General features: G+C 42.6%; 4 protein-coding genes and 1 non-coding gene across 12 annotated transcripts in view; 2 read left to right on the forward strand and 3 right to left on the reverse strand.

The window, feature by feature from the left end:
* Positions 1–10,516, forward strand: part of Fryl (FRY like transcription coactivator) — a 232,418-nt gene extending 221,902 nt beyond the window's left edge. For all 7 annotated transcript variants that reach the window (XM_038321732.1, XM_038321751.1, XM_038321741.2 and 4 more), the window contains 5 exons: positions 442–540; positions 3,799–3,867; positions 7,135–7,245; positions 8,094–8,284; positions 8,435–10,516. In XM_038321732.1, the coding sequence (XP_038177660.1) occupies positions 442–540; positions 3,799–3,867; positions 7,135–7,245; positions 8,094–8,284; positions 8,435–8,693 (729 nt within the window). In that variant the 3' untranslated portion in view covers positions 8,694–10,516. The remainder of the gene's footprint in view (positions 1–441; positions 541–3,798; positions 3,868–7,134; positions 7,246–8,093; positions 8,285–8,434) is intronic.
* Positions 10,517–13,204: 2,688 nt separating this feature from the next.
* Positions 13,205–16,885, reverse strand: Zar1 (zygote arrest 1). The gene is made up of 4 exons (XM_038334357.1): positions 16,112–16,885; positions 14,375–14,467; positions 14,222–14,296; positions 13,205–13,348 (listed from the first exon to the last, which is right to left on the reverse strand). Exons 1-4 carry the CDS (start codon positions 16,883–16,885, stop codon positions 13,205–13,207), a joined length of 1,086 nt encoding a protein of 361 aa, XP_038190285.1.
* Positions 16,886–18,079: 1,194 nt separating this feature from the next.
* On the reverse strand, positions 18,080–23,490 carry Slc10a4 (solute carrier family 10 member 4). Its single transcript, XM_038326322.1, has 3 exons — positions 22,901–23,490; positions 22,010–22,220; positions 18,080–18,592 (listed from the first exon to the last, which is right to left on the reverse strand). The coding sequence occupies exons 1-3, from the start codon at positions 23,488–23,490 to the stop codon at positions 18,080–18,082; spliced, it is 1,314 nt and encodes a 437-aa protein (XP_038182250.1).
* A 35,062-nt stretch (positions 23,491–58,552) lies between these two features.
* Positions 58,553–121,024, reverse strand: Slain2 (SLAIN motif family member 2). Of its 2 annotated transcripts, XM_038326635.1 has the most exons (9): positions 120,345–121,024; positions 96,377–96,525; positions 88,626–88,790; positions 80,931–81,092; positions 79,864–80,223; positions 79,160–79,297; positions 71,106–71,183; positions 62,574–62,889; positions 58,553–61,389 (listed from the first exon to the last, which is right to left on the reverse strand). In XM_038326635.1, exons 1-9 carry the CDS (start codon positions 120,731–120,733, stop codon positions 61,323–61,325), a joined length of 1,824 nt encoding a protein of 607 aa, XP_038182563.1. In that variant the 5' UTR covers positions 120,734–121,024; the 3' UTR covers positions 58,553–61,322. The 2 variants fall into 2 exon arrangements, with proteins under 2 accessions (XP_038182563.1, XP_038182572.1); XM_038326644.1 differs by lacking the exon at positions 71,106–71,183.
* On the forward strand, positions 66,309–66,411 carry LOC119806027. Its single transcript, XR_005284080.1, has one exon. It is a non-coding gene; the product is annotated as a U6 spliceosomal RNA (small nuclear RNA).
* Positions 121,025–121,896: the final 872 nt, after the last annotated feature.

The following is a 121,896-nucleotide window of genomic DNA, read 5'->3' on the forward strand; positions in this document are numbered from 1 at the left end:
CAGAGGCAAGTAGAGTTCTGAGTTCAAGGCCAGTACAGTGCACATAGCAAGCTCCAGGCCAGCCAGATCTACACAGTAAGACTTTGTCTAAAAAAAAGAAAAAAAAAGCCATTCCACTGTCTGAAATGCTGTCTGAGGCTTGGCTAATCCTGCCCACTCCCGATACATGTAAAACCCAGAGGGAGGAAGCTGAAAGGTGTGTTCTTTTCTGTCCTCGAATAGAAAATGGTAGATGGCGAGACCTCTTGTCGCAGAATATCCAGAGCCCTTTGGTCTTCCCTCCATTGCTACAAGTAGTCAAGGTTAGACAGCTGCATGTTTAAAAGCTTCAAGGACAGTGCCTTTGAGGTGTACACTGGCCCAGCAGCGGAGCGTGTCCAGTAACCAGCTGGCAGCTATTCCATGACCTTCCAAGACAGATCAGTTTGTCTGCTTTCACAGCTGATGGCGTGCGGTTTGCTGGAAACACTCAAGTTCAGTGTCTTGGAGCTGCAGGAACATCTGGATACCTACAACACCAAGAGAGAAGCAGCCGAGCAGGTCGGTCTCCTCCACACACCAAAATCGTTGACCTGGGTGCAGTGTACCCCAGACGGACGCGCAGCTCTCTCGCTGGCCTCTCTTCTCTGTCCAGAGAACTGCTGTGTTTGGCTTTTAGAAAGGAGCCTAAGATCACAGTGGGAGACGGCAGCTGTGCGCAGCGCAGCAGGAGGGGTGAGAAGTGGTGTTCCAAGTGACAGTGCCATCACCATGGTGTTAGGGTGGACAACAAGCTTGGAGTAGATTACAGATGTCGCCTGCTAGGAAGTTCCTCGTTCTAGTTAGCCATTTAAACACTGGCCCGGTTCCCTAAGTCAGTCCAGCGTGTTTTCAATTGACAAATGCAGAAAAACAGCAGGGGGCGGGAGGGGGGTTTCTCTGGTCTATACTCCTTTCCAGCATAACTGGAAAGGCCTTGTAACTGACTCTATTCACCAGAATTCACAAGACACTGAAACTCCCAGGACAAGCTGGAGAGGCCTTCCACAGTGTCTGCTTCTGCCACCAAACTCATCAGCATATGGGAAGCTTTGGGAAATTGCAGGAGACTTTGACTCTGATCCCTACTACTACGGGATGACTGGCCACATAGAGGAAAAGAGATGCATCCCAGCTAAGAGCCCACAAGTCACATGTAGGAGTAAGGCCTGCTTGGAACTTCGAGACCCTGGTCAAACCATCAGATAACCAGAGAATCATGGCTGATCCTAGTTAAACAAAAAACAGCACATACATTTATCTGATATTGGTTACGTGCACAACAAATAGTGTTTTCTTTTCATTGTTATTTTCAGCCATTACATGTGAGGGTGGTTGATTTTACAGCAACAGGTAACTGCTTTCATGAGGCAGCATCAAATACACCAGAGACATCTGCTAATGATCTGCTAGCCCTTCACCCAGAAACCTCAGACATTACCGGGAGAGAAAGGAAAGGCTGTCCAGAGGACCAAGCTATGTTTCATTTTTGTGACAGAAGTCCCAATTTTTGTAATGATATCATCTATAGAATTAATGTATTTGAGCTGGGCGGTGGTGGCACACGCCTTTAATCACAGCGCTCAGGAGACAGAGGCAGGCAGATCTCTGTGAGTTCGAGGCCAGCCTGGTCTACAGGAGCTAGTCCCAGGACAGGCTCCAAAGCTACAGAGAAACCCTGTCTCGAAAAACCAAAAAAAAAACAAGTATTTGAAAATCAAACATCATAATAACGGCAATTCTAAAACGTGTAGACATACACACAATATATTTTATATCCATATATATATATATACATATAATATATTTTATATACATATATGTATATGTATATAAAATAGTTTGTGACTGCACAATCTTCTTGACCATAGGGTCAGGGGCTAAGGGCTCCACCACTGAGATTTACACCCCCCCCCCCCGGCCCCAACTAGTATTTGTGGTATGTGTTCAGTGTTCTTCTGTCCTCTAGGGATCAGATGTCATAGATGCCCTCGGGTGGTAGCCAGGACCTCGAAGTCCCAGAAGGCAATGAACATTTATCTCCCCGGCACCATGAGACTATAAACTGATTTTTCTTCTAGCACCTTCTCCTACACTTGATTAGCAGAGCAAGGGCCCCAAGAGGAAGCTGCACAGACAGTCTTCAGTGTCTCGGCCCTCGGTACCCCACTCTCACTGATAACTGCATGTCACGGCCCCCAGAAACCGTAGGGCATGAACCTGTAGCTACCACCGTCTGTCCACCCTCTGCAGCAAGGGACAGGTGCAGGGCTCACTCCCGTACTTCTCCGAAGTCCTGGCTGATCGTTCAGTGTCTGTCACTGTCCTTGGACAATTGCTTGCTGTACATAATCTGCTCTGCCCCACTTAGAGCCTCCACACAGCTACACTTTCACCCTCATTTGGGCAGAGAAAGAGTCGGGGGTTCTCTGTGGCATCTGGACAGGCTGGCGCAAGGCTAGTAGACCGCCACAGGGATCAGAAATAATGACATTAGTGTTCCCTAATGCTAGATAGGGTGTGCAATATTAATAGGCAGTAAATAATCACCTGAAATAACCTTTTCCATTTTACTAGTTTACTTGGATAAGCTGGGCAAGTAGTTATGATTCAGTGTATATGTATCTTAACAGATTGCATGAATAGAGATGAACGTCTAAGTTCCATGGTGTAGGTGTCAGCTGGATTTGGCTGTAGTCAAGAAGTCTGCGGATAGCTTCTGACAATGACTGTCACCAGCCATATCCTACCAGAAAGGTTTAACATGTTTTTATTCCAAGATGCTGTCAAGAGAATAACCCAAGGGCCAGTGTTGTCTGGGTGATTGTGATAGAAAGGGCAGAAGGTCAAAGAGATTGGTTTCTGAGACAATTACCATTTCTAATTTTGATTCTTTGCCTGTAGATTTTAAATATCTAGCACTAAGATGTTTTCCAGGGAGCTACTTAATGGGCTGGTAGTTTTGCTCAGAGGAAGCAGTCTGAAAGGTTGATATGATTACTTAATAATTTCACACACACACCCCAAAAACAAAACCGCAGAACTTGACAGCGTCAACTGTCACAGCCCAGGAGCGTCATCTGAAGGCCCCCAGCTCTCACTCTGGAGACTCTGGCTCCACTTTCTACACATCCACAATGCCACTTTACTTTAAATTAGTGTCGACTGTAAGAACAGCCCCCGGGTAAAGAAAACCCACATTTGGCTTTGTATCCAAAATGCCTCAGAGATAGCATGCTTGTCATTAGTTACCATCCGAAGAGAAAGAAAACAAATAGAAACAGGATTTAGATGGATCTTGGTTTCTGTTTCACTAATTAAAGTTGGCATGCATCTCCAGAGAACTACATTTCAGATGAGCAGACAGCCCTAGCTCGTTTTTTTTTTTTTTTTCTATAAGTTGCCTTTATTAAACTGACCAAAGGGAAGGTGGATCTTTCATTTTCCGCATCTCACATTTAGACACAAAGGTCAGGGAGAAACAGTGAAGATTTCCAATAAAATCTACGAAGCGAAGGGTCCTGTGCTATGGGACACCGTGGTTCTCAGGAACACTGATTGTGTCTTTGTTAATAAAGCCAGGGCATGCATCTTGTTGTATCGATCCCTTGTTTGTTCCACATAGATGATTGGCCTGGGGTGGAGATAAATTCTGTCAACAGCCAGTGCTAGCCTTTCAAGTCAGTTTCTGGTTTTGCATAGACAGACCTGTTGTAATGCTAGTTACATTGTCCATTCTGTGATGTATTGAAATGTATTCACCCTTACTTATTCCCATAGTGGTTAGAGAATTGTAAGAGGACGTTCGGTGCCAAGGACGACATATATCGGATAAACACCAATGCGCAAGTAAGTGTCCTTTCAGCTGGGTGATGGCATTGGGCATTATAAAACGACATGTGTGCGCGATTGATTGTCCTTACTCGAAGTTCCTAGAAAGAATGTTTGTAAGCCTTTTTCATTTTGGTTTATCAGAACAATCTGTCTGAAAGTTAGGTTCAGTGAAATATTGGCTTAGTAATGAAAACTTCACTTTAATAAAAATGAGCAACCAGCTTGTGACTAAGGCTTAATAACACTGAGCAGATAAGCTTGATGGGTATCTAGACCGTCTAGTTCCATCTGCCTCTTAGAGGAAAAAAATGGTTGTCCATTAGTATTCTGTGGAAATACTTCCTGTCTGGCGAGAGAAACCAAGCCTAGAGCAATGTGCTCTATATCTCTATTACTCTAACTGTGAAATTGTGGTTCTGTTTTCCTCTAGTTGTTTCAAGCAGTAGCAACACAGTTTCTTAGAAAAAGGTGCGTCCATAATACATCTCCCCCACTGGGGAAGGTGCGTCCATAATACATCTGCCCCACTGGGGAAGGTGCGTCCATAATACATCTGCCCCACGGGGGAAGGTGCATCCATAATACATCTGCCCCACTGGGGAAGGTACGTCCATAATATGTCTCCCCCACTGGGGAAGGTATGTTAAGACCTATGTGCTATCCCAGTGGGAGAAATGTCATACTAGGAGAAAGCCTTCAGCAGCTCGGCCATTTCCACACCTGACGTTTGAATTCCCATATTTTCAACTCCAGTTGCATTTATAATAGTGCATCTTTGCAAAAGTTATACTAGTATAGTATCAGAATGAAACCTGGAGAAAATCATAATTTAACTATTAAGCTTTTTCCGGCACAATGCCAGCCCATAATTTCATAATCCTCTCCTTGCAGCTCAGTGAAACAGCCCCTTCATTATTCCCACTTTTGAAGATGAGGGAAGGGAGGCTCAGAGGGGCCAATTTATCTAGTAAATAAGTAATAGAAACCAAGATTCAAACATAGACAGGTAATTCTAAGCTCTGTGCTATTTTAAAGGCAGATTAAAGTCACGAATAGAGAAGAAATGAGGCAAGATGGAAGTTTACTCTAGAATTGAGTCCAGTGGGGTTTAATGATACCTACGAGCATCGTGTAAGCTAGGTGGAGATGCTGGGCGGTTCTTATAGACCTTCTACCTGTAAAACAATTGCATAATCTCTAAGACTCAGTTAGCAGCTTGAGATGCTCTTTTGAGTGAAACACTTAAGGTTGATTTGTGCCTCCCCCTTCCTTACACGTCTCGTGCCGCCTGTGCCTGTGCGCCAGTCTATGCAAGCTGCCAGTAAATGTTTGTTTCATTCACTTAATAAAGACAAATCTATCATGCAAATATCAGTGTAGTTAAAGTGTGTATATGTGTCCTCAAGAACTGCTCTCCGCTCATCGCGGCCAGTTCTGGTGGTCCACAGCTGTAGAGTTTGTGCCATCGCCTGCAACCGCAGTGACCGTGAGCTTTACCCAGGCCAAACTGGCACCACTGGCGTGGACGTGTGCGATCGGTTCCACGCAGCACACTCACAGGAAGGAGCAAGGAGATTTAAAACCTGAATTCCCACCTGAAATAAACGAAATGAAATAAAAACCTTAGAAGTAAAACCTCCTGCTGTTTGACATTTGGATTGTGCTCTGCTAATGTTACTGGGGCCACTGTTTGCATAATTTATGGTCAGCTGTGTGGAGCTAAAGTTCACCTTTGCTTAGCAAATCCTTTCTAGACTGACAGGAATAAATGTAATTTTTTTAAAAAAAAGCCCTTCAGAGAAGACCTGAGAAAAGCAGTCCTAGAAGCTCCGTGTCTGCACCGACAGTCCTGTTTTAATGCGGTCACTCTTCATCCCAAGCTTTTCACCATGGGTCTCCCACGCATCGTCTCCACTTGACTCAAGCCTAGTTAGGTCAGACTTTACGTGACATTAGATGTGGACTGTAAAACACACCGCTCTCAGTACTCAGGATGAGTAGACAGCCTGAGGTCTAGGTGGAGACTGACAGGCAGGAAAGTCTAGAATGAGCCGCAGCAGAGAGCCTGCTGCTGGGTGGGGTAAGTATTTTCTTCCTATGTAAGATTAGAAGCCAATTCAGCCAATCCTTTGGGTTAAAATAACAATCATATTCATTTAAGAAATGGTATCACAGTTGGGTTTGTTGAGAGAGGAACAAAAAAAATCCAGCTCAATGGGCATTCGCAACAGCTAGGGCTCCCAAGATCACTTTGTTCTGTTTTGTGGCTTTTATACAAAACTAAACTATAACAAATCAATCTTATTTGCCAAAGGGAAACCCTATAAATGTCTAGGAAGTGGTAGTTTGGAAATGGCCTCAAAGTGTTCTTCGGGATATGAGTATGTGTTCTTCAGTTTGCGTGGGGCATCTGTAACGGTAGTTACAATGGTTTCTTACACTAATTCTTGATCTTTTTCTCTTTGTATTTTTTTGTGACCCGATCACCTTGCTTAGCAAATGGGAATTCTAGCAGTAAGTGGCCTGTCTTGATTTATAGATTCCTTATCCTTGTGAGACAAACTGGTTTTCATCTGCCATGTGTCCTCTTGTGACCTAGCAGTGTGTGCTTCGATTTTACATAGCCCTGACCCACGACACGTTGGTCCTGTGAAATGAAACAGTGGGACTCTATAATAAATGTGCACATGCAGCCAGCAGTCACATTCTTTCTATGCCTGTAATTCGCCATCGCCCCCTTTACATTTCAAGCTGTACTGTCAGCTTCATAGTCTCTCTCATCTGAATGAGGTCACCCGGTGGTTTTCCTAAAGAGGAGTCCGTTTCTCTAAAAGCCCCCCTTCATTTTGGTAAGAGGATACCCAGTTTCGCTCCATGCCGGCTGACAGATGCATCGAGAGCCTCAGTGAGCTCAAAGCCCACATGTGCATCTGCAGATTCTTCCCATCCTCAACTTCAAACGCTTTAAATCTGCGTTGAGCCCTCCCCTCCAAAGCAGCCTACACATTGCCTCCTGACACTGTCTGTCCGGTGTGAACATGTGCTTCCTACTAAAAAAGGGGGTGGTGTAACTAGCGGCAAGCCTTGGTCCCTGAATGCCAGCCCCCAAGCACCTCTCCCTTGCCTCCCGTCAGCTTCACACCGTATTAACTTGCTTACCGCAGAAGCACAAAAGCCAGGACGATTTTAACACGTTTGTGATGTTTCCCTGGAAGTGTGCTGTCTAGTCAGAGCCGCGAAAAGGAGCCCTGGGTTAACCTCAGCCCCGCTGCTTACTTCCAGGAGCTGGAGCTTTGCAGGCGGTTGTACAAGCTGCACTTCCAGCTGCTGCTCCTGTTCCAGGCCTACTGCAAGCTCATCGGCCAAGTGAACACCATCAAGAACGAAGCAGAGGTGAGTGCCACTGGGAGCCCTAAATACATACGTGTGAGTGTGCGTGCATGTGTGTAACGTGTGCTTATGTTTCCCGTCACAGTGCCTAAGGTCAAAAGCCGCTCACACTGAACGTTTGCTTCAGTGGGTCAATTAGCTCGTGTTCAGACTGTAGTAAACAAGAGAGCTGATGGCCCAAGGTTTGGTAGCAGATACAAATCTACAATCAAATATAAAGCTTGCACCGTGACATCCCTAACAGTCCCTAGCATCCCTCGCCTGTTTCTGGAGTTGTGTGAATGCCCGAGACATTAATGCAGAGGTTAATATATAGAGTCACAGTTACTGACTGTAATCTTTTTTTTTCCCCTCCTTACATTACTGACACCAAAATTGTCATTGGGAAAATGGTCAATTTTTTAAAATTATGTATACAATTTTATATATATATGTGTGTGTGTGTGTGTATGTATTTGTGTGTATATATAGATATATGTATATAATGTACACATAGACACGTATTTATATAAAGTGTCCTGAGTAAATAACCTTATAAAATACACTTCCCTTCACTGTCCAAAAGCAATTGCAATCTTCCAAAATCTAGTATAAACATTTATTGCAGCCCAGTAGCTCCAGCTTATCTCAGCCTGGTCTAGGGACACATGTTCTATAACACCCAGTGCTTAGGAAGTTGAAGCGGGAAGCTTTCCAGTTCAGAGTAGCCTAGGTTACCTGAGAAGACACTTTTCCCGGTTTTCTTTTTTTTTCTTTGGTAGCTCATGTTTTATATCCCTGCCGAAAACTAGGATGTTCCTACCAAGAGCTGACTGTAGGAGTCGATCCTTAAAGACATGCTTGTTTCACAGGTCATCAACATGTCAGAGGAGCTTGCCCAGCTGGAAGGCATCCTCAAGGAAGCTGAGGCTGCTTCGGAAAATGAAGAGATTGATATTTCCAAAGCCGCACAGACCACAATAGAAACCGCCATTCATTCTCTGATCGAAACTTTGAAGAACAAGGAATTTGTATCCGCCGTCGCACAAGTCAAAGCTTTTAGGTGAGTGGGCAGACCACACAGCGCTGAAGTGTACTCACCGACAACAGAGACCAGGAACTCCCTGGGCAGTTGTGTTGACAGGTTTTAACAGAAAATGTAGCTTACAGAGTCATGACATAACCTCAACACTCTAACCTTGTGTGTTTCCAGGACCCTGTGGCCCAATGACATCTTCGGCAGCTGTGAGGACGACCCCGTGCAGACACTCCTCCACATCTACTTCCACCACCAGACGCTCGGCCAGACGGGCAGCTTCGCCATCGTCGGCTCGAACCTGGACATGTCAGAAGCTAACTACAAGCTGATGGAGCTGAACCTGGAGATCAGAGAGTCTCTGCGCATGGTGCAGTCACACCCGCTTCTAGCACAGGCCAAGTCGGTTGGCAACACCGCGAGCACTGGATTCTGAACAACTTCCCGTACTCGAGAGAGGGAGTGAGCTGAAGACGATCAAGATTGTTAACCAAGCACCTTGTGTGAACCGCGGGGTTCACTGGTAACTCTTGGCAGCACCTTCAATCGTAGTCTACTAACGTCAAATTGTCAGAAACAAAAGCCTGAAGAAAAGTTTCTAACCGCTTAACCGCTGCCGGTACCTCCACAGTAACTGTAGGAAGGAGGATTTTTTTTTTTTAATTAACATATGTGAAAAAAGAAAAAAAAAGGGCTAAAAGTGATGCATACAAGTACATTACTCTGGAGAAACGAAAAAAATCCCGAGGATGTTTGCAATAACGGCCTCCAAGACACTGCAGGGCGGGGAATGAGGCTGGAGTCGGGGCCAAGTCATCGCAGCTGAAGACCCGCCGCGCAACGCCACTTGGATTCCTTGCTGTCCAGAACTATGACCATCCTGTCTGACAGACAACAGACTTCACTTGCAAAAACCATTGGGTGTGGGGTTTTGTTTTTATTTTCTCCCAGTGTATGGGAGAAGGGTTTTGGGGGAGTGTGTTTGTGGGTTTTTTTTTTTTTTTTTTGGTCTGTATAAGGAATTATGTGTGTGTGAGTTGGGGTGTACGAGTGTGTGGCGGATGTCTGGTGACAGCTTCTCAGAGCATGCCTAAGAGAGCACTGCGAGATTATTTTTGAAGAAATTTTATTTTATTAGATCTAACTCTTCATAGTGTGTAAATGTTAGAACATTTTAATAATATTTTAAAACTGGGCTTTTCCAGTGTCTCAAAAAAAAAAGAAATAATATATCTGTTAATATTATTGGACTCTGCTGCTCAGCTCTCTGATCAGTGCTTCTGTGGATATTGTTGATAACTAACCAAAGTAGATGCCTGCAGAGACTTAAAACTGTAAAATAAAGACGTACGCTGCCCGTCAGCACTCCTCATTAGACAAGTTAACTTATTTTACTCCATAATTATTATAGACACTGCATAGACTAAAACCTGTATTTTTCTTGTACATCCGTGCCACGCGCTGTTATACCAGAGTACGAGTACAAAGCTAAAGGAGAGGTTGTGGTCACTGATGGACTGTTTTCTGCAGGCTCTGGAGGCTGCAGACTTCAAGAGAAGAGATGCAAATGACTTGTGTGTTTATGCAGGACTCAACTTGTTTCAGGCTAAAGAAACCCTGGAGCTATGGGGGAAAGACAGAAAGCCTGAAGACTGGCTCCCAAAACACGCAATATACTTCTCCACTGTCTAAGTCTGTAGCATAACACAAACTGGATCCTCTGCCCTTTTTTTAAAAAAATAGCATTTTGTAAAGGCAATGAATGTAGTCCCACGACTCCTGATTTGAAAGGAACACCGTGTATTTTTTATATGCATCTCTTATCCACTGTGACTTTTTATTTTCAAACTGGGCTCTGACTTCAGAGTTTGGAATGTAGAAATGAATTGCTTAGCTCTGCCTTTTCCTGGGGGCGAGGACCCGGACAGAAATGCAATGATGCTCAAGTGCATTAATCGAAGGCACTGTGCACGCCGTTGGACTGCCTGGCCATAGTTCTGTTTCCTGTAAGATTCCAAGACTGGTCACAGCACTCATAATCACTGTATTTTTTGACCCAGATAAAAAAAAAAAAACAATTATTTTAATGGTGTTCTGGTACTGTAAATGGTGTCCTTTAAATTATTAATAACTTTCAGGTTGGGGGGCAGGCACAGGGTGGTGTCCAGAGACACACCACACTTCACATCCCCTCTTCCGTTTCTCTCACCCTCCTTACATCCTTTTTGTTAAAAATAAAAACAAAAAACAAGCTTTGTAGCTGTTGCTTTGTGTGGTGTTTTACGAAAAAGAGAAGAAAGACAGCTATAGAGGGCCTGTCGCCTGCAGAGTTCTCACGTGTACTTTCACTTGAAAACAGGCAGAAGTTAAATTGACTACACCCGTCTTTGAATACTTTATATGTAACTACTCTGGTGACGTAACAAGCAAAGCCGCCTACAAAAGTAGAAAACAGACCCATGAGGGCTGTCTCCCTACAATACCCACACCTTCCCTCTCCTCTCCCCCCAGTCTTCTGCCTTGTTGCATTTACTAACAAAAGGTTAATCAGCTTTTTATTACATTGAAAACCCAGCGTTTGCTGCATTCAACCCTCTTCACCAAATTGACCATCTGAAATAGGAAAGAATCCGCCCTTTTTAAATAGTTATGGTATCTATATGGCGGTCTCATGCTGCTCTTTAGGAAGCCCAGAGCACAGCAGCAGGATTTGGAGCTGGGCTCCACTGTAGTGACCCAGAGGGTTGAGCTGTTTGTGAACCACCAGCTACACTGGCTGGAAGCATTGCTAAGGGACCTTTTAGGAAAGATCACCACCAGAACAGTGAGCTACTGTCACAGCTCCCACCGACCCTTCAGGAAAAAGAGGCCATAGTGACTATGTGGCTCCCCCCCCCATCCCCGCCCCCACCCCTCTCCTCCACCCCCACCCCATCTGTCAAAGTGGCAGCATCACCTACACTTCAGGAAAAAGCCCATAGTCACTACGTGGCTCCCTCTCCCACCCCCAGCTTTCAAAGTGGTCTGTGGTTAATTTTGAAAAGTTAAGAATTACACAGTAAACAATCCTCTCCATATGCAGAGGTGGTATTGGGGGTGGCTCCTGCTAGCTTTTCACTCTGTCTCAGATCTGATGCTCTCTAAGCTTTGGGTTGCATGCATCAACAATGTTCAGTATCCGAGTGCCTACATTCTGATCCGTGCCAAACAGATCCTTGGCAGCTGCCCCGGAAAGTTAATGACAGTTAAACTAACGGATGACTTCACTACCACCTTAGCAGTCAGGGGATCTGTCTTTGGACTCACTGCAGGTAGATTTCTTAACGTCACTCATTCCCTTGGCAAGTACTTACTGAGTACATGTTCTGCGTATTGCATCCCACCCAAAGCATGGGAGTCGACTGGGTTGCCTTTGCTTGGACCTGGTCCCAACTAAGAAGTCACCCATGAGCACGCGTGAACGCATCAGTTTTGACCACGCAGTTCTTAACGCGTACTTTTCACCGCCACTTTAGTCCCTAAAAGTCCTTCCCTGTCTCTGGGTACCTGGGGCTTTCCTTTAGAAGGCAATTTATCCTCACGGTCCGCTATCCATAACACACCTTTAAAATGTTTTAGTGGGGGCTTGCGAGGTGGTCAGAAGTTAAGAGCACTGGCTACCCTTGCAGAGGACCCAGGTTCAGTTCCCAGCACCCACATGGTGGCTCTCGTCTGCATCTCCCATTTCAGGGAGATTCTCTGCCCTCTGGTTGCCTCCTCAGGCACCAAGAATGCATGGAGTACATATCACAAGCAGGCAAAACACACATACACATCAACTAATAAAAAAACCTTTTAGTGCCTACACAATGGCCAGTCCCAGGCAGGGCTTGGAATGTTCCCCGGTCTGAGTTGCTAGTGTCACCTGCTGTCTTATGCTTAGTGTTTAGCATCTCTGGTTTTCTCTACCACAGGATCTTTGCACATGTTGTCCTGGCGTGAAATACGTCCATCAAACTCTATTAATAGACTCGAACTGCAGCTCAGGTGGTCTAAGTCAGACAATCCTTGGTTGAGCCGCTTCTGCACCAGGTCGGTCCTGGTCTTGTTTGCATAAAATCACCATGAAGATGGAGGTATTTGCTGTTCACTAGCATGCTTGTTAGCCACACCCCCATGAGATTCACACCCCTGATGCAATTCAGGCTAATAGCACTCTGCCCAGGCATGAGCCTGATTCTTTTGGGCCCAGGTGGACCTGTCCCCTCCACACAAGGCCACTAGAGTCTCCTCAAGCTCACTTTGGACGTGGCACACTTCTGTGAATACTTGCTAGTGCACAAGATGTCAGACTAGCACACGGGTTGCGGGAGGGAGGCACTACCACCACAACACAAGTGTTTAGAAAATGGGGAGCAGTTTCCACCTGGTTCCAACTGTGAGGCTTGCGTTAGACCAACAGCCAACACTTGCTTCACTAGACGCACCTGAGACCACATACCCAGCACCATTATCTGCCAGTGGGCTCTCAGGGTTTCCAAAGAGACCTGGTTTAAATAGCACACTGCACCCCGTTCAACTTTATCATGTGTTGATTCTGTTTAATGACAGAACTGTAAACTGAAGCTGTAGACTCTTGTCTGTTCTTGTCTATGAGGCCTTAAGAGTTGATCAGGTGCCAGTAACCATCCTCCCTAATTCAGCCTGGTCCACTCCGCCAACAACAGACATTAACTACGTATAGGCGACAGGTCCCGACTTTCAGCGCAAGCTCTCCTCAACCAGAGACAAACTGGATAAAGCCTCAAACTGTTTTTGCAATACCTTTTATTTACAGGCTTTATCAAAGTACACTGCCTTTCATGAAATATTTTGAGAAGGGAAAAATGGGAGAGGAGACGGGGCCTGGGAGAAAGCTCTCTCGCCCGCTCCATTAGCCCCAGCTAACAGAACCATTTTTGGCTTTCACTAAATGAGGTACTTGAAGCTGAAGGTGCTATCGCAGGACAGCCGTTTGTCCTTGCATCTCCCACACAAGTCTTGACGATGGGGGCGTTTAGGGTCCACGTGGCGAAGTCTGACGGGGCAGGCGCATCTAGTTCTTTTACAACTCTGAAAAATCAGAGTGAAAAGTAGAAAGGATGAGCCCCTGTCCCCCTGCTTCTTGGAGCTGCAAAGCAGGTGACAGAATAGAACAAGCCAAGGCTGCACTGGGCACGGGAAGCCGAGTGCTGAGCAGCTTTAGGCACCGTATGGTAGATAGGTGCCTACTACCCCCTTTATTCTAAATGCAGTCTAAATGGGTTTCTACCTTGGTTTCTCAGTGCCCGCCGTAGGGAAGTTAATTCTCCAATTACTAAAGACAAGTGCATTGACTGGACTCTCAAATAGACATGTGGGTGCCATTGGCTCTGATTAACATTAACAGGTAAATGACATCACTTCCTTCTTTTTAAACATTATCTAGTCCCTCGGCACAGTGCTAAACCAATAGTAAGCAAGCACCACAGTGAGCTCAGCCACCACAGTTACAGGTGAAATGCATAAAGCTGGACAGACAGCTTAGAACGGTCTTGCAGGAAACTCCCTTTATGAGCTCTCAAGCAAGCCTGAAGCTCAATGCATGTGTTTCATACTCCAGCTTGGTTATGTGGTTCCTACATGCACCCCATTAGGTAATAGGGTGCCGTCTCAAGCTAGCAGAAAGGTATGCTGCTTTGCAGTATATTTTCCTGCACGCCAAATGGGTGGTAAGTGATCAAACCTTCTATACCACAAACAAAGTAACAGTTTCAAAAGAGGCAGCACCATCAGGTTCTACAAGAGCAGAAGAAACCCCCCCTACCATTTCACAGTGGAGAGAATTTCTACCTACCACCCCTAACAAAAAAACAAACAGAGCCTACAGCTACTGGGAGCCTCTTTTAGGAAATATATTCCAAGAACACAAAAAGCCCTCTTCCAAAATGCAAACATTTGATTTACTTGACAGGTGATATCCTCCACTCGGTACGGGTTGTAAGATTTCTGGCACACTCGGCAGAACTGTTTGAAGTACACCTGCGACAGGAAAGGCAGCACATGGAGGGGAAGCTCAGCGTCCCAGCAGGATGGGGACGGCCACGCGCTGTGTCTTACCTTGCTGGTGCCCTGCACGCACCACACATAGGCACTCTCCCACCGGATATTGCAGTCCTTGCAGTGATAGTAGCCATACTTCTGCTCTAAGAACTGGACAGGAGGACAGCAGACTTTAACCACGTGACGCCTGAGTGACCCTCCTTTCAGAGCCTGGGACAGATTCTACTCGATACTTAAAATGACCAAATTTCCTGCTAGATCACGGTGGGGGAAGGAAGGTTAGGTGTGGGCCAACCTCTAAATTAATCAGGTGAGCTAATAGCTCAATCAAACAAATACGCAGACCAAGAGCAAACAAAACAGCTTGTAGACCAGACTCAGTGGGCGGGCTGACACATTCTTTTCCCCCAAGACAAGGGAAAGGCCAAGTATCTAGTGCGGCTAGAGCTCAGGATTCTTAGACTCTTACATGGGACGACACATGACCTTGGGAAACGCATGGATGCAAAGTTATTCTTTAGGCTGAAAGAGAGACGCTTCCAAACTTTCTCAGGTGTTCAACATTAAAGTCTCCACGCACTAGTTAAGTTTCCCAATAAGTCCTGCTCCGTATCTGTGATTACATTTAGTACAAGCTAAGCAGTATTAGCACCTGATTCTCTAACTTCCCATCTTCCTTCTTAGTGACAAACTGGGAACAAGTGTCCTCCATCCGTCACCCCCCCCCCCCTTCCACCCCCATTAGGCCTTAGGATGGGTAGGAGCACCTAAGGCAATTTACAGATTAGCAAGCACCACAGGGGGCATAAAAGGCTGAAAAGTTTTTGCCTAGATCACATCCAGCTGTGAATGGCAACGCTAAACGCTTTTCCCCCTCTACCTCAAACACAAAACACAGTCTTGAGGTAACAGATAGAATAAGGACTTCCTGGGAGCCCTTTCATCTCTTTCCACGGGGTTTACAACTGGCTTCTTCCCCCCTCCCGCCCCCACCCCCGCCCTTGTTTGTCTAGCCTAGACCAGCAACTCAGGACTGCCAAAGGCTTAGCAGTGCTGGGTGAATGGGGAGCTTTTTACAGCTGGGCAAGTTTGGGAGGGAGAAGCCTCAGTTGACAGCTTCAGAAACAGAGGGAAGAATCTGTTAGGAGGATCCGGCCACTGAGACAGAGTTTCCCACATCTGGTGGGAAAATAAGAAACGGGGTCTTGGGAGTTGACTCTCCCGCGGTAAAGTTCACTAACTGATGTCCTGTTGTGTGTGTACTTATCTTCCTTTAGTAGTCTGAAGTGCGGTCCAGACTCCACGGGGCCTTATTTATCGTGTTCATGTAATCCGAATAAAGTAATTACACTGGCTTTCCCCAGAACAGACTGCCATTTGGTTGTATTGTGTAAACACCTCCCTCTGCAATAACAGTCAGCAATGGCAAAATCCTGTTTACCTCGGGGCTGGAGAGTTAGATCAGCTGTTAAAAGCACGCTCTGCTCTTCTAGAGGACGCTACTCAGATCCTAGCACCCATATGGTGGTTTCCAACCATCTGTAAAACTCCAGTCCTAGGGCATCCCTCCTTCTGCTCCCACCCCTCCACCACCACCAAGCGCTCAATTGGGACATACACGCAGGCAAAACACCCGTACACATAATAAATGAATAAATAAATAAATGGATGAATGAATGAATGAATAAAAGCATACACACTGACATTGAAGAATGCTATGCCGCCATGCATCTCCCAGGGCCTCCCGAAGGACAGCCTCAACTCTGGAGGCATCTGGGGCCCACCAAACCTCACCTGGAAGCGCAGGCGTTCCTTGTCCTGCTCAGTGCTCTGCGGGGAGGCCCCGTCTTTCACGGTGGCCGGGTCACCAGGGTCCTGAGCCGGCTCTGCGGCAGGACGCAGCTCCTGATTCCCGGGCTCAGGCTGAGAGGTTGCCCTACTGTCCGGGTCCTCCCGCAGTGGCTGCTCCTGCTCGGCCTGCCCTTCGTCCTGGACGTCGCCCTCCTTGGAGCACGGCTTGGGGACCGCTTTTCTCACCGCCACCTCTCCCTTTCCCAGCTCGGGTTTCCCGGTCTCCGCTGGTGCCGGCCTCTGCTTTCCGTCGCTGGGCTTCTGCTCGCCCGCCGCGACCTCCACCGAGGAGAGGCCACAGAAGGCCACCGGCGAGTACACGGCGACAGTGCGCCAGGAGCGCGGGGACCTCCGGGCGCCGGCGGGGCTGCAGGGTTGGCGGGAACCGGACCGGACCTCGGGGCTAGGTCGGCTCTGTCCAAGCTGCAATGTGCGGCGCCCGAGCGAGCACTGCACCGAGGCGTCGCGGCGCGGGTTCACCTGCACCGCAGCATCGCGGCTGCAGACCGGCCGGGGACCCACCCGCGACAACAGGGCCATGAGCTGCGCCCGCCGGTAGCTGTCGAAGTACTCGGCGGCGGTGAGCTGCCCGCAGCCGGGAAAGAAGGAAGGAGGCGCGGGCCGGTAACCCCCGGCACGGAACCGCCAACCTTCCTGAGCCTTGTCGACTTGCGGGTGGGGATGCGGGCAGGAATGGGGCATGCTCGCCGGGAACATGTGTGCTTCCCGCGCCTCGCCCGCCCAGGCAGCCATCAGCGCGGTCCAGCTGCCCACCGCGCCCCACTAAATAGGCAGCGGCACCGGCGGGAGCAGCCCTAAGCCCTACCACCCCTAGCCGCGCGGAGCGAAACCCTCTCCAGGCTTTCCCTGCACTGGTGGGCGGCGACCCCCTCGAGGATGCGGAAAGATGGTTTTCCTTGCCACACACAGGGGCAATTTGTAGGGAACTCGCCGAGGTGAGAATTCCACCCGAGAATCATCACCGGGATTAGCCGAGCCAGGTGGCCTCATGCACTCAGCGCTCCAGGTGTCTGCCATGAGGAAGGCGAGGCAAGCCCGGCGTCTGATTAGGGAGCAAAATTCCAAGGTTAGGGGCCTGCTTTGAGCTATTTATCGCCTCAGTTCACTTAGCTCAGAGCGGTGGTGCAGTGTCCACCCACAAACCTTTCAAGAAGGGACACACCTTAAGGGAGACTGTAGCTATCGCCCTTCCCCAGGGGTGAATGGAGGTACCCGTTTTCTCTCCTCCGGGGTGAGGCCTACAAATTTTCCTAAGTAAACCATTCCTTCAAAGGATAAATGGATCTGAGATGCAGTCACACAAATGCAGGAAATGAGTGAAAGAAAATGCCTGCATCCTTGTCAAACGCTGGTGGGCATTAACAATAAATAAATTCTAGATTAAGTAGCCAGATAAGTGAAAGTGATTTTCTCTGGTTTGATAGCGGCTGGACAATGTAATGCTATATTGCGGTTTCATTTACCTGTTTCGGACTTGTCTCAGTACAGGCTAGTATTGAATGTTAGCAGGTGTCTGTAAGTTGAGCAAACACGTGTTTTTGTTTTACACTTTTACTCATATATGCACCAGACATCCACATTTCCAGCCCCTTTTCCTAATACAGTGCTCATCTGTAGCAACGGCCGAGGAAATGGCAAGAACCAAACAGCACACTTAACCAGTGGAGGTGCGCGTTAGCTGACCCAGGTGCAAGCAATCCTGGAACACTGGTGACTTATAAAAACACATGGTTAATACTGAGATACAACTTTACAGTGGGACCATCGAATCTGTTACACGAAATGTGAGTCCATCCTTATCCTGGATGTGGCCCATATGAGCTACCACAGGTCATAAATAGGAAGTGATAATTCAGCCGCATGGAGGCTCCTGTGCCTCTCTCTCCACGTTCAGAGGGAGGTCTGGGTAGTCTCCACCATGGCTAAGTCCTCTGCTCCCACTGTGCCGTAGGAGGTGTCCGCCATTTCCTCTTCTTTCAGTTTCTTGTAAGAAATATCTGTGTCCTCATCTTCATCCAGGGGATCTCGCTTATGCAGAATCTCAGTTCCATACATTTTGTATAGTAAAACCAAAACCCCTGCTTCTGCAGACTGGAAGAGGGCGTACAGCAGGGGGAACATGTACATACTTCCTATGAAGCGTGGCGGGAAGGCCAGTTTGAGGATGGCCGTACAGAGCTGCACATTCTGACTTCCCGTTTCCAGACAGACAGTCCTCTTGCAGTTGGGGGGAAGGTGGAAGAGAGTAGCTAAGCCGTAGCCCGAGGCATAGCCTGCCAGGGGCATAAAAATGGCGACCACATAAACAGCTGCCGGGATACTTGCCAGCAGTTCGGGTCCCAACATGGTGCCAGTCATTATGAAGAGGACTACCAGGGTCACTAGCAGAGACCACAGGGAAACCTGGAAGAGAGAGTAGATAGGCAAACCATCAGCAATGACATCGTAGAGGAGGAATTCAGGCAAGCGGATGGCACCTCCTACACAGAGTATGTCCACAGCTGGGGCTCCACGTTAGACAGAACTGCTCTGGGGCTTGGCCTGATAGCCATTGGCATTTACCTTATTTGAGCTCTGGCAGTGGCCTTGGATGGAGCGATATAAGAACAGACTACTCCTTGTAAAATGTCTTTCAATCGATAAACTAGTCATCAGGGGAGGGTTACTGTTTCTAGGCAGACTGTCCCTCAGCCTCTTAGCTTAGGTCATATGACTTTTAATGTGTTTAATTTACTGGCATGCGTGCCTCTTTAAAATGGAGCAGCTAGACTTGAACCCAAGAACCTAGTTACAGACTGAGGACTAGGCTGGACAACTTAATTTTTACCTCTCCTGAACCCTGTGCTTTACACATGAAATTTGTTCCCATTTTACACGACATAAAAGCCTGTTAAGTTTACAATAAGCATTAACTTAGTTTAGGATATTTTTAACTTTCAAAGTATAGTTTCAGAAATGACTGACCATACCATCGATACTGATAATTGCTCACTGATATCAATGGAAAAATTATCAATTCATTATATTAGAGAACAATGTAGGTATAAGATATGATGAATTAGCCGGGCGGCGGTGGCACACGCCTTTAATCCCAGCACTCGGGAGGCAGAGGCAGGCGGATCTCTGTGAGTTCAAGACCAGCCTGGTCTACAAGAGCTAGTTCCAGGACAGTCTCTAAAGCTACAGAGAAACCCTGTCTTGAAAAACAAAACAAACAAACAAAAAAAAGATATGATGAATTCTTTATAATTCTGCAACTCTACTCTTGGAATTGTCCATGAAAAAAAAATCTCCTGACTAAGTTTCCGATGATTCTTAGGAAGTATTACAATAGGGAGCTTTCAGGAACACTGCTGGTGGTTGGGTGAAATGTGCCCTCTCACTGTTCTGACTGGTACATTTCCTCATTCAAGTAAAAGAGGATGCACAGAGATGAGGAAGAAATCTAAAAATGTCCCAGTCCCCTGGAGATAGGGCGTGAAGTTGTGCTTTTCCCATGAGGTGTGAGGGCACTAGCGATCCCAAGAAAGCTGAAGTAAATTCCGCCTCTCTGAGAGAGCAGATGAGAGATGAAATCCTGCTGAAGCCTCTGGGATCGACATGGACTTGATGCTCTTTTGAAAATATTTAAAACTGAACAGGCAGTGCTGGTACATCCCTTTAATCCCAGCAACTGGGAGGCAGAGGTAGGTGGATCTCTGAGTTCAAGGCCAGCCTGGTCTACAGAGTGAGCTCCAGAACAGCCAGGGCTACACAGAAAAACCCTGTCTTGGGGGGGAGGGGAATTTTAATTGATCTAGGCTGATCAAAAATTCTACTCTAGAAGATATTGAAATATTTTCCTACGGCATATAAAAATACATATACAACTTTCAGTGAACTATTACAAATCAACTTTTTTATTCATTTACAATGTGTATCATTTTAAAAGCACTGACAGACATACCATTTCTTTATCTTAGGGTTCTACCTACAAAGTTCCTTGGAGCAATTTAAAATTTAAAAAAAAAAAAGATGAAAAAGTCCTACGGGTGGGCACTGGGAACAAATGCTCATTTTAAGTGTTTGCAAGAGCTTAGTGATCACATTAGCCTCATCTTTCCTGTGAGACCAACCCGCCATAATTGCCTTATTTAATGCATTTCTTCTATTTTTTAGAGCTTAAGTTCCTCGTTTTGCTCCTGGAATTCCTTAACTTTCATGGTAATTGCCATTGGGTTGATAATAAAACAGTAGCTGAATGGTTGAGCTAACTAAATGCATCTCAAGACCATCTATGGAGAGATGCTGTGTACGTGTGTGTGTGTGTGTGTGTGTGTGTGTAGGTGTTTATTAGTTTATTATACTCTATGTTGGCTACTCAGGATTTCTTGGAGCTACATCTGTGTGCAGAACTGAATGCTCTTTTTTTTTACTAGGGAAAGTTGACTTCTCTGTATAAGTAGAAAGTAAGTCAATAAAAATAAAACTTTATTCTGAAGTCTCCATAACTGTAACACTGAAACGCCCCCCCACCCCCGTCTAAAGAAACTTGTCTCTGCACTCCAGTTAGCTGTGAGTTCTCGTTAGCTTACTTCTGAAAAATGAACATTCGGGTTGTGTTTTCACCTTCTTTCACTTTTCAAAAGAATTAAAATTAATTAAAAATTTCTGGTCAACTATTGAAAGTATATGTTGATAAAATATCCATTTTTAAAATAAAGCACTGTTAGAAATATTCCCTAGTAATAGTAACCCCTCACCATTTCGTTAACTTGAAAAGCCATGTAAAATAATGGGACAGAAACGATAAGAGATGCGCAGGTTTAGATGTGACAACAGAATCCGCACTACCCAGAACCCAGTTTTGTTCTGGGCTCTGAGACCAACATTCTGTGTCTTCTGTTATATTGACCCAATGTCCTGCTAACTTCGACTTTTTAAAATTATGTTATTTAAGGGTACCTGTTTCAGGTTGTGTTTCCTCAGCATTAGAGTTCCACTGAAAATATTCTAATGCATTATAAAATATTTTGAATAATCTTATCCAATCTGCTCTGGAGTTTAGTCCTATTCAGTTAGTGGGAAGTGCTTACCATTTTGTAGTTGTTTTGTTTGGTTTGAGACAGGTTCTCATTATGTGGTTCTGGCTGTCCTGGAAGTCACCCTGTAGACCAGGCTGGCCTTGCCTCCCAAGTGCCTGGATTAAAGGCGTGTGCCACTGTGCGCTGAGTGCTTGCCATTTGACCGCACTGCGTCCCCATGAGTGTATCCCCACTATGGGTACTAGCATCTCTCACACTATGGTTAATTTTCAGGTGTGGTAGAGCAATCGTTCTCAACCTTCCTGATGCTGTGACCTCATCTTGTGGTGATCCCCAACCATAGAATCATTCTCACTGTTACTTCATAACTGTAACTGTGCTATTATGAATTGTAATGTAAATATTTTTGGAGCTAGAGAGTCGGCCAAGGGATCACAACCCACGGGTTGAGAAACAATAAGGGACTGAGCCAGGCTCTTGCTTTGTAACCCAGAATGGTTTCAAATTCCAGACCCTTGCTTTGTAACCCAGAATGGTTTCAAATTCCAGACCCTACTGTGTCAGTCTCTGAGTGCTGGGATTACAATCTGCACCCTTATTCCCAACTTTAGCTGGGACTTAATTAGACCTATTATCCCACTGAAGCTTGTCATTAATTAGGCGTGTCGTATAAACTTAACTGTGTGCCTGAAAGTCCTTTGTTCCCTTCCCTGCTTTCCAAACCTCCTAGCATGATAACTCCTCTTCAGAGACCAGACTCTTGGTAGGTGCCGCTGGCAGGGAAGAGGGACCTTACCTTCACGATGTAGTCAGCAACCCGATTGTATTTGTACCGAATGAAGGCGCCCAGCCCAATAGGAATGAGGGTGCTGCAGAGAGTCAGGGTGACTGCCCCTAGCGGGAGCAACTGCACCAGAGGGGTATTGATCCAAGCCCGGCTGTAGATCCAGAGGCAGAGGGGCATCAACACCAGGGCCAGAAGCGTGGAGGAAATGGTCATGATGATGCTGCAAAAAGGTGTGAACAGAGTCAGAAAGGGCTCTGAGCCAGAAGGCCAGACTTTCCTTACCTGTTATAGAGGGAAAGGGAGAAGGGGGCGCTGTAAGTCTCAGGGCTGAAGTCTGCAGAGAGTCTATTTTATCCTGCTGTGATCAAAACGCGAATCCCAGCCAAGACAATGACCTAGGACCCAGGACGGCTGCCCTGGACCTCATAAAGCCTGGAAACTGATTGATTCTGAGGACATAAAACCTTTTCTTTTAATCCTACCAAATAGCTTGAGACGCTGACACTGGTGGATGCTACTTGCTGGGTTAAGCTCAGTTAGGTGGCACTCCTTAAGAAATAGATGACTTTCTTTATGGGACTACAGTCCTGACTGGCTTTTTGCATTCCGTTGAGTTCTAGCTTCTCTTCTCTTTGCCTTCCAGTCACTAGAGACATAAGCTAGGGGCCTGACCCTCCGGGAAGGGGCTATGCGTGAAATCCCAGGGCCTTTAACCAGCTAGATCCGGGTCTACATCTTTCCCCACTGACACACAATCTTAAAGCGTCCGCCAGCATTTCAAAACCAAGCCTCGGGATCTTCCGCCTCTTTATCCTTCCCTCCTCAGTATTTCACCCCACAGAGCTCCACAGACCCCTCTTGCTGAGAACTCTGTGGGTTGGGGTGGGAAAGCGGCCATACCTGAGGTTCATGTCACCGTCCACCAGCAGGGACATAAGGTTGGAGAGATTTCCACCCGGACAGCAGCCACACAGGAGTACCGCCACCGCGGCCACCTCATCTAGCTTGAAGGCGAGGGCCAGCAAGAAGGCCAGCAGCGGCAGGAAGCCGAACTGGCAGAGCGCCGCCAGCAGCGCGCCCACGGGCCGCCGGACGTGTGCCCCGAAGTGGTTCACGTCTACGGTGCATCCCAGACCCAGCATGGTGATGCACAAGGCGGCTCCAACGAACACGTTCAACCCGTGGTTGAGCGGTGTGTCCCAGAACGGAGTCTCGTGGGGGACCCAGGGCTGGGGGAAGGCGGAGGAGCCATGGCCCGCCACGCTGACTGCGAGGCTGCTGCTCGTGGGCTCTGGAGTCCGGGTCGGCTCGGGGCTGAAACCCATGCTCGAACTCGGAGCGAGGCTGAGCCCGGGGCCGGGGCTGGAGGCGGCAGTGAGAGGCGAGAGGGTACCGGTGCTCGGGCTGCTGGCGTTGGGCGACAGGGTAAAGTTGTCCGGCAGAAGCGAGGACGGGTCAAGGAGCAGGGTGGCATTGTCCAGGCCGTCCATGGCGCTGTCGCCGAGGCCCGGTCTGCGGGGACTGTCCCCGGCTGCACCTCCTCTCTCGGTCCTGCGGTCCCCGCCACCTGTCTGTCAGGTCAGGCGTCCCCGTGGCGTCGGTGCGGCGAGCCGGTCCTCGCTCCCGTGTGCATGCTGCCCGGCGGGTGGCACTGAGCATCACGCAGCCCGCACCCTGTCGCCGCCTGCGCCGCAGGCCCCGCCCTGCCGCCCGGTCCCCTCCTTTTAATCATAGCTAAGTGGTTCTGTACCAGCGCAGCCAGGGGCGGAACAAAGACCCAACAAAGCCCAAGAGGGCGGAGAAGACTGGGCCTGGCTGCCCATCAAATTCTCTGATGACCCTGCCTCTTTTTCTTTTTAATTTTAAAAATATTTTATCTAGTTCAAAGGTAAAATTTGAACATGAAGTTCCACGTGATGTTTGGATATATGTACACGCTTGTCAAATTATGTTGAACATATCTCCTTCAATATTTAAAGTTTCTTTATGATGAAAACATTCCAAACGCTTTCCCCTAGGTTCTCCAAATACACAGTACACAATTGTCTTTAGTCACCCTGCCCAGCGGTCACACACCAGAACATGGTCTTTTTGGTAATGAAATCTAGAGAGCCAGACTCATCAAATGGAAAAAAAAAATGCTTATCTAAGTACACATAAGTCATATATATATATATATATATATATATATATATATATATATATATATATATATATATAAACAATGTAAATGATGCGCAGCTCTACACTAGAGGGGCCTGGCTCCATGTGATCCAGTCTGGAAGCAGCACATGCATATGGCCCGAATTTGCAAACAAGAATGGTAAGCTTTTATGTTCAGTCTCAGAGTAAAAAGCAATAGTAATGATCATATATTTCAGCCTGGTGCTGTTTCAGAACCAGGGCAAACCCATGGGCTGGATACTCTGTGTACGAATTCCATTGGAAGGTGTTCATTGACACACTGCAACTGTACATTTCTATTGTGTGTGGAATAACATTTTAATCACACACACTGAGCTAATGATCAAATCATAGCCATCGCGGCACACATTTGCAATGTCTCTGGTTAGGAACACTGAATCCTCTCCAATCTTCATTTTGAAATACGCAGTTGCTTGTTGCCAACCCGTGTCATGGTCTGAATTTTACAACCAGAGGTAGAAGAACACCTGTGCTTCCCCTAGTTCTTGAGTGCCTAACTCAATGGGGTGAGAAAAGTCTCTGTGGAAAAAAAAATGTGTATTAAGAAAGCTATTCACAGCTTCTGTTGCAAATGCCTATTCTAACTGTTAGCTAAGTAGTACAGACTTTGGGTCTGGTTTGTTTTGGTATGTGAATTTTTATATATTTGCAAGGGATTTTATTAAACTATATATAACAAAGCTTCTAACATTTTAAAAAATTTTAAAAAGTCATTGACAGGTGGGAAGAAGACATTTCCGTGGTCGCAGATTTATGAAGTGTTGTGAAGTCAAGACCGAGCCCTGGGTTTAAAGGGCTGAAATGAAGCAAAGTGCGGAGATTCTTACCTTCAGACAGGCTAATCCCCAAACAAATCAAACCAGGGTTCATAGGAATGGAGCGGCAGCAAGGAGCCCATCCCTCCGTGCATGTCAAAGGGAAGGATGGCTGCTAAACAGAGCACATCTCTTAAGGAGGAGTGAATGCCCCAGGAGTGTCCACAGCAGTGATGGCCAGTCGAGTTGTACAAGCCAGCGTGGGAATGTCCAGTCTAAAGTCAGAGCCCAGGCTAGGGTTCCTCCCGAGCTAAGACAGAGGGAATTCCTCCCCCCAAGAATTGACCTCTGTGTCCCCTTCCCAGAGAGACAGGGTGAACTCCATTGCCCAGTGATGCCCTGTGTTCTGATATTCGCATCTCTGCCTCCTCAAGTCTCAAATGGCAGAGCATATGTAAAATAAGACTAAATTCAAACCATAAATGTACCGAAGCTGTTAACTCAAAGAGGGTAGAACTTCAGCAAACATTTATGAACGCAATAATGTCCTCACACTTTTTCTATTACACTAAACTCAGAAAAGATGCATCTACTGTGCAAAGTTTTGGAGGAAGTGGGCTGTGATAAAAAGATTCAAGTTTTCAAGGCCTATGAGGGTGGAAGACAGTCAGATGGATGTGTGATGAGGTGTGCTGCTCAAAAGTGGCTCAAAAGGGCTCCAGATGGTGCCATTTTATCAGAAGATCATGTGGCATCACTGGGCCCTGCTATAGTTGAGGTCTTGAAAGTCCTTCGAAAGCCCAAGTACTGCAGGCTCAGTTCCAGTCTGGCACTCACTATATTAGACTGTGGGACCATTGAGGGGGTGGGGCCTTTGAGTCACTGGGAGAATGCTTGCAAAAGGAAGGATGCGATCGGAACCCCTGCTCACTCTTCTTTGATTCCTGACTATAAGATGAACAGTTTGACTCCACTGTCTGCTCCTACCATGATGTGCACCTCACCAGAGGCCCCAGTGCAATACAACTAAGTAAGCATGGCCTGAAACCTCCAAAATGATGTGCCAAAACAAACCCCTTCCCTTCGTAGGTTATTTCAGCTATTTTGTTATAGTGATGGAAAGGTCAGTAACACAGGCCTACGTTCTTAAGCCACGGCATGAGATAAGCCCAGAATACACGGTAGAGGATGCAGCTGGGGCTCAGTTGATGAGCCACCAAGCCTGTTTGCTTTAGAATGCCTCCTCCTCATGTTAAAGATATTAAAACCCACAAATCAAATAAGCAGTAATTACAGGCAGACCAACCAGCTCCTCTTGGGGCTTGGGGAGAAATCTGGGAGGCAATTTGTCCAATGGGTGAAAAGCGGAAACAGTGCGGGGAAGCAGTCAGTAAGAGAATGCCTATTTGGTATGTTCAAGGTCCTGGGTTCAGCGCCCAGCGCTGACAAAAATCAAAGTGCTATAGGAAAAAATGCAAAGGATAAGAACACACACAAGAGCGCAAGAAGGAATGCAAACAGTTACACTTATAGAAAACACTTGTATGCGCTTAGAGCCAAATAAATTGTAACAATTCGAGGGCGTTTTTCTTAGCATCGGAAAAGGTTCAAAGGAATGTGAGGGAGCTTAGAGCCAAATAAATTGTAACAATTCGAGGGCGTGTTTCTTAGCATCGGAAAAGGTTCAAAGGAATAGGATTATGTGAGGGAGCAGGGGCATGCTGCAACCAGCTCCCCATTCATCTTGTTGGTTTTCCTTTTCTGGAAGAAAACTTGGTAGCAGGTAACACCTGCCCTACAAATGTGTATACACTTTTACCCGGCAATTCTGTCTCCAGGTGTTTATCCCAAGGAAACAATTAGGGACGCGAAAACGAAAGTGAGTACCACATGAGCATCTAGTGCGTGTGGTACGTTCTCTGGAGTCTCTTCATCTTTGCATCCAGCTTCACTCAAGTTTGCCTAGCCACACACTGCACACACACAGCTGGATCCAACGCTTCCTTCCAAACATGTTGGCCTGCAGTCGTATGAACTGGGGGGCAGTAATCCGGGAAACAGGCAGACGCCAAACATCATGCCCTGCAGCTGGGGGTCTTCCCTTCCTTGTCTGCAGTGCCTTGCGCATGCTAACAAGGGCACTACCATAGAGCAACCTCCCAGAAGTTCCTTTTTATTTTTAATTTGTATTGTCTATTTTTCTTTATGTGTTTGTGCGTTCACCTGGGTAAATTTATGTGCTCTCCATTCGTGAAGGTGCCCTTGGAGGCTAGAGGGTGTCGGGTCCCCTGGAGCTGGAGTTAGAGACAACTGTGAGTCACCTGATGTGGGTGCTGGGAGCTGAACCCAGCTCATCTGAGAGCAGCAACTGTTTTCAATCACTGAGCCATCGCTCCAGCCCCTGAGAGTTCTTAATCTAGTCCATGGATGAACCTGGGATTCTAACGTGCTGCCTGCTTCTCTGTGCTTTTGTTTTGTTTTGGGAGAGTGGATCACACTGCCTTTTCTGATTCCTAAGAGGGTCTAAGACACATTTAGGAGACGAGTTCATCAGAGAAGAAGAAACCACCACTATCTGAAGTGATAAGTTAAAACCTATTCGCCCACAAATGTGTGTATACATTTTACACACACACACACACACACACACACACACACACACACACACACACTCTGTTTCAGGTGACATGCCAGGAGTTCTGACTCAAATTGGTTTAAGCAGAAAAGAAATTATTGACTCATGGAAATGATTGACTTCTGTGTGGGGCTCATCCCAGAGCTGGGATCCCCCACTCTTTCCATCCCCAGCTTTGTATAGCTTCATTTTCACCTACACTCTCTCTATAGGAGGCCCCAGGAGTCTTAGCTCTATGCTGCCAGCTTATATGTAGCTGCAGAAAGAGCTACTGTTTCTTCCTAGCAATCTCCTAAAAGGTCCTGAGAGTCCCTTGGTCCAAGCAAGAGAGCTGGGACGATCCTTGAGTCAGTCAATCACGTGGCTATGGGACAGCTTGGGGAGTAGTCTCATCCCTCAAGACAAAAGACTCAGAAGAGACCATGGGTTTCCTCTCAGGAATATGGTGGAACGTTGAACGCTGTGAACAGAAGGAGGAAGAGGGGATGTTGGGAGGTAGAAACATCAGTGCCCACAGAAGCTGTAGGCATCTGAGCGCCTCCCATTGCATTTCCAGCACTGGAGGTTGCTGCTTTGAGAACCTTTGCCAGATCATTTTTAAAGCTTCAGATTCTGTGTTTACCTATTCGTGAGGTCAACCCTTGTCTGCTTAATAATAGTGTTTTATCATCGGACAGTCAGTAAAGAGTCCGCTGAGCAAGCATGGAAAGGTGAGTTTGGATCCCAGCACTCACATAAAAGCTGGGCAGTGCATGGACCCCAGTGCTGGGGGGGGCGGAGACAGTCAAGGACAGAGACAGTGGGCTCCCTGGAGTGCCTTGGGCAGCTAACTTGCTGAATGGATGAGCTCCAGGCTCAGTGGGAGACTGATACCAGCTTCAAGCTCCCACAAGCACCCAAGGGAATATGTATGTCTCTTACCACAGACATGCGAAAATACTTTATTGTAAATGATCTCTTTTGCCTGTTTTCAGAAATCATTTGGCTTTTTAAAGTGTGCATAGAGAGCATGAGAAGATAAAATAAATAGAAGCAGCCAAAATACCCAACAGCACGCAACTGATTGACTAAATTACTCCTCACTCATGTGGAGGAGTACTATGAAATCAAAGGTCACATAATACAGTCCGATGTGAAAAAGCAAGTTATAGACAATCGGGCCCAGTGCCTTTAGAAGTTCTCCTATATGGGCACATGCAATATATATCAGAGTGTATTAGATGACGGATGGTTTTTCTATTTCTATATTTTCTTCCCCTCTCTCTAACACCACTGCCACACCCTCAAAGACGCTGTTTGAAATAAACAAGAATAATGAGTACATTATGTGTTTTGAGCAGTAACAGATATATTTTTAAAAACTCACTGAAGAAGCCTGAATCAGATTGGGCACTTGTTGAGTGGAAGACTGTCTTTTATCAATCTGCTCCCCCCACCCCCCGCACGCGCAAGTGTGTGTGTGTGTGTGTGTGTGTGTGAGAGAGAGAGAGAGAGAGAGAGAGAGAGAGAGAGATTGTGTGTGTATGTGTGTGAGAAATAAAGAGTGCCGTGTGTGTGTGTGAGAGAACATGTGCGTGAGAGTTCATGTGTGTGTATGTGTGTGAGAGAGACAGAGTTCATGTGTGTGTGTGCACGTGTGCAGTGTGTATTAGCCATGTTGCTTATCAAATTCAGGACCTCTTATGGATGCTCTGCAAGTGTTCTACCACCACTAGAAGGCATTTTCCTCTAAATTTTTAAGTTACATGTTTATTAATTTATTTGGGGAACTGGGAACACACGCCATGCCCCACATATGGTTGTCGGAGGATACTTGGGAGAGCTCCTAATCTCCTTCCACCATGTGGGGTCTTAGGTCGTCAGGCTTGTGGCAAGTGACTCTACCCACTGAGCCATCTCGCAGACACATGTGCCATTCTTTTAACAGAGACCTACCAGATGGAAACAGTGACAGGAACATTGTTTGTATTTGAATGCAACACGGCATGCTGATTATACTTGATTTTTTAAATTAAGTTTGTTTCACAGAATAAATGTCACTTTCTAATAATATTAATTCTACCTTAATGACCAGCTAATGATAGTGCTAAGGACTATTTTCCGTGTGCAAGAAGTGTATGTGTGGTAATATTCCCCAACATATATGCCCACTTAAAACATTAAACCACTGTATTATCTCTTGGCAATTGGTGTAAATGTGTGCCTACTTTAAGTCAGAGAAGACCTGGAATGGCAGCTCATGGTGAGCTGTGTTAAAATACTGGAGAATGTTGGGGTGGCCCAGTAGACAAGACAGGTAGAGGTCACACCAAAGGACCACAGCAGACATGTTCATGGTTGTTGGGAAAGCGGGGGGGTTATCCAGTTAAATCTAAACTTCAAACAAACAGCAAGTGTGCTATTTAAAGCGCGCATATTCTTTTGGCACCCCTACCTAGACACAGAGGACATCAGAAAATTGAAGGAGAGCGGTACCCTCCAGGCAGTCAGAAAATAAACCTTCAATTTCAGGAGACACTCCAGACAGGCACAGAGGTACAAAACTTGATCAAGGATGCTTCTGGATGTCTAAGGGGAACACTGGCCTGTTCTACAGGGCAGGGCTGTAAGGTCAGAGTTCAGTATATTTTATGGCCATATTCCAGTTTGGTGGATGTGAGAGGAAGCCAAGGAGCCACACAGGCACTGAAACAGACCGTGGTTTGGGAACGAAGTGAACAGTAATCTTCATAATAGAACTAGCCACAGTCCCCAAAGGGCCTAGGTGGCCTTGGAGAGAGCCACAGGAAGGAACAATGGAGGGACATGAGACCCAAGAATATCAAAACCAAGGATGATGTCTATGGTCTTCCATATCTGCTGTGAGACACTACAGATCTGGTAGTCAGTCAAATGTGGACGTCAGTTGTTCTGCTTTGAGCAAATCTCCTTCATTCTTGTGGGAAATGCATCTTCTGTTCGGGGAGGGACTTATTCCTCCAGAAATTCTCGACATAAGCTGAAACAAAAGCCCCTCTCTTCCTAAAGTACCATCCTACAGAGCTGCCAGTCATTACTGAGCAACTGGCCCCCATGCCCTCCTGAGCCCAGCTGCACAAAACTCAGGGGGGAAATAAACACAGCTTAGAGTTTAATGTCAGCTTGTGTGGAGAAACCCCTTGCAGATAAGATCACTCTGGAGAATCTTTAAACACGCAGCCAATGCAATCATTCACGCACCCCTCCCCACCCAATAAGGTCCACAATAAAATTTTTCCTCAGTAACAAGTAAATGGTCCAGCTTGCAGTTAGGGACCAGTTATACAGAAAGCATTTCTAGATCTTTGTTCCAGATGCTCAAGTCATGACAATTCCCGGGAGCTGAGAAAGTGCGAGCCACACCAAGTCGCTGGTCTGATCTCTTTCAACAACATTCCTCACCTTTCATGTTTTGTCGATATTAATCTTCACCATTTAGCCAAATGAGATCAAAATGGTACCAAACTACACCATGAATGAGAAGACCATTTTTACTAAATGGTAAGAAAGGAAAGAAAAAATTTAGGAACTCTGCATCTAGTAATGTCACAAGTGATATTTGGAAGCCAAAAGCTATTATTTTAGGGATCCCAAAGTAACCCATATTTATGGCTCACCACCTTAAACTCCTGTGTCAAGGGGAAAATGGGCTATACTAGGGTGCTGCATGGTTACTATGGGTACTGCCCTATCAGTCCCTGAGGATAACGGTCTTCTGTCCCTGAAGATGCTATTGCCATTACAAACGCAGAGAGCTAACAGAAAGCTCTTATGTCTTGCTAATGGTCTTTTTGACTTAGATCATCTTGGTGTCTGGGAGTCATTCGCCTTCAGCTTGTGTGTTCTTTCTTGACTTCCCCAGTTAATCCCATTTGCTCCGTTCGCACACAACAGTATCGTAAAACTCCATCTCTTGAATCATGAGATTCAATGGGGCATGTCCTAGGCCACCAACAGAGATGGGAATGAACCCAGGCCTCCTTTCATGTTATCCCCAAGTGAGAGGAGCCCTTGGCCGCTCCCATATGTGCCCGGTGAGGTAAGAGCCAGCATTACCAGGAGTAAGGTCCCGTTACTCTTCCTTCTGCTGCTACCCTTCTGTTGCCCAATTATCCACTCTTCTTTTCACCTGTAGTTTAACCTAAAAATTCATCCTGATCTTGACGCATGCTTTGGAGGAATTTTCTAGGGACCTCACATACTGCCTTCAAATATCACAAAATACTGTTGGCTGGGCCTTTAATCCCAGCACTTAGGAAGCAGAGGTCAGTGGATTTCATTTAATTCGAGACTAGCCTGATCTACATAGCTAGTTCCAGGCCAGCAAAAGCTGCAGAGTAAGACCACATCACAGAGGGGTTAGGGATAGAGGAGGAGATTTGTCATCTGATAAACTGACCAACAAAAAACCAGTATCCATAAAGCCTTAGCAGGATGTTAAAGTGACGACGAATTTAGCCTAAACATTTATAGAAAATGTACACTGATAGTTTCAAGGCTTTGCACTTTATGCAAAGGAAAGGAATGAACTATTCTGCCAAAGCAGGATCTCACTGGGTAGCCCAACCTTGGAGTATAGACTAGACTGGCCTCAAACTCATAGAGACTTGCTTACTCCTGCCTCCATTGTACTGGGATTAAAGGCATGTACCACCAAAATTTATTACTATTATCACTTTACTTATGTGTATGTGTCTATATTAATTTATAGCTTGTGGTTGCATGCCCTCAGAGACCAAAAGGGAATTGAACTCCTTGGAGAGTGAGCCGCCCAGCATGAGCACTGGGAACAAGATGGGTCCTCTGGAAGAGGAGCAAATGCTCTTAACCACTAAGCTAGCTGCCTAGCCCCAAGAAAATGCTATGCCAATATCTACAAAGGCGGCTTTCTCTGATTGAAACCTCTCTGTCCGCATGAAGCGAGTCACAGAAGCAGGCCCTCAGCCTCTCTCTGCTGGGACACTGTAAAAGACACTGCTCTCCTGTGGTCCTAAGAAGACAGTGGTTTGTTCATTTTGATATTTTATGCATCTTTTTTTTGTGGGGGGGGGGGAGTTTTTTTTCGAGACAGGGTTTCTCTGTGTATCTCTGGCTGTCCTGAAACTCACTCCGCAGACCAGGGGCTGGCCTGGAATTCACAGAGATCTGCCTGCCTTTGTCTCCCTGAGTGCTAGAATTAAAGGTGTGCGCCACCACCTCCCGGTTTCTACATCTCTTCTTACTCTTGGGATTCGTCTTGCCATTCAAGCGTTGCTTCCACATTATTGCTACCAATTATACCCCCAGCACCCATCTCTGCTGCTATTGTCCTGGTTTATTCAGAATATTGATCAAGGGAGGATAGAGAAGAAGGCCACTGCTTTCTCCCACCATGCCTGCAAAATACTTTTAAAGATTTAAACAGAGGATGGAATGAGGGCTCGGTAAGAGGAGGATTAAAAATTAGCCCTGTGGGGATAGAGATGGTTCAGGGGTTAGAGGACCTGGGTTGAGTTCCCAGTATCTGCATGGTGACTCACAACCTTCTGTAATTCCAGTTCCAGGGGATACTATGCCCTCTTGTGGCCTCTGCTGGTACCAGGCTGGAACACGGCACAGATACACATACTGGCAAAATATCCATACACATAAAAGATAAACACATAAGCCCAAGAAGATTTTTTTAAAAATAAATACATTGAAAAGTAAACAATTGGTCCTATTTTTACCATGCTCACTGAAATATTTTTTCTAAATAGTGGGCTAAATACAAATGATTTTTCCAAAAAGCTTCTGAATTTTGAAACAAAACAACAACAAAAAAACCCTATAAAACAAAATGTCAAAATAATACCCCTTTAAGTAAAAGATTGGAATAGGAAAAAGGAATCTACCTATAAGCAATGGCAATTACTTTTCTTTCCTCTATGTTTGGAATCAGAGCTACAATTTGATTATGTCCCCTAAGATGTCATGTGTTGCAATGTAATCTCAATATCTATAAGTTAATGTATCTGAAGGGAATAATCATCATTGGGAGAGAGTCAGAGTCAGATGAAATCATGAAGCTAAACCAACCAACAGGGCATTTATGGCTTTTTATAAGAAGAGGAAAAGAGAAAAAAACTAGCAGTCGTGCCATTTGTTTCTCCGTGGAACGTACACTCCATGTCACCGTGCAGTAAGGTCCTGCCTCAGGGCCAAGCAGGTACTGGTGCCATGTTCTAGGACTTCCCAGCTTCCAGGACTAGGAGTCAGAGGAATTCCTATTCTTTATCAGGTACTCAATCTTAAGGGCTTCGTTATACCAGCAGGAAATTGACTAAGACACACAAGTTCCTAAGTCACAAAAAGAAAATATTTTCTCTGGGAAGTTTTCACTGTAGCCCAGCGGAGCACTGAGGCCAGTTTACTGTAGACTGCAAGAAGTAAAAATAGAAATAGAAATTTCTCCTTACCTTCTCTTTCAATACTGTCGTGTAGGATCTTGAAACCAACATGAATGTACATATTTCTGCCACAGAACACTTTCTGATATTTGCAGCCTATAGGGACTTCACTTCAAGAGTTAGGCCATTGTGATGGCCTACCTTGACGTGGTTTGGAATACTAGCTTTTAATCCCAGCACTCCGGGGCAGAGGCAGAAAGATCTCTATTCTATATATCGAGTTCCCGCACAGCCAGGACTATCTAGAGAGACCCTGTATCAAACAAAACAAACAAACAGCACTTATCCTGGTATTTCTCTTGCTATCATCTCTTAGGAGCACCAGAACTAAGAAACAAAAGCAGCCCAGGCTCTCAACCCAGACCTTACAGTTCCCTAAATATAACACGAGAAGATAGCAAGAGCTGGCAGACATATACCAACCTGCCTTAGGGTCCCAAGGGCCTCACTACACAGATAATTTGTCTAGTGACAGAAAGTAAACAAAATTAATACATAGTTATAGATATACAGAAAAAACACAAAAAGCATAACCCCAGGACTCGGGAGGCAGAGAAGCAAGTGACTCTCTGTGAATTTGAGGCTAGCTTAGTCTTCATAGTGAGTTCTAGGACAGCCAGAGCTATATAGAAAGTCCCTGACTTAAGAACACAACAAAAAACCAGAAAAAGTAAAAGAATATAGTTTTTAAAATCAAAGTAAAGATACCAAGTTTCCAGAAGACCAAACTGATTTGGAAAATGACGATTTCTTAAAATATACACAAGTTCCAGACATAGGGTAGTGTAATTAAAGAGATCAAGAGAGATTCTTTTATATATTTTTTTATCTTATGTGTATGAGTGTGTTTTGCCTGCACGTATGTATGTTCACTGGTGCCTAAGAATTCTGGAAGAGGGTATCTGATCCCCTGGGACTGGAATTACAACCAGTTGTGAGATGCCATGCAGATGCTGGGAATCGAACCAGGGTCCTCTGCAAGAGCAACAAGTGCTTTTAACCAATAAGCCAACTCCCCAGCCCCATGAGAAATCCTTAAATAAACAAGTCACATGCCTTTTAGCTCTGCTCTTCTCATTTCTAAGATGAAACTGAAGTGAAGAAGAATCTAAATTTATTCATCTGGATGAAGGGCAGGTATAACAACCCAACCCAAACTAAACCTAGAACATCTAAAAAAAAAAAAAAAAAAAAAAAAAAAGGTGAGTTGGGTCGGTGCCCCAGTGGCTGCTCTGAGCCTAGCTGGTCCTCTCCCTCCTGCAGGCTTCCTCCTGTGTGGCCTATCTTCAGCCTTGACTGTAACTGTTGTTGACCCTGGAGTTTAGTCACGAGCTCTTTCTTCTTCTCACTGAGTACGTTACTAGGCGATTTCATAGCTTTTACTACAATCTGTAACTATTGATCCAATGTACATTTCTAGCTCCACCTGAACCCCCAAATCCATGACAGTATGAACTAGGCAGGAAGCAGGATTGGTCCTTTTCCCTTGCCCTTTCCATCTTCTCCCTTCTTACCATGGCCATTTCTCTGGTGGGACATAGATGCACTCCTTATCCTCAATGCTGAAAATCCAGCTCCACCCTTAACTCTACTCACTCTCTCTGGGAACCCCCTCAACACTCACTGTTGCCCTGTGACCTTGGAGATACCGTCTGGTTTTCCAGACCTGCGGACACTCTTTTGAGCCCAGCTTTCTCCAAAGCTCTGGCTGGGTCAGGAGGAGGAGCTGTGCCCAAGCCTACTGGCGCCTTAGAGAGTCTCTCCTGCAGCAGCCCAGGTGGGAGACGGTTGACCGATGGATAGATGGACTCATGAAGGGATATGTTATATCCAGCCAGCGCGAGGGATTCAGGGTGTAGCGTTAGTGTTATAGCTACATGCTGACCGCACTCACGTCTGTGAATGTGGCTCCTGTTTATGGTCTGGTTCCCAAAGCGGAGCTATTGCTGGGAACATGGTGGCTGTTTTTCAAACAGCAGGGTGTTGCCAATCACTGTCAAATAAAGCAGTCTCAAGAGCGCTGTTCCAAATGACCCGATGTGCAACTGTCTGGGCTGTGGGCTGGAATATTAAATGACATTGTGTTTCCGCGGCTTGCCGGGCTGCTTGGCTCCCAGCTGCAGTAGAAACGTTTTAACGAAATTAAAATCTCCGTGGGGGAGGGGAAAGCAGGGAATAAAGGTTGGACTGAGGGCTGAGATGAGAACACTGGCAAGGCAGGGGACATTGGTACAGCTTGATTCCTATATTTAATTATCGTGCGGGAAGGACTAAGACAGAGAGTCTACTGTATAATTTAAAACAGTCTAGATCATCTCAAATTTGCTACCCGAGAGTTGGGAGGGGGAGGAGAATTTTCTGGAAAATATATACATTAAATCAAAAGGGGCCATGGGCCAAAGAAATAAAAGCTATCTCTTCAGAGAGCAAATTGAAATAGATCAATTACCCCTTGTCATTTCCTATTTCCAAAGCTAATGAATTACTTTTTTTAAAAGCCTGGCCTGTGCACTGCTGAGTTTGGCCAAACCAGGGGATTCCTGATGTCTGTTTCATGCAAATGAACTATGATATGGATGCTGACCAACTCCTGTTTGTTTTAGGGAACTGACACACAGAATTCTTGTTACTACCGAGTAACCAAAACTGGAAGAAAAAAAATCTGTGTGGTAAATTAGAGTTCCAAGGAACACAAATAATTTTATTTTGAACCCAAAGAATATCCTTTGGGGTCATTTCGAACAAAGGAAAGATGGCTGTAAAAAGAGTAAGACAGAAGGTGACATTCTTTGACTTGCTCCATTAAGAAAGGACGAAAAGCTATGTTCTGTTGTTCTCAGCATAGCGGCCCTGAGGGTACAAAGATGAATAAGACAAGGTCTCTGCCTTTGAACAACGTACAAAGCAGAAGGATACTGCAAAGCTCAAAATGAGGGCATTAGGAAATGTCAAGATGCCCAAAGCAAACCATGAGGAATTAGTGCCAATTGGTGTGATCAGGAACTCATAGCTCGGAAAGTTTCCCAGCCCTCCTTCGCCGTCCGTCTCCCACCTACCAGCCAAACACCGTCACCCTGTTCAAAACCTGTCTGCTGGGGAGGAGAGGCCGGGGGAGGGACGAGAAAAGAGAGATTCTGGCCAGAGAAGCAGTATTACCTGTGAAGATACAGGAGGAATTAGGACTCTCGTGTGCTGAGGAGGGGTGGGTGGAGCCATTAGGGCTTCAGTGACCTAATCAGGTAGGCAGATTGGTGAGTATGTGTTCGCCTTCCGATGGCTTTTAGAAATCTCTTCTTGGCAGTAACACAGCCACAGTCTAGATCTGCGATTCTGGGTTCTGCCCATCAAGCTATGTAAAGTTGCTGTCTTCCCATTGGTAGCAAATGCGAGGACTTACATCCTCAAGAAAGTATACTAAAAAGCAGAAAACAGGATTGAATCCACTCCAAGTTACGGAAAACCTTATTCCTCAGGAACCTTGGTACTTCAGTTATTACTAAGTCACCTGTGACACACCCCAACGTTTACAGTCGGAGCAAGGGCAGCCATGTGCCCTCCACATATGTCTGGAGAAGCATGCAAGCATCGCTGAAGATGTGGGAGAGCTTAAGACAGAGTTCTGCTCACGCCTACACACACACTCACATACACTCATCCACACACACACACACACTCACATACACACCCATTCTCTCTCTCACACACACCCATTCTCTCTCACACACATTCACACACACACACACTTCACACACACATACACACCCATTCTCTCTCTTTATCTCTCTCTCACACACATTCACACACACTCACATACACACCCATCCAAGCTCTCTCTCACACACATTCACACTCATTCACACACACTCATTCACATACACACACATACACACCCATTCTCTCTCACACACACTCTCACACACATGCACACACACTCTCACACACACGTACACACCCATTCTCTCTCTCACACACACACTCACACACATTCACACTCATTCACACACACTCATTCACATACACACACACACACGTACATACCCATTCTCTCTCACACACACATTCACACACACTAATTCACATACGCACACATACACACCCATTCTCTCTCACACACACTCACCCACATTCACACACACACTCACACACGCACACATTCACACACACGTACACACCCATTCTCTCTCTCTCTCTCTCTCTCTCTCTCACACACACACACACACACACACACACTTACTTCAGTCAGAGCAGCTGTGCTATCTGATTATTTCGACCCTTTCTCTTGGAATCGCTTGCAGTAATGCATCCCACTGTTTCAAAATTGCTGGCAGTATATTCAAAGATGGAAGAGATGGGAGCTCGTATAAATCAGGAGATAATTGTAACAGCCTGGGTGAGAAATAATGAAATTAGTTCAGCCATATCTAGTTGAATGATGAATTAAGGTTCGTAAGCCAGTGTGGATTGCATTACAGATGGAATATACGCAATAGGAAGTCACGCTGGTAACTTGCTTTGGAATTGAATTGGAATAAAAATAAATACATAGCCGGATGTGGTGACTCACGCCTTCAATACCAGAACTCTGAGTCAGAAGCAGGAGGATCTCTGTGAGTTCAAGGCCAGCCTGGTCTACATAGTGTTTTCCAGGATAGCCAGGATTATGTAGAGAGACACTGTCTCAAAGACATCATCATCATCATCATCATCATCATCATAACAATAAATGCATATATTAAAAAGAGTCTTCTGGGGCTGGGGGTGTAGTTCACGGTGAAACACTGGCCTGGCATGCCCAAGAGTCTGTGCTACGGTGCTGGTGAGTGAACGAAACAACAGCAGCAGCAGCAGCAAAGCCACAGTACTTCTAAGCCTTGAACGTACAGACATCACCCGAGGATACTATCTAACTACAGAGTAATCCACAAAGCCTGCAGCAGGGCTTTATAGAAGCCCGTTTGTTTGTTGTGGAGCAGACTCTACCTACGGCCTCACATTTTCTAAATAAGCATTTACCACTAAGCTCCCTGCTCAGTCCAGAATCTATGTTTCTAAAATGGTCTGGAAGATGCTTGACTCTGACACTCAGGGACCACGCTATGAATAGAAAGGGAATCCCACAAGTAATTTAAATATTTTTTTAAATCCCCAGTCAGTGAAAGGATGTGGGCTTTGATATCAAAGATGTTCATTTCTAAACTATGGGCTCCCCAATGATGGGTTACTACTGACTTACAAAGGAAAGAGGCTTCTTTGAGCTCCTGTCTTATAGGGTTCAACCCTTGGTCCATTGGCACTATTGCTCTGGGTTTGTGGAGCACAAAACATTATAGCAGCAAAATATTATAGTGATCAAAAGTGCTCACTTTGTGCCTGTGACATGATAGGAAAAGCTGCCATGGTCCCAGTGATCTGAAAACCTCCTACTAGGCCCCACTTCTGAAAAATTCCTACCAATAGGACCATGCTGGGGACCAAGACCACATAGACTTTGGTGGGGGGCATTTAAGACTCAAACTCTAGCAATAATTGGGAGCAAGCATTTGCAAAAGTTGATCTATTGGTATTAGCATACTATTTAGTAATTGCTTTACTTATGAGTGAATTAATTCAGTGAGGATTAAGTACCCTCCCTTGATGGGCACTACACTAGAAGCATCTGCAAGATCACCCCAGAGCGCCCGCGTGGGGTGGATTCTAATGGTGCTAGAGACTGATACATTTAAAGCAGCCTTCTGAGCTGAAGCACGGCCCTCGAGCTGGGGAGACTGTCTTTCATTAACAGAAGTAAGTCTAACTCCTCCAGGAGAAGAAGCGTTTACAGGAGAGGTGACCATTGAATCGCTCCTCTAAAGATGAGACGGATTTAACGAGATGAACTGGTCCTGGCAATCCTGCCGACAAGATATTCTGAAAATTCCTCTAGTGACAGAACGTGGGGCTTAAATATAATAAATACCTTTTGAGAGTAAGACCGTGAGATGGACTACTGGCCGGTGCTAGGGTCTCAGAGCCCAGAGTTGGACTAGGAGGATGTATGCAGAGGACAGGGGCTGGGGACTCCAGGGACCTGAGAGCCCCACTTAAGCCAGAAGATAGTGTGTGAGAGAGGCGCTGTGGGTTGGGTCTAGGGCTTTGAGCACGCTAAGCGAGCACTTTACTACTTAGCTATATTCCCAGTTCTCTTGGGAAAAAAAAAGACATTTGATAAGGTCTCACTATGTTAACCAGACTGACCCTGAACTTGCTCTTTAGCCCAGAGAGGACATGAAATCATGATCCTCCTGCCTCAGTCTTCTGAGCAGGCTGCATCACCATGCCTTGATTTAAAGACAGAAATCATTTTCTAGAAATAATTTTTATTTTTATTTTATATGGATTGGTGTTTTGCCTGCATGTATGTCTATGTGAGGGTGCCAGATCCCCTGGAACTGGAGTTACAGACAGTTGTGAGCAGCCATGTGGGTACTGAGGATTGAACCTAGATCCTCTGGAAGAACAGCCAATGCTCTTAACCATTGAGCCATCTCTCCAGCTCCTAAAGACAGAAATCTTAAAGAACCATTCTCACTATGAAAGAAAAAAAATTGCATACTTTTCATTATGTAAATTATATTTCAATAATTATATTTTCTCAGGAGGAGCACCAGAGCAAGCAATGAGAGCCAGCCTTCCTGCTGAAGACAGTGAAAATTTGAGATAGAATATTTTGAGAAGTAAACTATCAAGAGGCTGGAGAGGTGAGTCAGTGACTGGGAGCACTCGCTACTCCCGAAGAGGACCTGGGCTGCATTTCCGGCACCCGCTATGGGTGGTTCACAACTCCAGGGGATCCAGCGTTTGGGAATACTGCACCCAGACATACACACCCACACATAGACTATCACACACACATAATTACAAAATAAATAAAAGATTTAAAAATGTTTACAGAATAGAAAACTACCTTAAAATATCAAAGACATGGGTCTGAAGAGGTGGCTTAATAGTTAAGCACTGGCTGCTCTTGTAGAGGACCCGGGTTCAATGCCCAGACACACATGGGTGCTCACAAACATCTACAACTACAGTTATAGAGGATCTGATGCCCTCTCTGGCCCCTTCAGGCATCGGGCATGCATGTGGTGCACGTACATAGATACAGAAGACACCTATGAACATAAAATAAAAATGAATAATTTTTACAGATATAGATAAGTAGAGTGGCATTGAGCACAATAGGACATTCCCAAAGAATCAATAAAGAATTATGTTTAAAAAACACAGAAGATAGTTGGAGACCCTCAGATAATTTTTCAGGTTAGAGTTATAGTCAGAGAGACCAGAAAGCTATCAGATCTGAGCTTGCTGTGCTCTCCCCCTGTACTGTCAGGCACTGTGGAGATGGTGACTTGGGGCTACCTTGGGGTGTCAGGGATGAAAACAGAAGGGGAATGGCAAAGGTGCTGTTCTAGGGAGCCAGTATCTATAGACACACCCTAATATTAACCTGTGTTCACCGTATATGTGTGTTGGCTACTTCTATGTCAACTCAACACACGCGAGAGTCCTTTAGAAGGTGAGAACCAAGCCCAGCTGAGAAAAGGCCTCCACAGATTGGGCTGTGGACAGTCTCCGGAGCATCTTCTTGACTGAGGATGGATGTGGGAGGTCCCAGCTCACTGTGGGTGGTGTCACCCCTGGGAAGGTGGTCCTGTTGTACATGAAAGCAGGCTGAGTAAGCCTTGAGGAGCAAGCCAGCGTTCCTCCATGGCCTCTGCATCCATTTCTGCCTCCAAGGTCTGCTGTGTTTGAGTTTCTGCCCTGACTGCCTTCAGTGCTGTTACCTGGAAACACGAGCAAAACAAACCTTTTCCTTCCCATATCGCTGTTGATTCTGGTATTCTATTACAGCAATAGAAAACTCTATATAACCGAAAGGGCTTAAACTATCAAACCTCCCTTATATTTTTAATTCCTTTTTATTTTGTCTATAGGTGTTCTACCTGCATATATGTCTGTGTACCATGTACATGCAGTGCCCACAGAGGCAAAAAAAAAAAAGGCACTGGATCCCCCCAGGAGGGCTGTAGTTACAGAGGGTTGTGAGCTACCATGTTAGTGCTGAGAATTGAACCCAGACCTTAAACACTGTGCCATCTCTCCAGTCCCCTCAAACCTCCCTTCTTTAGACACCAGAAGAAATCAATGCCAAGCTTTCCCAGAAGGCACAGATCCAACGTTGGCCCGGGAGAACCACCACCTCATTTTCCTAGGGTAAATGTCCAGCAAGATTTATGAATCAGCAGCCTCTAACGAGGACACATCTAATGACATTTATGCTATAAGTGGCCCCAATTGACCTGCCACAGGGCAAAGTACAGCTGCGAGGACAGAATCCAGGATGGCAACGATGCCTTGGACATTGTGGAACCTTTATCTATAAGACGCAATGACTCAGGGGATAAACACATTGATAGCTGTCCTCCAGGGCGGGGGGTGGGGGGCGTCCCTGCCACAATTCTCCTCCCCATTACCCCATCATTTTCTAAGTCGCTTGTCAAGGATATGGCAAGTTCTTGACTCTTCTTGACCATTTTATAGAAGTCCCTCTCTTCCCCTTCCTGTTCTGCATTTCCATCACCACCAAAGGAAAGAGTTCATCCCAGTCAGAAGCCTGGAGGTAGGTCATGTGACCCGAGGAGCAGGCAATGCCTCGCAACTCATCCCCCTTGCTCCTGTCTATCTATAACAATGTATATGCACTGCCCTTTTTGACCCTGACAGACGGCTCTGTAGTGGTCAACTGTTCCTCAGAAATCCATCAGCTTTAAACTGAAACTCACGGAATCATAGACTCATAACTTATGCATAAGGAACAAACCCTCATGCTGGGACGCATACTGGATAAAATACTGACTGTCCTACAAGTACCAGGTTATAAAGAGCCAACGTGCATGCAGTGACCTGGCCCCTGTGAAATCTAGCAACAGCCAGGCCTGTATCCCTGAGGCCTTTGTCATCCTCTCCTCTCACAACGCCTGATGACTCCCAGTGGCTTTGGGGTGTAGTGAGGGACTTGACCTGTGTGATGTTGGGTACATAGGCAGCCATTTTCCTCTACAGTTTCAGCTGCGAACATGTGTAGAAAGGCCGTGCTCTGAGGCTGGGTGTAGTAAATGTCATCAAGGTCTTTGTCACCAAAGAAATACCCCGCCAACCCTCCTTTCCTGCCATGACAGCAGGCCAAGTGCTAAACAAGCCTTGGCCTGCTCTTACCAAGGGGAAGGGTCTACTCTTGCTTGTTTCTGGATAGTTCCACTATTCAAAACAATGTAGCTTGGGAGAGACTGGGGGGAGAGGAGAGAGTGGAAACTGCAGCCAGGATGTAAAATAAATAATTTATTAAAAAAGCAAACACAACTCTGTGAGGAGAGGAAACGTCTAGTTACAAATCTGGGATGCTCGTCATTCTTTTTTTTTTTTTTTTTTTTTTTTTTTGGTTTTTCGAGACAGGGTTAACATTCTTGAAGATCGTCTGCGGAGATGTCCCACTGCCTTTCTGAGTGGTCGCTTAGAACTCGGTAATTCAAGCAGTGCCCGGAAGTCAGCTTCATGACTTCAATGGGGCTTGTCACTTACGTTGACTCGGGGAATCTATCCTCGTGGTTTTACTTAGCCGTGACAAAGCCAGTTAGGGCCTCAGATAGTAGAAGTGCCATTAGATGGGTTGACTTTCAGAGTGCTGCCATTAGGAGGGTTTTGTCAAGAAGAGTGACTGTCATCCTAAGGGAATAGCCACAGTAGTGACACCGAACTGAGGAATTTATTGACCTTTGTAACCATTCGGCTGGGAAGTTCGCCAAGACCAAGTTTTGACACATCTGTCTCTATCTGCACTTTCAAGGGTTAATACACCAATTTAGCTAAATTGAATCGTGATTTGCTAATTGATACTAAGCTCTTTGGAAATAATTGAATTGTTTTGAAGTCTTTTAAACTGGAGACTAAGTAAAATGTCCCATTGATGCTTTCCTTAAAGTCTTAAGCGGGCCATAAAATCATGAAACATTTGCCATTTAGTAAATGCCTGATGGGCCTGGTGGATTTTTAATTAAATACATTTTTAAAAGGCAGGATCAGAAGTTGCTAGGTACATAAAAAGTTGCTACATTTGTGGTCAGAGTTTGAGTTGAAGGGAGGTCTGCGAGGTCAAAAACAACCCAGCTATTTTGGAGTAAAGTTCCATTTTCTCCCAAGGCTAATTATCCAGGCCCAGGGCTGTAAGGACGCACCCCAGTCTCAAATGTACACCCACATAATGCCCATTGAGTATGTTCTGAGCAGTTTACTGAATTGTTCTTAGGGAAAAAAAAACCCATGAATTTAATTCCCCATCCTCTAGACAGACTCCTTTCCTCAGTCATGAGACTCCAGACATGTGGAAAATGTAGGACGTGGAAGACTATTTGAACACAGTTCTTACCTTTAGGTGATAGGCATTTTCTTACCAAAGATTCTATTGGTCAAACTGTGACAATCTCAGTGCCTGCTGGGATCATCTGGTCCTGGCTTCTCAAGGATGTTTCTATGAGTCTCTTCCTAACTTCTGTCTTTTTGTTTGTTTGTTTTTGTAGCATCCGTGTGTGTGTGTGTGTGTGTGTGTGTGTGTGTGTGTGTGTGTGTGCGTGCGCGCGCGCATGTGCATGTGTGTGCATGTTTGCTAGGCATTGAAGCCAGGGCTTTACACATGCACACTACACATGTAGCTGTGAAAACCCCGAGCAACATAAACAAGAGAGATAATATCTTCCCTGGAGTCTGGGGATGACTGTGTCACTTGTTAGTCTGTTACCTCTTCAACTCCATCACTGAAGGAAGGTGCCGAAATTAGGGTTTCTATTGCTGTGAGGAGACACCATGACCACAGCAACTCTCATAAAAGGAAAACATTTAATTGGAGTGGCTTACAGTTCAGAGGTTCAGTCCATTATTATAATGGTAGGACATGACGGCATGCAGGCAGACATGGTGCTGAGGAGCTGAGAGTCCTACCTCCTGATGCACAGGCAACAGGAAGTGAACTGGGACACTGGGTGTAGCTTGAGCATAGGACACCCCAAAGCCCACCCCCACAGTGACACTTCCTCCAACAAGGCCACACCTTCTAATAGTGGGGTCCAATAACATTCAAGCTACCACAGGAGGTAAGACTAATTCATTTGTAATAGATTGGGGAGGCTGCTACCTCTGACTAGTCAGCAATGTCTTCCAAGAATAGGGCGTGCCATCCTGTTTGCTCTTCATAGGTAGACTGTGGGCCTTGCTTCCGCCTCCTTTCAATAAGACTGGAAAGCTCAGGAGGAGGGTTTGGTGTCAGCCAACCTCCTTGGCACAAGCTGGATTTGCCACTCTGATCCTTTTGTTGATTGGTTCAGGCTCCCAACCCTCACCTCAAAATTGGCACGGCATGCCCTTTCAGTTCTTATTGCTTTTCATCTGATTTGGGGTGCAGTTTTCACTCAAAAAAAGATCTTTAAAAACCATCTAGCTCCCTATTAATGAAAACTGATCTGTTTATATGAAGTGTTATGGCACATAAACCGTCTTCCTACTTGCAATGCTCCAGTGGGTTAGTCCAGGAATTGAGGCTCTCAGCTCCACATGTTAGGTCTGGATTTCATCATCGTCTCAGCCAGTAGCCAAGACATTTTCTCAGACTGGCTCCCAGATGCTCTAGCCTCTGCCGTTGCCATACAAATCCAATTGTGAGCTCAGCTGCGAGCCTGTTCTGGCTGGAAGACGCCACTGTACCAGAGCTGCTCTCCCGGAGAGCTTCATCCCGAGGGGTGTGGCATCTGAAGAGAAAGATGAAAGGGAGTGGCGATACCAACCTGGATGGAGAGTCTACTCACAATGGTGGTGGTGCCCACGACAGCCACGAGAAGCCCTAAATGGGCAGCAGCTGGACCAAGTTTGTGAACATCAGGTGGAATGAGGAGGGCTGGCTTCCGGGCAGCAGCTTGAGGTTTCTTAGAAGGAGAAATAGTTGGTGGAGAAGCAGGTGGGGCTCATTAGAGCAGAGTGCAGGCCTGCAAGCATCTTGGCGGATGGGGAGGGGTATACAGAGGTGATTTCTGAACCAGAGAACAGGGTTGGGGCTGAGTCGCTTTGATGAGAATCAGGACTTGCTGGGTCAGAGTTGCTCACCTCTATTACTGTCCTGGCCATGTTTCTCATTGGCTAATCACCTTTCCTCCTGTCTTTCTGTTACCTGCTCAGGTATGTTTCCACTCTTGTTAGATTGTGTATCTAGAAGTGCCAATATTTTGTTTGTGTGTTTGTTTTGATTTTTTTTTTTTGAGACAGGGTTTCTCTCTGTAGTTTTGGAGCCTGTCCTGGAACTTACTCTGTAGACCAAGCTGGGCTCAAACTCACAGAGATCCGCCTGCCTCTGCCTCCTGAGTGCTGGGATTAAAGGCGTGTCCTCCCACCACCTGGCAAAAAGTGCCAGTTTTTAATAGTTGCTTCCAATAACTAGTGTTCTCTGGCACTCTTCTTCTTCTTCTTCTTCTTCTTCTTCTTCTTCTTCTTCTTCTTCTTCTTCTTCTTCTTCTTCTTCTTCTTCTTCTTCTCCTTTTCTCTTCCTTCTCCCTCTCCCTCTCCCTTTTCTTCCTCTTCCTCCTCCTCCTCCTCCTCCTCCTCCTCCTCCTCCTTCCCCAGTTTTTCTGGGAAGCAAAGAACTCCTCACGATTTGCCTTTGTTTGGAAAACAGGTCTCCTTTCATCAAGTGCCCCTACTTCACAGCCCTTTTCTTATTCTTGCACAGAGATTATACCATGTATAATGTCCACATACAAGCAAACAGAGATTATACCATGTATAATGTCCACATACAAGCGAACTCCCTAAAGCCATATTCCCAATACGCTTCATGGCCCAGGCTCCTTCTCACAACTTGACCTAGGACTTGGCAGATCTTAAAATTCAGCCTGATGTCTTCACCCCAAAGCACCTTGTTCCTCTGTGAGTGCTCGATCCTTCACGGATTTGCTCACTAGGTGTTGGGCTCCGTCTGGGTGCTTCCCCAGAGCCCCTCAGATGAATCATGAACCAGGTACACATGGCCCTGACTCCACAACTGTTACCATCTGGAAGAACATTTCCAGAATGGATCAGCACAAGTTCAAAAGGCCCACGGAGGGTGCCCCAAGAAACTTAACACCTTCCCCATATGGGATGCCAAAGCACTTGGGACAAAATGTCCTTTTCCTTGGGGAAGTGCATGACATTCAAAGCAACAGCAAAGGCAAGACTTTCATCTCAACCTGAAATACTTGAGGGACCATCAAGGAATGGCCCCAACATTCCCAGGATCTAGTGTGTCTAGGGAGAATACTCCTCTCTGAGTTATCAATCACATGTGTACCAAGAACAGAACCAATAGGAAGAGATGGGTAAGATCTGTTTGAAGGAACTGGCTCATGTGATTATGGGTGTTGGAGAGACGACAGTTTGCCTGCTGGGTTAACAGCATTGGGTAGAGAGGAACTAAACTTGTGTTCAAGTCTGAAAGCTGACTTTTTTTTCTCTTCTTTGGGGAGTTCAATCTAGTTTTGCTCTGGCCTTGAACTGAGGACATGAGGCCGATCCACATTATGGAGGGCAGCCTGCTTTACTGAAAGTCCTCTGTTAACTGTACCCCGAGCACTTTCACAGAAATATCCAGAACGCAGTTTTACCTCCTATCTGACACTGTAGCCCATGGAAGCTGACACAGAATGGCCACCAAATGGCAAAGGAAGAAGAAATGGCGTTAAACTCTTGAAGAAAGCCATGTTTAAAAGACTACCCCTTCTCTCACTGTGAATCTTTTCCTATCAGCTTCTTGGAATTTTCAGCAGGCAAGAAGGAAACTAAGAAGCAGAAAAAGAGCAGGGGTCACAGCGCAGTGGGTAAAGGTACTAGCTGCCAAGTCCAAAGACCCCAGCTCCCTCCCCAACTGTGGAAGGAGAGATCTGATTGCAGGAGACTGCCCTATAACCGCCACTCCTGCTGGCCTCGGGACTCAGTGGCTACAGGATGCTGGGCAAGCTCCTTAATCCGTTACTGCCTCTGTTTCTTCACAAGTGAAACTGGGGGAAATTACAACTCCTTTTGCATGGATGGAGCTGGCCAGATCGTCCAAGAGTGGAGCTGGCCCAGGCTGCAGTAACAGGCAGCAGATCTCAGTGCTTTAACGCTACAGAGGCAAGGGGGCTGGAGAGATGGCTCAGAGGTTAAGAGCACTGCCTGCTCTTCCAGAGGTCCTGAGTTCAATTCCCAGCAACCACGTGGTGGCTCACGGCCAAATACTGAGATTTGCTGCTCTCTTCTGGCCTGCAGGAAGAACTCTGTATACATTAAAAACAACAGCTACAGAGGCAATTCCCCCTTTGTTGTGCTATGCCCTTTGCAGGCTGGCAGTGGGCTCCACACTGTCCTCATTCAAGCACAGGAGAGGGAGCCCCTCGTCACCTGTGGTTGTTTCTGTGAGGAAGACAGAGAAAACAGAAGTCACGCAGCAGCTCTTAAGAGCTTTTGCCCAGCGTTTTGTTTCTGCTTGTGAATATTGAATCCTCACCTTCTTCCCAGAGGCAAGAGAACTATGATGCCCACATATGATGGTGACTAATAACAACCACAGATGTGGACCCCGACCCCTCAAGTTACAGGGAAGGAATCCCTAGCTCCGCGTATGTATTTGGAGGCTCCTCGTTCATTTCCCGGCCAGCCAGACTCCCGAAATAATCACACAGAAATCTGTATTGATTAAAAGACGGTTTGACCCATCACTTAGGCATGTTTCTAGCTGGCTCTTCTATCTTAAATTAACCCATTTCTATTAATCTGTGGATCGCCACATGGCTGTGGCCTACCTGTAGAGTTACATCCAGCGTCTGGCATCTGTCTCCTATGGCAGCTCCCTGGCTTCTCCCTGACTCCGCCTCTTTCCTCCTCTCTCTGCTTGGAATTCCTGCCTTGAGCCGGGCGGTGGTGGAGCACGCCTTTAATCCCAGCACTCAGGAGGCAGAGGCAGGCGGATCTCTGTGAGTTCGAGGCCAGCCTGGTCTACAAGAGCTAGTTCCAGGAAAGGCTCTAGAAACTACAGGGAAACCCTGTCTTGAAAAAAAAAAAAAGAAATTCCTGCCTTGTTCTAGTCTGCTAAGCCACTGGCCGCAACAGCTTTATGCATTAACCAATAAAAGCAACACATATAATATATTAACAATAAAAGCAACCATGTGTAGGGGGCAGAGCCACATGAAAAGATGAGAAAGTGGATCCCTGAGGGACTAGGATAAGGGTCAGGGGAGAGGAAAGGGCAGGTGAGTCTAGGAACAGTGGGGTTTGGATCCTGGGACTAAAATAACAAGAGACACTGTAAGAACAGGGGCTCTGTGAATGAGGGAGGTGAGCCACTTTTTAGTGCCTTTTAAATTTAGCTTAGTGTCCTTCAGTTGGGCCACCATGCTAAGGCAGGCCTCGAGATGAGCCACACACGTGAGTTAACAGGACTGACATGGACATCCTGGACTGTTTGTGGAAGTATGCACCTGACTCTGCTCCGACAGCCTCTCCCTGCTTCATCTGTGGATTGGGATTGAAACATCAAATTTTGGGTTTCTGGTAGGGCTGGGGCTGTAGCTCGGTAACAGACACTTGCCTAGCGTTCACAAGCCATAGTTGGACTGCAGGACCCCAGGGGCATGCATGTTTGTGCAATGTTTAACTTTGTGTCCACTGGTCACTCACATTCTCGGGGTTGCTTTCTACTAGTCAACCTCCAGAATGTGTATCCTTAAAGTACTGTTCATGGCTCCAGAAGAAACTAAATGCAAGTTATGTTCTGTTCTCATTTATAACAGCTTGTTTTCTCTGCCAGGAATGGCACACCCCTTTAATTCCAGTACTTGGGAGACGCAGGCAGGCTGATATATGTCTTTGTATGTGTGTGCCAGCAGAGGCCACAACAGCCCAGGTCCCCTGGACTGGAGTTACAGATGGTTGAAAGCTGCCACATAGGTGCTGGGAGTCAAACCTGGGTTCCAGGAACAGTAGCCAATGCTCTCAACTGCTGAGCCAGCTCTTTGACCCCAGTGTGAGTCATTTTTATTAGCTAAACTTCATTATACTTCCTCAGTTTTTATAATATTAAATTTGCTTTATCCTGTTCCAAGATTATGAACAAAGCACCACATTTGATCATTGTGCACCCTCACTTTATTTTAATTAATAATGAAAATATCACACCGATTCATTTATACAGCAAGACAAAACAATCTGAATTTAGAGCAAGCAAGCTGGAGAAACTGGACACAACATTCCAAGAGCAAACAAGGTTTCCCCCTAGTGTCCGATGTAGGTAACAGCATCCTACACAGCTAACTGGAAGATAAAGAGGTTTATCTTTATTTGGATATTTGGTTTAAAAATGTCAAACTGGGGCTGGGCATGGTGACACACACCTTTAGTCCCAGCACTTGGGAGGTAGATGCGGGAAGATCTCAGTGAGTTCGAGGCTGGCTTGATCTACATAGCAAGCTTTAAGATCGCCAAGACTACAAAGAGACTCGCAAAAATAAAAAGGCAAAACGGCTTTGTCACATATTTCCTTCTCACTCCCCTTAAAGACAAAATGTATTGTATTTATACAATGAGCACACTGAGGACTACATAAGCGCAAGCTCTCCTCTCTGTTGCTTTCTCCGGCCCAATGGAAGCATTGGCACTAGACAAACCCTTCAGCTTCGGGAAGACAACAGGCCATAGCATAAACACACTTGTTGCAACTGATCATCCTGACAGGCGTCAGGTGGCTGGCAGGTGAGTTTTTCTCTCCCTGAGTTAAAGAGTTGGGGACACAGTCCAGTGCAGAGCAAATGTGTTTACTGGCAAGCTTGCCAGCTTCTGGGGTAGAGAGCCGTCCAGAGCTGGGGAGGCCGTGATGCTCAGGGTGGTGGACTTTGTTTTTTTTTTTGGGGGGGGTCCTATCCAGTGACTCCTCTCCCTCCCCATCTCTATCAGTGTAAAGTTGTCTGTGTGCCCCTTCTAGAGCAAGGCTGGGTCTCTGTAATTGTTGGTTGGCTGAGGTAAGAGTGGGCTCCCCAACTCCCTCTGCTCCTTGTGGAAGGACAGGAATAGAGCCCCCCTCCCACATACATATGCAAGGGGAAGTGGGCTCCATTTCAGAGAAACAGAAATTTATTACAGGGGACAAAAAGCAAACAAACCTGAGGCTTACTCCCTATCGCGGGGGTGGGGGTTGGGAGGATGGCAGAAACACAGACAAAATGCAAATCGGGATTATGTCCTCACCCCCCCCCCCCCGAAAATGAAACCAGAGCACACGGGTGGGAGAATCCTTGATGGTTTTGGTTCACCTGAGTATGTATTGTAGTCAGTTGACTCGAATGTCATTGTACCCTCAATCGCCTGTGCTGGGTAACCTAATACAGTCACATGCTACCTGCGTTGTGGGGGGAGGAGGGCGTGAGTCTTTAGAAGGCCGAAACTCTTAGCTCTTATGTGTTTTTTTTCTGATAAAAGAATCTATTATTATATGTTTTCTTAGTCACTTTAATTTCCTTCAAATTTTGCTTTTATACTTTTATCTTGTGCAGTTTGGAGCATTTTCTGGCTTTGCTACTGATTTTGTCTTTGATCCTAGCCTATTTATAACTAGTATTTCAAGATTTCCAGATTTTTTTTTTCAGGGGATCTTTCTGTAGTTGATTTCTGCTTTCATTTCTTATGGTCAGAGAACATGCACTATATAATTTCAATACTTTTAAGTGCATTCGTTCTCAGCCCCAGTACGCTTCCTTAGTAGATACCACTTTATAGAGCCTACTTGATGTTACAGTGACTGCCTTCAAGACTATTAATTGCAGCAACCGGACCATTTGTGTTGAGGAGTAGTTTTGTTTGAGTATCATATTTTCTCAACCGTGTATGTCATATAGTTTTAGATAAAGTAAGTACTGGGTTTGGGTTCCAGTAGTAGACTCCTCACATGAAGGTAGTCCGGGACTGTTTTTATTTAAACCAACCCAGACAGTTTCAGGCCGGAAGTTCTGTGCCGCCTGTTGCATCTCTGCACAGCAGGGCTCTACAGACTGGATCTGTCTCTCCCGTGACTAGTCAGCATCCTACATCTCAGCCAGGGGCTCAAACTGCACCTCAAGTTTTCGAAGTCTGCTGGGCTGTCTCAGGTCTGGTGTCTGTAGTTTAGGGGAATGGTTAGGCTGTGTTAACTAGAAACAGGAAAAGGAGCTGGCTGTGGTGGTGCATGTCTTTAATCCCAGCACCTGGGATGCAGAAGCAAGTGAATCTGATTTTGAGACCAGTCTTGTCCACACAGAGAGTTCTAGATCAGCCAGGGCTCCACAATGAGACACTGTCTCAAAACATAAACAAAAATAAAAACATTTAAACAGAAGTGATTCCTTCCTATCTTTCTTCTCGGGGCTTCCCTCTTGCCCCACAAAAGTATCCCCCTTTTTCTCTGGACAGAAATACTGTATTTCCCTTCAAACTGAAGCCCCGTCAGTACTACTGCACAACGCAGGCCATTCTCAGGAGGGAGGAAATGGAAAACCAGTCCAGGAAGGCGGGGCTCCCATCCACTGCAGCTGGTGACACTACTTGGGAAGCAGGCTTTTGAGGGCTTTCCACACGCGCTATGAACACACCAGCTTCCATAGTGCAGAGCTGTGGCTGCACAGGTGCGGCTGCCCTCCTTGGGCTCAGTGAGGAGAGAAGGAAAGAGGCAGAAATGTGAAACTCGCTTTTCTGTGGGTTGACTCCCCTCTCTAATCTGCTTTTATTTCCCAGTGTTCTCAGCTGCCTTTGGTCCAACAGATTTCATTCGGTGGGGTTTTAGAGATCTCTATTTTCTCTCTGGTAGAAACACAAAGTGCTATTATTTTTAAGAGCCCTCAACTGAAGACAACTGCCTTTACTGGAGAGGGTAAACCGTGATTTATTCACATAATGGCACGGACAAAGCTGCGAGAATGAACAAACCCTGGTGACAACGGCAACGTGGGTGAACCTTATTTTTGTGAAGTGGCTGAATCTGAGAGAAAACCATGTTTAGCCTTCAATCAAGGAGAAAATACAAACTGTATGGTTTCGCTTGAAGTTCAACTCTATTATTAGTGTTAGAACTGAGGACAGCTGCAAGGTGGAAGATGGGAGCGAGCGTCCTGTCGGGACTTTCTGGGTGGCTGGGCTGTGCATTTGCAAGGTGTTTGAGATTAGTTAGAATTCTAATGGAACATATTTTATGTATCAATTTCAGAACCACTTGAAAAATGAGCCCTTTTGATTGCAAATGACAAAATCTGAGCTGAAACTGGCCCATGTTCTGGAGGAAGTTTATAAGGATGCCAAGGAGCGTGGTGCTGGCCTCAAGCACCAGCACTGCCAGCACCTTGGCATTCCCTGTAAGTGCTTCCTGCAAGGTAACAGGAACTGATGAAAAGCGTTTGTGCTGCAGACCTGTTTTGTGTTTGCTCATAAACTTGTTCATGTAGACAGCACCCTTCATACGAATAGGTCTTCCTCCACTCCACTTTCACGGTTCTCATGGGAGCTATGCTATTTTAATTCCAACTTTCGGACCACACCCAATCAATCCACTACCTCCGAATTTGGGGGATGCTGACTTTGGTACTCTTGGATGTGGGACAGAGAATTCTGTGTTCCAGCAGCCCTCCAGGTTATTCTAAAGTTGAACTCAACACAGACATCTTAATTCTTTGGTGTCTGCTGTTTCTCTAAAAAGAATTTTTGGCTTATGGGCTGGGGAAGATGGCTCAGTTGGAAAGTACTTGCTGCTTAAGCATGAGTAAGCACCTGAGTTCAGTCCCATATAAAAAGCTGCAGGGTGATCTTGGAACCCCATCACTGGGGAGGCAGACAGGAAGACCCTGGCACTTGCTGGCCACCTACGTAGTGCAATCATCAAGCTCCACATTCAGTGAGGGACCTCATCTCAGAAACTAAGGTGGAAGGAGACGACCACACACAGATTTTGTTAGAGAACTACCACTGCATTCAATCCCATCAACATGGCTTGGAGCCTGGGCTGGGAGTAAAGACATTAGTATTTGCCCGTATGTCTGGAGCCAAGAGCCTTACACGAGCAGTGTGTGTGAATCACAGTGATCACCATGGCAACTGTCGGGCATGACTTATCCCAGTTCCACAGACAGAAAACAAACAGCCTCCAATTCCCAAGATCGACGTGAATACCTAATGTGACTGATTTTCCCTTCTGATTCGCTGTATTCTTCTAATTTCTATGTTTACAAGAGCAAATCTGTTTGTGCACAATGATGTCCCAGGAAGAAACTGAGATACTGCCATTCTCCACAGCAGCGAGTCATATCCTCAGCAAGTGCACTCCGAATCTTAAATGAGAAAAATGTTCTCATTTTAAATGAAGACTTTCTACCCTTCAGTTTTGTATTTTATAACCATGTTTGGTAAAGGCTTCAATATTAATTTCTGAATTATAGAACTATAGACAGTCATTTGACTTTATAATTAATGTTTTATTAAAGCAACAGGTATATATTACTTTTAAATTAAGTCATTTAAATAAATCTTTTTATTGTAATCCATTTGATAGTAATTGACAACTATATAAATTGAGGGCTTAGGGTGTGTTTTGATGCATGTATATAATTTATAAGAAAATTATAATATGCTATATATTCTATTATGAGAATATTCAATATAGCTCTTCCAGTTGAGACATACATTACTGTTGACTATGAAATTCACTCTAGTGTGCAGAACAGCAGAATTTAGGTCCCTTTAGCTGTAATTTGGTTAATTGTTGATCAATCTGCCCTAAAATGACCTAAAGTAGATGAGAACTGGTTTGGATTCGTATGTAGTTCGCATAGTCTTAAATAATTTGTGGTAAATACAGCCATGAGTAATCTGTCTTATTTAGCCCACCTAGATTTCTCCTTAGGACTATTCCCTCCCACTATGTTGTCTTCTCTAACGTTTAGTCTAAGTAGGCCTTTTCCGTTTTGAGACAGCATCACTATATGTAGTCCAGACTGACCTTGAACTCACATTTTCTGTTTCAGTACGAGGATAGCAGGTCTGTGTTATTTGCCTGTCTTTCAAATAAACACTACTACAGTAAATATTTCCTAAGAGCCTCCACGTAGGTCTTCATGCTGGAGACATACATGGCCTAGATAAACTTCTCATTCATAACTGACATTAAGTATACCGACAATTCTTCAAGTGGTTCTTTAAGCTGCCTAGGGAGAGGACTTCCAGTGTGGGGTACTATTCTTCTGTGCCATCAGTAAGACAAATTGTAATGCAGGTGCAAGTACCTCCTATCACAACAAGCAGAACTCACTGCTCTCACAAGCCTCAATGGCGCCAACATGGATAACTGAATCCACAGAAAACCTGAGAAAGCTTGGGAAAGAATAGAGCAAAGCATGGCTTCTTGGTAGCAGCAATTTCTCGGGTCTGAACGTGTGTTTTTCGGTTTTCAGCCATAGCAGAAAAAAAAAAAGCTGTGCTGTTTTAAAATGCCGGCTTTCTGGGCTGTCCTGCCAGGGCAAACTCTGACTCTTTCAAGCAGGCAGTCTTGACTATGGAGCTTTTGATTATTGTTTGACATTGTTGCAGCTTGCTTGCAGGCAGGGACCTTGAACCGCCACAGAGTTGTGGTGATAAACATGGCTACAGCCAGTACCTCTGCCAGAGGCTGGAAAGCTAAGGAATGGGCTGGATCTAGCCGCCAAAGTCATGGCTTTAATCCTACCTATATTGCTTGGTAAATTAAAGATCCGTGTGGTCAGAAAAAGAGAGATATAAAGTAAAGAGAGATTCAAAGACAAAGAAAACCTCTAAATGGTTTACAATGAGTTAAAAATACATGTAGGCTAAAAGTTAAAGTTCTTACAGTTTAAAAAAGAGAAAGAAAGAAAGAAAAAGGAAGTAGTTTGTTGTGGTGGTAAACACCTTTAATCCCAACACTTGAGAGGCAAAGGTAAATTGACCTCTGTGACTTCGAGGTGTGGTAGCACACACCTTTAATCCCAGTGCCTGGGAGGCAGAGACAGACAGATCTCTGTGAGTTCAAGGACAGCCTGGTCAACAGAGTTATTCCAGGACAAAGATATACAGAGAACCTGTCTTAAAAAATAAAAGTAAAAATAAACGAAATAGAGGTAAAAATAAAGCAGCATAAAGATGGAAAATACACAGAAAATCTTGATACTGTATGCTATTATGCTCTCTTTGAATTGTTTGAATGCTGAGGAAGGAGCAACAGCTGCTAAAAGATATTTGTTTATAAATGCTGCTGAACTAATCCAACATAAATATTTTGAAAATACCTTGACTTCAGAATTTGGATCTAAGGATATGATACTTTGGAAAAGAGATTCTTCTTTTGTTATTACAGAAAATGAGACTCTGTGGATTGCTTCTATCCCAATATGGTATGATAGACCACGCCCTCCTGAAAGGTTGCTGTGAACACCCTCAAAAAATTACTTCACTCAACTGCCGACTGAGATGTACCTAGCACACAGGTTACACCATGAAAGATCTGATTAACAGCGTCCCCATTCAGCAGGAAGTAGTTTGGAGAGAAATAACTACGTCCACATTCCCAGATATCGTTTATAAATGTTCTTTTACATTTAAAGGGGGATATGATATAGATATGAATAATTTACATTGGTATAAATTTTGCCTTATTGATAGAAATTTAAGGTCTATTTTGTTATATGTATATGTATTTCTAATAACGATTAAGGTATTGTGATTGTGTAGTTCATTTAAAAATGTAATGTATAATTAGGAAATATAGGTTGCTAATGAATAATCATTGATAATAGTTAAGCTTGTAGTCATGTTAGTTAGATTTTCTAGATATATAGAGATATATTTCAGTTAGATAGGCATACTTCATATTTTCCAAAGACTACAGAATATTGCATTTTAAATGTCTTAATAACTTAGGGTTTTTCATGACAATGAGACATGTCTGCTCCTGGCAGCACCAATCTACTTCAAGAGGAAGATGGGCATCGAAGAGGCTCCTTACTGAGTTTGATAGCCATTTGGGCAAGAAACTGCTCTTGCCTGGACTATTGCATAAACTGGACACAGAGAACCCTCAGAGAGAGGACTGCTGAACTTGCCTAGAGGTGAGATGATCTCTTTGGGTTCCTGATTCATGAAAGAGTCTGTGAGACATTCTGCAGGACACAGCAGATAGTGACTGAACTGTCTTTGAAATTTCCTGCTTCATGGGAAACTCTGCTGGATACTGTGGGCCTATAGGCCGAAGATAGATGCCCCAACAATACAAAAGAACTTTGGGTGATTGTCCAGGCAGCGAGATGTCTCTATCATTTCTAGAGTTATATGGAAATTGCATATTTCTTATTTACTTAGGTAATATTGTGTTCTTCTGGAGTCTTTGATGGAGCTGAAGAATAGATAGTTATAGTTGTTTTCCTTTGTTATGATAAAAGATAAAGTAGATATAAATATTGTAACTAATTTTTGCATAACTGTTTTGTTATATGTAACTTTACTATGTTAAAGTGAAAGCTTTTCTTTTTTGTTTAAACAGAAAAAGGGGAAATGATGTAGGTGTGTCTTCTATCTATCTGATGATTTCATTGGATAATTAATAAAGAAACTGCCTGGCCCATCTGATAGACCGGCCCTTAGGTGGGTGGAGTAGACAGAACAGGAAGAAGGAAGTGAGGTAGATGGCTCAGTCAGATGCCACGCCTCTCTTAAGTTAGGCAGACAGCCGTGCCTCTCCTCATAGGGATGCCAGATGCGATGAAGCTCCAGCCCAAGATGGACACATGCTAGAATCTACCTGGTAAGGCACCACTTTGTGGTGCTACACAGATTATTAGATAGGGGTTAGTCAAGATGTGAGTAAGAGGCTGAACCTAATGGGCCAGGCAGTATTTAAAAGAATACAATTTGTGTGTTGTTATTTCGGGTTTTAAGCTAGCCGTGCTGGAGCCAGGCAGGATGAAAAGCAGGCCTGCCCACAACTCATCACTACAAGCCTCCATTGTTCCAGCCAGAAGAGTCATGTGCTCAGCTAAACTATGCAGTTTAGCAATGCATGGAGTTATCCTGTTGGAAACCCCAGATAACAGCTCCTGTTTGCTTTACAGATGCTTCTCTAGCTACAGATCAATTCAGAGCCAATGAAAAAGCTCTAAGAACAAACCCAATGTAAAGTGAGATCACTCCAAATGATTCAATATGAAACAAGGAGAGACAGACTGTAGTGACCCAACCCTAGACTTCTAGTCAGACCTGAAAGGGCAATAAGATTGGAGTCTGTGTGTTTAAAAAAAGACTGAGAAATTTATTAAGACCAACTGGAGGCAATGGGGTGTAGGAGGGGAAGAAAAGGACTCTTCCCATATTCAGAAATTAATAAAACACTTGAAAATGAATATAAATTTAATAGTAAACATGGTCAGGCTGTTTATTAAGGAGGCAACCACATATTACAAGTTCGGCTATAGAAATGTTTGCAAATCAAACTTTATGTGATCTAAACGGACCATGCATCATACTGTCAAAACTGAACACCTGTACAGTGAATTGTCAATTTAAACACACACAGTCTAGACCATCCCAGAGTTATACAAACACCTGGGCCACATATGTATTTAATTTTCTTTGCTTTCAAAAAAACTTTTTATAAAAGCGATGTTCTGAGATAATTTTAAAAAGTATCTGACAATTATGAATGGTCCCAGTTTTACAAAATGTGATTTCCAGGGTATGAAAACTGAGAAGTCAACGCTTCCGAGGGTTTTATAATATACAAACAAGTTTTGTAGAAAAATGATCCAGCAAATGCTTAAGAATATTTATATTTTTCCAATTCTTTACACTTTTATTAACACACTTACAAAAAATAACATCCAAACACTGAGAAAATTAAATAACTTTGGAAGCAGAGGTCACAGTTTTCTGCTGACATATAAGTGACAATTCTGGGCTGTTGGCACAAAATAATCAACATTCATAACCCCTTACTACTATATATCAAACATAAGTTAAAATCATAGGCACTAGTTTATCAAATCCACATTTTTTCTGTATGACTAACCACAGTATATCCTTAGATTTTCCCAAACAGAAAAACTGGCAATATGCAAAGGCTTTCTAGTAAAAAGGCCATTTTTCTCTTTAGGAAATTAAAAGTCAATGTCTGTGGTAGTGCAGCAGTAAAATAATATCACCAAACTCAGATCCCAAACACAATTTTAAACAAGTGATGAAATAGTTTAATTAAAAAAAATAGATTTTTTTCTGATGCAGCCATTTAAAAACAACATTAAATAACCTGAATATTCCTTTTGAACTGATTATCTAACTTAAAAATGTAAGATGGTTCATTAAAGTTTTTTTAGATTATTAGATTGCAGCATTTATTATTTTTTGAAATGTCACACTGAAACAGAGACCTGTCCGCTGTGTGCACGTGACTCCACAGAGACAGTGCTACTTCTTTGTTCCTTAGATCTACACGAGACACTCCCCACCAAAGCACCTGTTTCCTCCTCCTCTGAGAAGCAACAGTTCTAGTTCTAGTTATCATTATGGGCAACCCCTCCTTCCCCTCAACACCTTCAAATGCAAGGATGCAAGTTCTTCCATTCTACACTCCAGCTCCCGGCAAGGACAGCTACTTGCGCTAGCTAGCTCAAGGTCTCCCTGCTGGTCCAGCGTCAGTCCTGGCAGCCTGGGTCTTTGTTATTAACTTGATGCTTTCCTGAGCAGGAAGCTTTCCTTCCATTTCTACTTCCAACTTACAGAACATGCTCTACTAACAGGAAACGTGTTCACATCCCTCCACCTTTATGTGACCCAACTGCCAATATTTTAGATCTGTCCAGATTAAGTATTTAAAAAGCAGACCTCATTATCAAAAATGAGAAGTCAGCTCAAGTTAGTTTGGTAATAATCCAATAAAACTGAAACAGTTGACTTCAAGGGGATATATATACACACGTATACCACTAGAGTGCAAGTTATTTAGCAAATTAGAGTCAGATGGTTTTTACCAAACAATGCAAACATTGATGTAAGGCATAATCTAAGTCAAAAGGGACAGTATTTTAAAAAGATAGTTCATACAGTTATTCAGCTTAAAGTGGCTCGACAACCACATAATAGACCGTTCTGCCACTTAAGAGCAACAACACAACCGTCATCACCAGAGATATTTGTAGTTAAGTGCATAGATTTCCCCTCCTCTTGCGGTATGGTTTTATTCCAGGTTGTAAGCTCTGAGGTGTTGTTTTATAAAGAATAAAAACACATACAACTTGTTATTTCACATCACAGACACCTGGTAATGGAAACAAGATCGTTTGGTTCTGTGACAGAAAACAGCGTGTGAGTAAATGGGCTTCAACAGCAAAAGCCACCTTTCCTGAGCCAGGAACGCAAAGTTTAGAGAGAGTGTGCAACTGACAGGAAGCCCTTTTGGCAATCAAAACAAGCACACAAAAGTCTGAGATGTCGATGCAACGCAGTGGGCCTGCACGGTGACGCCATCTGGTGGTGGCTATGTGAACTACGTCTACAACATAAGATTTAAAAGACTGATTAATTTTTTTCAATGAGCCTGCAAAAGTAATTTATACAACTCTCTTAAAGACAGGTAGCATGTTTTAAGTCTTTAGCTCAAGTCTTTCCTTTCTCCCTCCCAATCTTTATAATTTACTCTATCCTGAAGGACTAATAAAACAATTTAATTAGTCAGAATATTAGTTCTTGTTAACACAATATTTATTGATACTATTTGTACAGTAAAGTAGGTTGAATGTGACGTTTTGGACAGCCTGAATTCACCACCTTCCCATGTACAAAGGTACTCTCTTTACAAATGGGCATTTCTCTTTGGCATCCATTAGGTATTTGCCCAGATAGTGGCCTCTGTCAAATAATAAGAAATAAACCGTGTTTCTAGTGAACAAACTAAGAGTGACTCCATGAGAGCAACTGCATGATTACCAAACACATCCGATGTCACATGGTATTAAAGTGCTGCTTCGTCATCTCTGCCAGTTGTGCTATTTTAGACAGAGAGGGCTGGGGTTTTACAACCCCAAGAGTCCTATCTGCAGAGTCTGCATAGAAAAGTTGGTTTCAGTCTGGTGAAGGGGTGTTCATGAAGCTGTGGACCTCTGCGCTCTTGTCTCTGCTGCTCAGTAACAGCCATCTTTCCAGCTGTCATCTTTCATACTACCATAGGTCTTAGGAGCTGGCAAGGATCTGAAATAAAAGAAAATTGTGATCGTTTTTTTTAATGTCTGTACAAAATACCACATACACTCTGTTACATGTCTTCATTCCTTTCCAGGTAACACCGTGTCCCATGAGGGCTACTCAGGGAGCTATTAGACCACAGCTCTAAACAACTTTCAGAACAATCTTTCCTTGCTCAGCACCTTCACAGCTTTCAAATCTTTACTACATCCAAGATGATTCCTCTCCTTTTCTGTTAATGTAGCTATAGAATTAAAGTGAGAGGAAAGGAAGTCTCTCTAGCCCACTGTCTTGTGAGACGGAATGACGACTGTGACAACGCACATTAGTGTCACCACCACCACCAGAGTGGCCGGAAGTGTGGGCACCAGGGAAAGGGTTTTGAAGTCAGACAAACTTGGAACTGACAGTCTTAGTAGTTGCATGTCCTCACAAAAATGACTTAATTTTACTAAATTCATCTATAAGAAGAACTCACTACTGTGATAGCTAGACAAGGTCAGGAGTTATTTAGTGCAGTGCACGACACAAAGCCATTGTGTTCCACAACTAGATCTGAAACTGTGAGTGTTTATATTAAGATATAGCAAGTATGGGAGTATAGTTTAAATACAAGATTGGAACGTCTTTGTTTCAAGAAAAGAAACTTTGGTGATAGCTGACATCTGTATTTACTGATGGTGCTAATCTCCTTCTAGAAGGGTAGAGATCATGTGGTTGGGTCACAACCTCCCTGGAATCAGAATCATTTCAAGATTAAGCAACCAAATGGGGGGAGAGGCTTAGACTCTTTTGAGGTAGAAGCTGGGTCTCCATTTATAAACACGCCATGGACAATCCTGAACTATACCAGTGTGAAAAGCAGCTGCTCAGCGCAGGCACAACTTTCTCAATCCCCTTGTGCTTTTCTCATCTTTATCACTGTTATTCCCAAAATGAACAACTATCACAACAAACTCAAGTGTCTTTAACAACTTTGTCCTAGGAGTTTTCTGAGATGTTTAATCTTGTTAGACATTTGAATAAAATTAATCTGAAACAAGAGAGTATTATGTCCAATTGAAGACTTCTTCAGAACAAGGAGGTAATGCTTTACTGAAACTGTACTAAGGTGGGGAAAGCCACCATGAGTCCCACACTCAGTACTGACTTCCATAGGCTCTAGTGTGCTGAGCACATTTACTGCTTACCTGCGAACAGGCTGTGCAAGCTTGCTGCGAGGCACTGGTATGCCCCCTGCAGAAGGGGCGCTGGGCCGGGGCAGGCCGCTCCTCATTGTAGTTGTCCCTGCAGGTCTGGTTAGAGTGGCGCTGTTGATATTGCTGGAAGGGTTTGCTGGGCCTGTGTTCTGCACCACGGGAGGTCCAGGGGAGGAGGTGGTTTGTGTGAACTGTGTAGTTTCTTGGCCACCAGAACCAGAGCCATGGTTACTAAATGCTTTCACTGGCTGCCGAAGAGCCAACGGTGATGGTGCTGCGGGGGAGCGGAACTTGCCTGGAGAAGGTACTGCATGCAGAACAGCAAAGGAAAACCAGTGTTTCCAGAGGGAACCAAGTACCAGCGAAGTTACTGCTTTGTTACCGTGACAACTGAGCACTAGAACATCTAATTATGAGCCTCACATTGAGGATTTCTCTGGGCGAATAGAAAAAAGGTTTCTTCAGAGGGTTACAATTGTCCTTGAAAAAAGTACATTAAGCAGCGTATCTTGGATCCCACAACAGGAGGGGGTGGGCACCATAGGGACCAGAAAGATGGCTCAGTGGTTAAAGGGGCTTGCCACAAATACCTAGAAACTCAAGCTCAATCTGAGGAACCTATATAAAGGTAGGACTTGACAAAGCTGTCCTCTGACCTCTACCCCCACCCCACCATTGCCTGCATATTCACCTGCACATACAACACAATAAATAATTTAAAAAGAAATAGACACCACTGGATTCTGTCTCACTGTAGCAACTACTAGAGCCACGTGAGAACATTGTAGAGGAAAAAGTAAGGATTGACTATACACGTAAACCTAAATCGGATGGATGTAGCCTCAAAAACATGTCTTCAGTATAATTAATAAGGAATTAACAGTTACTATTATTGTACAAGTTAGCTCTAGAGGCACTGAGATGATTTAGTGGGTCACGATGCCTGCCACATACATATGACAACTGGAACTGGATCCCTGGAATCCGTGACACAATGAGAGAAGTAATTCCTGAAAGTTGTTCTGATACACATGTGCATGCAATCCAGGAGCATGTGAGTCTATGAAGTCATATAATGCCAAGTCTACTAAGAAAAATGCTTTTTTATTAAAACAAATGCCAGATACATGAAATGAAATGTACAGTCTGCATTGATTTCTAAGTCAAGACAAGTTTTAAAAACATTTTATTATGGCTAAGTCCCATTGAGCTTAAGTTTAGATCTCTTGGGGTACACACCCACTGTTCTCTACTTCTTCATGTTTGAACACATCTCCTCTGAAAGAGTTTTAGTTTCCTCAGAAGGTCATGAACAGCAATACACAATTCAAATACAACCTTAACATGTTTTATCAAATTAGAGATAAGACAGGGTAGCGGTAGGGGGTGGACCAGAGGCAGAAAGACAACACTTTTCTCAAACAGCCCCCTTAGTTTCAGGAGGGTACAAATGGAGAGAAAGCTTGGGTCACAGAAGTGGGTTATTCTATACTATTTTGTTTTCTCCACTTCTATCAATCTGTCTGTAGGGCAAAGTGCACTAAGATATACTATAGTAATGGGAAGAAAGAAAGGATATGTGGCTAACTTTGACCTGACTAGATTGAGAAGTACTTAAGGTTAGTGAAGCAGACTTCTAGGTATGTTTGTAAGGATGTTTCCAGGGAGGATCAAGTAAGGCAGCGAGACGGCTCTAAATGTGGGGTGGGGGTGTGACAAAGAGTTGGGGACCTGCTGGACGGCATAAAAGGAAAAGGAGGAAGCTAGCTAAAGCAAACACTTTCTCTGTTTCTGGCCGCCCAATGGGAGCTGTCTCACCCTCCCTGCCAAGACTGACCAGAAGTTCTTAAGACCAAGACCAAGAAGACAGCCTGAAACGGGCTTCAGTAGTGCTGAGAGATCAGCCTGCTGCTAGACTCTTATAAGACTGCACAGGTTCATGAGCCATTGAGTACAGTGACTTCTGCGAGGAGGAGGCCTGGAATGCTGATTTTAAGAGTGATATGAAATGAGACAGTACTGAAGCCCTATAGCTTTTTGTTGTTGTTCTGGACACACTCTTAACTATAGATTAGAGAGGGTATCTCAGGAAGATCAAACTTATGAGCAGAGAAGACAAAAACAGAACTCTGCGATACAGTGCTTTAGAGGAGAGAGCTGCTTAGAAGACCTTCAGCACTCAGCTTAGGGGTCTGCCTGAGTTTCCAGCTAGACAATGGGCTGAGTATTTGCAGAGTGAAGCTCCATGCCTGTGGACACAGGGCTGCAGCACTATAAACTGAAAGCTTGAAAAGCCGCACAAAATGACTGTGCCTTGAGTTTCAACCAGCTACAGTAGAGTCCTTGCCAAATCAAGATGTCAAGGCAGCCAGGGGACACCTCTAAAAGGATCAAGTCTTAACTAGGGAGCAGGGAAATGACATCTATATGGGACTGGACACCCAGCCCTAGAATAAGATACCCAGAATCTGCTCTAACAAAGCTTTAAAACAAACATCTGAATAAATGTGTCCCAAAGCTGCTCTCCATGACAACAAATCCAGTTTTGTGAGTAAGGCTACTTGGAGCACACCCATCCAGTTGTACATAATTAGTGGGGGTTTTCGAGCTGCAGAATGAGGTCGAGAAGTTGGAATAAAGACCATATGGCCACAAACCTAAACTAGTTACTATGTGGTCTTTGAGAAAATAATCGATCCCTACTATAAAGGCTTAAGCTAATTTGTAAGAAGTAAAATTACGTAAATAAAGTCCAACAATATTTAAAAAATACATTATCTATCACGGAACAATGTAAACTTCCACACTGTCCACTGTCTAGTACGTAACCACAGAAGAGCAAGGAAACAGTAATGAAGGCCAGGAAGGAAGTCAGGAGGAACAGACCAAGAAGAGACCGTGACGACTGAACTAGCAGGAAGGACTTTACAAGGACTCTCACATAGGCTCAAAGACATACACTGTTTAAATGTAAGGAGGAGAGAAACACATTTTCAGGAAAAGCACATGAACTTTTTAAAGATGAAGACTTGTACTCAAAATGCTCAATTCTCAATTCTGTTAAGGGATTACTAGCAACCTAAATGCTGGAGAAGCCCAAAACTAGGAATAACAACCCAAAGCATGGAGAGTCGTCAGAAGACTCACAAGAGGACAAAGGCCCAGTATTAGTATCTTTAGTCCATGCACCTGAGTACCAGAATTGAGGAGAGACTGTACGTGTATGAACAAGGCTCTAAAACTCCTATATTTGATAAAAACTCACAGGGCCGGTAGATGGTGGACAGGTTAAGCCTGACAATCTGTGTTTGATCCCTGGAACCCAGGGTTGAATGAGAGAACTGACTCCCCAAAGCTTCCTCTGCCTCCACACTCATGCTGTAGCACATGCATGAACACGTGCAAATAGGCATGCATGCACACGTACACATAAATAGAACAAAAAGACATACTTAAATGGACAAAAAAACCCCAAACAAACAACACCCCCCCCCCTTGTAAGAAGGGTAAAACAGGAAGAAAGCAGGACCTCTATAATAGGAACATCAGTCAAATTTCTGAGAACCAACAACGAACTTTCCCTTTTATTGAAAACAGATTCTTTGCTTACACAATGTATCCTGATTACAGATTCCCCTCCACATTACTCCTCCCAGGTCCTCTCCACCTCCTCTCTCATACGGAACCATTCCTTTTCTGTCTCTTAGTAGAAAAGAACAGGCTTCTGTGCTTGCTTCAGCAGCACATACAATAAAATTGGCATATACAGAGATTAGTATGGCCCCTGAGCAAGGATGACATGCAGATTCATGAAGCATTCATAATTTTCTTTACAGCAATAATAAAATGAAACCCTTTCAAAATAAAATATTTTATAAAACAAAACTATCGCACTGGAGTTAGACAAGACCAACATTAGAAAACAGAGCCTTAGAGAAGGCCAAGAATAGTGACCCACTTATTACACCCTCAGGCATCACACATCAGGAAGCCATAACATGTATGTGGAGGACCTGGTACAGACCATGCAGGCTTTGTGCACGCTGCCTCAATCTCTGAGTTCATATGTGCTTTAATAACATTAATATAGAGGGCCTTCCAACAAAGAATTTTTAAAGCAGGAAAGAGGGAACACTAAGGAAATGGCTCACTGGTTAAGAACACTTGCTGTTCTTGCAGAGGATCTGAGTTCAGTTTCCAGGCCAACATGGCAGTTTACAGGACCCTCTTCTAGTGTTCACAGGTACCAGGCATGCGCATAGTACACATACACACATGTAGACAAAACATCCATATAAAGAAAATAAAACTTTTTTAAAAAAAGGGACTGGAGAAGATGGCTTGGTGAGTAACATCATGGGCTCTTCCAGAGGCTATGGGTTTAATTCCCAGTAACCATGTGGCAGCTCACAACTGTCCAGGCCTGAAGGATCCAGCACCCTCTGCAGTACTGTGCTCATGCACATGGTGCACAGACATACACGCAGACAAACATACACATAAAAATAAATATTTGAGAAAGAGGGAAGAGGAATTAAAATATTGGATTTCTCAACAGAAACTAATGGAATAAGATCATTAAAAGTCTGCCCAAGAGGCTAGAGAGATGGCTTGGCAGTTAAGAATGTTTACTGCTCTTGCAATGGATCCAGGTTTGGTTCCCAGCAACCATATTAGGCAGTTCACAACCCCCTGTATCTCCAATTCCAGAGCATATGATGCCCTCTAACCTCTGATGACACCTATGTGCATATGGTGCACATAAACTCACACAGGAGTGCATACACACATATAACAAGTAAATAAGTTAAAAACCACACATAAAAAAAATTTTAAACTCAATATAAAGATGTTTAAGAACAGCAGAAATGAAACAACTCCCTAGACCAAAGTAAGAATTTGTTGTTAGTTTTTCCACTCAAATGTTAGAAGAACCCTTTAGGAAGAAGGAAATGATACAAAGTGCCATCTTCAATCTGAATGAAGTCAGGAGAAAAGGGCAACAGTAGTTTTATTACTGGATCCTAGGCACTTAGAGAAAAGTGGCTATTCTTGGTGCAGTGGGCTTTGGTCTCAGACCCTAGAAATATTCTAAACTCAGGATCATCAGTAATTGAACCAGTGTTGTATTTTACAGTGCTGGGGACTGAACACACAACCTTAAGCATACTAGTCACGTGCTTTACCACTGACTACATGTCCAGCCCTTGGTTTTTGAAATGGAATTTCACTATATATTGAGGTTGGCCTTGAACCCACACCTTCTGCTTCCACCTTCCAAGTGTTGGGGTTACAGGTATGTTAACATTACACGCAGCTATGATAATACAGGAAAGGGTGTAATGATAACCCCCACACCACACCACAACATACGAAAGCCTAGATTACTAAGCAAGAATAGGGAGTTTGCAGTTGGAGAGCCTGGATTCACAAAAATTATGTAACCCTTTAGAAATCGGGTCAAAAGCTTTGGTCTTTTATCGCTGTTTTTTCCCCACAAGACAGCGTGGGAGACCACACACAGACACACGCAACATACACGGGACACAGAACCAAGCTTTGGTCTTTTAATACAAAAACCATGAGATTAAATTTTTACGTAAAAATGTAAAATTACACAAAGCTACTTAATTCAAAAGTAAAAAATGATGTGCCAGACAAGGAGATTTAAGTAAGCAACAATTCTTTTATTGTAGTCTAGTTAGTGGTCTCTGCTCTTTTGGATAACATACCTTTTGTCACATACCTCTTCCCGACTACTCTACTGAGATTACTTTGCTGTTATTTCTTTTCTCCAGTGCTGGGAATCAACCCCAGAGCCTCCCTGGCAGGTGTGAGCAAGCTCTCCACCTGAGCAAACCCCTAGTCATGTCATGTTCTCACCTTCCCTACCAGCGAGAGGCAAGCAAAAGGTTTTCAAAAATCTGGAAATCTCAGAAAAGAAGCCCACTGTTCTCAATTCCATAAGGTATTCCTTTTTTCTTTTTAAAAAATGGTATAGCCAGGCATGGTGGCACACGCATTTAACTCCAGCACTCAGGAGGCAGAGGCAGGTGGAACTCTGGTGTTTCAGGCTAGCCTGATCTACAGAGTGAGTTCCACAATCAGAACTATATAGAAAAGAAACCCTATCTCAAAAAAGAGAAAAAAGTATACATGTTTCTCAGGCAAAAGTAATGTTTTCATTCAATGTATACATACATTGTGCAATGATGCAATCAGGGGAGTTGGCGTCCCTGTCACCTCAGACATTTATTGCTTGTAATAAGAGAATTCAATGCCTCCCTAGATATTTTGAAGTATTTAGTATAGTTTATCTTACTACAAAGAGTACTATTTACTTTTTCCTGTTCACTTGTAACTTTGTACCCAATGGCAATCCCCACCCACTCTTTCTTTCCACTCTTCATCTCAGATATCCACTATGTTACTTTCTATTATTTGAGAATACACATTAGTGAGATGATTAAAATATTCTGGGTGTCTGGGTCATTATATATAACACAATAGCCTTAAGGTTCATCCATGTTGTCACAAATCATGGGATTTCATCCTACTAAGAGCTGCATGCATCTCATTGTGGCCACATGTCCAAAGGTCCAATCATCCATTAGGACACCAAGGCTGACTTTAGTAAACAGTACTTCAATAAGCAGGGAGGTTCTTAGCCCCCCACTTCCCATATTTATCTTTGTTTTTCTAGCAATATTTGTGTATCATTGGTTTGAACCAATAGCTTTTATTCTTATAAAAGGGTTTTTTGGTTTTTTTCTTAAAACTAATTGTATGTATCTGTGTGTAGGTATGCATGTGTGTGTGCACCTGAGGTGGCCAGAAGAGGGCACTGGATCTCTAGAGCTAGCTTTACAAGTGGTTATGAGCTACCTGGACGGGTGCTGGGTGCTGGGAGCTGAGCTCAGGTCTTCTGGAAGCCTAACCAGCTCGTGCTCTTCACTTCCGAGCTGTTTCCAGTCATCAGTTTTAGACTTCAACTACTGTCTTTCTCAGAAAGTAAATGTGATCTAACTTTCTTGCTGTTCTTTACCTCAACCTCCTAGGAGTTCCTTTTCTGTCAATAAAGCTATACTGCAATTGTTGCTTAAATCTCAGCTATATTTATGTTATCATGATATAAATATTGTTCACAGCAGCACCAGAGACTATAAGTATGCTTTACTTCCTTTTTGCTTATTAGATAATAGGATGCCTTTCTATAAAGCCCCAAATCATCTTGTCACTCTAAAGAACTAGCCCTACACAGCGTGTTCTTCCTGACTATGGTACCAAAGCAGGTGTATCAGAGTATCCAGCACGTAGTACATTAAGCATGCACCCTATGCTACTATTTGACTATTCTCTTTCCTACCGATTCTAATCTTTTTTATATTTTATTTTTAAAACAATCTTTTCTCATCTTACAAACCAATCCCAGTTTCCACTCCCTCATCTCCCCCACCCACTCCTCAGAGAAGGTAAGGCTTCCCATGGGGAATCAAAAAATTTTGTTTGGAATATCACTTTGAGGTAGGACCAAGGCCCTCCCCTACACATCTAGGATGAGCAAGGTATCCCTCCAAAGAGAATGGGCTCCAAAAAGGCAGTTCAAGCACTAGGGATAAATCTTGGTCCCACTGCCAGAGGCCCCACAATTGGCAGAGGGCCTAATGTGGTCCTATGCAGGTTCTCCCACTGTCATTGCGGAGTCACAATCACACACTAACTCACTGTTAACACACTGAAACCTGTTTAAAAGTATATAGTGTTTTGCAATCATACTAACCACATCTTTTTTTTAAAAAAAAAAAAATCAAACATCAAAATTCCTCTTTCCTCAAAATTTTTACTCTCAATAGGGAGGAAGATATCTTTCCCTACTGCTTCTGTTTGTTCTGTCCCATTCTGAGACTTCTGTTTATTCTCAGGACTACAAGTCTATTCTACATCACTGTTTTCTTAATTCTTCTGTCCTCTGTCTACCAATACAGTCAATCTTCTGTAACCGATCATTGTCTAGAGTTAGTGCCCAACTTTCATATATTTCTTTAGCACTCTATTCTTACAAAAGTTACCACTTATATAGTAAGTCTTCCAAATGTATTCACTAACCAAAAAGACTTGTGTCTTAACTTCAATCAGCTTCTAATGCAAACTTCTCCCCTACTTATCTAACCACAGATAAGTAAACCCAAAGACCAATATTTGAGGGAAAATATTAATAGAATGTGTGACATTTATAGTACCTATTTGTCCAATTCTCATTAATTTATAATAAATCTTTGATTTTAGATTGGTAGGAAAAATGATAAATTATCATTTAATCCTTTTTATAACAATTCAATACATACCTCTGAAGAAAATAGGTTTCTTCTGCAATTATCCACAACAGGGAATTAATCTGCATTATTTTATTAAGAAAAACAAACAAACTGAAATGTGCTTATAGGCACCATTGACTCAGAAATCCAGAAGGTGAGAGATTGATCTACATTACTTGCTAAAAACTCAATCAGAGGCTGTAGTTACCTCTTTTTGTAGATGAAGTTGGAAGCAACTGTTTGGCTTTGAGGGAAGTACGAGGCAAATTTTTCAGCCTTTGAGAAGCTGTTGAAAAACAAGGAAGTGTAATATTTGCCAGGAAGAACAAGGTAAACGCTACAGCTTCTGTAAACTTGAACACTTAGTGAAATTTAAAAGCTATCAAGGAACAGAAACCATCGAGGTAAATGCGTTAGAACTCCAGAAGTGCAAGAATTTTTAAGTGATGCTTCGTGCATTGAGTTGGAAAAGAAAAGGGGCAGAAATCTTAGTGCCATTGCATATTTTTAGAATTAAGTTTTTTTTTTTTGGTAGATAAAAAAAAAACTCCAATATGTCAATTGGCTGGAACATCAAAGAGAAAACAAGCTACCAGCAAACATGCTACAGATGCAAAGAATATAAACACGATGATAAAAGTGATGAATATAAGCGCACAGAATAGAAAATAAACACAGTACTCATTTGATGCAAAAAAAAAGAGCACATTTTGGCAAAGCAATTATTGGTAGATTTACTGTTCCAAAATCAAACAGTAATTTCCATTCTCAAAAAGGAGAAGAAAACTCAGAACCAGGCGAGTCCTCGCACAACCTGGCAGCTTTAATGTGTTCAATGTTATCTTGATGTAAAATCCAACTAATTTGTACCTCAGGCAGGGTAGTAGCATGTCGTTTGTATGTGTGCATGCGTGTCTGTGCGAGTGTGAGTGTGTATGTTGAGGGGGGTCTACATGAGTTAGGACATCTGCTTTGTAATGTGATCAAGGAGGACTGCTGAAGTCACTTTTCTCAAACTTCCAGTCTATTGACTACACTGAAACTTCCAAAACTGGCATGTAAGACAGCCCAGCGCTGCGCAGAGTGAAGAAGGGCCAACTACTGCAATACAGAGTTACTCTGCTCCAGTCCCATTCTAATCACCTAGTTAAGTAGCCATCTTTTGGTCTTGTAGGATGTGTAGAAAGATAGGCTTTCTACACCTTAGTTAATTATATCCAAAAAATAAAAACAAGTAACAAAACCACCAATGTTCTATTCCTCCAAGTCTATGTAGGGATAAAAGGTCATCATAAAAAAGATCATCAGGTGGTAAAAGGATACTGGATGCAAAACCAGAGAGAAGGGTAAAGTCTGTTATCTCTATCAGAGCCAAAACACTACTATTTCCCTGAGATAATCAACTTTAAGAAACTGTGGCTGACTTCTAATTTTGCAGTACTCCAAACCTTACTGTAGTGACATTGTATTTGATGCCAATGTAACTCAAACATGGTCAGGCAAATAAGCAAAAACGTCTCCAGACTCGGGGGAGAAAAAGCTGTTGCTTTATAGCTATAATCACAACATTATAAGATACTATTCACCTATATATTTGCACACATGTTCTCTGTCATCCATATTTCTTTTCCTTCCTTCCTTCCTTCCTTCCTTCCTTCCTTCCTTCCTTCCTTCCTTCCTTCTTTCCTTTCTTTCTTCCTTCCTTCCTTCCAGCCACCCACCCATTGCTCCATTCATACATCTTGATTTTCATTTATACAAACGGGAGTATCCCAGGTACCCTGTTTGGGTAAAACAGCCTCAGGAGCCAGCTAGGAACTTTTCTTATACTTATGAAATTATTTAGGAAAGAAAAATTATTTTTATGGAATATGTAGTAAAGGGGAGAATGAAAATAAAGTAGCAAATATCTAGCCTTCTAGACAGGGATGGCCACAAGGCAGGAAAGGAGGATGGGGAGAAGGCTGAAGTTGCAATTATATACAGGTAATCCATAAAGACTTTCAAAAGAGGACATCTGCTTGGAGATCAGTGAAGAGTGGGAAGAGTTGTGTGGGGTCTGAAGAAGGCATTCCAGAGGGAGGAAGAAGCAACAGTAGAGAATGCTGAGACTGGGCATGCCAAGTGTTTAAAGAACAGAAGGAGGCTCAGTTGTAAAGAACCACAAAGGAAAAGCAAAGGATTACTGCTGGCAAACTATAAGCCATTATTTTTTTCTATCTTACTTTTTTTTTCTTTTTTTCTTTTTTTTTTTTTTTTTTTTGGTTTTTCGAGACAGGGTTTCTCTGCAGCTTTTTTTTAGAGCCTGTCCTGGAACTAGCTCTTGTAGACCAGGCTGGCCTCGAACTCACAGAGATCCGCCTGCCTCTGCCTCCCGAGTGCTGGGATTAAAGGCGTGCGCCACCACCGCCCGGCTTCTATCTTACTTTTAAAATTAAAAATATTAATTGTGTGTGTACATGACCCCATACGGCATGCCATGGCAAATGTATGTCAGAGGACAACTTGCAGGAGTCATTTCTCTCCTTCCACCACACGGGTCCCAGGGTTGCTGAACTCAGGTCATCAGGCCTCCATGCTGAGTTTGATGTCTCTCCTGCTTCCATAGCAGCTCTGGCTTCCCATTCCTAGCTATGGGGAAGTCTAGGCTATCTGACATATAAATTCTCAGTGCTTGGACTATCACATATACTCAACCATTTCTACTGAATAATCACAGTGACCAACAACTGTACAAAATGTAGAGATTTAAAGTTATATTAAATTTGCATTTGCCTAAAAATCAATTGAGACACAACAAGAGTCTAAGCCTCTAACTAAGATGTATTCAATCAAAATGCCTAGTGATAAAGGCCCCAAATCACCACATTTATAAAATATTTTTTTGATGAAGGTAACTGATCCAATATTACTTATTAAACTGATGGTCTTAAACATTTTTTCTAGTCTTAGATTAGCCAATTATTTAAGTATTGCATATAATAGGATATATTTTAACTCATGTTTCAAAATAATGCAAAACTGGAAAATATTAATGTTTTGGTAGTAGGTAAAACCTTGAGGAAATTCCTTCCTTGTGGACCTTAGGAGGCTACATAAAGGTTATCAACCACCCAGATACTTCGTAGGTGAGTGGAGCAGAGCACAGTATTGATCCTATATACCTCCTCTGGGGCACACTCTGCATCCATGTAAAACTGTTCCTGTATTGGGCAAATTATCTACAGTTCAGTCTCAAATCATGTCCCAATAGAGCCATCCAAGAGTTTTCCCAGATGCCTACGTATGCAAATTAGCCTGGGAGCAGTCTGCTGACAGTAGTGGAAGGTGCTGGGGAAAGCACTTTGGTTTCAGTTGGGTCAAACTCTAGATAGGCGGTCCTGCATAATTAACTTGACTACATGGAACCCTGCTCTCTACAAAAATGTGTATTTGGGAAGCTCAAATGCTACAATACATGTAAAAATACCTTAGCCATTATAAATTAGTAATCAAGCTTCTACTATATATAAAAAAGATTGTCTTGAGGTTTTCATCTATTCCTTTTCGTCCCTTATAAGCCAATACTTATTGTATTTTTTTGAAAACTAAACTTAAGCCCATACTCTGGTAATGTTAGGAAGTAAGTTATTATCCTTTTGAAAACTTCTGCCTCTGATAACACCTCTCCCTTTAGATGAAGAAACTGAGAAAATGCTCTGGTTTTCTTAAACTTTTTAAGTTACTCACATTTTACAAATAAATATCAACATTAAAAATACATTAGCACTGTTATAATGCCCGTATTTGAATACCAGCATCCACAATAACGCAGCCATAGCAAATAAGCATATAAGAATAGTGACTGGCACAGTGACAAGGCAGAAGTGGTCCAGTGGGGAGGAGCCAGCAGCCTCGCAAAGTTAGTCTCATGCATACCAGCAAGTGAGAACCAAAGCTTTACCATTCACAGCTGAAGAAAGATTTAAAACAAAATGAAACATCTACTAATAACTGGAGTTTATAGTGAAATGTACCAATTCCTTATATAAAATACATAAAAATTGTTGCTACATTTTTACATATACTTTTTAACTTATTTGATTAAAGTATATATTAAAGTAAAAATTATGAAAACTTTATATTATATAACTATACATATATAAAGCACAATAACACAATTTATTAAAAATATGTAAAACAATAGATAACCTTTAAAAATTGTGATATATTAACTTTAAACAAATCTAAATTTTTACAGTATACTTAAAATTAAGTTTTAAGGTTGTTAATATTTTGGATCTCTATTTTCTAAACACATTTGTAGTTATAAGTGAGTATTGCTGTAGCTGCGAATGTAAGAGAGAACAAGTAGATACAGTTCTCATTGTGGTTTCATGACAGGGTTTCTCTTCATAACAGCTCTGGTTGTTGGTTGTCCTGGAATTCACTCTCTAGACCAGGTTGGCCTCCAGCTCAGAGATCCACTTGCCTCTCTGCCTTCCAAGTGTGGGAGTAAAGGCATGTGCTAACACCGCCCAGCCAGTATATACAGTTTTAAAAGGATGATGATCTAACTCTTCTGCCTATATAATTTATCAAATGCTGAAATTAAACTCTGTAAAACTACACGAATATTTCCCATATAATGAACTAATAACCAGAAAGCTATTATGTTTTCCCTATACCTTTTCCTTAATTATAAACTACTAGGAAGAAATGAAAAATAATTCTAGAATAATGTGACTATATAATGGCAATTCTATTGCTAAAGAAGGCAGGTAATTATTAAAAAACTTTAGTATACATTTTTCTGTTGATATGTTAATAGGTGTATTATTTTAGTCTTAGGTTCCCAATCTGTTCATTGCCATAAAGCTTTAGGATGCTAAAATAGTCTAAGTAATGGGACGAAGATAGAGAGAGGATTTAGGCAGACCTGGTTTTATCACACAGGAGGCTGTTTGGAGATTTACCATGTCAAATTTTGAAAAATATAACAACTGAAGCTAAATAGAATAGCATGCCTGAAGGTGAAGTGCACATTTCAGCTCTCTGTAGAGATGCCATAAAGAGCATGTGAAGACTATGACTCACTCAAAACGAGTTCATGCCACATTAACTAAACTGTAGATTGTTTTTCATTACTGGGTAAGTATTTGAGGGGGAAGCCCCCAGAAACAAGCTATTTTCACGTGTCAAATTAATTTGTGGGTTTAAAGACATAAAACCCACTATTCTCTAATCAAAGATAATAAACTTCAAATTCTACTTTTCAATTCATTTTTAAAATTTTATAAATTCATGTTTCCTATACCAATTATTACTACCACAATGAGAATCTTAACACTTAAAACAAAACAGTATCAACTCTTCAGTAAGTGGAACATGAAAGTTTATTTGTACAGAAAACATTTCAGCATATACCCAGTGAAATAAGGCATATAAATCTTGAGTAACAATTTTCCACACAGCTTTAAAATGTAGTTTCAAGCTCAGAAAAAAAAGAAATATTTCTGTATGATCTTTATACCTTGGTAATAAACCACAGATATAACAAGTCACTTGAGCTGGATCAACACAGTTTGAACACTAACCTGTCATTTGTTAAGATGTATAACCATAGGTAGGTTATTTATATATTATAGTGAGGTAATTCCAACAGTGCATTTTAGTTGGCTTATTATTTTTCTTTAACTTAAAATTTTAACCTAAGGGTGTTTTGCTTGCATGATTATCTGTGCACTGTGTGCATATCTGGTGCTAAAGAGGCCATAGGTGGGCACTGGATGCTCTGAGACTGGAGTTACAGATGGTCATGAACAGTCAGGTGGAAGCTGGGAATTGAACTTGGGTCCTCTGGAAGTATACCCAGTGCTCTTAATAGAAAAGCCATCTGTTAGGCCAGGCAACAGTGGCACACGTCTTTAATCCCAGCACTCGGGAGGCAGAGGCAGATGGATCTCTTTGAGTTCAAAGCCAGCCTGGTCTACTGAGCGAGTTCCAGAATGGCTCGAAAGCTACACAGAGAAACCCTGTCTTGAAAAACAAAACAAAACCAAAACAAAGAAAGAAAGAAAGAAAGAAAGAAAGAAAGAAAGAAAGAAAGAAAGAAAGAAAGAAAGAAAGAAAGAAAGAAAGAAAAGTCATCTTTCCAGATCCCTTGGTCTGATTGTATACTCATGCCTACCTTAGTTGGTAAGCAGCAAATGTTTCAAACCACAGCCCTTTTATAATAAGCCTGCATGCAATGCACAGATGTTACTAATGCATGGTTGCTAATGTGCAGTCATTCCTGAATCCCTTACTTGGGCTGTTTGGCCAACCTGACTTAGAAGTTCTCACTGTGTACCCGTTTGGTCTTTGTCTATACTGCATGTGTCGTCTTTGTAACACTTACCAGTCTCGCTCCTTTCTTTCCAGTACATTATCCTCAACACTCTTCTGTGCTGCCATGTGCTGGAATAGCCATTTCATTTGCTAAGAACTTTCATGGTTTTACTACGACAGCTGTTCCTTCTGAAGGACCATTACTGTATTTGTTAATGCTCTATGAAAAAGCTGCTGGGGTTTTAAGTTTTGGGTTCCAGTGCTATTTCCTCCCCCAAATTTCATCATTTTTAATGTAAAATACCGAACAATTTAAAGTTTTAAGGAATCTGTCATGCTAGAGTAGGAATGCCCTGTCACAATACTTCCTGTCACAAAACAAAGGCAAACACTACAGCTAAAGATTGGAAAAAACTATCTCCATGAAGAAAGACCTATCACATTCCTTGGTTAGTATTCACCCAGTTACCAAAAATACAATTATAGTCAGCATGCATCTGGGTCTCACTCTGTAGACCAGGCTGGCTTTAAGCTCACAGATCTGCCTACTCTGCCTCCTGGTGCTGGGATAAAAGGTATGAACTACCAGATCAGGCCTCAAATTCATCTATTCTATATTCTATTTGAGTTCAGATTTATCTCAATAGTTAATTCCCCAATTATTATAAATAAAGAAATGTTGACCAATTCTTAAAAAAATGAAAGTTTTGGTAGCTTATTACCTCAAATTTAAAATATTATACAAGCCAATTAGAAATAGGGACTAATCTGACATCTACACTGATTAAATGTTATACTGTTTACAAATACATCTTTGGTAGACAGAGATTAATTAAGTAAAAAATACAAAATTCATTATGAACAGATGCAAATATTAAGTGAGATTATAAGCATCCTTATAAAATACTTTTGTTTCACAAAGAAAAGCCACAAGTTCAGTTTTGCTACAGATTTAATAGGCTATTATTAAACCAATTACTTTTATTATGACATGGCATTAAAAATGTAATAATAAACTTTAATTTTGTTTTACTTCTGTGGCAGTGGGGATAAAATCCAGTTCTCATACATGTTCATCAAACACTAGCACTGACTGTTTCTCCAGCTCTAAAAAGTCTAAAAGGGAAGATTTTTAAAGAAAACCTATTTTATAAGATATATACTTGATAGTGACTGCCTACTTCTATAAATAAAAGCAAAGTCTATCCTTTTAAAAAAATAGACTTAATTGTTTTTTCAATCCCTTATTAGTAATAAAAGCTTGACTTTTTGCTCTGTGACAAGAATTATGCTACATAAATACAGGCATTTCTATGATAGCACAACACATACATTCCCCGAGAGCCTTAAATTATACAGTATTGCTTATTAAAAACTGATGAATCTTAACTGAGAGTGGTGACACACACCTTTAATCTCATCATGTGGAGGGCAGAGGCAGGAGGAGCTCTATGAATTTAAGGCCAGCCTAGTCTACATTGTGAGTTCCAGGATAGCCAGGGCTATACAGAGACCCTGTCTCAAAACTAGAAAAGAGAAAACAAGACAAAACAAAGATGATCTTCGGCAAGAGGAAGTAGAAACCACAGAGTGTCATGCAATTATAAAAACTGTAAATATTTTTATAAAAAACCAATTTTTAAATTTTATTACAGAATTACCTTTTCAGTTTTACTCTATTTTTTATTTAAAAATCTAAATCCAGTCACTGGTGAGCAGGAGAGAGTGCTGCAGGCACCACGGTGCCGGTGTAGAGAGGTTGAACACCACGTGAGTTCCAGGTATCTAACTCAGGCTGCCGGCTTGCCAACAAGTGCCTTCACCGGCTGAGCCACCTTGCTGGCCACACAAAATCATATTGCAGCACTAATTATAGTTATTCAGTACAAAATCAGTCTCTAAGTTTCATTTTCTGCTCCTGAATGCCACTTAAAAGTGTAAGGAAGCACTTACTGGCGGAGGCCTGAGGCTGCATCCGAGGTATCCCTCCGTTTGGCACTTGAAAGTTGGAGTCGCTTCTGCTGCTCTTCACAGAGTCAACTTGTGTGCTTGATGTTCGGGACAGGTTTGGAAGACTGCGCCTAAGTTTCTCTACAATAATGGGATTTGAAATAAATAACAATAATAAAAAATCAAGCTATTCTTTCAGATATTAAGTATAATTCAAAGTAAAATGATATATTTAAATATTTCTTTCTGTATACTGTAAAAGTAAGAGGAAAAGAAAGAAAGGAAGGAAGGAAGGAAGGAAGGAAGGAAGGAAGGAAGGAAGGAAGGAAGGAAGGAAGGAAGGGAAAAAAAGAGGGAGGGGAAAAACAACCATACCCAGACAGAGGCTATAAAAGAATGAAATAACAGCACCCTTAAAGAAACTATAAATTATATCATCAAATTTAAAGAAATGAAGGCCAGTCCATGAGTAAAATAAAGCAAACCCCTTAAAAATTCCCATGTCCTCTTAATCCTGTAGTATGGCTTGGGACTCATATTACTAGCTGACAGATACTTAGCTTCATAAAGTTAAATTTACTTTTTCTCATGTTTGTATTAATAAAATGGTGAACATGACTATTTGAAATAAAAAATATTTGGGGAAAAATGCATTCCTTTTTACACTAAAATATGGACATCTTATTCTCCAAACTTTGCTGTTTTACCTTCATTTTTAACATTGCTTGTCTGTAAATCTGTGGGATGGCCCTGGAGGGAAAGGCGAGGTTGCTGCAACCGGCTAATCATAGGCTGTGGGGACACTCTGCTGTATTCTATTCCCCGGGCAGGAGAGCGTGAACGAGGCGAATTTCTAGGCGACTGCTTAGGAGATGGGCGGGGTGAGTTGCGTGGTGATGGCGAAAACCTGTTAACAGCAGGATATACTGCATGGTGCATACTATCATCTTCATCATCCAAGCTCTGTGCATCCAGTTCTTGATCACTAAAAGTGCCCCGCCTCGTAGAATTGCAAGATGAACCAGAACTGCGCCGAGAGGTGGTGGCTGCATATTCTTGCCGGAGACCTAGCAACAGTGAATTCCTATTTATTTCTTTGATTGTATTTTCAAACACTTAAATATTTTAAAAATTTAAGTAAATGATTACTATTGAGAAATTCGACTTAAGAGTGTAAAGTATAAAGAAAATTATTTTTCTACTTTTAGACATCCTTCTATATAAAGATGCAAAGTTGTTTTTAAACTGAATGAAAATGTACTATTTGTTTAATTCCAAGACTTTTTGAATCTGGAGTCTAAGTAATAGGGTAAAGCCATAAATTAAAACAAACAAACGAAAACCAAGTTCTACTATATAAATACAGACACTCAACCTTGGACTGAAGGAACACTGAGGGAAGAACTACTATGTAGGTAGTGAACAGAATACATTAGCAAACGACCTTTAGAGTAGGTTATAATGGGAGCGGGATTTAAGTACATCTTCAGCAAGTCCTACTAGCTACTGGCATCCCCCAAAACGGATCTAGAATCAGAATCAGGCCTTTATGTCATTACTTTATGCACAGAAACTGCTATTGAAGGGGTAAGATCTAAGCATCTTTTAAGGCCATAAATCCCTGGAGAAAGTAGCTCAGTGAAGAGCACACATTAAGATGAATCCCCAGGAAGTACAAAATAAAAAACAAGTGAGCACTCCAAATCCTTAGAACTTCTAGGTTCGTATAGCCCTGTAGTAACAAAAATCTCAACTTTCAACAATTAAAACTTACTTTCTTCCTGCATCCGGGCTAGAATCTGCACATCAGTTACATCATTTAGCTTATAGTTGGATCCAATTGAATCTTCATCTAGTTCTGAAGCACTTAACTCACTATCTATAGAGGATTGAGGGCTGAGTGGAGGATTTCTATCTGATGAACTTTTGAAGTTACCTTTAGAAAAAGGAAAACACATCAAACCTTAGTAAAGAGAAAAACTGAGTTAAACATCTGTTGCAGCAAGTAGCCAAATAATTACATCCCTTGATTCAGTTTTTTTCTGTCATTTACACATATAAAATTCTTAAAAACTAAATTAGAAACTGACCTCATTAGAAGAAAAGGGATACAGAGACTCCTTGACATACCATGTCACAAATACAAAGTATCTTTTGACATACCATGTCACAAATACAAAGTATCTTTTAAGTATAGCTTACTCATTTCCCACAAAACAATTATGCTTTCAACCAGTACCTGCAAAGCAGTTGATTCGGTAACTGCAGGCTAGACCAGTGGTTCTCAACCTTCCTAATGCTGCAACCTTTTAACACAGTTCTTCCTGTGTGGTGACCTCAACCATAAATTATTTTTGTTGCTACTTCATAGCTGCAACTTTGCTACTGTTATGAATTGTGATGTAAATATCCATGTTTTCCGTTGGTCTTAGGAGACCCCCATGAGAAGGTCCCAACCTACAGGTTGAGAACTGCTGCCCAAAGGGGTCACAGCCCAAAGGTTGAGAACTACTAGGCTAGAGACTTTCTAGATACGCAGGGAAACCATTCTTTAAGTAAATGATGCAGTGCTTTTTCCTCTCAAATTCAGTCATTTGCACCACAACCTTTTCCTTGAAGAAAAAAATTTACTTTCCTTAAACAACAAAACTAACTGAGAAAATTATATTTCTTAGACATTTAAAAACCAACCAAAAAAGAACACTAGGTTAATTTGTCATGTTTGCCAATTAGAAATGGGAACCAGAATGTTCTGATGTTTGGTAGTGAAGAACACTAGATGGTAGCAAGAAAATAAGTAGATTTTTAAAATGTACTCTATTACCTAGACCAAAAGGAGGACAGAAAACTGCAGGGACAAGGAATACATACTGGCAAGAACCTAGCGTGCTTCTCAGGAAACACTTGCATGGGACCCAGCTTTGTGAAGAAATGATAAAAGCTCAACACTCTCACTAACGTGCCTAATACAGATTTAGAACATACTGCCAGTTTGTAGCTTAATTTTTTTTGTTATCTATTCATTTATCTGTTCATTCATTCATTTATATTTTATGTGCATTGATATTTTGCCTTAATGTATGTCTTGGTAAGGATGTCAGGCCCCCTGGAACTGGAGTAATAGATAGCCATGAGCCACCATGTGGATGCTGGGAACTGAACAGGGGTCCTCTAGAAGGGCAGTCTTAACCACTGAGCCATCTCTCCAGCCCTGTAGCATTTTTTTAAAAGACTTATTACGTGCATAGTGTTCTTGCATGCATGCCTGCATGACAGAAGAGGACACCAGATCTCATCATAGATGGCTGTGAGCCACCATGTGGCTGCTGGGAATTGAACTCAGGATCTCTGGAAGACTAACCAGTGCTCTTAACCTCTGAGTCATTTCTCCAGCCCCACTACCCCCCCCCCTTTAAAAGACAGGGTTCTACTTTGTAATATAAACTGTCCTTGAAATTACTATGTAGCCTAGGTTAGCCTCAAACTTGCAATCCTCCTGCCTCGGCCTCCCAAGTGCGAGGACTACAAGGCATGTATTATAGCATGTTTATCTAGTTTTCCAAAAATCTTCACCATTATAGTCAATTCCCCACAAGCATGGCTCCAGACCTGCCTGAGATCCCTCTTTGTCCAGGAACCACCTTCGCGAGTAAGTAGCTGCAACCCTCTCCGAGCCCCCAGCTTTACCCTTCTGTCTGAAGCCATCTCCACACCACGGGGCCTACTTCCAGATCAGTGACCTACTTTCTGGAGAGCCACCTTTGACCCTCCTTTCCTCTGCTGCCATTTCCACACCCAATGCTCTAGTCCCAGACCTTGGAGACCTTCTTTGCAAGGCCAATTAAACAACTCATCTATCACCTGTACCTATCTAACCCTCAGATCATACATCTCCTGCACTGGCCAGATTATCACAACAGACACAAAAACAAAGGAAGAAGTCCACATGCTCAACTCAAATCGCAAATTCAAAACCACGAATGGGCAAGGCAACATGTTGTTTTATCCACTAAAAACTGTGTAAACAATTTCTAATGAGAGCTTCCTAGGGGAATCCCAAGACACAGAATTTAAAAGAATAATTAATCATAAACTTTATCAAAGGATTACAAAAATTTTAAAAAAGACACAATACTTCATTGACCTCCAAGAGGATAACAATAACAGAAGAAAATAAAATACATGGCTGTATGAAAGGACAAAGATAATTCAGGATTTGAACTCAACAAAGATAGAGACATTAAAGAGAACACAAGTTAAAATGAAGATGGAATTGAAAAACTATATCCCAATTAAAAAACTCTGGGTAAAGCCTTACAAATAGAAATGAAATCAGGCAGAAGACAGAATATCAGGACTTAAAGAAGAAGATTCTAGATGAAATAAGCACAGAATATGAAAAACATTTTATAAGCAAAGGAAAGTGCAGAAAATGTGGGACACCATCAAAAGACCAAATCTTTGAACTATAGATGAGGGAGAAGAAGCTCAGGGTCAATGACATAGAGAACTTTCCAAAACCAAGAAAAGATATATCCATACAGATACAGGGAGCATACAGAATCCTAATTAGATGAAACTGGAAAGAGGGAGGGAAGGAGGGAGGAAGGGAGGAAGGGAGGGAGGGAGGGAGGGAGGAAGGGAGGGAGGGAGGGAGGGAGGGAAGAAAAAGTCCATGGCATAAATAACTTCTTACTGCATGATGAATAGCTCAAAGGGAAAAAAAAATCAAGAAAGAAATCAAAATATTCCTGGAACTAAATGAAAATGAAAACATAATACAACAAAAGCTCTGTGATACATTAAAAGCAGTCCTAAGAGGGAAGTTTATAACCTTAAGTCTCTACACTAAAGAGAATAAATAAATATCCTAATAATGTAACCTAAACAACTGGGAAGCTAACTCAAACCCAAGAGGTGGCAAGAAATGATAAAAATCAAAGAAATAGAAACAAAGAAAACAATATACAAGATCAATTAATCTAAGAGCTGATTCTTTTAGAAGACACATCAAGACTCCATTGGTTCAACTAATCAAAGAGAGACAGAGAGAGAAAGAAAGATGGAGGGATCGAGGAAGGGAGAAGGAGAGAAGATGGAGGGATAGATTGAGGGAGAGGGAGCAGTCAAATTAACAAAATCAAAAATGAACAGGGAGACATTATGACACCAAAGAAATATAGATTATTATAAGGTAACACTTTAAAAAGAACATGTACTCCATTAAGGTGGAAAATCCTGAAAAAAATAAGATTATTCCTTGATTTATCCAAACTACCAAAGTTAAACCCAAGAAGAGACCCATAAGGAAGGAGGAGACTGAAATAGTAATAAAGTGCTTTCCAAATGAAAAAAAGGTCCAGGTCCAGATGAAATCACATTAGAATTCTACCAAACTTTCAAAGAACTAAAATGAATACTTAAGAATCCCTCTAAACTTGTTCTATGAAGCCAGTATTACTCGAATACTCAAATAAAAAAGATACAACAAAAAAAAACAAAAAATACAGACCAATCAATATCCCTGATGAACACAAATGCTAAACTCAATAAAATACTAGCAAACCAAACATAGGCACATATCAAAAAGATCATCACAATGATCATATTGGCTTTATCCAGAAATTCAAGGAGATGGCTCAACGTATATCTAAGTCAATGAACATTAAGTCATATAAATGGACTTAAAAGTAAAAAAAAAAAAAATCACATGATCATCTCAACAGATGCAGAAAAAAGAAAGTCCTAGAGAATGTAGGAATGGAAGGGACATACCTCCTAAATAAGGAATATATATGACAAACGTGAATCCAACATTATCATAAATGGAGACAAACTTGAAGCAATCCCATCAAAATCAGGAATGAGACAGGGCTGTCCACTTATCCTCCCTCCTTTTCAATATAGTGGTGGAAGCACTAGCCAGAGAAATAAGGCAAGAAAAGGAAATTAAAGTGATACAAATAAGAAGTCAAAAATCCCTATTTGCAGGCAATATGATATTGTATCTAGAGATCCCAAAAAATGACCAGAAAACTTCTACAATTAACAATTTTAGCAAAGTGATAAGGTACAAATTCAATTTACAAAAAGCAGTGCCTTGTTATACACCAACAACAAATATATTAAGAGGTCATGAACACACTCCCATTTATATTAGCATTAAAACAATAAAATATCTTGAAGTAAACCTAACCAAAGAGGTGACAAGCTTCTACAACAGGAAAGTACATATTTCCAAGTGAAATTGAGAAGAACACTAGAAAATGGAAAGACACTGTGTTCATGAATCAGTAAAATTAACATGGTGAAAACAGCTATCCTACTAAAATCAATTTACAGACCCAATGATACAATCCCAATCAAAATACCTATAACATTCTTCACAGAAATAGGAAACCATCCTAAAATTCATATGGCACCAAAGATGATCCCAGATAGTCAAATAAATCGTGAAAAAAAGAATAATAATGAATGGATTGCATTTCAGACTTCAAAGTGTGGTACAGAGCTATAATACAAGTAATAAAAATATGGTACAAACCAGATGTATAGACCAACAGAATAAAATAGAAGACTCAAAAATGAGCACTCATAACTACAGCTATCTGATATTTGAAGAAAGAGAAAATCACACACACACTGGAGAATAGACAGCATTTTTTACAAGTAGATGTCCACACAGAAGAATGAAATTAGATGTATTCTATCATCTCACACAAAAATTACCTTGAGGTAGATCAGAGACCTCAATTTGAAACCTGAAACACTAAAACTAGTAGAAGAAAACACAGGCAATACCCTATAAGATATAAGTGTAGGAAAGAACTTTCCGTATAGGACCCTTTTGTCCGTTATTTAAAGCCAACAATTGACCTTATAAAACTATGAAGTAGGCTGGGCATTGTGACATATGCCCTTCATCCCAGCTCTTGGGAGGCAGAAGCAAGTGGATCTCTGTGAGTTTGAGGCCAGCTTAGTCTAAGCAGTGAGTTCCAGGACAGCTAGGGCTACATAGAGAGCCTATTTCAGAAAACAAAAACAAGCAAATAAATCTCAACAAAAGAAGCCAAAAAGGTTCTGCATAGCTAAGAAAAACAAGTCAAGAAGAACCCCACAGAATAGGAGAGAATCTTTGCCAGCCACATACATGACAGAAGATTAAATATCCAGGACATACAAAGAACTCAAAAATCCAGAATGAAGGAAACAAATGACCCAATTAAAACATAGACTAAGCATCTGAACAGAATGTTCACAATAGAATGAATCAAAATGGCTAAACAATATCTCAAATAGTATTCATTATCCTTAGCATTTAGGGAAAGACAAATTTAAAATGTGTTTGAGATTTCATCTAACCCTATTCAGAATGACTAAGATCAATAAAACTTATAACAAATGCCAGCAAGACTGGAGAAAGAGAAATCCTCATTCCACAGTCGGTGGAAATATAAATCAGTAGGTGTAGCCACTTTGAAAATCAGTATAAAAAAAAAAAAGAAGAAGAAAATCGGTACGGAGAATCCTTAAAAAGCTAAAAATAAATCTATCATATGATCCAGTCATATCATTCCTTGGCCTAAGTCCAAAGGATTTAACATCTTTAATCTTGCACTGCAGAAATCTGCACGGCCATGTTCATTGCTGCCCTATACAAAAGAGCTAGGAAATTAAACAACTTAAATGTCCTTCAACTGATGAATGAATAATGAAAATGTGGGGTGTGTGTGTGTGTGTGTGTGTGTGTGTGTGTGTGTATCCATAGAAAAGATTATATTGAGTGAGGTAACCCAGACTCTGAAAGACAAATACCACATTTTCTCATCTGCCATTCAAATCTTCAGATGTGAGTATAGAAACATAAAGTCACTGAAAAAAAAAAAAACCCAGCAAAGTATGAAAGAACCATGGGTTGGGGGAGCTCAAGAGATGGAAATAACAGATGATATAAAGAGAGAAAGAGAAAAATGGGGAGGAGAGGTTCCAATTTGGAATGGGGAAGGACAGCAACACAGAAGAGGGAGGGCAGACAACACCAAGGTTGTTTGATAAGCCTCAAGGAATCCTATTATTTTATATTTATCTAAAATTACACACATGACTTATGTATATGTATATACATACATAAAGGTAGGCAGGATAGCTTAAGTTATACCAATTGGGCTAACAATGCTCCCCACAGGAACCAAAGACTAACAAAAACCCAAGTACCAGGTACAAGTGACTCCCCAAACAATATAGACTATTGCTGTTGCCCTTGGTTGGCTCTTAGAGGTTAAAGGTCAGCCCCTATTGCTGAATATTGATGGAGGAGGGCCATCTGTCTATGTGTTACTTTCATTGGTTAATAAAGAAACTGCCTTGGCCCTTTAATAGGACAGAAAATTAGGTAGGTGGAGTAGACAGAAAAGAATTGTGGGAGAAAAAAAGCTCAGGCAGTCGCCATGCCTCTCCTCTCTGAGACAGACGCAGGTTAAAATCTTCCTGGTAAGCTACCACCTTGTGGTGCTACACAGATTAATAGACCTGGGTTAATAAAGATGTGAGAGTTAGCCAATAAGAGGCTACAAATAACGGGGCAGGCAGTGTTTAAAAGAATACAGTTTCTGTGTAGTTATTTCGGGTAAAGCTAGCCGGGTGGCAGGAAGCGGATTAACACAACAGATTAGCTAGCCAGGCGTGCACAGCCCGCAGCTCCTACTACAGAATATACCATCTAGAGACAGCAGAGTCTGCAAACTAGCACAAGGGACTGATAGGCAGGTGTGTTTCTGGAGCTCACTGGCCTGACCCATCTCAAAACTAAGGCAGAAAATGAGACATCTGATGTCAACTTTTGGACTCCCTGTGCACTGTACACACACACACACACACACACACACACAATTATATAGCACTCAGTTTCGAGGAAAGCTGAACTTAGAGTTAGAGAAGACGGCATTAAGAGTGATGTGGTGAGTTATTTACAAGACTAAGCTACTCGAGAAATGTCTGTAGCAGACCAAGAATTGCCCAGGCCACAGCAGCCTGTCCTCCTCACGTCTATTACAGCACCTACTGTTTTTGGCATAAATGTGCTATATGCACATTAATCATATTAGATCATATGCTAAGATTTAACTATAGTATCAAAGTTTACTAATACTCCTTAAAAACAGGTCTGTAGATTTTACAACCCCAACAGGCTGTAAATAAGGTTTTATTGGTTAAAAGAATCAAGTTTGTGGTCCTGTTTTTTTAAAATTAATTTAAAAACCAGACTTAGGTATACCCCGAAGAAAATGATATGCACATAATTCACAGTCACTGACTTACCTTTGGATTCTTAGCGCTCATTACAGGAATGAGGGGAAAATAGCACAAAGAGATCTCTCACTGCTTCAGAGTTTCCTAAGTAAAATGGACCCAACCCTGTGATGAATGGTTCCTTTCTGAGCTAGGCCCATTAGGTAAAGTCATTCCTTACCTGAATTCCCAGGAAGTATAAGCTGTTTGACTATAGGAGGTCGCACTGGTGTTGAGGATGGAGAGTTGAAGCCGCTGCTGTAAGGGCTACTGGCATTTGGGCTATAAGGACTTGTATAACTCATAGAGTTGAAAGGATTATTGTATAAATTTTGCCTCTTGAGAGCTGCATTAATGAAAAGGGAGAAAATCAAATTTAGTAACTGGGAAAAGGTTAACATTTCAAAAAGTTTTCTTAGTAAAGATTTATGAAGTCAGGACACGATGTACCCACTAAATCACCTTTTCTATCACTATGTTCATGTCTGTAGGTTAGTGCTGCTGTCAGCTTTGCTAAAGAACAGTTTCACAGTAGTCAGCAATAACTTGACTTGTAACTGGTCCAAATGTTCAAAATGAATGACTGTTGAGTGCTAAGTCATTAATCGGACATCTCCATCACTCCCTCCAGAGCTTAGGGGTCATGGCAGCTCTGGAAGCAGGGGGATGCGGAAGAGACGGCTCCCATGAATAACATGGCTACTGCACTCTTGAACTTGCAGCAGCTATGACTGCCTACATGGGCTTTGCCTGAGATTCAGCAGTCAACATCCTGTCACCGACAGAAGAGAGGATGAGGGAGCTCCACCCCTTCTTGGGGATTCTATGTAGCTAATAGTTGATGGGGGATGCTAAGACATTTTTCTTCAGTGATAGCTACTAGTAAGGCACCCACACTCCTGTCAACAAACATAATGAAACTCACTGGAACACACACACACACACACACACACACACACACACACACACAGAGAGAGCTATGAAGTGGGTGGGGCCAGTAGTAAGAGGAAGAGGACTGGCAGGAGTGGGAGGAGGATCTCTACCAATTCAAGACCAGTCTGAGTCTAAGACAGCAAATGAAATATAAGCAAGAAAAATCAATCCTTAAATAGACAGTTCTTCCTTCCATCTTTTTCAATATTTACAAACATAAGGTAAATAGTAGAGAACATACAGACAAGGGCTGGGGAGAGGAGATCTTTAAAATGTAGCATGTGTGCAGGAAATGAGCAGCCTACAGTGGTAAAGAATAGCAAGAAGCAGCTTAGGAAAAAGTAGCTGGTGCCGGGTGTGGTAGTTCCTGTGTGGGAGGAGGGGGGTCTTGGGTACCAGCCTCAGTACCCCCTCAAGGCTCAGAATTGGGTGTCTATGGCAGGCAAGGATCTGAGGGTAAAAAAAAAAATTAACTCAAGCATGTTACCTCTGCATCTTCTATATTTTTCATGCAAGGGGAAAAAATGAAACAAAGGGGGTATAAAGAGAGGAAGAATAAGAGTTGATCTTCATAAGGTTTCTAGTTTTTACAGACATAGTTAGAAAATTCCATAGGCAAGGACAATGATAATATGCATATCAAAATCACAAAATGAGGCAAGGTAGAACCTGACAAAGCAGTACTCCAGGAACAGGTGGCCCAACCCAGGAAGGAGTCAGCATTCAAGGGGAAGCACCTGACTGATGTGGGAGGGTCTTCTGTTTGAGTTGATTTCATTGGTTAATAAAGAAATTGCCTTGGCTCATTTGATAGGCCAGGCTTTAGGTGGGTGGAGTAGACAGAACAGAATGCTGGGAAGAGGGAAGTGAGGCAGATACTTCAGGCAATCGCCATGCCTCTCCTCTCTGAGACAGTCGCCATGAAGCCAGCCACCAGGTCAGACATGCTGAATCTTTCCGGTAAGCCACCACCTTGTGGTGCTACACAGGTTATTAGAAATGGGTTAAGCAAGATGTGAGAATTAGCTAATGAGAGGCTGAAACTAATGGGCCAGGCAGTGTTTAAAAGAATACAGTTTGTGTGTTGTTATTTCTGGGGCTAAGCTAGCCATGTGGGATGAAAAGCAGGCCTGCTGGCCTCATCACTACACCTGACATTCCAAACCATTAAAGTTACTAAGCATTCCTGAATCCTGGATTCACCCATTCTCCTTGCCTAATCCCTTCTGTGATAACTAGCTTTGGTGACACCCAGATTTGTTTGTTAGCAAAGGTGGGGCATGCTGCCTTCCTGCTCAGTGCCTGTCTTCTATAGAAATTTCTATGTGGTTTGTTAGCAGGTAATTTTGTGGGCTAAACCTAAGAAAACTTTTATAAGTTCTAGTCTTATGAAAGCTGCACACTTATGATAGACTATTAGGAAATACAAGTTAGTCAGTCATCCTTAAAATTAATAAAATTAAAGTTTATCAGTCATACTGATAAAATTAATTACAGGGATAAGCCTTACTTAGGCTTACCCTGCATATGTTTTCAAAGTCAAACTTAAAACAAGTAACAAGAAACAAAGTTTGTCTCATCAGACATACCTAGACAGCCCTCATACTTCAGATATCTGCAGAATATGGCATTTAAAATAATGATTAAAAAGCTTATAATATTAGACAGAGACTCCAAGATCCTAGCAGTGACCCAAGGTCTCCAGAGAAGATTATGGGACACCATGATGTCTCCACCTGGATTACGATGATGCCGACCACTGGGCAAGATGCCCCAGTGCAACACCTACTGCCAGGACCTGGTCCAGACTGTGGACAAACACAGGATATTGGAGAACTGATTGCACTACATTTTTCTAGACAAAATAAGGTCAGTCTTTTCCGCGTCCCTCTTCCAAAGGGAAAAGAAATAAGCTTATGAGCCTGGCTAAAACTCTAAGACTGATGTTCTGGTACTTCTGCCTCCAATGCTATGGAGACCTGGGTATGGCTAACTGTTTATGGACTCCAGTCCCTGTCATTTTTAATAGATTCGGAAGCTGCTTGGTCCATACTCAGGTATAATTTATTTATCCTTCTTGGATCTCTGACAGTATTGATGGCTAGGCTAGCTATAACTTTGTCAACTTAGCAGCAGCAGGTATCCAGGTCTTTCCACAAAGCTATAGCCAGCTTGTTAGCTCATTTTATATATGCAGAAATCAAGCCTTGCTTTTTCTAAAGCTACTAGGTCTCCTAATTAAAAACATATTTTAAAATATAAATGCTCATAAGCTTTAAGAGTCTAAAAATGATTTAAGATGTAAATACAGGTTAAGATATGGAAAATGTTTCTGATTTCTTTCCCCTTCTATGGCATAGTTCTGATAAGATGATCGAGCAATGACTACTTACTTACTGTTTGGGTCACAAGCTCAAGGTTTTAGATTTATTCTGGTTGCCATCTAAATATGAACTTGAAGGTGTTTCTCATCAGGCCAAAGACATCTCTGTCCAATCTATAACCGGGTCTCTGGACAGTAGAAAAATATACATGCTTCTAACCACAATCTGTAGTTTTAGCTAGGACTCAAAGGTATGTGTCTATTTCTGCTGTTTACAGATACCCAATATCTGCTTTTATCTATGATATGGATTTCAATATGAACCTGAAAGTTTCAATATTATTTTCCTTTAAGTACATAAATTTTAACTTCTGTTCCTAGTTTAAACTTGTCTCAACAGGTTTCCACTTGTCTGACAAACACATCTAAGCATCAGTTGCTGACTACAACCTGCTCCAAATGACTGTGAATCCTGGACTTGCTGAAAGCTGATGTGGACCAGTCCAGCTGATGTGAATGCCCCCTGTCTCTTCAACAGAGTCTGTGAACCAGATGCTTCTGATGAGTGCCCCATTGTCTGAATTCCCTCCTTACTTTTGGCTAGCCTTTCAGCCTTCTTGGGCCCTGATAACAATGCCACAATTTCAGCCCAAAGTAGTTACAGAAAAGAACACGTTGTCCCATGCTCCCTGCCCAGAATAGGTTGAAGTGCTGAGACAATGGGGAACTCCCTAGCATGGGTGACAAAAAATGGCTACCTATAATGCCCACTGACATACCAAAAAAAAAAAAAAAAAAAAAAAAAAAAGGCCCAAAGTTGTCAACAAATGGATTTATTAACTAACATGGTTCTACAATAAGAAGATACCTTGGTTCTTTATGCTGAACCAAAGAGGACAGTCAGGATTACAATTACAACTTGGTTATACGCAAAGGTCAGAGCTACAGGGTCTGATAGGACGGCCACTGCACTGTAAAAATCTGTTAGCTAATGGCTCTTAGGTCCCAATACTATCTCCTTAAATCCACGGGCAAGCAAGACCCATGACTGGGTACTGTCACTGGTTGGTACTTGTGAAGGGGGAAATGTAAGACTCAGGCACGACAAGATCAACAGAAGCCTGAGTCTCAGCAGTTTAACCAAAGGCAACACGGTTCCAAGAAAGACCACAAACTGAGACTACCCAGGCACCACCCAGGAAGAGACCATTCAGAGGAAATTCCTAACATTCTAACCATAGTAGATAGGATCACCTGCCAGCACACACCCATTTTTTTTAACCAGGATACCTCCTAGACAAATGTCCTGAACCTTATAAATCTCTCATCCTCATCTCTGCTAATATAAAAACCCAACCCAAACTGAGCTGGGGCTCTCAGATCGCTCCAATACATTGGACATACAGAGAGTCCGAGTTTGCAAACTTGTGTAAGAATAAAGGCTCTTTGCTTTTACATGCAGGACTCAATCTAGTTGGTTTTGGGGGGACTCTGATATGGGCATAACAGTTCATACCTGAAAAGTCCCTTCTAGCTTCTTGCAGGTCAGTCTCAGAAACTAACATTCTCTCCCTGTCTTGGAACTGGCTATAAAGAGATTAAGACTCCTATTTCAGAAGGGGTCTTTGCTGGCTTCCCCAATGAGTTTGTCATACCTTTTTTGTACAACCATATTTTGACAAAGCTGTCTATGCTTCAATATGGAGAAGCTGGGGACATGATGGCTTGGTAGGTAAGGGCTTGCTATGCAAGCATAAGGACCAGAGTTTATAATAAAATAAAGAATCCTCCATTCAAAATTGCTATTTTTGAGATATAGTAGCTTTGTTTTCATCCCATAAGTCTAGGGTGGGGTGTGTGTGTGTGTGTGTGTGTGTGTGTGTGTGTGTGTGTGTGCGCGCGCGCGCGCGCGCGTGCGCATACATAGAGAGCTTACAAGAACAAGGGGTCCACTTTCTGACTTATTTCCTTTGGATGGAGTCTCTCACTGAACCAACAGTATGCTGGCAGCCAAAACTCCCCAGAAATCCTCCTATCTCCATCTCTCAGCTCTGACTTCAGGTACTTTTTACAGGAGTACTGGGAATTTGACCTCAAGTCCTCATGCTTGCTGCAGAACATGTTCTTACCCACTGGCTCATCTCCTCATCCTCCTAGAACACTCTTAATGAATGTCTAATATCATCTGACTAAAATTTAGTTGTTTCACATTATCTACAGGTTTTTCTTACCCCCGACAGGGTTTCTCTGTAGCTTTGGAACCTGTCCTGGAAGTGACTATTGTAGACCTTGAACTCACAGAGATCCGCCTGCCTCTGCTTCCCGAGTGCTGGAATTAAAGGCGTGCTCCACCACTGCCCGGCTTATCTACAGATTTATAACAATCTATTTCACTCAATCACAGACCGGATATAATGAAAATCAAGTTCCAGAGTATAATTCTAAAAGAATTCATATTGAGACAAAACCTTTTGAAACTCATATACAGGCTATTTGTCTTTTCAAAGAGTTTCTTACAGAGATGAAAAGACTCAGAATCAGCAGCTCTGTTATTACCTCCTTAAGTTATTTGCACATAATAACCATTACTGATAGCATTCCAGCTCAACTCTTTACCTAGTCTTCCTTCTGCGTTCTTGATCACTTTCAGCTTAAACTCTAACCTAGGAACACACGTCTATAATAAAGCCAAAGCAGCTACACAGCTGTAATGCAAATAGAAACTAAAAACAAGTGAGCTGCAAGCTGCAGGGATGGCTCAGTGGCTAAGAAGAGTACTTGCTACTGCTCTTGCAGACAACCCTGGTTTCAATTCCTAGCACCCACAGGGTGGCTCAAAACCATTTGTAATGTGAGTTCCAGAGAATCTGATGCCCTTTTCTTGTCTCTGTGGGCTATACATATGCACATATACAGGCAAAATACTCTCACACACAGATTAATTCTTTAATTTTTAAGTGTCTACAAGCACAAGGTCCTGAACTCAGATCCCCAGCACTCACATAAAATCCTGAGCACAGCAGTACATACACATTTGTAAACCTAGTGCAGGAACAGGTGGAGAAAAGGAGATACTTAGAGTTCCATGGCCAGTTAACACAGCTATATCAGTGAGTTCCAAGTTTCAGTAAGAAACCCTGTCTCAAAATCTAAGGTGGACAGCAAATAAGGAAGACACATGCACTGGCTAGTTTTTATGCCAACTTGATACAAGCTGAAGTTGTTTGGAATTGGAACTAATAGGGCCCCTATCAGAATGGCTTGAGATGCATTTTCCTGATTGATGTGGGAGGGCCCAGCTCACTGTGGATGATGCTACCGCTGGACTGGTTTTCCTAGGTGCTGTAAGAAAGAAGGCTCTAACCAGTACTTCTCCATGGCCTCCACATCAGCTTCTGCCTGTAGGTTCTTGCCGTGACTTCTTCCCTCAGTGATGGGGAACTATAAAGCTGAAATAAAACCTTTCCTCCCCAAGTTGTTTTTGGTCATGGTGCTTTATTACAACAAAAGATACTGTAACTAAGCCAACTGAATGTCAATCATTGACTTCCACATGCATATACACATACATACATACATGTACCTATACCAAGATACATACGTACACACACCCTCATGAATACCACATACAAATACATATACATACGAAAAGGTAAAGAAAGCTTATTCAGAATTACTCATCATGCTTCATATTCCATCAATAGTGAGTTTTAAGAGACTGAAGGGCTGGAGAGATGGCTTAGTGATAAAGAGCACTGGCTGGTCTTCCAGAGGTTCTGAGTTCAATTCCAGCAGTCACATGGTGGCTCCCAACCATCTATAATGGGCTCTGATGCCCTCTCTCTCAAGCAGACATACATGCAATTAGAGTACTCATACACAGAAATAAACTTAAAAAAAAAACACTTAGAAGAGACTGAGAGAAATGCAAAGAAATACAATACTTTCCCTGTATTTCTACCCACACTGGTATGTTACACTAAATAGCACAAATAGCCATGAACACCATTTTATAAGCTTTGTGAATGCTGTTAAAAGAATATAAAGGCAATTTAAAATATCAAGTACAAAAAAGAAAAGAAATAGGGATGTAGAGATGGCTCAGAAGTTAAAAGCACTGGCTGCTCTTCCACAGGTCCTGAGTTAAATTCCCAACAACCCACGGTGGCTCACAACCATCTAAAGTGCCCTCTCCTGGCCTGCAGTCATACATGCTAGTAGACACTGTATACATAATAAATACAATCTTTAAAGAAAAACATCTGAATAGAAAGGAAATGAGAATGAGGGATCTGAAGAGCCAGGGACCAATCACGGTCTCGAGTGAGGAGGTGATGCCTCTTGGGTCTCCATGTATATTTTTCAGCACAATCTATTTAGCAAGTGTGGTATATGGGATAATTTAAGATGACACAAGACTAACATTTTTTCATTTTAGAAACTGGTTTAAGTTATTATTAAAAAGATTAAAATTCATAATCTCATGGATATAATCTGCCACGGTGAGACTAAGAGTTTTAAAAACCTCTATGGCATGAATGCAGCCTTCATGACGGTATACAGTGAGATTCAGAAAAGCTATCGAGCAAGAATCGCCTGCCTAAATATGCACATTCTGTGGGTATACACTAGGCCAAAGAAAATGAATGAATTCACAAGTAAAATTATAGACATACCTGACATAGTTTGATCAAGTTTGTGGATAAGAGACTTTTTAGCACATTCCACATCAGGACTTGGGTAATCCAAAACTTGTCTGCACCAAACTAACGGACTAACAGATTTCTGCATTGGTGTGAGTTTTTTCTTTGGTGATGAGTACAGCCTAGAAGAAAAAAAAAAAACAAACACAAAAGAGCAACATTCGTTATTGAGCACAGCACTATAAAGTAGGGTCTTTCTGTACTGGTTCAAATAGAGGATGGTAAGTGATGGGTTTGTTTAAAATCCCAACTACTTATTATGCAAGAAAATGATACTAGTACAAGCAATATTACCTCAAACCTCAACCACAAAATGAACCCAAAAGTCGAATCTCAAGATTGTATGACTTTTCTCTTGTGATTAGAGCTATGAGGAAACACCTGTCTTGGCAACAACTGATTTATGTTTTCAGCAGTACTTCACTAACTTCCTAATGCAACTACGCCATTAAATCAAGTGGAAAACTGGGCACCTTTAATTCCAGGACTCGGGAGGCGGGGACGGCAGTGATCTCTGCGAGTTCAAGGTCAGCCTGGTTTACAAAGCAAGTTCCAAGACAGAATCCAAAGCTATATAGAAACCTTGTCTTGAAATACAAAAACAAACAAACAAAAAATCAAGCAGAGAAGCAGGAGGGGCTCTACCTCCCCCCACTTCCCTTTCTACCGAACATAAACACCCAGCCAGATGCAGTACCTGCTGGGAGTCTTCTCAAGCACTGGTGTGTCTGAATATCAGCATTTCAAATCCTTAGTGATTTACCATACACCATGTAGGAGATTTACTTGGGTTTTAGGGAAGAAGAAAGGGACAGTGTTTCCTGCAGAAGCTCACAGAAGGGAAAGGGTGAGCAGACAGGAGGTATACTCTGGAGTTCTTCCTCCGAATAGTCCAGATCGGCTGGACTGTGGTGGTGCAGGCCTTTAATCTCAGCACTCGGGAGGCAGAGGATTTGAGACCAGTCCAGTCTACAAGTGAGCTCCAGTACAGAGAAACCCTATACTGGTTGTTATCATTTCAGGTGTAATTCCTTGTGAAAAATGTAGATACTTGATTTTTAGGAGGATCGTTTGTGCACTAATTGAGCGGAATTTACAAACGGAACAAAGCATATCTTGCTTTGATGCATTTACACAAATGTCTCAAGAAGCTGACACATTAAATTAAGCCAATAACATAAAGAGATGTCTGGTAAAGTATTTAAATAAACATTTTCCTACAATACCATATTAAACAAACTACTTTCAAAAGCAACACAAACTTTTCCATTCCGTCCCTCTTTTCCTGTCTGTAGTTTAAAGCTAGCACTATCACTTAGCTTTAACAAAGACCATCAAGAGTGTATACATAAATAACTCCTATAGTACAAACTTAATTCAAAGAAAGCAGTACCTTCCTTTTCTTTCCAACATAAGTACCACAAATATCTGTAACAAATCTCCAACTTGGCTTCCCACTCTAAAAATCACAGTGACTACTGTCTACTGACTCTTGTTACTTCAACCTCTGTGGGGGAATAATTAACATCAACACAACCATTTTTATGACATTTCACAACTTTGTTTTTAGGCAGTGTCTCACTCTATAGTCCTAGCTGGCCTAGAACTCACTACATAGACAATACTGGTCTGGAACTCACAGAGACCCACCTTCTGCCTGGGATTTAAAGGTGTGTGTACACCACTTCACTGGCTAAGGATGGATTTATTTTTATATGTATGAGTATTTGCCTGCATGTATGTATATGTGTGCCTAGTGCTCTTAGAGGTCAGAAAAGGGTATCAGATCTACTGGAACTGGAGTTACAGATAGTTCTTACTGTCATGTGAGTGCTGGGAACCAAGCGTGCATCCTCTGCAAAAGCTCTTAACCAGCGAGCCGTCTCTTCGGCTCCATTTTCACCACTTTCAACATGTAACTCTCCCCACATTTACTCGTTTCATGTAACTTACCCACACATCTCACAAGACCTTAGAATGTAATTTGTCTGTTGTTTGCCATAGAATTCATGCTAAAAGATGAAAGGAACATGAACAGGCCACCCAACAAACAAACAAATTTTCAGTAAAAGAAGTTAAACATATGTATCACACACTAACATATTACAATATTCCATTAACAGAGAAGATGCCTAAGAAAAGACAAAGAGCAGAAATCACCTCAGTACTTGTCTAGGGCTAGAGGTGGGTGTTAAGGCACTTTCTTCTAGATGGAGTCAGCTGTGGCAATGGTTTGATGATTATAAACACACTGAATTCACTGAACTATACAACTAATATGTAAATATGGGTAAGTTTTGGGGTATTATAAACTACATTTTAACTTTAAAATATTTTAGAAAGTCGAAAAGTATTTAGTTTCATTAAAATATAGCAACTATTATTAATTAAAGGAACAAAACCTCAGTAATTAAAACCCAATTGAATGAAATGATCACCCCCTCCCCTGGCTCACTGCTAATCCATACCCCCCATCTTTCTCAGTTCTGCCAATGGCACTATATAGCAATGTCAAAAGTAACAGGGTTTCTCCATCTCCTGTCTGTCTCAAGGTCACTAACTCTCCTCCCCTTATGAACTGCTTCTCCCTGTTTTGCTATGGGAAGTGACAGTTCCTCCATTAAATACCTTTGTCTCCCTGGACTTGGAAAAGGTATTTAATGCTCACACTCACTGTCACTGGGACCTCTTACTCTCAGTTTCTGGTACCACACTAATGCTAGAAATGGAGGTCTATAGGACACTGGCACAAAATTATTCTTTGGCTGGGAAACCTTTAGTTGATGCTTCAAAGTACCTGTAAACCTGCCAGAGGATAAATAAGCTTGGTGTCTCACATATTTGGATCTGCTCTTAGGAAGACGAAGCTAAGAAAATTAAGGAAAAAAAAATTCAGCAGGCCATGGTGACAGATGCTTATAATCCCAGCACTTGGAAGGAAAAGGCAGACTCATCTCTGTGAGTTCAAGTCCAACCTAGTTTACAAAATGAGTTCCAGGCCAGCCTGGGCTACAAAGTGAGACCCTGTCTCTACAAAAAAGAAATGAAAAGGAAAATAAAAAATTGACAAGAGTCTGGCAGTGGTGGCACATGCCTTTAATCCCAGCACTAGGGAGGCAGAGGTAGGTGGATCTCTGTGAGTTCGAGGCCAGCCTAGTCTACTGAGCTAGTTCCAGGCCAGGTAGTGCTATTACACAGAGAAACCCTGACTCGAAAAACCAAAAGAAAAAAAGAAAAGGAAAAGAAAAAAAGAAAAAAGTAAATCAAATAAAAGTACTTGTAATAAATACATATATTTCATTTGCTTATTTCTTAAAAGCACATGCACTTCTTAAAAGTAATGACCACTTTTTTTTACTTACACTTTCAAATTTCTTAAGTCATAATACACGACCTAATCAGGGAAGAGAGAAGGTAGGAAGAGCAAGGGGGGAAAATACAGGACTCAGTGCAGATGCTGAGGATTTCTGGTAGACCTAGTCAGTTTCATGAGTAATGCAACCTAAGAAAAACTGAGATATGCTGCCAGGTTTAATTTGCCTAAAAACTGACATTACCTCACATGTTAGTTTTTTACATCAACTTGACACATGCTAAGAACACAGAATTAAGAACACAGAACCTCAGTGTGTGTGGGGGGGGAAGCCCCCTCCTACCAGATTGGCCTGAAGGCAGCAAGGCTGTAGGGCATTTTCTTAGTGACTGACATAGGAGACCCCAGTCCACTGTGGACAGTGCCAGCACTGAGCCCATAGTCCCTCCCGAATGGTGTAAAAACAAATAACTAGCTGAGCAGCAGAAAGCAGCAGCCCTCCACGGCCTTTGTATCAGTTCCCACCCTGTCTTCCTTGGACAAGGGGCTATGAAGTAAACCTTTTCCTCCCCACGTTGATTTTGGTCATGGTGTTATCACAACAATAAAAACCCTAACCAAGACAACTCATTATGCTATTAAAATTAAGTCATGAGGTCCAATGAGTCTCACTCCCAAAACAAGGCTCCAAAGAGTAGGGCATGTTATCTTTATCCTGCACCCTAAGGTCCATGGGGAGTTGCTCTTCTGCACTGTTTATAAGGAGGTGATGTGAACCAGTGCCACATTTTGCTGAAGTAGGACCTGGCTAGAAGCTGAACACACACTCCAATCTGAATCAACACTTACATGGGATGATTGGTTTAATCTCACAAAATAACACTCAAATGTGCAGAGTATGAATGGACAGAAATCATACAAGAACAGCCAAGATTAAGAACAAAATAACTAAATTAAACTGAAAACAGCAAAATGTTCTAAATTATATTCAATTGGTAGCACTACACCCAAAGTTAGTTCTTCAAATACTGTTGAAAAGTAGAGCCAAGCATTTGAAAACAACAAAGTATCCAGCATATTATAAGTATGAATATATGTATGATGGAATTCCTTCCTAAGCAATGGACTTTCAAACCACCAAGAAACCACCCAAATTAAATTTGCCAATATATACTGCCTGTATCCAAAAGGTGCACCTACAGCAGAGAAGATAATCAAACAATATTTAGTGTGGGAATTGGCTGGAAAATTTTAGGCACATCTGAAAACTGTCTTTTAAAAAAAGTGGTGGGGGGAGATAATTTGCATGCCTTACAAGCCTGCTGACCCGAGTTTGATCCCCAAACCCAAGTAAAACAATCCAGGCAAGGCAGCACTGCCCAAGGCTCACTGTGCAGACAGCCTAGCCTATTTGGCAAGTTCCAAGCTATTGAGCAGAAAAAAAAAAAAAAAAAACAAACAATGGCTGAATAATAAGTGGTATCTTGTTTTGGAGGTGGCAGTGGTAGAATAGGAAGACCTGAGCTTTACTACCATCCTTGCCACAACCAGGCAGAGAAGAAAGTGGTTGTTGATGACAGTTCCCAAATACCTTCTTCATCTTTTTGTTTATTGAGGCAGGGTCTCACTGTGGAGCATTGGCTGTCCTCATAGAGATTCCCCTGTCTCTGCCTCCCAAGTGCTGGGATTAAAAGTTGGAACTACCACTACTGGCTTCCAAATATCTTCCTACTTGTTGAAAAGCCTGATTGTCATATGAATGTCCTCTAGATCTTCTTTGACTTTAGTACCTTTGGTACCAATAATTCCTCCTGGTAGACAAGGATGGATCAACAATCTCTTCCTTGTAGTATTGATAGTTTAACTATTCCACAGCACTGAATTTGAGTGTTAGTTAGCTGGTTGCAGCGGGTGATGGCCAAAGAACCTCTTCCAAGATAGGGACAACTTTACACCAGTGGTTCTCAACCCCTTTGGGCAGCAGTTCTCAACCTGTGTATCATGACCCATTCACAGATATCGCCTACGACCATCAGAAAAAACAGGTATTTTCATTACAATTTATAACAGTAGCAAAATTATAGTTATGAAGTAGCAGTGAAAATAATTTTATGGTTGGGGGTCACCACAACATGAGGTACTATACCAAAGGGTCGCACATTAGGAAGGTTGGGAAGTGCTGGTCTACACGGAGAGCCTTATATTCTTCCCAATCACTGCCCTAGCACTCTTGCTTTAAAACATGTACTCCAAGGATCTCAATATTTCTAGATTATAGATGCTTGTTTCTCTTCCATCTTCTGCAGTGTGTTCCCCTGATATAAAAGACATTACCTTTTATCTGGCTTTTCAGTACTATTTTCTTGTGTTAAATGGATGCACCAGTTACAGGCAAAATGTTCATGACCACACAACCAAGCCCAACTTTTTAAAATACAAATCTGACTCAACAATATTCACTCCTCTGCTAACTTCTGTGCCAGTTCCCTTTGCCTTCCAAAAATGGTGACTAATGATTCTATTACATTATATCTTTAGCTTCACTTCTCAGCTTCCTCCACAACCCAAATCTAAATTCAGCCATACAGGACCAGTTTATATTCCTGGAAAACCTAAAACTTTTGCTGGTAGGTTACTTGTGTATATTGTTATATTACCCTTGTCTGAAACAATTCCAATTTGATTCTTTTGCCTCAATGTCCCCTGGCCAATTTCACTCAGATCATTCCAACTTTCTCCAGCTTATATACATTCTTCAGGAATACCTTCCTTGAACATGTCTGGTGAAAACTACTAGATATCCCCAGTAAGTACAATGTTGGGAAGAAAGATGTCTTAAGGAAGCATCCTTATAGCCATTTACATACAGCATACCTTACCAAGAAGGAAAGTCCACATTCCACTTTAATCTCCATCTACTGAACTTCCCTACCATTTTACTGTTTGAATGCTGAGTTAATAGTTTTAACCAAAAAAAAAAAAAACAATTTAGAAATGTATTGGTGGAAATAAAATTGATATAACATGGACAGAACTCAAATCATTATGCTAAGTAAAAGAAGCCAGTGACAAAACACCTATTCTATGTGACTTGCTTATACAAAAAGTCTGGACTCTATGGAAAACAAAGTACATTAGTGGTTTACCTAGGAATGGGAGGGTGGTAGAAGGGAGAAATAACTACTACTTATGAGTACCAAGTTCCATTTAGAACTGTAGGAAATAGACTAAAACTATATTATAGTAATTGCTGTATAATTCTGTAAGTACACTGGAAAGTAACAAACAATAAAAAAGCACAATATATTTAGACAGTTAAGTTTTATATTATGCAAATTACATCCTATTAATCAAATTTATTGGAAATAAATTTGCCCATGAACAATTACAAAGAAATTAAATACCTTTAAACATCATTTATTCATTTGGTTAAACGTGGAAAATTTTTAGAAATGTAATTAAGAATATGAATGAATAATATTTGGGTTATGTCACACACTAATGCCCATGAGACAACTAAGAATGTAACTTTATTGTGTTTTTGCTTACATATAGAGATGCATATACATACATGTATGCACACTCATATGAAAACCAGAGGTTACTTCAGGTGACATTCACCAAGTGCCATCTACTTTGTTATTTTAAGACGGGGTTTCTCTCTTGGTTTGGAACTCACTGTGTAGGCCAAACTGACTTGTCATAAAGCCTCAAGGATCCCCTCTCTACCTTTTCCAGTCCTGATACTACAAGCACATATTGCCAAGCCCTAGGGATCGAACTCAGGTCCTGATTGTGTGGCAAACATTCTACTGACTGAGCAGTCTTATTTTGCTTGTATTTTAACAAATAAAGCTTGCCTGAAGATCAGAATGCAGAGCTAAACCACTAGGGGCCAGGCAGTGGTGCCACACACCTTTAATCCCAGTATTTAGAAGTCACACACCTTTAATCCCAGCACTAGAGAGGTGGAGACAGGAGTGATATGGCTGGGCGGAGAGAGAAATATAAGGCAGGAAGAGACAAAAGTTCAATGCAGTCTGAGGTTTAGTGGAGACAGATGCAGTCTGAGGACAGGACCGCCCTTTTGGTCTGAGCACTGGTAGAGGTAAAAGAACTCTCCTGTAGCTGGCACTCTGCTTCTCTGCTCTTCAGCATTAACCCCTATATAGAACTCTGAATTTTTAATACCAATTAGAAATCGTACTACAGTCTCCCCAGCACTGAATTTAACTGCTTTAAAGTGCGAGAACTTTAAAGTCTACAGATACAAGAATACCATCACCTTTCCCTTGCTGAAATTAACCACCATGTTACTTACATGTTGGATTATCTGACTCTTCTATTTCTATGCATACTCATATAACTGGCATATTATTAAGACTATGGAAAGAAGAAAGACCATAACTGATTGGTTGAATTTATAACTATAGTAACCATTTCTTATACCGTAAACAAAACAGTCTATCAAAGCTAAGGGCAACAAAAATCTAACTGTATTTAACAAAACATAGTAAGACAGTTACTAGAAGAGGGAGACTGCGCTTTCATTTCTTGGCTGCCCAGATACAAATAATTACACAGAAACTATACTAATTACAACTGTTCTGGTCAATAGCTCAGATGTATTCCTACCTATTTCTTACATCTTAAATTAACCCATTTCTATTAATCTGTGTATTGCCACAAGGCTGTGGCTTACAGGTGCGTCATGTTACTACTTCAGTGGCTACATGGCATCTCTTCAATTCAGTCTACTCTATCTCTGTTTGGATTTCCTGCCTGGCTTTACTCTGCTAAGCCATTGGCCAAAACAGCTTTATTCAACAAATAATAAAAGCAACACATATATAGAAGGATATCCCAATCAAATTATTGAAATACATCTCTTGATATTACTATAGAAAATTTTCTTTTTTGATATTTTGAGACAGAATTTCTCTGTGTAGCCCTAGCTGTCCTGGAACTATGTAGAACAGGCAGGCCTCAAACTCAGAAATTCACCTGCATCTGCCACCTGAGTGCTGGAATTAAAGGTCTGCACCACCACTGCCCAGTAAAATAGTTGCTCTTAATGAGGGAGTAAACAATCTTGGAACAAAAATAATATATATGATTTTCTTCTTAGGTGAATTAAGTGAACTGGACTTTTAACCATTTGGCTTGATAGTATGGTTTTCATATAACCTATGGTGGTAGTTTGAATGAGACTTCCCCACGTAGACTTGAACAGTTGAGCATTTGGTCCTTAGCTGCTGGTGCTATTTGGAGAGGGTTGAGAGGTATGGCTTTCCTAAAGGAAGTACTTCACGAGGGCTGGGCTTTAAGAGCCTCAGGCCTTGCCCTACCTACAGTTTCCTCTTTCAGTTTTGTGCTTACTGTTCAAGAGAGATCATGCTTACCTGCTGCCTCCATGCTGCCATTGTGAACTTTAACCCTCTGTGACCATAAGCCCAAATAAACTCTGTAAACTGCTTTGCTCATGGTGTTTTATCACAACAACAGAAAAGTAACGAGTATACCTTCTTAAGTAGTTGCAATGAAATGGAATGACTATCACCACAAGAAGTAGGTAGAGTGTTTTCAGCCAATAAAGGTGGCTGCAAGTCCTGTTCTCATCTACATTCAACTGCCACACTAATCTTTCCAAAAGACCATTTGTTAAGAACATTCCCACACTCAAAAAGCCCCATCCTAGATTTCACAGCTAGGCACAATATGTTCTCCAATCCACTTACTTAATTTTAAAAAGTTATTTACCTTTGCTTGATGCACATTAACTGTATTAGTAATTGTGTTTCTTACTTGTTCTCTAACAAACTTCACTATAGTTAAGTGTGTTTACAGGCCATTCCTCTATCTTATTCAAGTACTAATTCTTTTCCCTGTACTTTCTGATCTCGACAGAAAGACATACCCTTCCATCTGTACCCAAGCCCAAAATCCTAGCTCTCACATTTAAGTCCATATAAACTTTTCTCCTGTGAAAAATAATTTTCAGAGAGAACAAGAGTCTATAATTTTCAACTAGACATAATCTAAATTCACCTGGGACAAGTTGAATCAATGGTGGATTACTGACCTATCAGTATGTCTGCCAGGACTGCCTTGACTATGTGAATGGATATGAAAACACCCAGCTTGCTGTGGGTGGCATCAATCCCTAGATCGCGGTGTTCGACTGTGAAGAGTGGAGAAAGTGAGTCGAGTAAAGAAAGCATGCACGCATCCACTTCTTTCTACCCTCGACTATTAAAATGCTGTGATTAGCTGTGTCAAGTTCCTGTCACTTTGATTCCCTGCAATGATAGACCATAACCTAAAATTGAGAGCTAAACAAGACCTTTCTCCCTGAAGCTGTTTTGTCAGGACATTTTGTCACTGCAACTAGAGCAGAAAGTAAAACACCAGCCCGACTCTAAAAATCCTGAGAGCTTTGTGTCATGCTCCATTCGATCATGTAAACAACCATTAGTGTAGCAGCTCCTACTGGCCAGGCTTGGGAAAGGACAGAAATTCAAAGATAATCTATGATAAAATTAGATTATCACATTGCATATAGATATCATTAGTCTCTCACTCACAGGCTATACTGCCGTCAAGATGCCTGCTTACTGAATTCCAAAGCTCTAGCTAGACACAGGTTTCTAAGACTCATTAGCTTTGTTTTTTTGTTTATTTGGTTGGTTTAATTTGGTTTTAAATCAAATTCCTGGATTAAAGTGGGAAGTTGTTGTTGTTGTTGTTATTATTATTATCATTGAAACATGGTCTCTCTATATAGCCCTGGCTCTGTAAACCAGACTGGCCTCAAACTCGAGATCCATCACCCGCCACTGCCTCCCAAGTGCAGGGATTAAAGACATGGCCACCATGCCCAGTTTATTTTATTTTCTTAACTAGAAATATTTTATGTGTGAGCATATTGCCTATGTGTATGTCTGTGTACCATGCACATGTTTGGTGCCATGGAGGTCAGAAGAGAGCCCTGGATGCCCTAGGACTGGAACTATAGATGGTTGTGAGGCCCATGTGGAATAAGTCTGATCCTCTGAAAGAACTTGTGCTCTCAGCCAATGAATTCTCTCTCCAGCCCCTGGGTTTTGTTTTTAATCATCTTCAAATCAGTTTTAGATAAGGATATCCAATGGCAAACAGAACTTTCATAATTACAAATCAGCACAAGATCCGTTATCTTCCTTTCTATTAGAAAAAAAATGATACCTATTTGAAGGATATGCACGTTCATGTTCTAAGATCACTAACAGTAGTCCTTTCTAAATCTACTATATTGAGGTATTAACAAAGATATACCAACTTTTTTAAAAAAATAACACCCAACAATCTGCCACCTAATTTCATGACAATTAAAAAATGTAATATTGGTTGGTATCAAATTCACAGCAAGGACCTCTTCATTCCCTTGACAAAACCTATTAAACCCCATTCCTCAACCTGATCCACTCCTACTTCTTACTCATTCTTTTCAGCAAACAGACTGTCAACAGCCACCATGACTGGCTGCTTTGTAAACTCTCCCAGAGAGATGAGCAGAAGCCCTGAGGAATAGCAGAAGGCAGTGTGGGTGAGCTTTCCTTCTAGTAAACTAGATTTAGAAGACAGCTTGTCTCATTCTCATCATGCATATAAAGTTTAAGTGAACACCCCTGTTTCATCTTATCTTTCTGGGTAGTTTTATAAGTTTCATACAAATATAATACTATGCTATTGTATATCCATTATTCCTCATATTTCATGGATACTAACATTTTAATACCTCCTCCAATGGTTTTTATTTATTTATTGAGATAGAGGTTTACTACATAACCATGGCTGGTCTAGAACTTGCTATGTAGAGAGATCCACCTGCCTCTGCATCTTGAGTGCTGGTATGAAAGGTATATAGCACCAAATTAGAGTTATTTAAAAAAAGATTTTTATTATTTTATTTATGTGTATGTAGGTATATCTGTGTAAAAGAATATCACATGTGCACAGGTGCTCTCTGAGGCCACTAGCCAGGACTGGATTGCTTGAATATGGAATTACAGGTGCTTATGAGCCAAACTTGAGTCCTCTGAAAGAGCAGCATGCACTCTTACCACTGAGCCACCTTTCCAGCTCTGCTATGTTCTTCTAATACCCTTTAGAAGAAATCAAATTTTATTTTAGAATTATTGATTTTCCAATCAAAACATCCTGTTTTGTTTATTTACTTTTTTTAACCTTTCCTAGTTTAAACTTCATAATATAGTTTGTTCCAAAAGGTATTAGTTTCCTCCATAATTTTGATCTCCAAACAAAAGATCTTAGAGGATATGATGTGGAAATAATGGGACACAAAACACAATTAACACCACTGAAAGCATTCAAACTTTTCGCGCTTTTACATGTTCAATTTTTCTGTTAACAACAGCACAATAGAAATAAAGGTACAGTGTGTTTCAATAAAAACTAATTATTACTACAGAAAAAAAGTGTAACTCCATCTATTTACTAGTTAATTCTGCTACTTAATGACCAAACTGTCTCTTTTTAAAAACCACATAAAAAACCCCACATTATTTGTGGAGAGTTACAAGTAAGAGGGCGAGGAGACAGGGCATGAATGAGTACAGAGTGGAGATGGGGCCCTTTGGGGCTAGCAGAGCATTAGCGAGCTTCCCTGGTACTACAAGAATTTACAGGCAGAGCAATTCCAACAGCAGTGATCCAGAAGGCTCATGAGTTCATTCAGTATGGAAAAGTAAGTTGAATAGTGTCCTTATTTATACATTATGAGAAATTCCTCATCTGTAACTAGTATAATGGTCATGCAAGAAATTTGGTCTCGTTATCCTACAGCGTCACCTTATTTTAGTCTATTACTCAGACTAATGCAAACTAGTTTAATGTAACTGAATTTCTACTACATACCAGATGCTATGGTCTTATCTAGAAATGTGAAGATGAATCTGAACTGCTCATGACCCAGACTAGAGGCACAAAAGCAAAACATTGTTGTGTTCTCTCCAAAACAGACATATACACAGTGATGAGTTAACACGAAAGAAAGGGTGGTAAAAAGTGAGAATTTCCTTAGACAGAAAGTTGAAGTGGAGACTTAGTGAGATTTTTGACAAAAGAAAAGAGAGAGAGAGAGAGAGAGAGAGAGAGAGAGAGAGAGAGAGAGAGAGAGAGAGAGAGAGAGAGAGAGAGAGAAAGGAACTGTAGGCAAAATGAACACCAAAAGCTCTGAGGTGAATGCCCAGGAGCTGTTCTGACAAAAGTGAACCAGGAGAAAGGCAAGTCAGCACGGCACAGAGACATTCAGACCTTCTTTCTTGTTAACATAGTTTGATTCACTAAACATGATAAAGGCAACTAATAATTTTTAAAATTCTTACCTTCCCTCAGTAGGAAAGAAACTGGCTATTACTGAGGATACTCAAGACAGACCTAAGAATAGCCCATGCTTCCTCTGCTACACATTTCTCTAGTTAAGCCTCTGCCCTACGGTGAACTGCAGTGTCGGTTTTATCACAGAACAGAATTACAAGCACAAGTGACTTCTCCATTAACATTTTATGTGTTGTTAGCGCCCTTGCCTCTGTAGTCTTTGTAAGAACATTCCCTCCAATGACTCTGAAGGCAATCTGGAGGTCCAAGAGCAACTGCATTAAAAAAAAATTCTTCACTGTTTATCAAAAATTGTCCAACATTAACTTATACCCAAACTACATATCTATAACTAAATAAATCAAGGTCAACTATTTTCCACAGATGTTTTTCAGTCTTGGTGTAAATCTCAATTTCCCCCTATTTATCAGTTAGGTCACTTTGGGTCTAGATTTCTTTCCTCTAAGAGGAATGACATACACAAGTTATAAAGTGGATTTAACTTTAAAGGCACAATGCTAAATGAAACAAGCCAAAACAAAGACAGGGGTGCTTGATTCCTTTGATATTAACTTCTCTCAAACAACTTGCAGGGGAAGAGAATTCTTCTGGCTCAGTAAGTATGAAGAACATGACAATAGCAGACAGTCCATGGCAACAGAACAAACAATTGAGCAGAACAATAAAGGGCTATAACCTTCTACAAGCAACCCTTAGAAATCTTCCTCGTCAGTTTGGCCTGACCTCCTAAAGCCTCCACGGACCCCAAAAATAGCCCACCAGCTGGTGAGCAAGTGCCAAAAGCATGAGACTGGGGCGACACTGCAGATTCCAAACACAGCAGTCAGCTACCTGGGTTAATCAGGTTCACAGACACAGAGCAGAACGGTAGCTGTGGGGTGCGGGTGTGAGAGCTCTATAGCTGAGTTGTTCAGTTTCACCTGAAGGAACAGTTACAAAGGTCAGTAGTGGTAACTGAGCACAGTGGCCCATGCCTGCAATCACAGCACTGCAGCTACCTTGTCCTTACCAGGTGTGAGAGGAAGCTCACAGATTTACAATCTCAAAAATGTTGGAGAAAGAAATAATCAGACCTACAGCCACATCTCAGTCTACTTCTGACTTCACTTTTCTAGAATTTTATGACATTCATCTCTGACATCTCTGTAAAAAGCATGGCGACTCATACTGGTTTGCTTAGAAACTCTACTTTCAATCTGCAGACCGCATAGAGGATTTAGGGGCTCATGTCAGTAACAAAGGTTCTCTCACAGGTAAGAAGAAAGAAAGCTAAAACACAGCCTTCAGGGAGCTAACAGAGCCAGCTAACCCTGACTAAGCAGTGCACTCTCATGAGTACATACGCTATGACCTCTCATCTATTTCAGAGCAGCACAGTAAGAAGAGACACAATATAAATTTAGACACTTCTTCAAATAAATTCTCCCCCTTTGCCCACAAATTCTTTAGTCTATTAACACAATTCACAGGATGGATAAAATGGCAGTAACTGATTGCCACAGATGACAGCTCTTAATCCTCCCACAATAATAAAGATTCTTACAATATGTTCTCTAGTTCAATTCTTTTACCAAAAGCATTAAATTGTAAATGTAAAGTAAGAATGGCATTGTGGGTGTTGATTTCAGGCTAACAGGGTATGAATAAAGCTGTCCAAGTAAGGAAGTCTCAACCTTAGTACAAAGGACACAGCAGTGACAATACAGAGACCTGGGCCACTAAGTGTTCAGACACCTACTGAAAGCTCTGCCTGCATGGCAAACAGAAAACCTGAGATTCTGTACTTAAATGTTTATATGAGCAACAGTGGCCGAGGGTAAATAAGAACTTGGTTTGCTCTGATCACTACTAACTGAGAACATATAAATGATCAAAACATAGGCAATACAGCCAGTGTGAACAACAGAAGGGCAGCTTCTTAACAAGCTAAATTAGGGACTTGGGAGTTTCTGCCGAAGTTAATTTGCTTGCCATACACAAAACAGAAGCTTTCCAATCTGAGAACCCATGAAAATGCCAGGTGGCAGCTCACCTGTAAAATTCCAGTCTCTGAAGGACAAGCCCTGTCCCTAGCCCCATTCACCCCACCCCTGCAAGCTGATTGGCAGGACTAGTCATTTGATTAGTGAGCTCTGGGTTTGACTGGGAGACCCTAACTCAATAAAGTAGAAGAGCTATCAAGGTAGATTTCTGACTCACACTTGGGCCTACACATTGCACACATCCACACATTTGTTATTCCATGCATTTATATACACACTTGAATATGTATAGATACACAAGCATAACTCACACCAGATAGGAAAGGGAAAATTAAAATATAGAATTACCATTTGATCCATTCAGTCCACTCAAAGTGCAGATACTCAAATACTTGCACCTTCGGTCAGAGCATTATTCACCACTGACAAGATGTGAAAGCAATGCTATCCATCAAGGAATGAAGAAAATGTGACATATACAACAATGAATTATCACCTAGCCATAACCAAGAAGGAAATCCTGTCAAATACTACAAATCATGAGTAACTTATGCTAAGTGTGATAATCATGACAAATAAAAACCTCTTATCTAAGGTGCCTACAGCAGCACAGCCAATGAAAGCAGACTGGTGTCAGGGAAAACAGTTACTGTTTAACAGTTAGGAAGTTTCCATTTAGGAATATAGAAATGGCCTACAGCTGGACACTGCTGATAGTTGTGTAATATGAATATAATTAATGTCACTGAACTGTGTATTTGTTTAACAGTCAGGAGTGGTGGCTCATGCCTGTAAGCAACATTTAAGAGGCCGCAGCACTCACCTTTAATCCCAGCCCAGCACTTGGGAGGCAGAGGCAGGAGGCTCTGTATTAAACCAAATAAATAAATAAATAAATAAATAAATAAATAAATAAATAAATAAATCCAGCTAACATTTGGAAGGCTGAGGGAAGAGGCTGTTCCAAGTTCAAGAACAGCCTGGGCAACCTAGTGAGTTATAAGCAAGCAGAGGGAGACCAAGAAAGAAAGAAAAGAAAGAAAGAAAGAAAGAAAGAGAGAGAGAGAGAGAGAGAGAGAGAGAGAGAGAGAGAGAGAGAGGAAGGAAGGAAGGAAGGAAGGAAGGAAGGAAGGAAGGAAGGAAGGAAGGAAGGAAGGAAGGAAGAAAGGAAGGAAGGAAGGAAGGAAGACAGGCAGGCAGGGCAGATGGGTAAAATGGAAAAAGATAAAGTGCCTGCAATAAGCTCAAGATTCTAAGTTTGATCCCAAGATCCCTTTGGGGAGGAGCAGTGTTGGGGAGACAGAAACAGGTAGATGGCTGGGCTCAGTGGCCAGGCAGCCTAGCCCACATGGTAAGTTCCAAGCCCAGTGGAAAAAAGGCAGACAGCACCTGAGGCTCGTGTGCACCCACACACAGACATCTGAACAAATAAGAACACACACCAGCAAACAGAGTGGTGAACAAGGTAGCATTTATGTTATTCTACTTTAAATAAATCTTGAAGAATACAAAGGCCTAAAATTGCATGCTGGCAAGGATGTGAAGAAAGGTGAACCCTCATTTACCACTGGTGGGATTACAAACTGGTGCAGCCACTCTGAAATTCTAATCACAGTGAAGACGTCTCAAAAAGCTCCATAGCAGCCAGGCAGAGGTGGTGCAAGCCTTTAATCCCAGCACTAGGGAAGCAGAGGCAGGCAGATCTCTGTGAGTTCTAGGCCAGCCTGGTCTACAGAGTGAGTTTCAGGACAGGCTCCAAAGCTATACAGAGAAACTCTGTCTCGAAAAAAAAAGAAGAAAAAAGAAGAAGAAGAAGAAGAAGAAGAAGAAGAAGAAGAAGAAGAAGAAGAAGAAGAAGAAGAAGAAGAAGAAGAAGAAGAAGAAGAAGAAGAAGGAGGAAGAAGAAGAATCCCAATAATAATAAATCTGTATGACTTAGCTATAGCACTCCTTGACATATGCCCAAGGACTCATGATAGTCTAAGCGACTCTCAAAACAATACAGGCTATTGCTGTTGCCCTTAGTTGTCTCCCAGAAGTTGATGGTAGCTCCCTATCATTGAACATACTACGCACTTTGGATAAAGGACTCTTGAGGAACTAAAGCTGGATCTGATCCAAAGCCTCCTCCCTGAGGATTAACCTTTAAAGTGCTGGAAGATGCTATGTGAGCAGCTTAGGGAGGAAAGCAATCAGTAGTTGCATCCAGCTGTGATATCCTTGATCCACAATAGTGATCACCAGCACTCCAAAGATATCCCTGAAGGTGCAATAGTGCTACTTACATCTTAGCAGTAACCAATACGCGTCTAGCTGGCCTTAAGGATCACTCAACAGGAGAGAAATCATGCCCAGTACCGACACCTAGCCATCTACCAGTGACTATTGAGATCTTGGACCTTAGAGGAAAATGTTGTACTGCCACTTTAAGCCAGCAAAATTCCTAACTGCATTCTAAGTACTGAGCCATATATCAACAGCTAAGTGGAGTTCCCACCCCTAGTTAAAGCACTTTCTTTCTGCAGCAGATGCAGGCAATTACAGGAAGCCACAACTGGTCAAAATACTTACGCCCAGGTGTTACATCTAGAACACAACACCCACATCTACGGCTCAAGAAAGAGGCTGAAAATTCAGAGCCAAGGGTTGAAAGAGCCAAAGGACCAGGACATCTTCTCTGAGACTGTGCCTTCTCATTACTACAAACGGGGAAGCTATACCCACGAAATCTCAACAATATGGCTGCCTAAACAAGATCTAAACAACACTAGCTGACATACCAAAATGGAAGGGGCTGTACCTTTAGACAAAGTGCTACAAGGCAATTAATAAACGTGGAGAGAGAGTGGGTTTTTCCCAGAAAGGAGCTCCCTATTTGGTTATTCAATACCAGGTGGTCAGCCCTAAAAAAATATACATAAAAGCAACACTAAATAAACTCAGCAAACTATATTAACATATTTACTCTTATAGGTGTAGCAATTTATTTAAAAAAGAACATAAATTTAAGAGGAAGGGGCTAAGGAAGCAAGTGAGTGGCACTGGAGGAAGGGGAGAAAAATCATGTAATTATATTTTAATTAAAAATAAAAGAAATTTTTGCCTGTGCCTGTGGTGGTGCACACTTTTAATCCTAGCACTCTAGAGACAGAGGCAGGGCAATACCTGTGAATTCAAGGCCAGCCTGGCCTATATTAAGAGAGTTCCAGGTCAGCCAGGACTACACACAGTAGGCCCATCTTAAAACACACCAAAAAAAATTAAAGAAACTTAAAAAAAAAATCAGTCAAGTGTGGTGGTGCATGTCTTTAATCCAAGCACTTGGGAGGCAGAGGCAGGTGAGGCCAGCCTGGTCTGCAAAGTTCGTTCCAAGACAGCCAGAGAAACCCTGTCTTGAAAAAAACCAAACGAGAGATAGATCAATATCCAGAATTTATGAAGAATTCTAAACCTTTACAGTATAAAGACAAATAACCCAATTATTAGAAAAGGAGCAAGTGGAGCCAGGGATATAGCTCAGTGGTAGAGTGCTCTCCTAGCATACCCAAAGCACTGGCTCCAAATCCCTAGTACTGAAAAAAATGTATAAAGGATTTGAATAGACATATTTCCAAAAAGAATTATGACAAATGGCTGAGAAATACAGGGAAAAGATGCTTAACACCACTAAACATTAGAGAAATTCAAACCAAAGTAATATTAACAGAACAATTATAGTTAAAAAGATAGACCTGACAAGAGCTGACAACGATGCAGAAAAAGCAGACCTCATACGTTGCTTGGGATAATGAGAAGTGGTACAGCTACTGTGAAAAACAATCTGGCAGTTTCTCAAAAAATTAAGCATGGTGATGCCATTTGGAGTAATTTCACTCCTAGGCACATACCCAAGGGGAAAAAACTGAAAACATATGTTCATGCAAAACCGCTTAAATAAGTGTCACAGCAGCATTATTTATGATAGCCCAATGGTGGAAATAATCCAAATGCCCACCTACCCACGAATGGATAAACAAAACCTGGTAAATCCACACAAAGGAATATTGTTCAGGCACATAAAAAAAGGAAAAGATTAAGGTAATAATCTGGCACATGCTACAACATGGGCAAACCTGAAAGAATTGTTAGATGAAAGACAGACACAAAGGCCATTTGCTATATGATTTCATTTACATGAAGTGCCCAGCATAGACAATCTGATAGGCAAAGGAGATAATAAGAACAAGGAAGAGAGGGAACTAGGGAATGACTGCTAATTAGAGTATCCGTTATCGATGAGGAATATCTGGAATCAGAAGAGGTGATGGTTGCACAACTTTGTCTATATTAAAAGTCACTGTTTTGTAGGCTTTAAAACATGCCTTACAGGGCCAGAGAAATAGCTCAGTGGATAAAGATGCCTGCCACCAAGTCTTACTACCTGAGTTCAATCCCCGGGACCCACATGGTAGAAGAACACCAACTCCCCTAAGTTGTACTCTGACCTCCATGTGCCCACTTGTGGAGTGAGCAGTCCTCACAGGGAGTAAATTTAAAAATGTACATTATAAAAATTTAAATGGGCCGGGCGGTGGTGGCGCACGCCTTTAATCCCAGCACTCGGGAGGCAGAGGCAGGCGGATCTCTGTGAGTTCGAGACCAGCCTGGTCTACAAGAGCTAGTTCCAGGACAGGCTCCAAAGCCACAGAGAAACCCTGTCTCGAAACCCCCCCCCCCCAAAAAAATTTAAATGGTGCATCATATCCTATAAAATTATAGTTCAACAATGAAAACCTTAAAGAGGAAAATCAATTACAGCATCATTAGAAAGAAGCCACAGTCCCAATAACAAACAAAATAAACCCTGACACTAAATATTGAAAACAAAAATATTTCTGTCATCAGTTTGTTTGGATGAACAAGGAAGAACGTTCTTCAAAGAGAATCAAAGCTCAAAGAAACAACATGAGCTATTATGCCAAATGCAGTTAAAACAGGCTTAGGCCTACCCCTCCAACCATGGAAAAAATAACGAAAAATTTATCATAAAATTGCTGTGGATCAGAAATATGAAAGAAAAAAGGTTATGACCAAAGATGGTAATTTCTAAAAAGAATAATAAGCAGTTTCTAAAAATTCCAGAGCAAACTGATTCCTTACAAAATTCAAAGTAAGATTAAACAATGCCTGTGAAATTAAGAATGGAGTGATTCCATAAACTTGAGTAAATTCTTCAGAACCACATCAAACCAAATTCACTCCAATTTCTCCTTTAAGAGAGGGACTTCCTGCAGGTAAGAGCCTCACAGGTGCATTGCAGCTCAACTGCAGAATCTTTCAGAATATTCACACAGACCAAATGTCTTAAGGGCCTGACAAGAGGGAGAACTAATCGGCAGTGAACGACCATAATGGGTATTAGTGGGGAAAATCAGGCTGAGCTGCACACTTCAGGGTAATCTAGTCTGTCACTTACATTTTTTGTCAACAATATGAACAAATATATACAACATAGGTCTACTAAATACAAAGATACAAAAAAGATCAGAAAAATAGGTAATAAATGCCTAAGTTAAGACTGAACAAACATGAAATCTAAATGCCTTGTATTTAAACCCAAAAAAAGTTAGGAAGACATAGTTTAACACAGTTTATATAGAAAACACATGGTGGAGAAGTTCATACTACCAGCAAATATTAAACGTAGTAACAGAAGCTGAAACTATTAATGCCTAACAGTTTAAAATGCAATAGTAGGCCTCAATCCCAACATTTGGGATGCTGAGGACTGTCATGAAATCAAATCAGTCTGTATTATGTAGCAAGATCCAGTCTAGCACGGGCTACTTCTAAATTAATGAGACCATCTCTAAATTAATTAATTAATCAGTGAATTGATAGTATTTACTGTTTTACAAGTAGTTTTTAGTTCAAGAGAAGTATACACACACTCTGGCTAACTTAAAAATGCAATTCTGGATAAGATGTCCAATAATGAATAACTAGAGTAAATTAAAATAATTAAATCAGTCAGGTGTGTTGGTTTGTGACTTTGGTCCCAACACTTGTTAGACAGGTCTCTGAGTTTGAGGTTAGCCTGGCCTACAAGTTCCAGGATACTCAGAACTACATGGTAAGACCCTATCTCAATAATAATATTCTTCTTCTATTACTACTACTATGGAAGGACCAGAGAATTACACTAAGAAATTATTCAATAAACTGAAATTTACTCTGAAGAAAATGTCTAGCATATGGTGGGAAGGGGGGGCACACTAGTAGTCTTCAAACACACATTAAGGGACAGTTCATGTAGGAAAGCTGATGCTGTATTTGGAAGATGCAAAACACAATGGAATATCACAAGCTTTAATGTATGAAGAGCTAGATTCTAATCTTAGTGTCATCATTTACTGTGTGTTATCTGATGCCAAGATAAAGTTTCCTTACACCGAAATTGATACCTACCTTATAAATATATAAACGTTAAATCTAATTAAATGCAAAGATATTTCTAAGTTCCTCCCCCAGTAAAGCTGGAGGCTATTAGGTAATCCTAACACACTAATATACACAATCATCTTAATTCTCTTCCTGAGACTTTTCTGAGTTATGAGAGCAAAGATTTTTCAGACTGGAAAATGCAATCCATTAGTGGATCTGGAAGTCAGCCTAGTAGTAACTGCCATTCTTCCCTCAATGAAATACAACAGAATAGAAAGTATTAAAGTGTACCACCCACAGCAAAACTGTATTCATGAATACAGTTATTCATAAACAGGTGTGTACTAGGTTGTGGACTTTGCATCAGAAGCTGTCCACCACTACTGCCTAAGTGTGTTCTATCAGACAGTAGCTAGCTCTTCGGGAACTCAATTAAGTTTAGAAAACAACCATAATCCTCAGAGATTATTATGGCCAGTACGCATCTGCATCTCAAAGAAGGCCAGTATATAAGAAACCTGTTATTTTTGATGAGGAGTTTCCCTTAATTTTACTCCAGAAGTTGGTTATTTTTTCATCTAATACCTACTCCTACCTTCTGCATTTTGTGGCATATATGCTAGGGGTAAAAATTTCCCTAAATGAAAATAACGTGCAATAGAGAAGCTTTGGAAGGTAGTTTCTGACTTGCTAAGAAAGCAAACTTTACCATGCCTCTTCCTGCTGTTGACAGCCATGCCCTCCTCCTCAGACACATCTGAAGGCATTTTAACTAGGATATCTTTAACTCTCCCCTGACCTATCACAGTTAAGATCAAAGTCAAAGGCCCAATTTTAATTTCAGATTAAATTTCACACAGGCATTTTCAGGAAAAAGCGTATCTATAGCACCAAGACACAAAACCAGGTTAAAAAAAAAACAATTAAGCAGGAAATCAGGCGGTCAAGACAAACTTCTGGCATGCTTATCTAGGAACATTTGCTTTACCTTGACAAAGACATGCTCAGAAACCAAAGTAGCTAAAGACTTGCTTAGTGTTTGGAGGAGTCAATATGCTCAATCAATACATCTAAAATGGGCTGATGAGCACAGACCATCCTCATTATCATGAGCATTGATCTCATCATCACTTGTAAAGATGAGGATACCTGGATGACTCTGGGTTCTTTGAAAGTGCATAATACACAGGATTCCTTCAGAAGGCAATGAGTCTCACTAACAGGAAAGCTGTAACTATTATATACTCAGTTCTAACAATACTTGGTATCATTTGGCAATAAAATAACATAAGAAAGAGTATCCCTATCATTCATAGCATCTTAAGGACAAGTTCTAAATACTTTCTTGTACTTGTCAGAAAATAAAATGCAGTTCCCAATTCCCACCCATCCTACCTTCTCTGAAAGTCTGCCCCATTATTTGGGCTACAGCTTGCTACCTAGCCTCTCTCGCTGTCTGGGTTCCTGGTCTCTTAACTCTCCTCAGCACCTCACTCATCCTTGTTTAGCTGCCTAAGATACAGCTCTCAACATGACCCCCACACACACACACACACAGTCATCAGCACTTAAGAATCTTTAGAATCTTCCCAGCAGGATCACATGTAAACTCACTAAATAGTGTTGATTTAAATAACCAGGCTTAAGGGTAATAGTACCCAGTCGTGGAGAATTTATCGTATGCCAAGCCCAGTGCTAAAAGTACACATGGATTATCTAATTTAATCTTCAGAACTCTACAGATGTTAAGAATAATGTTAAGATAATTTTCCTGAGGACAAAAGTGAAGCTCAAAGTAACGTCTTCAAGGTCATAAACCTTTAAGTGGCAAACCTAGGGCCTGCATGCAGGGCAAGCTTATAATACTTCAAAGTCCTAGGCCTGGATACCAGTTCTTGAGGGATTTCAACTTTACTACGGAAGTTTTCAAGTCAATAGCCTAAACGTTCTAGCTAAAAGTTAAGACTTCCAAAGCGATGAATTATGAGGATAATTCCCCGCACATGTTTTAAGTCTAATAAAAGCCTCTCATGTCTTATCTATTTAATGAAAGTGTGACTTTAAGGTGTGGGGTCACAAGCTCATCAAGAGCTGCCTTCTGACAATTACAGTTCTGGTTGGATTTTTAAAATAGGACTCTTTCTCTGCCTCGAGGAGGGCATGGAAAAGATAGTCAGCTTTGAGAACTATCGCTTCACGGCTCCGAAATGTCAGACCCAATTCTTGTTTTCAAAAACAAAATCCAGGGTTCCTCTTCCACCGCCGACTTCACACAAAGCAGCTCCATCCCTTCTCTGCCCTCCTCACACAAAGCAAGCTTTACCCCGCTACCCAAAGGGGAGTGTCGTTCCCCGGCCTTCCCACAAACATACCCACCTCACTCCCGTCCAAAACACCGACTGCTACTCTAGGTCCGCACACCTGGTGTTAGTTACCTCAAGAAGCAGGACCCCCCCCAATAGCCCAAATGGCCAGACCACCACCCGAAAGCTGTCTTCCACACAAAGCGGGAGCCCTTCCTACGAAGCAGCTTGCTACCTCGGAGCGCTCTGAGCGTGCGGGCCCACAGGAGCTGTGCTAAGCCACAGATCCCATCTGGATCCAGTTGGGTCCAGCACCCCGAGGTGCCACAACCCAGACAAGAACTAGCCACAGACCCGTTCCCAAGGCACGCCTCGAACCAACTCCAGCCGACCTACCCGCAACAGAAAGCAGGCAAAGCCAGTGTTCCCCGCCACCGCCGAGCCCACCCTGCTTTCCCCCGGGATCCCCTCACACACACTCGATCCTCCCGGCCCGCCCGGTCCCGGCGCCCCGCACTCACCAGCTCTCCTCCTCCTCCTCCCAGCCTGACAGTCGCTCTAGCTCGTCGGGCCGCAGCGGCTCGACCTCGTCCAGCAAGCCGCCCTCGCCCGCCGCCAGCAAGGAGGCGGCGTCCCGCAGGTCCTCGCTGCTGGTCCGCCGCGGACCCGAGCCCGCCGCGACGCCCACCTTGGCTCCCAGGCCCAGCGGGAAGCCCCGAGGAGACGCCGCACCCGAGCAAGGGGTGGACACGCCGGTCCGAGCCGGGCTGCCGGGCCCGAGGAGGCCTGCGCCCTGCACGGCTCCTGAGCGGCTCCTGAGCTGCTCGTTCTGCTTCTCCAGCTTCTTCACCAGCTCCTGCAGCTTCCGCACCTCCTGGTCCGCGTTCACATTGGAGTTAACGTCCTCCATGCCGGCCGCGCCGCCCGCTCCGACTCCCAAGCCGCCGGGGAAAGCACGGGGTGGGGAGAGAGAGAGGCGTTACCGCCGCCGCCGCTCACGCTAGCCGAGGCGCCGGCATAGAGCAGGGCCAGGCCCCACCGCCAGGGTCCCCCCGGCTCGGGTTGCGAAGCACCGCTGGCCCCAGCCGAGTCGCCTCATCTGCGCCGGCTCCGCGACTGGGGGAGGCGGCGCCAATATCCGGCCTCGGCCGCCATCTTCCCTCCGTCCCTCCGCCCCCTGCCGGCCAGCCCGGTCGGTGACCTCAGAGCGTCGGGGGAGGACGTGGCCGCCCGCGGGCCGAAAGGACTGGGCGCGGGGCTCGCGGTGGGGCGGGGCCGGGGGCGGGACCCGCGGGAGTCACGGGGTCTGGAGGGGCGGGGTCGGTGTGGGGGCGGGGCCTCATCCGGAAGGGGTGTGGTGGGTGCCGGCAGAGATGGGCGGGGCCGGGCTAGCCTGGGAGGGCTGCGGTGGCTGCCACCCGTGGCTAATCGCGGGCGGGACGGAGACGCCGTGTCCCGCTCGGGCTCAGCCCCTCCCGAGGTGTCGTCGGTGGTGAGCGGCCGGTGCTAAGACTCGCGGACCGGCAGCCCCTCCTGGCCGCGTGGACAGTCAGCTTGGTTTGTTTGGCATTACTGAGTTGGTTCCTACTTGAAACCCTAAACTGTGGGAGCTGGCAGCAGCCCCGGAGACCAACTGTGGCCGGTTCCTTCCCCTGAAAATGAGAACTCGAATCCTAAATAGTTGAGAGAACGCGAAGGTCAAAATAATAACCGTCGTTTGTTGAGTGCTTACTACGGGCCAGACACTGCGCTAAGCACTTTTAAAGGCATTATCTCATCCGTTAAAACACGTGGATGGGTTGTTGTTTTCTTTTTTGATTTAAGATTTACATACAGACCAGGGGGCGATGGAAAACACTTCTGTATTCATCTTTAAATGTTAATTAATGTTCATTGTATTCCTTGGATCCGCCTTCTGCCCCTAAAGACTTTATAATAGTACGTCTTGACTTTTGTTTTGTTTCAAGGCAAGGCTTCTCTGCGTAACCCCTGCTTGCCTGGAACTAGTTCTGCCTGCCTCTGCTTCCTGAATGCTGGGGATTAAAGACGTGTGCCTCCTTGACTTTTTTTTTA

This window comes from Arvicola amphibius, chromosome 1 (assembly GCF_903992535.2).
Source record: "Arvicola amphibius chromosome 1, mArvAmp1.2, whole genome shotgun sequence".
NCBI lineage: Eukaryota > Metazoa > Chordata > Mammalia > Rodentia > Cricetidae > Arvicola > Arvicola amphibius.

Bases quoted from the DNA above. Each gene is read 5' to 3' on its own strand.
- Zar1 (XM_038334357.1), bottom strand. From the start codon at position 16,885: ATGTTCCCGGCGAGCATGCCCCATTCCTGCCCGCATCCCCACCCGCAA. The intron at 14,468-16,111 runs GTGAGGTTTGGT...CCTCCTGTCCAG, and splicing joins AGGAACGCCTGCGCTTCCAG to TTCTTAGAGCAGAAGTATGG. The intron at 13,349-14,221 runs GTAAATCAAATG...CTGATTTTTCAG, and splicing joins TGGAGGATATCACCTGTCAA to AGTTGTAAAAGAACTAGATG.
- Slain2 (XM_038326635.1), bottom strand. From the start codon at position 120,733: ATGGAGGACGTTAACTCCAATGTGAACGCGGACCAGGAGGTGCGGAAG. The intron at 96,526-120,344 runs GTGAGTGCGGGG...TTTTTCTTCTAG, and splicing joins GAGGAGGAGGAGGAGAGCTG to GCTGTACTCATCACCAAAGA. The intron at 61,390-62,573 runs GTAAGCAGTAAA...CTTTTATTTCAG, and splicing joins CTTGCACAGCCTGTTCGCAG to ATCCTTGCCAGCTCCTAAGA.
- Slc10a4 (XM_038326322.1), bottom strand. From the start codon at position 23,490: ATGGACGGCCTGGACAATGCCACCCTGCTCCTTGACCCGTCCTCGCTT. The intron at 22,221-22,900 runs GTATGGCCGCTT...ACCTTTTTGCAG, and splicing joins GACGGTGACATGAACCTCAG to CATCATCATGACCATTTCCT. The intron at 18,593-22,009 runs GTAAGGTCCCTC...TCTCTCTTCCAG, and splicing joins TTGCTGACTACATCGTGAAG to GTTTCCCTGTGGTCTCTGCT.